At 42.7% G+C, this 144179-nt stretch overlaps 4 protein-coding genes across 5 annotated transcripts in view; 1 reads left to right on the top strand and 3 right to left on the bottom strand.

Annotated features, from left to right (window-relative positions):
- Window positions 1–25581, bottom strand: part of LOC107390930 (chemokine-like protein TAFA-2) — a 137780-nt gene extending 112199 nt beyond the window's left edge. Inside the window, exons 1-2 of one of the 2 annotated variants that reach the window (XM_054745938.2) lie at window positions 24995–25581; window positions 24254–24357 (exon numbers count right to left, since the gene is read on the bottom strand). The gene's annotated coding sequence lies outside the window, so the exon portion shown is untranslated. The remainder of the gene's footprint in view (window positions 1–24253; window positions 24358–24994) is intronic. The other variant, XM_015967942.3, reaches the window with a different exon arrangement.
- Window positions 25582–45669: 20088 nt separating this feature from the next.
- Window positions 45670–86387, top strand: LOC107390932 (rho-related GTP-binding protein RhoC). The gene is made up of 5 exons (XM_015967944.3): window positions 45670–45794; window positions 84075–84230; window positions 85265–85385; window positions 85706–85836; window positions 85918–86387. Exons 2-5 carry the CDS (start codon window positions 84075–84077, stop codon window positions 86089–86091), a joined length of 582 nt encoding a protein of 193 aa, XP_015823430.1. The 5' UTR covers window positions 45670–45794; the 3' UTR covers window positions 86092–86387.
- Window positions 86388–87924: 1537 nt separating this feature from the next.
- LOC107390931 (putative helicase mov-10-B.1) lies at window positions 87925–115677 on the bottom strand. The gene is made up of 22 exons (XM_015967943.3): window positions 115427–115677; window positions 115250–115352; window positions 112254–112444; window positions 111911–112007; window positions 111686–111827; window positions 111347–111596; window positions 110782–110892; window positions 110519–110696; window positions 104729–104871; window positions 104448–104645; window positions 104189–104301; window positions 94384–94580; window positions 94073–94170; window positions 91257–91354; window positions 90757–90855; window positions 90571–90673; window positions 90360–90477; window positions 89158–89349; window positions 88955–89026; window positions 88692–88817; window positions 88524–88612; window positions 87925–88416 (listed from the first exon to the last, which is right to left on the bottom strand). The coding sequence occupies exons 1-22, from the start codon at window positions 115549–115551 to the stop codon at window positions 88218–88220; spliced, it is 3042 nt and encodes a 1013-aa protein (XP_015823429.3). The 5' UTR covers window positions 115552–115677; the 3' UTR covers window positions 87925–88217.
- Window positions 115678–135566: 19889 nt separating this feature from the next.
- Window positions 135567–144179, bottom strand: part of LOC107390935 (protein Wnt-2b-A) — a 13090-nt gene continuing 4477 nt past the window's right edge. The window contains exons 3-5 of the mRNA XM_015967946.3: window positions 141523–141800; window positions 139312–139576; window positions 135567–136253 (exon numbers count right to left, since the gene is read on the bottom strand). Coding sequence (XP_015823432.1) covers window positions 136024–136253; window positions 139312–139576; window positions 141523–141800 — 773 coding nt within the window. The 3' untranslated portion in view covers window positions 135567–136023. The remainder of the gene's footprint in view (window positions 136254–139311; window positions 139577–141522; window positions 141801–144179) is intronic.

Below are 144179 nucleotides of genomic sequence, written 5' to 3'. Positions count from 1 at the left end.
ACATAGTTGGTTGGTTGGCTGGTTGGTTGGTTTGACTGACTGACATTGTTGCTTGGTTGGTGATTTGACTGACTGACATAGTTGTTTGGTTGGTTACTTGGTTGGTGATTTGACTGTCTGATGTGGTTGGTTGGTGATTTGACTGACTGACATTTGTTAGGTTGTTTGGTTGGTTGCTTGGTTGCTGATTTGACTGATATGGTTGGTTGGTGATTTGACTGACTGATGTGGTTGGTTGGTTGGTTTGTTGGTTGGTTGGTTGGTTGGTTGGTTGGTTGGTTGGTTGGTTGGTGATTTTATTGACTGAGATTGTTGCTTGGTTGGTGATTTGACTGTCTGATGTGGTTGGTTGGTGATTTGACTGACTGACATACCGGTATTTGGTTGGTTGGTTGGTTGGTGATTTGACTGACTGACATATTTGTTTGGTTGTTTGGTTGGTTGATTGGTTGGTTGGTGATTTGACTGACTGACATTGTTGCTTGGTTGGTGATTTGACTGTCTGATGTGGTTGGTTGGTGATTTGACTGACTGACATAGTTTGTTGGTTGGTTGGTTTGACTGACTGACATTGTTGCTTGGTTGGTGATTTGACTGACTGACATAGTTGTTTGGTTGGTTACTTGGTTGGTGATTTGACTGTCTGATGTGGTTGGTTGGTGATTTGACTGACTGACATAGTTGTTTGGTTGGTTACTTGGTTGGTGATTTGACTGTCTGATGTGGTTTGTTGGTGATTTGACTGACTGACATTTGTTAGGTTGTTTGGTTGGTTGCTTGGTTGCTGATTTGACTGATGTGGTTGGTTGGTGATTTAACTGACTGATGTGGTTGGTTGGTTGGTTGGTTGGTGATTTGATTGACTGAGATTGTTGCTTGGTTGGTGATTTGACTCTCTGATGTGGTTGGTTGGTGATTTGACTGACTGACATATTTGGTTGGTTGGTTGCTTGGTTGCTTGGTTGGTGATTTGACTGACTGACATATTTGGTTGGTTGGTTGGTTGGTTGCTGATTTGACTGACTGACATATTTGTTTGGTTGTTTGGTTGGTTGGTGATTTGACTGACTGACATTGTTGCTTGGTTGGTGATTTGACTGTCTGATGTGGTTGGTTGGTGATTTGACTGACTGACATAGTTGGTTGGTTGGCTGGTTGGTTGGTTTGACTGACTGACATTGTTGCTTGGTGGGTGATTTGACTGACTGACATAGTTGTTTGGTTGATTACTTGGTTGGTGATTTGACTGTCTGATGTGGTTAGTTGGTGATTTGACTGACTGACATTTGTTAGGTTGTTTGGTTGGTTGCTTGGTTGCTGATTTGACTGATGTGGTTGGTTGGTGATTTGACTGACTGATGTGGTTGGTTGGTTGGTTGGTTGGTTGGTTGGTGATTTGATTGACTGAGATTGTTGCTTGGTTGGTGATTTGACTGTCTGATGTGGTTGGTTGGTGATTTGACTGACTGACATATTTGGTTGGTTGGTTGGTTGGTTGGTGATTTGACTGACTGACATATTTGTTTGGTTGTTTGGTTGGTTGATTGGTTGGTTGGTGATTTGACTGACTGACATTGTTGCTTGGTTGGTGATTTCACTGACTGACATAGTTGGTTGGTTGGCTGGTTGGTTGGTTTGACTGACTGACATTGTTGCTTGGTTGGTGATTTGACTGACTGACATAGTTGTTTGGTTGGTTACTTGGTTGGTGATTTGACTGTCTGATGTGGTTGGTTGGTGATTTGACTGACTGACATTTGTTAGGTTGGTTGGTTGGTTGCTTGGTTGCTGATTTGACTGATGTGGTTGGTTGGTGATTTGACTGACTGACATTTGTTAGGTTGTTTGGTTGGTTGCTTGGTTGCTGATTTGACTGATGTGGTTGGTTGGTGATTTGACTGCCTGATGTGGTTGGTTGGTGATTTGACTGACTGATGTGGTTGGTTGGTGATTTGACTGATTGATGTGGTCGGTCAGTCGGTCGGTCGGTCGGTTGGTTGGTTGGTGATTTGACTGACTGACATTGTTGCTTGGTTGGTGATTTGACTTTCACCATTTTGAATACCAGTGATTTTCCACTAGGTTCAAAAGTGTCTCCATGAGAATTTGTATCGTTATTTCAAACACTTATTTGTGAGATCAGAGGCTGATTTTCAGTGATAAATGCCTCAGCATCAACTCAAATTCATGCCAAAGGTGGGTTGAAATTAGGACCCTTTGCAGGTCAGTCAAGTTCCTCCACTTCGAACTGAATCATTCTTGTTTGTATTTGCTTACTTGCTGCTAAAGTGTCCCATTACTTTTGTCAACATAGTGTCTTAATTTGTCTCAAAATTGTTGCTCATCTTCTGTTATATTTTACACCAAAGTTTTAACAGCATGAATGAAAACATCTAAATCTGCCGGCACTGCATCATTTTTTGTAAAGAAAAAAAAGTTCAAAAGAAAATTAATAGTTATGGAGAATTCTGCAGCCATCTTTTTATTAATCTATTATCATTCCTGCCAATTACTTCCTGAAAATGTATCATATTTTAGGAAATCATCAGATGCAGAGTTCTTCGTCCAATATGACAAGGCTAAAAAAACATATTATAAGTAGAATAAAATACAAGGATCTTAAAACAGTTTATTAATTTAACATTCTACCCAAATCTATAATTAGAAAACTATTTTAAAGCCATGGGCATCTTATTCATTAGCCGTTATGGTTTTAAATTCCTTTGAATTAGACCAAATAGAGTTTACTTTTGTGTGTGTTTTAGGACAAGGAGGGAAAGACAAACATTTGATCCAGAGATTTTCTCACTGACTGATTCAAAAGTATGTTTTCACTGAGTTTCCTGGTTGCTTCTTTCACAGTTTCAGCAGAGAACATTAACAAATCACCATACCAGCGCTCAGTCCCAACAGAACAGCATCTTGATGACTCAATATTATCACACTGTGAAGTAAATGAAGAGCTTGTGTTTGTGCTGCACTCATCCAACATTTGAAAACAGAAGGGCAGAGTCAGACAATTGGAGAAGCCAGATTAAAATAGATGAGTGTAAGACAAGACACGAAGCCAAGAAGAGCAGAGCCGTGGGGAGAGGAAGAAAAACGCAGAAGAGACCGAGGAATGCTTAGTAGGTGGGGGCCGAGAAAAGCTTTTGTTCTCTGAACACGGAGGGTTAGCGAAGCAGCGCTTGGCAGTTGGTTCAAAGCAACAACCCTAAATCAATCTTTTATGGCTTGTCCAAACAGACTTACAGAGACGCACACACAGATACAGAAAAGGGCATCCACACAATGGAAGACACTTTGTACCGTCTAAGATCTGCTCTTGAAAAATAAAACAGGTTTTCACTTCTCATATGTGACAGAAATAGAAGAGCATCTGGTCTGAAGCTACGTGTGTGAGACTGTGTGTGTGTGTGTGTGTGTGTGTGTGTGTGTGTGTGTGTGTGTGTGTGTGTGTGTGTGTGTGTGTGTGTGTGTGTGTGTGTATATAGTATATATATGAAAGTGTGTGTGACCGACGCTGTGTTTCTTTAATGAGCTTGGTTTACACACTTCGTGAATTGGCTAGCATAGCAAAGGACTGTTCACAGCACACACACACACACACACACACACACACACACACACACACACACACACACACACACACACACACACACACACACACACACACACACACACACACACACACACACACACACACACACAATCTCTATTTCAACGTACTTATTTATTCATGCATTAGTTAGTTTGTTCCACTAGGTTCACTTACAGGCTGCTGTAGTAATTGCCACTATATTATCTGCATTGATTTGTACTCTTCACATCAACTCTTTGTGCACATGCACGTGATCACACACCTATTGGAAGAGCCTTTTCTTTTGTAATTCAGCAAAAACAAAGTAGCTGCAAATTGTATTCTCAGTCAGTTTCTCCATCCATTTATCCATTTACCTGCTCCTTTCTAGCACGTATGATTTTGTGTAACAAGGAGACAGGTGAGACAGAAAGAAGTGCAAGCACTCTAATTAAAGTGTCTGGGTGTTTAAGGGTGGAGGTGGTGGCAGTGGGGTTAGTGAAGATTTCTCTTAGCACATCCCTCATCACACTGGTTGCAAAAATAGCATCAACTCCAGAATCGCAGACAAAGTTCGGTGTGTGTGTGTGTGTGTGTGTGTGTGTGTGTGTGTGTGTGTGTGTGTGTGTGTGTGTGTGTGTGTGTGTGTGTACGTATGTACGTGTCTGCAGCTCGGGGCTTGCTTATGTTGAGCCATAGAAGGTACAGTGGAGCAGATTTGCTGCTTCTGCACAACAAACACACAACAGCCAGAGCCAGTCTACATAAGCATTCTGTTATAACTGGATGTAATTGTCCATTTAGCCTGGACTGCATATGTGTGCATGAAAGACATGTTAAAAATGGTTACAGATGGCAAGTGTGTGTGTGTGTGTGTGTGTGTGTGTGTGTGTGTGTGTGTGTGTGTGTGTGTGTGTGTGTGTGTGTGTGTGTGTGTGTGTGTGTGTGTGCGCGTGTGTGTGTGTGTGTGTGTGTGTGTGTGCGTGCGTGCGTGCGTGAATCTGGGCAGGCCGGATAGGAGGTCTGCAGGAAAAGATAACTGCTCATATCTGTCTTCCCCTTCTCACTCACACTCTTCTGCTTAGACCTCTAAAAGCTTACCCCTAGGCCTGCCTTGCTCACACACAAGCACACACCCACAAGTGTGTGTATACAAACCCCATTCCCCAACTCCTGTTTCATTCCTTGCAAACTTCCTGAGTCAAAAGCATCCGCGGTTAATTTAAGAGATAGCAAATGCATTAGCACAACTCCTGTCCAGTCAGGGGGTGTTTCCATTAATGATGAGCTAGATATAAGTTCTGCAAATGCATGCACATGCAGTATAGGCAAATATCTCCTCTCTGTCACGTGCGTGCCGGGCAGCGAGGAGGATCCAAGCGCAGGGAGCAAGAAGGCGAACAGGTGAGTCCGTTTAACACAGGTTTATTGAAGACACACGCTGGACACTGAAACAATGACTCCACAAAGGACACAAAACAGACGGGGTTTAAATACAGGAGGACCGGGAGCTAAGGTGATTGGGAAACAAGAGGCAGGTGGGAGCAATTAACGGAGACACAGACAAAACCTAAGAGTAGACAGGACAGGACGTGATAGTACCCTCCCCTCAAAGGGCGGATCCCAGACGCCCACAGGAACCAGGAGCAGGGCGGGAGGAGGGGGACCCGGAGGGAGGGCCCAGAGGAACCGAGGGACCACAGGAGAGGCGGCAGGGATCAGCAGAGTCAGGAGGCCTGCGCCTACTGCAGATGAGGAGGCGACGGGCCCTTGGAGGTCGGCGCCTGCTGCAGATGAGGAGGCGACGGGCCCTTGGAGGTCGGAGCCTGCTGCAGATGAGGAGGCGACGGGCCCTTGGAGGCCGGCGCCTGGGGCAGATGAGGAGGCGACGGACCCTTGGAGGCCGGCGCCAGGGGCAGATGAGGAGACGAGGACGAACCCTAGGGGGCCGGCGCCTGGGGCAGATGAGGAGGCGAGGACGGTCCCTTGGAGGCCGGCGCCTGCGGCAGAGAGCCCCGCAGGCTGGGCCGGGGACACAGGCTGGACCGGTGACAAAGTCCCTGCAGGCTGGACCGGAGCGACCCTCAGAATCACCACTGGAACTGGAGATGGGGGAGACGTCAGACCACAGGCGACGTCATCGGACGAGCCGACATCAGGGGAGGCGACGTCATCGGACGAGCCGACATCAGGGGAGGCGACGTCATTGGACGAGCCGACATCAGGGGAGGCGACGTCATCAGACGAGCCGACATCAGGAGAGGCGACGTCATCGGACAAGCCGACATCAGGAGAGGCGACGTCATCAGACGAGCCGACATCAGGAGAGGCGACGTCATCGGACGAGCCGACATCAGGAGAGGCGACGTCATCAGACGAGCCGACATCAGGGGAGGCGACGTCATCAGACGAGCCGACTTCAGGGGAGGCGACGTCATCAGACGAGCCGACTTCAGGGGAGGCGACATCAGAGGAGGCCACGTCGACTTGGGAGCCGACTTCAGGGGAGGCGACGTCATCAGACGAGCCGACTTCAGGGGAGGCGACGTCATCAGACGAGCCGACATCAGGAGAGGCGACGTCATCAGACGAGCCGACATCAGGAGAGGCGACGTCATCAGACGAGCCGACATCAGGAGAGGCGATGTCATCAGACGAGCCGACATCAGGAGAGGCGACGTCATCAGACGAGCCGCCATCAGACGAGCTGACATCAGGAGAGGCGACGTCATCAGACGAGCCGACATCAGGAGAGGCGACATCAGGGGAGGCCACGTCGACTTGGGAGCCGACATCAGGGGAGGCCACGTCGACTTGGGAGCCGACATCAGGGGAGGCCACATTGACTTGGGAGCCGACATCAGGGGATGCGTCGACCTCTGTCCCGGGTGCGTCTGCTTCGGAGCTCGAGCCGGGAGGCGTTGACTTCTGACCTGGGGCCCCATGGATGGGCTGGACCAGAGCCCGTGCATCCTCCTCTGCCGAGACAAGGTGCGATGTGTCCCCTTGGACCACCGCTGGAGCAGGAGGCGATGCGTCCCCTTGGACCACCGCTGGAACAGAAGGCGATGCGTCCACCGGGACCACCGCTGGAGCAGGAGGTGATGCGTCCACCGGGACCACTGCTGGAGCAGGAGGCGATGCGTCCACCGGGACCACTGCTGGAGCAGGAGGCGATGCGTCCACCGGGACCACCACTGGAGCAGGAGGCGATGCGTCCACCGGGACCACCGCTGGAGCAAGACGGTTGCGGCGTCGTCGGCGTGGTTTTTTTTTTGGCTCAGCTGAGGTATGGAGAGGACACTGGCAGGAACTGAGGAGGAATGACAGCCCACCGGAGAAGATGCGTCAGCGCTGTCTGGTCCAGGCGAGGGTGTGGTGGCTTGGCCCTTCGGATGTGCTGAGAGGGCACCAACAGGTTTAGGGGAGAAGGAAATGAAGCCGGTTCGGATAGTTTTGACCGGGGCAGGAACGGACTGAAGTCTCGGAGCAGAAGGAGGAGACTTGGAGGAGGAAGTGGCAGACTCGAAGCTCCGTCCTGAAGCGCAGGGCTGCGGTGGCTTCCGGCGACTTTCCCCACGCCGTGGACCGACTCCGGGGGGGCAGATCGCCAGCCTTGTGCCCTCATAGCTGGAGCGATCCAGGAGCGTCTCCCCATCCCAACTCCCGTCCGGTTCCGGAAGGGCGGCGAGGAACGCCGAGGCTGATGGCCGGGGACGCCGGCGGCGGCGAGGCAGAGCTGGGGCCGGAGAGGGAGAAGCCGGCCGGTGGTCGGACGTGAACCACTAGAGGAAGCAACTCCACGGGAGAACCTCCCGGCTGGATCCATTACTGAATGGTGGAGTCATTCTGTCACGTGCGTGCCGGGCAGCGAGGAGGATCCAAGCGCAGGGAGCAAGAAGGCGAGCAGGTGAGTCCGTTTAACACAGGTTTATTGAAGACACACGCTGGACACTGAAACAATGACTCCACAAAGGACACAAAACAGACGGGGTTTAAATACAGGAGGACCGGGAGCTAAGGTGATTGGGAAACAAGAGGCAGGTGGGAGCAATTAACGGAGACACAGACAAAACCTAAGAGTAGACAGGACAGGACGTGACACTCTCTAGCATTCACAAGCACAAGCAGATAAATTGAGACAGAGGGAACTTGTTTATTATTCAAGCCGGATGGTTTTATGTAAAACTGAATAAGAATGGCCTCTAAAGATGGTGAGTTCCCATTAGGAGGAATACATTCTCATGTATTCTGCAGATAACTGTTAGTGCACCTGTATTCATCTTCTCACTTTCCAAGCGCCTTTGCAGTGACCAGATGCCTTTCTCTCTTCCTTCTCACCTAAACAAAATCTTTGTCTGATGAAATTTCTCAGCAGCACTCCACAATGTTTAGTTCCCATTTTCCAAACACCTTGGAGTTGGACAATCTGAACTCACTATCTATGTGCTGTGGAGTTTATGGAGTTTCCAAAGAGCTCTCTTGTGTGGTGTAATGCTGGACTCTCACTTAAAAATAATGCTTTTGGTCACTAAAAAAATGACAAGAATATTTTTTTAAAGCATTGTAATTAAAAAAGATCGCACCAACAAACACTGGTGCCATTTAACAAGGTTTAGTTTGAAGGGACCTCTGTATTCTCTTCCAGGCTGCAAATCAGCACTTCAGCACCATGGAGAGCTCCACCATTGAACATTGCTCTAAAAATCAGGAAAACAGTTTCTCAAGCTAGGATTTCACAACACAATCACTGCAGAATTTTTCTTACAAAAACATGTTCGAGAAGAGCTTCTGTGAAGCTGTCATTTAACAAGTTAATAATAACATATTTTCTTATTTATCAAATATTATTTGATACAATTCTGGTTTTCAGTGTTTGCCCTACATGTTTTCGATAACATATGAAGCATTTCATATATATTTTAACTTTTGTGTCTGTTAGTTTAACCCGTTTAGCCCCACTGGAAACTATTGTTGCCAAAGTGTATCACTGTCATTTTTGACTCACAATAAAAAAATACAGTGTTACTAATCCAACATTTTCCACTTATTTGCTAGTAAACAACTTAGACAAAAGTTTTGTTTAAAAATGTTTGTTTCCAAGTGCTTCCTATCGTATGACATCATCTGCTTCCTGCTCCTTCCCGCTGAAGACATGGTGACTGCAAATCATCCTGGAAACAGGTAATTTTTAGACATTTCTGATGAACTGCCCCAAAATATATTTGTAATAATTTACTCATTCAAGTCTCTAGAGGAACCCTCCATCCAAAAGTTATACTAAAGATAAATATTTTTTTCTTAATAAGCTTATTTCTGTGAGTGGCATCAATAGTTGCCAGTGGGCACAAAGCACGTTGCTAACTAAAGGAAAACTCTCTGCCGGATCGCTCCTAATTTACTTATTTAAAATATTAGAATGATATACAGTGGCTCATTTTAGTCCTCTCAGAATACTTTTCCAAGCTAAATAACTTCACAGGTATTCAAGGCCTGTGTGTATAGGATTTTTATACGTTACCATACATCATTTTCTTGCTAGCAAACATTAGCTTGTGTCTCACAGTCTAATGATAGCTAGCTAGTTGAAAAGCTAATGAAGATGTTTATGTGCAGCTGGGGGTACACTTTTCTTTGCACACAAGAGCTTACATAACCAGTACACACACCTATGCATAAATTAACTTAATAGGATTCTTAATATATTATTTTCAAACTGGATCACCTCGAGGATAGTTTGGCTCATATTTATTTTATATTCTATAAAAATGTACAGATTAGTAGTAGTAATGATAGTATTTATGCAAGTTTTTCCTTTTTTTTCCAATCCAGAGAAACCACTACCATTTATTTTTCTGTTGTTTGCCCACAACAATATGTAAACATTCAAACAACGTATTGCAAACATGATCAATAATAAACAATAATTAATTAAGGGTGATTTTTAATCATTTTAAAATGCTTATTTTTTTCAGGAATTCCAATTTTATGCTACTTTTTGTTTAATTTTAGATATTTTTTTATCAGAAAGACTTTAAAAAGTCATAAATATACGTTGATGTAATCATTATTTTGGAGAAGAATTATTTGGTATTTAACATTTCTTTAACTTTTTTACAAAACATATGTTTAATTTTTTTAATGCAAAGTTTTGAAAAGATTAATCGGATTGAGTACTCTGATTTTATTCGATTCAATTTAAAGGTTTTCTGTTTGCAATGGGAGCAGAAAACATATTGACAAGATTAATAGACATTCCGATTCCTTGTAAACAAGAGCCTTAAGGCCATCAGCATCACAAATGAAGCTCCTCTTTGTGCCCTTCACAGCCAGCTGCAGCCCGTGAGAGGACACAAGGCCAGCTCAGCCTCATCACATAAAGGCAGGGGGAATGCTAATAAACTTGGATTCAATCAAATTGAAAGCAGTCTTTTGGTAATTCATGCCTTTAAAATTAGAACTCTTGTTCTGCATTCAGTGCCTTACTCCGCCTCTCTCACAGGCTTGACTTACTAAACCGAAATGAAAGTTTGGTTACAAACCGAGAGACTGGCACATTTAAATTTCAAAACAAAAAAAATATGTTACATATTCCAAAAGAAGCTATTGAAAAAATCCTACTTTAATTCTTTAAAAATAACTTTGCTGGGTGGACTGTATTTTTTTTTCTGTAAAGAACAGCTGTGGCTGCAACATTCAGTGTGCACCAATGTGGCCTGCACCAGAGAGTTCATGTGTCAAATAGAAACTTCAAAACCTGCCAGTTTTCAGACTGGAGCTTTTTTTCTCAGATATATGTACTTGTCCTTAAAACCTATTAAGCTCAGGTGTTTGCATCCACAACTCAAAGCTGTAGTTTTTCCTCCTGCATGAGCCCCGCGGAGAGCTGCAGCTAATGGCGGTGTCATAATATTGAGCATATTAGGAGAGGATTAGTAAAAGAAACCACTTTAAGGATGTGATCCCTGGGAGGGGGTGTCGGATACTGCTTGTATTACTGTCATCCTGTCTCACACATTCTCTGGGAGCCTCACAGCCTTTGCAGACTTTCCTCAGTAGCATCTGTAGAGAAACACGACACACTGAAGTGCACCACCTACTGTAGCTCATTCCAATCCTCCACAGAGGTTTTATTTTTTATTTTTTATCTCATCTATTGAGGTGCTGGTGTGAAACATGTCTTGTGGGAAAACAGAAGTGCTGTTCTGGAAGGAAGTGTGCGTGCACTTTAAGGAAGCAAGTCCTCCAGGTTCGTAACAAGGTGTTCCCTCTTTCTGAAGATGCTACATCACTCATGACGGATGACTAAATTCACTTAAAGCTTGGTGCAGAAAGAGTCTGAAGAACTGGGGAGATTTAAGAAAAATCTGAGTGAAAAGTTTTTTGTATTTTTTTTAAAGTAGAGGAAAGTAATATTTGTATCTGCTGATCCTATACCATAAATATTTATTAAAATTTTACAAATGAAGTAAAAACACAAGTTTACTCATTTGTCGGATGATACTCATCTTGACAAAATCACTGATAAAATGTGCTGCTGAGAATACATTTTCCATTGGAGAGTGTGGAGACTTGTTTTCTCATTCTAATAGCTGGTGTCATTATTAGAGTGGGAAATGGCCTCTATTTGTACAGTTCATTCTGATTTCTACAAACCCCCAAGGCGCTTCACAACACAGTCAGTCATCAGCCCACTCACACACACATTCACACACTGGTGGTGATGAGCTACAGTTTAGCCACAGCTGCCCTAAGGTACACTGATAAAAGCGAGGCTGTTGAGCATTGGCGTCACTGATCCCTCCGACCACCAACAGCAGGCAAGGCAGGTTAAGTGTCTTGCCCAAGGACACAACATCAGCATTATCTAGCAAAAGCTGCAATCAAGCCTACAACCTACAACCAACCAAATCTTGTTATGTGTATGCATAATGACAATAAATAATTCAATTCAATTCAAAACCTTCCAGTTGCTGGACAACCCGCTCTATCTCAGGAGCTACTGCTGTTCCCAGACTTCCTTTGCCTGCTCTTTCATTACCAAAATGCATTCATGTTTTTCTGTTGTGACTTTATGCTACAGAAATGATAAATATGAAGGAACTATGATCAATTTGATGATAAATAAGAAGATTTAAGATTCATTTCTAATCTATGAACTCACTTTTGCTAAACAGTCATATAGCAATACCAGATATTCCTTAGAACATATTTTGTACGTTTGCTCTGTGTAGTCCATCAATTTCCATTGTTAAGTTCTTTTCTAAACACAGTAGAAGATTAGTTTTTACTTTTTGCTGACACATTTTGGCTAACGCTGTAGCCTTCCTCAGAGCACTGCCGATGTTGGTGGCATCACTTCCTTCTCCGTTTATCTGCAGGCAACCGAGGACGATGTTGCCCTCTGCTGCCTGCGCCCTCCACGCCAATGACAAGGTTCCACGAGTCTACTACGTTGTGTTTAGAAGAGAACTAAACAAGAAAGCCAGATGTTCCTCATGAAAGCTTTTAAAGGGATCCTATGCAACTATTATAAAATCATTTCCTTAAGCCTATGTTAGCTAAAATGACCCTTTAAATGGTTAATGAAATGTCACTCAGACCCCCCACTGTCCTCTGTTGCCAGAATACTACACTTGTAACTTCAGAGTGCTGGGCTGCCATGGACTTAAAATTTGAGGTGACATACCTGGCACTGCAGTCTGCTTCCAGCACATTTCCTGCATGTTTTAGATGGTGACCACAGCTGATTTGTTTGATTTAGTGATTAACCTCTCCTCTAGACACTAATGAAAGCTGAGGAGATGTTTCAGCTGTTAGATTAAGGTGTTAAAAAGACAAATGCACAGAAAGGAAATAAGTTTTGCTTTGACCACAGAAAATGAATGACGGACACTAGGGGGTGCGAACAGCCAGCAAAACTGTTTAGTATGCCTTTAAATCCAGAAGCACAATTTCCATTTTTAATCAGAAATAGAAAAACATAACATAAACAATGTATATTTTGTTCATTGTATTTCTTTGAAAAAACAAAAACATCATGAAATCAGCCTAAAGCGGCGTCAGCAGGTCTGTGCTTTTACTGATAAATATGACAGTACTGACTTGTCGGCTGGCGCCAGTATAGCTTTGAAATCCCGCCCCTCCATGATGTGCTGATTAAAAAATAAATATATAATCCAGATAATTTTTCCAGGTGTTGAATCCAGATGATCCCCATAGTTCTTAGGATTCACACCCTGAATCTAAAAATACAGAACAGCTGTTATGGTGGATGGGAAGTTTGAGTTAAGTTTGGTACAATAAACGTACACAGCGATGGATCATGGACCAAGATACACAGTCTTTGCTCTGGCCTGATCATGTGCTTTAACCAGATGCTGTGATTGGCTAAGTTTCTGCAGTCATATCCTCTCTGACATACACATCAGTTTATGCACAACTGATTAATAAAACTTCAAACTTTTGTCTCAGAATTTAATAGTTTTTCTCACAGAAACATGAGATAAAATTATTTTCATAATGGAGTGGTATTTTATTCTTATTGTTATTTAGATTTCAATTATGAGTCCAATGTTCAGTCCTGAACACCCATTGATCACCTTAAGAGTTTGAGTCTGATTAAAGGAAATGATGTTCATTCCAATCTGGATTTTATTTGCATTTGAGGGAGTAACAGATGTTCTCAGTGGTAATTTAAAATATAAAACAGATTTTTTTTTCTGCTTGTTGATGCAATAGAGGTGATTTTTAAAAAAACTATTTGCTTGTGTGCCTCAGAGGAATTATTGGCAGTAATTGGTTGCATGTAGAACTTTGATTCAGGCCCCCTACCTACACTCTCTCTGTCAGACACACACCCACACTAACTTCCCGGACTCCACCCTGCTTAATGCAAACACACCATCAAAACCAATATTCAAAGCAGAAAACCCATGACTATGTCACACTAGCTGGATGATTCTTTCACTTTTAGATCTTCTAACATCATTTTTGCCAAAAGCATGAGTTTAGCAACCATTTTACTAAAATGATATTGAATCCCTTTCTGCTCTGCCTATAAAGTACAGAAGTGGGGGAATTTGTCTTAATGCATTCAATAGAAGATGAACAAAGGAGCCTTTTTTCTAACCCTAAATCACAATCTGTGCTCACACCTTTCCCACAATGCTCGTGTGACAGCAGAAACCCTCAGCAGCCATTCCTATAGGATTATAAAAGTAATAAAATCAGCGGTTAGTTGTTTCTGCACCATCTCCTTTATCTGCACTATTACACACTCCTCACGCAAACTATAACCACCCACAAAACTGCACCAATTACCACTGTGTGTGTGTTCCAGCTCAAATTTACTAAAGTCTAAAGCATATATAACGCTTCAAACTGGATTCATAATTGCATAATTAGATATAATTGCAGGCGCTGTGGGCTTGCCTGGCAACCTAATGAGGCAGCTGTAAAATAGCTGGTGGGTCCACTTGTGAGAACAAGACTACAAGATAAAAGGGCATACACAGATAAACATGGGCAGGGCCCCCCCAAAAATAGCAAATTATTAGATAAAAGATAAGACAGAGTGAGGGAAAGAATTTAGCGCTCTCATTATACTTTGTCAATAGTGGCTCAGTTCTTTATTAGCGGCCGTGACTTGTCAGGCTCCTCCCTCATGGTTGTTCAGATCAACAGGAGTCTTGTTAACACATTTCAGGGCTGCAGAGAAAAGACACCGGTGCGTTAAATTAAGTCAAACCTGGTGACCTAACGAACACAAAGATCACCTGAAGATGAAGGGAAATGGATGGATCGTTTGACTTTCTTGACATAATGAGTTGGGTCCAGCTCTGTTGTCTGCGTCTCTTCCTTTAGAAGGTTCGCTGAAAGTTACGCCGCCTCTCAGATCACCACCTGACTGAGAGTCCTGCCACTGCAAAGTCATTAGCAAAAGCTATGGCTGAGCCAAAACGTGCAAATCAAGTGGCGCTCTTAATAAGTTGCAACGTGCAGCAGCAAGTGGGCAACTAGAGCAGCAGTGACAGATCACCTGAGTGCCATAAATCCACTTACTGTGTAACAGCTGCTGTTTCTGAGACATTGCCCGTAATCTGTCAAAGAGCCTCACAATTAAAGTGAAATGCATCCTTACTGAGAGACACGGCTTTAAGTTCTGCACACTCAAAACACAAATGACTGAACAAAAGAGAATAAAGAGTCATGTGTGGTTCTTCTTTGGTCGTGGGAAACTCAGGGCCCATCCATCCATTCTCTTCCATATATCCAGGGCCAGGTCAGGGAACAGTTGACTAAGCAGAGAAGCCCAGACTTCCCTCCCCCCAGCCACTTGGGCCAGCTCCTCTGGGGGAATCCCAAGGTGTTCCCTGAACAGCTGAGAAACATAGTTCCTCCAGCGTGTCCTGGGTCTTCCTTTAGGTCTTCTCCCCTGGTTGGACATGCACAGAAAACCTCACCAGGGAAGCATCCAGGAGACATCCTGATCAGATGCCTGAGCCACCTCAACTGGCTCCTCTCGATGTGAAGTAGCAGCAGGTCTACTCCAAGCCCCTCCCAGATGACTGAGCTTCTCCCCCTATCTCTAAAGGAGAGCCCAGACACCCTGCAGAGAAAATAAAATTTGGCCGCTTCTATCCGCGATCTCATTCTTTCGGTCACTACCCAAAGCTCGTGACCATAGGTGAGGGTGAGATCGACCAGTAAATCAAGAGCTTTGCCTTCTGGTTCAGCTCTGTCTTCACCATGACAGATCAGCACAATGCTCGCATCACTGCAGATGCAGAAATAATCTGCCTATTGATCTCGGGCTCCATCTTCCCCTCACTCCTGAACAAGACCCAGAGATACTTAAACTCATCCACTTGAGGCAGGACCTCGTCCGTGAAACTTAAGAGTGTTTCTGATAAATTGAAGCTTGCTTTCAGTGTATTTGTTTTAAAAGCTCAGATTTCTCACTTTTTTATTTAGATTTTTTTTTGTTTCAGCCATGTTTGCTTCTGAGATGTCATTAAATAGTGTAACTTCATCAAAACATACAGGACTAAAATTATTTAACAAATCTGCAAATTTAACAAGTTTTCTAGACGCACAACAAGTAAATACATTCTGAAACCTCTATCTGAGGCTTAAACAAGTAGAGCTCCCCCTGCTGGTGACTGAGATCTCTATAGTTAAAAGCTTATTTAAATTCTCCCCCAAAAAAATTAAATAACAAATAACTGTCATTCATTGTTTGGTTATAAATAATTCAAGGCTAAGCTAATAACCATGTAAACAGTGCTAGCATGTACCTTGAACTGGATGTAATGACCTGATCTGAACTTCATATACAACAACAACGTGTTCAATTAGTGACTGAAGTTCATCTGAGCCAGGGCCATATTAACACTTTGTTGTACCCTGGGCAACAATATTAAAGGGCCCCATCATTACGACCCAAGGATCACCATAATATGGTCATATACATAATATTTTACTGTAATATGCAGTAAATATACTCAATACTTGAATATCTGACGTCACGTAACCCGCTCAGGGTAACCTTTGACCCACCTCGTGTGGACTGGCCAATGAGGAGAGGGTCTTAACTTGAGGCCCTCTCTTCATTGGTCAGTCTGCATGAGACTGACTCTCAACCACTCTCAACTGACGTGCAAAGTCATAGGCAGCGAAGCGTCTCTGTGCAGCGCAAAAGCCCGGGTGGACAGTTTGTTTAATATAGGGTGACCATATTTCCATTTCCAAAAAAGAGGACAGGGGATCCGTGCCTATGACTTCACACTATGACAACGCCACACAAAAAGTTGGGACCCATTTTTTGTAAGAACTAAAATTAATATCAGATTCGGCCAATAAAAGGGCTCTAAAACAATTCATATGTAAATATTTTGCATATTTAATGCAAAATCTCATTTTTCTGCTGCTTTAGTGCTGCAACCACGTTTTATTAATAAGGAATTCTTATAACTTTTGTTTTAATACAGCATCGGTGAGCTTCCTGTAGACAGATTATTAAGGACGCTTGTTTCAGCTGTGAGATTAGGTGATAGGATCAATGAAAAAATAAGTTGTCACACACTCCACGGACACTTTCAGAGAATCCACAAATAGTGGCTTTCACATGGTTTTGTTACTTTTTGTAAGTTTAGAAAAGCAACAGATGAGACAGCATGTGTGATAATTTAGTTTTTCATCTGATAATATTAGAACATGTCAGTAATGTCTGAGGGGTTTTTACAAACACTGTATAAGTAACACTCCTGGAGAGGTTATGAATTACACAGAGGCTTCTGGGGAGCCCAGTTATAGGGGTGGGGGTGTTCTGTTATGCCTTGGCCCCCAGAATGCCTTGAAACGGCCCTGGGTGTGTGACTGTGTTTTGAAGGTGATCTGAATTGTATCAAATGCATACATATTACATGTGCATAACTTGTTGTTTTATACAGGTAAAAACGTGTAGTGGAGATAAATCTACCTATTTTACTTTTCGATGCTTTCTTTTGTTTTCTTGTTTTTATTTAACTATTTCCTGTCCTGTCTGTCTCTCATCTTCCTGCATCTCCTCCAAACTCTCCACAAAGACTGCTGCCTGGATTCTTACTTTTTCACCTCATCAGTTACTTTTGAGCAGATCAAAGGGATCTCCTGACCACAAAGCGGAGTGCGCGTTTCGATGCTGCGTCAGTGAGGTGAAATCACCGCAGCACAGGTGAAGAGCTCCGCAGTAGCAGAGCGCTTCAGCCACAAATAAGACAGAAAATAGAGAACATGTGCAGACATGAACGATCGTGTGTTCATTATAGTTTTTTTGGTTGCGCCACTTTGAGAATGGACCGTGCACTGGACGCTGCTGCCTGGAGCGCACCAACAAACAGCGCCCTTCTGCTCTCTGTGCTCTTTGCTCAAAAGAACTCCAGTACACTGAGAGTCCATAAATGATGTAATATAGATAGAAACCTTTTTTCTGGCTCTCCCTGGATGTGTAGGATATCCAGCCCCCCCCCCCCCCCCCCCATAATTCGATCCCTGCTCCTGGATAAAAAAACCAGACATTTTCATCAATACAAGACCCCCCCACCCCCACCCCCACCCCGGACGCCCCAGACAGAGAGTGAAAAGTGGACATGTCCATGGAAAAGAGGACGTATGGTCACCCTAGTTTAATATCAAGTGGGATATTACAGATACAGTATTTTGCTCATGCCCTTGCTGCCCTGGGCCTGGGCCCTTTAGAGTTCGTGGACCCCTGGGCAATTGCCCAGTTGGTTAATCCAGCCTTGATCTGAGCAGTGATGCTTCTGCTGAGCTTTGGAAACTGGAACATTTCAGAGAGTTTGGTTGGGAGGAGCAGCCATTAGCTGGGTAGCTGAAGGGAGATCTGTAATGACAAGAACCTCGAGTTGCTAATGAGGGTGATGGATGAGTTTCAGCGAAGATGCGCGGCTGTTCATCACTCACCCTGGACACACCCATTCACAGTGCGCCATCTCATACAATGAACAGTCCACTTTCTCCTATTAACCTTCTGCAGATCTGCTGTGTTGGGTGCAATAGACATTCAGCACTGTTTTGTAGGCAGTCCAATCACACAGCTTCACAAATAATCACACATCTTAATCGGGCAAAAACTCCTATTCCATTTTTCTCAAAAACAAAAATAATCTGAGCAAAAGTCTGCACTGTTTTTTAAAACAAAAAACAGACACAAACAGAAATTATGGTACTAACCGATGTTTATAACTGTTCCCCTCATGCAGATTTCAATCTAGACAGTAAACTATCATCATTTGCAACTCTGAAAACGGTCCCAAATGACTCAGAACTGCTCATTTGTTCCTTTTTTAATGATCAGCAGAACCTCCACCACTAACTCGACCTCCCATTGTTTTAGTGTTGATGAGGCAACGGTGAATCAAATGAAAGCACTAGGTTTCCTCCCAGTAAAACTTCCCCATCTCCACTGGTTCTCGTTGCTCTGCAGTCGAGTGAACCAGCATGGTGCTGAGAGACGCTGGGTAAATACTGGATCTGCAGAGTGCCTTTTTTCCTCCCTGGCTGAGTATACCTGGGTAATAGATGCAGTAATGGAGTTTACTCATGCTAAGGTGATCCTGGAGCTGTAAGCGCAGCATCTGATGCGGTTTCTCTCTTATGCTGTCCTGTTCCACAGCGGGCATTGATGTTGCTGCAGCTGTCACCGTAACTGTGCCACACAAGCCATTTTGAAGTTGAGCAAAGTGTGTGTTTATTTGTGAGAATGTGTATTTCCTGACAAAAATATTGGGTAAAAAAGAGAAAAAAATGCCTGTGTGTGTGTGAGCATCCTGCAAAGCTGCATACAACTGTGCAAGTGCATGTGCACGCGCCTGTGTGTGTGTGTGTGTGCGTGCGTGCGTGCGTGCGTGCGTGCGTGCGTGCGTGTGTGTGTGTGTGTGTGTGTGTGTGTGTGTGTGTGTGTGTGTGTGTGCTTGCAGCAAGAGTAAGAACGAATGTAAAAAAATATGTGTTTGGATGTTATAGCTCACCTTTGGGAGGTCGGATAAGAACAAGGCTGGCGGCTAAGAATGATTTTACTAGGCTCGATCTCCCAGAAACAATTTCTTTATGTGGGTTACACACATTTAGAGTGGCTACTCGTCCCTGATGGGCCTCAACACACACACCACACAGGTGCCAGTGATGGCCAATGAAATACAGCACACCGTTTTATAGAACACATGCTTTTTATTTATTTCTATTTATCCCCTGTAGCTTTTTTGTCTCTTCTCTTTCTCCATGTCAAGGTCTTGTTTTCTCATTTATGTTTCTTAGTCTTCTTTTTTTCCCTGATTTTCTCTTTTAATTAAACTTAGCTGATACGTGTAGGTGGTAAGTGAAAAAGAGCTCATTTTATATGAAACAAAATGTTCTCTTTTCTCTCTTTGGTTTGTGCGTCCTTTTTCCCCATCATCCCATTTCCATGTCCTTCTTTCTTAGTACTGTTTGCTGTTAGTCTGGTGTTTGGATGTTTTTCTTATGGCCCACAAGTATCACTTGTAGATGACAAAAATAAGTCAAGAGAACCAGAAAGCGTGCAGATGTCTGTTAAAATAAATAAGGAATTAGAAAGTTTGAGTATTTTACTAGCAAAACTCATATAATGTGCATGAGCAATGCCATTGAATGAAAACCCAAGTTCACTCTTCCATATCAAGAAGGAAAGTAGCAGTGAGGAGCTGAAAATCAAACGCATTTATAAACTGAAAATCTGCTCATTTCATTATGCTGAAGTTTTTTGCAGTTTGCTGGTCTGCAGCATTAACCCTCTGGAGGCAGGCGTTGCAGATTTGCAACAGTTAAAACCTACTCCACATACGTATTTCATGAGCATTTTTTAACTCAGAAGTACCCCTGAAGGACTTAGTTGAACGTCCTTTTATCAAAACTTATTTTGAGCCTGAGTGGGTTAAGGTGATTCAAGAGGAAATACAAAACTAAATTATAGTGAAGTAGTTGTTGCACGTTCATTTGAAGATAAAAAGGATTGCTTATAAACAGCTAAAACTCAGGACTAAGCCCAGGGGTCTCATTTATCAAACATTGTGTAGAATCCTTACTAAAACCGTACTTAAGCTCAGCAAAAAAAAAAAAGGTACTTACGCCAAGTAGGTTTGTGATCTATCAAACATGGAGTACGCACAGCTGCACACAATCTCCTCTTCATTTATCAGAAACTATCTAGAAAGGTTCTCAGCTGCATTTTAGTCTCATCCCGCCCTCACTAAGCCCACTTACTGTCAAAAATAGTCAATGCAAAATGCCTTGTGGACCTCATGCATATACATAAGCCGGCTGTTGTAGCATTTCGATCACGACCGCAGATCAAGGAAGCGCTATTTCACAAGCAGAAGTTGAGGCACTTGTGGGTGAGGTGGAGAAATGAAAGGAAGTGCTTTTGCAAAACAAATGAGAGAAAATCCACAGAGTGGCACAGCGTTGCTGAAGCCGTCAATGTTGTGAGTTCTTCAGAGAGATCTGTGGCAGATATAAAAAAAATGGTCCAATCAGGATTCGATCCCTGGACTCCCAGGTGAAAGTCAAGCGTGCTAACCAGTCACCCAAACAGAGATCTTGTCCAAGTAGCCAGGGCGTATGATCAATCGAGTCACAGTGACAGGACGCTCACACGGTAACAGACGCATGACGTTCTGTCTCAGTCTGTCCCCTGCTGATATTCTACATTCCGCATTCTGCGCTTCAGGCTGTGTGTGTGAGTGCACGCACGTGTGAGTGCACGCACGTGTGAGTGTGCGCGCATGTGTGTGTGTACGCGCGTGTGTGCGTGTGGGGGGTCTTGTTCTGTGTGAAAACGAAGCAGTACAAGTGATAATGCTGCAGGATTTCATAATTTTATCCTTCTCAGCAGCAGCACTGCAGGTGCTCTCCATGTCCAACATGTGCGTAAGCAAGGTCCTCAGTCAACTTAAAGTTGCACACATTTTTTCGCTAAGTTTTCTTTCATGAATCCTAAAGTTTGCATGGAAAGTTGCTTACACAGTTTTCTGACCCCGTTTTGTGCGTAAGCAAGCTTGATAACTGAGGCTCCAGGTCTTTAAAGAATCTTAATTTGCCTGATAAATAAAATAATAATCAAAGAATTTTACATTTGTAAAAGTCGAATGGTGTTATGGCTGGTGCCTTTTTGTTCAGGGAGTAGGACTAGTGGAACTCCGGCTTTCCTGAGTCTTTCAACAAGACCAAGGCACCAAATACAGGGTACCGCCCAGCGCCGTCCCTCCTTACACACAGATCACGCACAGTGCGTAGGGCTCCACAATCCACAGGGGCCCCATCTTGTGTAAGAGGACACACTCTAGTCCATGAGGCACTCCATGCGCTTAGCACCAACAGAGCTAGCCCATCTCAGAGAGAGAAAAAGACGAGGAGTCCAATGCAGAGCAGGCAGCAGCAAAACTATGTGGCATTGGGCGGAGACACCAAAAACGGGTTGTAACAAATTGGGGGCTCATCCGGGATCTCCCATCCTGTGAAGGACTTTTAATGGCATGCGTTTTTCAAACTATTTTTATTTGTAGAATTTAAAGTGTATCAGCCGATGACTGAGTTGATGGCCATCTCAGGAACACTTGTTGGTGCTGGGGGTGTGCTACAGCAATGCGCCATCTCTCAGCTCTTTAATCTTCCAACAACATAAGGGACCAGATGAATTAATGTTTTGATGTGTATTAGTTTCGATTCCAAAGAGGGTGTTTACTTTCCATTCTATTGGACAACCTGCATATGTACTGTATGTGTCTCAGGTGATCATAAGTTCTGAGTGTGTCACTTTACACCTGGCGCTGAAATGCATCTCCACATGTATCTCCAGTGTCAACATACGATCGGATCTCACTTCCCCCGCTCTGCACTCAAATAAAGAGAAGAGCCATCGCAAGTCGTGCTCACGTCCAGCAATGGGCATCAAACAGAACATCTGCTGATCTGCTAGAATCTTCCAGGAGAACATCTGACGACTGGTTTTATTGATTTAGAAGTTATTGATAAATCTGTATTTGCTCCTCAGATCCATGGCAAACGTTTTGTGAATGACGCTAATACAAAACAAAAAAATCTTTCTTTGTTGAACTACAAAAAAAGACTGCTCTGTGTGAAATGCAAAGTGTAACATAATCCAGCCATCAGCGGCATGTTCCATTGAGTAGCAACACAACTCCCTTCCACTCTGACACGTTGCGTTCTCTGTTAACATTACAGTAACACTTTTGATGAACAGAAATGAGGGTCAAGGTCTGAACTCCTGCAAGTAAAGAAGCAGAGGCAGGGTCAAAAGAAAGGGTAGGAACACTTATCTGTTGCTCATTGAGTTTGCTTCAGAAAAAAAAGCTAAATCCATTGAAGTCAAAATCCCAAACTTGTGTCTACAACTCAGACCTGTTCAGATCACATCCTGATCTGCTGAAAACTGGGATTCATTCACCAAATCCAGATTCATTCACCAAATCCAAACACAATAAGCTTTACCGGCTTCACGAAGGATGTCTGGTTTGTTGTTCTAACAAAAACCTGCTCAGCAGCTGATAATCTGTGGCTTGTTTTATTAGTTTCACACTAAATGCACATTTTCCAAATCAGCCACGAATTATCCACTCAATGTGTCTTATTTTAGTTTATCTCAGTTGGACACAATGATTTCATTAACATGTAAGAGGTACAAAAGCAAAATATAGGCCAATCAAACTGTTTACTTACATAATTTAGTAAATAAATGAGCATAGCAGAATCTTAGTTTTCAATCTTTTTGCAGTCAGACGGCCAAAGAAGGCTTTTGTACAAAAAAAAAAAAAAAAAGAACATGTGGGAATATAAAGAACTTTATGGAAATTGGTGAATCTTTCACTGGTAATAAGCATTTCCTGTACCAGACTAATTTGCTCCAAAAATATTAAACTTTGATACAAACTGCATTTATTCTTTTTTATTAATATTTAAATCTGTTTAATGTCCGATGATAATGGCAAATGCATCGGTCAAATAATTATTTGATTTATGAATATGCTTACATTCTGCACTATCCAGTCATTGCCAAGCACCTTGAAGTGTGGACTAATAATTCCACTAAATGTAATCTATCTGCAGTAAAATGCATTAAAGGTTAGGGCAGCAGAGTGAATTCCCTCTCTGAAATTTCCCACAGGAACTTGGAAATGCCGACTTCCAAGTTCAAATGGCAGGCAATATCAACTCCACTCCATTCTTCATTGTCAGAAGAACAAAAATTCACAGAGGATAAAAAAAAAAGAAAAACAGCAGAATGTGACAGAACTGTTTCAGAGTTCATGCTGCAGGATTTGAAGCCACAGCAGGAGAACACTAACTCAGCAACATGAGAATCAGCGAGTGGCAACAGCTCCAATGTTGTGCAAAATGTATGCAGGGAAAATAAAGCAATAGCAGCAAAATTAGCTACAAAAAACAATAAACTGAACCAGGTTTAGGACCAGCGTTTAAAAGATTATTATTCAATAGACGTCGCCTTAAGCTGTAAAACTAAAAACCAGGGTTGGTTGTATCCTGTTATGTAGCTTAAATACACAAATCCATTTACAAAGCCTTTTTAGATTACTTCCTGTTTCCTGTTTCCATAAATTTAAATCTCCTTTTGTTTTTATTCTCATCGCTCCCTCTCTCCTGTCTGACCCGTCTGTGATGAATAATGAGAGCTGCAAACCAAAACCAGTTTATGGAATGAACTCATGACATTATTAACAGCATAACGCTGAGTTATTTCTTTCTGCGGCTACATTAAAAATACATCCGAGAGCCATTTCTGCAAACATCCGACGAGTGACCACACATTTGTTTCCTTTAATGTATTCAAGCATCTCGCCATAAACCCCTGAAATCCAATCTGGTCTCCCTGGCTGCTCCGCTCACCACCTCCCTGCATCTCTCCTGTCCTGTCAGTCAAGCCTGCTCTCCTGCTCCTGGTGGATCTCCATTCACTTCTCTGCTTTTGTGTCTTTTACTTGTAGAAGCACAGAGCATGAACATGTCAAAAAAATCTGATTGAGATATTGTTTTTTAAGGACCTTCTCTTATTTTTGGACTATTTTAACCCCAAAAAAATGACAATAAATATCTGCTGAACAAGTTTAATCAACTCACATCTTCTCCTGTCTAGCCACGTTGATGCTTTATGATGCAAACATGTGATTCCTTCTTGTGCTGCACAGACATCCTCTCATTTTCAGCTGCGCAGAGGGGGTGTTCTGTCACATTAAGACAAAATGAGCCCTTCAGAGTGGAACTATAATCTTTTAAACGTAAGACAACTGTGCGTCACAGAGAGAGAGGCACATTTTCTTTCAAATAAAGCGTTTAACAACTCGGAAAATGTCACAGCTGAAAGAATCAATCAAAACAAAGTCATAAAGAGGCGAGACAACCGCTCTGCGTGAAACGGCGCACGGATACCTGCGAGGCGCTGCGCGTGTGTGTGCGTCTGCGTGCGTGTGTCTGAGAGAGAAAACGAGGGAGGGGCGATCCCACAGCCTGTGCAACACCTGAAACAACCGCAATCATTTGTCTTCACCATAAAATCTCAACCGTGTGAATGAAACTGATCCCGGACCAGGCGCGTGGCTGCGTACACTTTTAGCACAACCCTCCCTCCTGTATAAAACCCACTCCCTTCCTGTGTATCCTTATGGGTGAAATGTGATTCTAAATGGCTTTAAAATACAACACAAGTAAATTGTCACACAGTTACTGGGCAAATCAAAAGAGACGTTTGCTTCAGTCGCGCGCACTTTTTACGCACAAACGTCTCCAAATCGAGCTTCTTCTTTTTTTTTCTTTTTTTTTTTTTGCCACGCTTCCTTCTAGCCTTAACTCAGAGATCCATACCTGGTGTTGCGGTGTGGTCTTGTTCTGTCAGCCCAGCAGGTGAATCTTTTTCCTCATAGCCACTCCACCAACCGAGACGGAGGAGAGGCTCGCATGCTCCTCTCCACTAACCGGAAAGCGGCTCCTTTCTCGCGCAAAATGGGAAAGTTCCAGGTTACCATCCACACCACTGAAGCTGGAAAACTGGGACAAAAGATCAAAAAGCACAAAAGGAGGACAGATCTGACTTCCGTATTTAAAACCAGCGTTGTGCCTCCAGAAAGGGTCCCCAGAAAGTTCCGCTCCTCCCCTCCTGTTTTTACGCAGAAAGTTCTTAAACCATGGCAACAAGGAGGAAACGTCCGAGCTGGGATTTAGATGAAAATGTCTTAGACTAACTTTTTTTTATCCTCTTTAAGGAAAGTGACGAGACAGCAACCAAGTGGCGGGACGTTGGTGAGATTCTGTTGGGGGTGTCACGCAGACTGGTGCTGAGCTCCAGCTCGTCCTGCTTGGGAGAGGGAGGTCACTGTGTGAAGTGGAACACCGCCCCTTAGCGGCCAAACGGGGGACTAAAAGTCACTTCAGTGACGTAGTACTGGGAGAGTTGGTTCTGTGATATTATTGTCGTCTCCTGCCAGAGAGGACTGGCTGCTGTAAACAGAAAGGCATGAGCTCAAAAAAGCACACACACACACACACAGAGAGAGAGAGAGAGAGAGAGAGAGAGAGAGAGAGAGAGAGAGAGAGAGAGATTTCTTAATCCCTCTTTAGAATGTCGATTTCCCTCATGTTCTGTATCTAAACTCCTAACAGCCATCCTTCATGCATGTGTGTGTGTGTGTGTGTGTGTGTGTGTGTGTGTGTGTGTGTGTGTGTGTGTGTGTGTGTGTGTCTTCTGTGTGAAGTTCAAATTAAATTGAACTCACTTTAGCTGAGTTACAGGCATTTCCCAGTGGACTAGCCCAACAGGGGCAGAGGGGTAATTGACATCATCCTGACCATGCTGACCTGCCTCACCTCCTCATGCTTGTGTGTGTGTGTGTGTGTGTGTGTGTGTGTGTGTGTGTGTGTGTGTGTGTGTGTGTGTGTGTGTGTGTGTGTGTGTGTGTGTGTGTGTGTGTGTGTGTGAGTGTGTTTGTGTTGCATTGACTGAAATGTCCTGAGTTTCCCAAATAAGTCCACTCACAACACATGACTTTATCCAGACACTGTTACTCTGGCTACTGCAGTCTATTTAAGGAAGGGTGGCTGGTAAGCGTGCTTGTGTATGTGTTTGTGTGCACATGCGTGTGAGTTTAAATGTGCACACAGCTCTTCAAGAAATATACATTAAGGGGACAAAAATCAGGCAGCAGGGAATCCTGCTGGTGAAGCAGTTTCATATGTCTGAGATGCCATCGAGGTGATGAAGCATGGCTGCATGCATGTGTGACACAGTAATTGTTACCACTGTGTGATTGTGCACACAGGCATGTGAGGAAGCCTGCTGCTAGTCATGTATTGTTTCACCCAGTGAGCAAATCTGTTGTAGGGTTTGGTAAATTGAGTACTTTAAGAGCTCAATATATATTTTACCTCTACTTATGACCAATAAGCTGTGATACTCTATCTAAATATAGATTATCACCCTGCCTGGTCTTTATTGGGCTTTAATCAGAAGATTATAGGATTCTTTATTGTACACACTTCGTTTTGATTCAGAAAACAGTCAGGTTTATAAAAGTAAGAATTTATTTTACAAACAATTGAAACATAACAAGTTAACTAAGCATTTACTGCGATGGATGGAACTAGATGTGATGTATGTGTGTGAATGAGATGTTAGTCAGAACTTCCGTATCTAGGAGAGCTGAATTCTGGATGTAAAAGAATTTGGTTTGCATTAAGCTATGAGCTGATTATTATCAAAAACCACATCAGACGCAATCTCACTGTGTTCTACGTACCCAAGTGGATATGCCCTTTTCGGATCCGAGATGTCGGGGGGGGGGGGGGGGGGGGGGGGTCGGAGGCCCCCCAGGTACTGAAGTCTGTAGATTACCTGCACTACGACCAGGTCAGTCCAGAGTCATCTCCAGGTAACGACAATTGGAACTAGTTTGCGTCTCAAAAATAAATCTTAAGGAGTTGAATAATTCAGCTTGTTCTGCAGGAACCATTTTGTTGTATCAGCTTTGCAGGTGCAAAAAAGATTTTGACGACGTGTCAAAAGATTTGATGGGTTAAAGAGGTGTGCTTCAGGTGGCCGGTCTGAAGCTTCTCTAGAACTGAAGAATCACCAGCGTGATCTGGTTTTAATGTTCTCATGTTATGATTGTGTAGCCAACCAGAGGTTGACAAGTTTGAGGATATTACCAAGAATCTCAGAAAAACACCTTCTTTGATCCGGAAGCTCTGATCTGGTGCAAAGGCTAATTATGTGTGATGGATTTAACTTTAGCTTACTTTGTTCTAGTGTGAGTGCAAATGTTATGACCTCGTCAAGTAAATATGCTGAAACATGTATCATTGAGCACAGATTAATGAGCATTTCATTATTTTATAATTATTATAAGTAGCAATAAACAAACATTTATTTAATGATTATCTAGCTTGTAAATATTAGAAGTTCATATTTAATTTTAAAAATCTTCTTTCTTCTGTTCTACTGTGAGGCAAGGAGTCTTAGATAAGAAGGGTGCTCTGTGAGGGGCCTTGGAAGGAGAGAATGTTATTGTTATGATTTCATTATCTCTGTCAGAGCTGCAGGCTCTAAGCTCCAGCTGGTGTGAGGAAGGCAGGCTGATTAAAAGGGAACACGTGCAGTCTCGTGTCTCCTTTTTGACCAGATGTTGAATGGTCAAACAGTACCTAAACTGACCATTGCTGGATGCTTAACTGTTACTCTGGCAGAGTTTAGGTTACTGATCTCTCCTTTCTGCCATCTTTCTTGAACCTTCGACTCACCCTCCTTCTCTCTCTCTTTTTCAGCTCCTCACATCATCTGTGTTTTCATTCCTAATCCACAGATCTCTGCATGATCTTCCCAAAATACAAAAATATCCTGGTTCTCACTACATTTCTTGGCTCTGCTCTTCCTCAAGTAACAACACACAGTGTATCTTGAATAACCTGGATAACCCGATCAGGGGGATTTGTTTCCTGAAGGAGTCGTTCAAGTCGGCATGTGGAATGCAAGATAACACACAGACATGCAAGATCCCATAGCTGCTTGGACAACCTCAAAATCGACCTAATTCATTTGGGATCTGTGACATTTACTTACATTCAGCCTAATATGAACCCCACCAAACACACACACACACACACACACACTTCAGATGGTGGCCTCCTGATGACAGAAAGGGATTTAACGTGTGCCAGTCACTGACTTCAGTGCATTTCTGTCACAGAATAGTCAATACTCTAAGAGAGAAGCTTTACAGATCACATGACTGCCTTGGAGAGACATGTTGTCAGTGTGTGTGTTTGTGCATAGAATACCAGCACAATCGCGCGCGCACACACACACACACACACACACACACACACACACACACACACACACATACATACAGAGAGAGAGAGAGAGAGAGAGAGAGAGAACACAATAATAATAATAATAATAATAGTAATAATAATAATAATAAAGCAGCTCAGAATAGTCCAAACGAATTCATTTGTCATACATTTCCTTCAGTCGGCTCACTAAGTCAGCTGAAATGGAGACAAATGCTGCAGGACCAGGAGATAATCCTCACCGACATGAGGATTTTGCCGCATGGCTTCATACTAATACTCATAATCATCAGAGTAATTAATTTTAGTAGACAGTTCAATGTTTGGCAGCTGTCACTTACAAAATGTGCAAGAAATTCAAAATTAAAAAAAGAAATTAATTAAATTTGAAGGAATAAAATTTTGTTTTGTTTTTTTGTTTGTTTCTGTGCATAAGCCCCTTGAAGAGATTAAAACAGTCTCTGTGCCCACTGGTTTCTTTTCAGCATGTGAATATTAATTTTTCTTCAGCTGTTCACTCAACAGCTTTACTATTTGGGTGAAAGCTGCTTTTAAACCTCTGGCAAAAAGAAAAATCTCTGTGGAAGGATGTTCATTCAGCTGTTTTATTTTGTAGTACAGAAAAAGGCAAATTGAACCATGACAGAAAAAACTGTTTTATTTAAAGCAATGTTTCTGCATATTTGAACTGCTTTTTACACTAAGTAAACAAATAATTACTTTTTACATGGTGCAGATCATTTACAGAACAACCTCTGTTCAGAGAAATAGTTTGTGGATTGAAGAGCTAACAGCTTGTCTGAGTGCAGCTACAACTAAAGTGTTTTTCTGCTATTTTAAAATCGTGGCTCACTGAAAAAAAATCATTTCAAAATGTTTTTTATTATAATCAGTCACTCTGAGTTTTTCATGCAGGCTGAACACCTACTTCCTTAGCATCTGAGAGAAAATAGCTTCTGAAACTCAAGGATTTTAAAATCCTCACAGATCTACGTCACACTATAAATTAGCATTCATGGACTCACCCATCTTGATTCACTACAGAGAAGGCTGTTGTTGGTTTAGCGTCCAGGAAAAAGCAGAGAATGTCTCAGCTAATAGAAGCTAACCATTATCATTAGCAACTCCACACCAGAGCAGAACTCCTCCAGGCTTCTGTTATTTATGGAGGTAAAACATCAGTGCTGCAGAGCAAACTGAGTCAGTGGTAGAGTTGTGTTGCTGTTAGCCAATCAGAGGCCAGATGTCCAAATCTCAGGAAATAAGATTCCCAATCCTGTTGTCTGAAGCTACTTCCTTAACCAGCTGACTTCTCCTTCCTGCAACAAGCTCACCTGAGCCTTTTCTCCCCTGAGTACAACTTACAAAACATTAATTCTAGTAGAGACCACTGCAAATGTAATGCTTCAACAATTTAACCAGACCTTTAAATGGCTTCAATCACCAAAACATCAAGCTATTCGATTAGATGGTGATTTGCAGGGAATTTCCGTAAATAACGACATGAAATGTGAAGTTTTAGCCAACAGCATTTAACCCTAATATTAGCTAGAACTAAAAAAATAATAAAACGACTCTTGTTAAACGACTAATTGTTAATGTTTGCCTGCTTTACCCAAAATAGTAAAGGTCACAACTCTTTGTGACCTTTATTTTGGTGGTCAAAATCTGAAAAGTTTGCAAACCTACAGCATCAGCATCCAGGAGGCAACAGTTTGGAGGTACCACTACAGATGTGTACAAAGTTTCATATTTTTCTTGAACTGTTCATCCTTCAGTTCCATTAGTGCATCCTCCACTTAAAAATGACAACTGTATTTTCTAAAAACGTGCAAAAGTTGTTTCCATAAAACTTTTTCAAACCTCTATGTAGAGTCACTAATTGACTTGAAACTTCTAGCGAAACTGTTTTTAAGCTCACATTTTAGCTACTTTCTGTTTAAGAGATGGCATTGCCATGGATCCTTCATCACAAGCATGAATTTTGCTGGAAGAGAGCATTGCCCTCAGCAAAGAACGTTTTATCTCAGATAGCAGCGGGAAGCTACCTACCAGCTCCGCTCTCTCTCCTCCTGTCTGCTCGACTCATTTCACTCAAAGATGTAAATGTTCAAAAGAGCTAATTCCTTCAAAGCCACGGTGAGCATGAAAGACCGGTCTCCGCCCTCATTCCTAATTGATGGCCTTGCATCGCAGCATGAAAGCTAGACGAGTCTTGCTCGAGTCTCTCATTAGCAGGAACTACACTACAGTTAGCTCCATTAAAATTTCATTACAAAGATTTTAGACACACCTTTCACTGATCCCTTTCAGCATAACTCATTCTCTTCAAGTGCATTTACACTGACTCAAATAAGGTCCTTTCGTCCAAAAGGCCTATCTTTATTTTCATTGATATTAAGAAAATTTCTGTTGCTTTTCTAAAGCATTTGTTGTGAGTAAATTGATTTATAATAAAAGTAATGTGATAACTTTAATACAAATGCATATAATGTTCTTTATAACCAGCTCCATATCTCCTCCAAGCCCCGCCTCTTTCCTTTCTGTGACTGTTCAAGCGTCTTTGTCCAGGGAAAGCTACTTGATGTTCACATGTGACTGCAGGCTATTGTTAAACCTAAATCTCTGGAGCAAAATGACACCATGATTGACAATGTTTAACAGAAGTTATGGCAGCACCTAGAGATCATTCAGGAGACTGCTGCTGCAGAAAAGGACGAATCTGCTTTAGCTGTTGCTGTTCTACTCTGAAGCTTGGTGATCTGCTACCATCCAGACCACAAAAGCAGCACCAAGCATCCCATCATTCCAAAGGGCCTTGTGCTTTTGATGTCGTAAACTCGTCCTTGTGATGTTTTTTGTGGGCTGGAGGATTTATTGTGAGCTTAATAAACTTTAAAAGTCCCAGCTGTGTTTTTCAGATTCATAATTAAAACGGTGAAGCAGAAGAGACTTTTCGTATTAATTAAAATACAACACATTTATGCTTTCTCAGTTGCATCTTTACTTTGTCTCTTTTGCATCCATACCAGTGAAGCCAGAGGACCAAGTGCCCAGAATTTAAAATCCAGTTTTCACCTGTACGGTGCAACAGCATTTACAAATAGCTGCTGGGATGCTTCTAACAACAGCTTCCACTCACCCAGCTGACTTTAATCAGCATGCACTGGATCTCAAAGGAGAAAATGAGGTGAGCTGCGTGACAATGTGATGCTGTGTTTCCTTCTGCTCTACAAATGACACTTGGTTGTACCACTCTGTGAGGCTAGTCACTGAAGAACACGCAGCAGGAGGGAAACAGGGGCACCTCTGCAGGAACAGACTGTCCTCTAAACAGAAACACACTAGCTGTGGTTTGTAGGCACTTTAGACTGAAGGTTGGTCCACCAACTGACATCCAGCTCCAAAGCTGGAGCTGAAATTGGAAGATTTGTTGTGGGAACTGACATTACTTCTAAGTCATACAGTTTGCATACCGCCACAACAGGTCCACTGATGATGCCATAGCCCTGACACTCCATTCTGCCCTGTCACACCTGGAGAAGAGGGACACGTATGTGAGAATGCTCTTTGTAGATTACAGCTCAGCATTCAACACCATTGTTCCCTTGAAGCTGGACAGGAAACTGCAGGATCTAGGACTGAGCAGCTCCCTCTGCAGCTGGATCCTTAACTTTCTGTCTGACAGACGCCAGGTGGTCAGACTGGGCAGCACCACCTCATCCCCCGTCACACTGAACACTGGTGCTCCGCAGGGGTGTGCGCTGAGCCCTCTCCTGTACTCACTCTACACCCACGACTGCACGACCACGAGAAACTCCAACATCATTGTGAAGTTTGCGGATGACACCACAGTGGTAGGTCTCATCACCAACGACGATGAGACGGCCTACAGGGAGGAGATCAGCGCCCTGACCCACTGGTGTCAGGACAACCGTCTCACTCTCAACGTCACAAAGACAAAGGAGATGATAATGGACTTCCGGAGGTGCAGAGGAATACACACCCCCATCACCATCAACGGCGACGCTGTGGAGAGGGTGAGCAGCTTACATTTCCTTGGAGTTCATCTGGCTGAGGATCTTACATGGTCAGTGCACACGAACAATACAGTGAAGAAGGCACAGGAGCACCTCTTCTTTCTCAGGAGACTGAAAAGATTTGGCATGAGCCGCCGCATCCTCAGGACCTTCTATCGCTGTGCCATTGGATGCATCTCCACCTGGTATGGCAACAGCACCGCTTACAACTGCAAAGCTCTCCAGAGAGTAGTGCGGTGTGCAGAAAGGATTATTGGAGGTGAGCGTCCCTCCCTCCAGGACATCTATAAGAAGCGGTGCCTGAGGAAAGCGGGGAGGATCATCAAGGACTAAAGTCACCCCAGCCATAAACTGTTCAGACTACTTCCATCAGGAAGGAGGTTCTGCAGCATCCGGTCCAGAACCAGCAGACTGAGAGACAGCTTTTTCCATCAGGCCATCAGACTGCTGAACACTTCACAGACACCTCACCCTCACTACTGAAACTCCAACATTACACACTCCATACTGTACATTGTTTTGCACATACCAGCCTCTGTATATTTTATATCTCTTATCTTATTGTTTACTTTATTCATTTGTTAAATATGTATATACGCATTATACACACACTCACATGCACACACGTAGAAAAAAATAAAAAAATAAAATAGTTAGCATTATTTATGAATGTATATACCTTACATACTATATATATATATTATTACTTAGATTAGCCATTTTTATATTTTGCTTGTTTTTACGTTATTGTATTTTGCACAACTGTTGCTGTGAAGCTCGCACACAAGAATTTCACTCGCATGTGCTGTACCAGTGTACCTGCACTTGTGACGTGACAATAAAAGTGATTTGATTTGATTTGATCCAGAGACAGTTTTGACATTTAAAAAAGTGTTTCTGTGCAACGATTATTGATCTTTACTATCTCATCCGTTGTAGATGACTTCCTAAATAGCCTCATTTCCAAGATTTCTAATTTTTCACATTTTATGGCAGTTCACCCAATGTTGTCTTAGAAACGTCTATGTCACAGGAATTATTTATTTATTCTGCGGATTTTATGACAAGAGTAAATATCACCAGCAGCAGGAAAATGTTGAGACAAAACCTGTATTGCACAACTGAGGCTATTTTAAGGTTTTTAAACACCAGCCCATGTGAATGGTGCCATTTAAAGACAGCAGCAATCTGCTTTGTTGTTGGCTGAGCTTGTACTAGCCGTTAACTCCTCAACCCTAAAGGATGTTTGTGCTTTTTCTCCAAATCAGGGCTTTTCGTGGGGTTATGCAAAACGTTATTAATTTATTACTTGAAAAACACTTTTAACTGACCTAAAGATAAAATACAATAGACTTTATTGATCCCACAGTGGGGAAATTTACTCGTTCAGGCAGCACATACACTCAGAAAATAGGAAAAAAAATTATACAGGGTCAATGGTGGCGCAGGAGTTAAGTGCTTGCCCTGTAATTGGAAGGTTGCAGGTTTGAGCCCTGCTCAGCTTGTTTCTTTTGTAGTGTACAAGACACTCAACATGCCATGGTTGGTGGTCAGAGGGACCGGTGGCACCAGTGCACAGCAGACCCCCCATCCATCAGTGTGCCCCAGAACAGTTGTGGCTATAATGCAGCTCGTCACCACCAAGGTGTGAATGTGTGTGAATGACTGATTGTGTTGTAAAGTGCCTTGGGGGGTTCCAGGACTCTAGAAGGTGCTATATCAAATACAGGACATTGTTACCATTTACAAAGGCAGTAGATCCCTTTATATTGATTTTTTAGACTCAACGTAAATATAAAAAGGCCAGGTGAGATTTGGTTACAAACAAAAAAAAAACACTTTTGACAACAAAATTCTAAGAAAATGTTTTAAAAAAAGTAAGTAGTCAGCACTGGATCACCTAACTGAGACACAACACAGGAATGAACTCAAGGGAAACTAACCAACTCCAAAGGGTTCCGATAACAGGGATCTGTCAGGAAGCAAAGAGAAACAGGATTAAAAAAACTGGTTCACCTTTGGTTTTGGGTTCTGGGGTGAAGACTGAAGTAAGGCAGGAAATGCTGGGATGCAGGAAGTAAACGGCTCAGAGAGTGAAAGGACACAGTTAGCATAATCATACGAGAAGGCCTCTAATGTCTGAAAACTAGTCATAACACTGATGATGTGGGCTTTGTATAATTTACCCTAAACCAGCATCAAACCTCTCTGAGACTCCAGCTGACTAAGTGGGTGTTTTGCTCTTCTCGTGGGAATATAAATGTTTTATCTCATCAACAGTAACGCTTTGGTTTTCAATTACCTTTTCTTATTCTGATGGGACAAATAAAGTATCGACAAAACAACCTTCAGATTTCCAAAAGTTACAGGTGAGTGGGTGATGTAATAAATGACACTTTTAGATGTTACAGAGATCATAAAAGTTAAGAATTTTCAGGTTTTCAGCAAAAATTAATCCTTCACAAATTTTTGCATCTACATTTTGCTCCATTTTATCAGCTGGGAGCTTCATTTGTCTCTGGTGTGCCACTGAGCTGGTAAAACTCTTGGTTTTAAACAGCAGCGTGATATATCTGCTTTAATAATATATTAACATGTACAACTTCACTGACACTTAAACCACAGAGGTAAGCACAATGTTTTTTTTTATTTAGGAAAAAAGAACTGAAGCAACGCCTTTTTTGTCACACTTGAATCCCTTTGGGACAAGAAGATGACACCCAGTGACGACGGTATCTGTGTGTGGATGGGAGTCAGTTATCCTGAACATGCAGGATGATACCCATGCCAGCTGCAAGGCTCTCGCAGCTCAACGGCTTTTTAAAATATTCAGTTGTAAGAAAAACCTTTTGTTCTCTTGGCGTTTTGTTGGTGTTTAATGGGGGGAAAACAACGTGGAAGGGAAATGATATTTGGACATGCAGGAGAAAATTATTAACTTTTTTATGTTCTCTAATATAAATAGTAAAAATTCACCTTGTTTTTTGAAAAATGTCATTTCCTGTTTCATGTCCACCGAGCATCATCCATAAGCAGCAGGACTGCAAGTTCACGTTTACAATCTGCTGAGACCAGTGAGCTGCAGGCCCAGCGGCCGCTTAAAACGCCCAAAAGCCTTTCAGGAAAAAAAAACAACGCACGCGAAAATCTGGGATTATATTGTTCCCCGCTGCCTGTTTAGGAATAGGAAAATATCCGACTCCTTCTCTAAATCTTTATTTTTAATCCTCTCTCGTTCTCAGTTTTTCTTCTCTAAATCTCATAAACAGCTTTAGCTCTTATCTGGATGGGATCAGACAAGTATAAAAAAGAAAAATGGTTCTCCTCAGACACATTTGTCAAGTTTATGCTGAACTCAAGGATGGCGCTGGTGGAGACTTAAAAGTTCAGACTTAGAGAGCATTACCTTCTTTGACTTGCATTGGAAGTATTATCAGAAACTGTGTCCTTAATGCTGGTATCTGTGTTGCACTGTGGCAGAAACTGGATTAAATGGTCTGACCCAGGCACAAGCAGAGATGTATCCCTTTGCATATTCAAGCAGAACAGCTGGATATCTGATAAAATATAGATAAAACTTTTACTCTTTCTTCAATTCCATTGTTTAATATGAATGTGGCTCTTTTATCCTCGTAAAGCCTTGACAGAGGGGGCATTTGTTTCGAAATAAAAGTCTTATGAACGCATTCTGCTGCCAGGATTCTATATAATGCCGATCTAAATTGTCCTATACTGTAGTTTATACAACGCCCCATCCATACAGATGTGAGTCTACAGAGGCATCACTGTGCAGCACAAACCCATTAAAGCTGTTTGAGGAGACTACACTGCACCCATTTATCCCTCCCTGACTTAGGCTTTCCCACCTGCTCCCCCCCCCCCTACCCCACCCCACCCCTCCCTTCACGAGAACACCCCCACCCTTAATGATTAATGATAACCTGTCCTGCAATGACCATTGGCTGTAATTTGGGAGTATTTTACTTGAGCGACCGCAGGGGGAATTGAAACTCACTCTCTTCCTTTCTTTTCCCCACTGTGTCTTTTACTCTACTGACTCCAGCTTACTGAGGAAAAAGACACCAGAGGGAGCCGAGATAAAAGACACTTTGGAGACATGAGGAACGTCAAGCCCACATTTTCAGCTACTAATAGCACTGTTTTTTTTTGGGGGGGGGGGGGGGGGGATCAGCTTCAAGCATGAGTAGGAGGAGACAGACGAGGTTAGTAGTTATAAATGTCATGTCATGAGTTTTCTGCTTGAATTTGGCCTAGTTGTAAAATCTCTAAACTTATTATAACGTACAGATGTGTGAAGGGAGGATGGGATAGCTGTGCTGTTAAAATTAGTCTTCCTGAAAATGATACAAACATCAAAATGACACACAAGCATCACTCAGCCAACAAGAAAACGAAATGCATTGATGTGTGTTTGGTTACTATCTGTGAGATTTGATCGCCCTCTAGTGGCTAAACTTGAACACGGTTCATCATAGATTTTGCAATTTGCAAGTAACCTGTAAGACAAAAATTCAGATTATATATAAATAAACAAACACCAATAGGTCAAATTGGAATAATCAGAACAATTGTGAAAAAGATCTCAAGTAAGTGAATGGCATTTACAAGTAAAGTAATAAACAATACAAGCAATGGTGGATCCTACTATTATAATACATTGTTTTACACAAATAATTACTTAATTTTAGCAAAACACCTCAGTCATGGTGTGAATGTGTTAGAATGCCCTCTTATTAGCACTTTGAGATTTCAGTGAAATGTAAAGTGCAGTTCCAAAAAAAGTATTATTATTATTATTATTATTATTATTATTATTATTATTATTATTATTATTATTATTATTGGTTCACTGGTACATGCTGCTTAAAAAGCTCACACCCACAAATGTGAGTGATGATTATTGGATTACAAACACCTCTGGACTCTATCATTTGGTGCTACACAGACAAGTGGACAGCTGAGAAGAAACACATTATTGACTAAATGTCAAGAAAACACAGAAATAACATAGTTTTAAAGTACAGCAGCTTCTTCAAACTGACAAACATAAAACACAATAAAATACAAGAATCAGACAGCAAGATAAGAGCACTGATGTTTTGGTGATTGGTTCAGGTTGATGGGAGCGACTGGGACATTGTAGGGGTACTGTATAGGTATTGGAGTCCCTTATGTTGGATTATCTCATGATTTTTATTTTTAGGTTTTGTGAAGCATTTTTGAGGTTCTTTGTAGATACAATAGGCAATATCAGAGCTCAGATTTGGTCTGTCCCCTGCCATATTATTTCCGGTCCCAGTTTGGCTACTCTTGCTCAGTTTGAGCCGCATACGCTGGCCCACCTTTGGGATTTTATGAAATCTGCAGTATCGCCCTTGAATACAATTTTCCCTAGGCTCGTAAACGAAGTTTTTTCTTCCATTGGTCCTTTGGTTTTTGCCATTACTAATTACAGCCTTTTCTCTGGGGTAGTACCAGGGAAGGCTTTACTGAAAAAGCTTGACGGTCGAGTTCAGGCTTGGACTCAACCCTAACCCTGGGTCAAATCTCGACCATCTGCCAGTTTCCTTTTATTTCTAAGGTACTGGGAAAGGTTATATACCTTCAGTTGACAGAGTATTTGTTGGAGAAGGACATTTTAGAAAAGCTCCAGTCTGGTTTTAAGCCAGTCCACAGTCTACATAATCAGCATTGCTGCGGGTTTTTTAAGGTGTGGTTGACAGAAAAAACTTGTGCCCTTCAATTGCACGTTCCAGTCCAGGGGTGCGAGTGCATAGAGTGTCTCGATCCTCAAGTGTGGAAGTTGAGCGTGCCCCTTTTGCACCCTTGATCTGCACTTTACCAAAATCTGCATTGATGCGGACTCGGGCGAAGGGTATTGCCCACAATGCATTGCCGCATGGAAATTTTAAGAAGAAGGCGGAACAATGGCTCAAGTGCCTTTTCTAAAAATATGTATTTTCAAACAAAAGTCAATTTTAGCACGATTAATTATATTCTTTCATGCTCTGAATGTTTTAGACAAAGAATTAATGTGAACAGCAATGAATGTAATTTTTGTCAAGAAAATGATACTTTTTATCAACTTTCTAACAAATATATATATATATTTTTTTTTAAAGGCGCAGAAACAGCGACCAGCATGAGTTGTAGTCGATGACACAATGCTTACCGTCCCAATTTGGCAGTTATTTGCACTTTTGTGTACTACGTTCTCAAAGCCTTACTGCACACTTCCTTCAAGTGCACTTCACTGAAGACAGTAGGGCGCAGTGTGAGTATTGGGATTGGGCCTTTTAGGTCCAAGAAGTAGTGCACTGGTATATTTCTTCCCCCTGAGAATGACTTAAATTACATTTATTCCTACTATAAAGACCACTGCAAATGTATTGATGTATGTAACTATGTAAATGCATTTATTAAACAAGTAATCCACTATGTTAATGACATTTTATTGGCATTCCAGAGGCTTTGTTATTCTGGTACTGTTAGACTTATCAGATGTATTTGACACTGTGGACCAATATCTTCAGACCATTCGTGGAGTCACTCTGGACTGGTTTGTGTCGTACCTGGCAGGTAGATTCTTCAGTGTCTCATTGGGTGATTTTACTTCTTCTAATGTTTCATTCTCTTGTGGGGTTCCTCAGGGTTCTGTATTGGGACTGTTGTTGTTTTTTGTTGTATATGTTACATTTAGGTTTGATTTTCAACCAGAAGTGTAATTTTCACTGCTAATCAGATGATACAAAGGTTTACATCCCATTAAAGAGAAGCCACCATCACTCTTTAAATTCCCTCTCGTAATTTCTTGGTGAGGTTGGACAATGGATGTTCTCAAACTTCCTTCTTTTTAATGACAAAAGGTTGTTATTTTTGGTCCTAGTGCTTTGTATGGGAACTGTGCAGTTGACCTTGGTCTGCTTGCCCTTTATTTAAAATCTAATGTGGCATCCCTCGGTGTTGTATTGTACAGGGATCTTATCTTGGAAAGGGAAATCAGTGCGATGAGTATAGTTATGATCAACTGAGATGGATCTCCAAGGTAAATAACTTGCTGTCAAAACAAAATTCTGAAATGGTAATTTACACTTTACTACATAGAGATTTGATTACTGCAATTTGTATTTTGGTGTTTCCTAGTCTCTCTCCTCTGTCATCTTCAGTTTGTGCAGAATGTGGTTGCATGTCTGCTCACTGGGACAAAAAAAGATGGAGCATTTTACTCCAGTCTTGCTTCACTGCACTGATGTAAGCTATACAAATGAAGTTAGCTTGGCTTGTGTTTTGATTATTTTATTTTTTCATCAATTCATTTTTTTCTGAACTGTTTATTGCTGGATAGGGTCACGGGGAGCTCATACCATCCTTCAGTCACCTGTAAGAGACAAGGGGACATCCTGGACAGGTCACCAGTCCATATTGATTGTTGTTGTCTAGAAAAAAAACTAAAAAATGGGATTGTTGTTGTTGTTGCTATTATTGGTCGAATTTATTTATTATTTAATTTGTTGGACAGTACATCGAAATGCCTACACAGTAAAGGTAAAGAAAATTGAGTAGTTGTTCTATTAGGCCCATTCAATTAGCTTTTCAATTTAAGTGAGCTTATTGATTAAGCTGATTATGTTTTTTTTCTCTCTCTTGTTTTGTTGCATCGATTCTTATCTCCTTATCATTCCTTAAAGGTGTTTTTGAAAAAAGTCCACTTTAGAGGAATATTATGGATTTTAAAAGGTGCTATTTATAGTGACTGTATGAATACCCATTGCAATACATAATGCAAATTAGACATTACAAATTTTTATCATATTAGATTGATAACATCCTAAACCTTTTTTTCAAGTAGATCTAAGCATCTCTCTCCTAAGATGTCTGCGAGCCAACTGTGTTTCATACAAAACACCACTAAGGGTCACTGTGTCCTCTAGTTCCAACTTTGTTATGGGATGTCTGAGTTGAACTCTCATTGGTGAACTTTGGGTGGATCACAGAAGCCCCAAGCTTGTTCTCTCATTCTCCGAGTTCACTGATCTGCAGAAGGCCAGTGCCGGGAGGAAGTGCAAAGATTTAGAGTTTTATAAAACTTTTATTCTTATACTGAAGTGTCATGAGAAAAAAAAACATTATTTTTATATGTATTATGTAACACCTACGCATTGTTTCCTAAGGAGTTCATGTATAGAAAGAAATGCTTTTATTACCTCATTTGAGTAACAGTTTAACTTTTAATTTGTTTGTGACACACATTTAGCTATACTACCAAGTCTAATTTTAACAATATCAGACTTTTTTTTTAAATTAGGGTTTTTCATAATTAATTCAAGAGTAGAGGTTTAATCATTGGCCAGAACTGTAATCTATTCAAGACATGCAATGTTTTTCCACATGTGTTGTTGATTTGATAAAGTTGGGCAATGCTGCATCAACTGTAATATGATCTTATTGTCCTTTCAGGGAAAATTCCAGGGAAATGTTTTTGGCATCCTCCTCTTCCCGACAGCAGACAACATGTCGTGGCACAATGGAAGTTTCTGGCATCCTCTCTGACTTCATTCCTTCAATTTCTCCCATTGAATATAAACCATGTGACATCCAGAGTTGACCATTCACAACACACAACAGCAAGACCAGTGTGCTCATGGTTTTATAAATGTCAAATCCAAAAAGATAGTTCAAAACAAAATTTTCTCTGCCTCACTATGGTGTTTTTTTAACTGTGCATGTTGCAATGTTTCTTTTCCACATGGACGTCAGGAGAATGCTGTAATTTTATAATTACTGTTTGCACATACTTCACAGGTGCTCATAATCTCCTGAGGAAGTGTGTTTTTACCAGATAAAATGTGAAGTGCTTCTCCAAACCTTCTCCAGTCCTGTGAATGGCACCTCTGCACTGCCTGGCAGTTCTAGGAAGCTGCACAAAGAAAAAGTGAGCGGAAAATTTTGCTGATGCAACACAAGTATGTTTTTTTTTATCTTTAGGCTGTGTACATACTTGAATTTGTATTTGAATTTCAATTTCTGCTCCAGGCAAGTACAACAACGATGCACTTGACATAAAATACCGTAAATCCTCTAATACAGGCCCGGGCCTGTATTTGACTCAAGCTTATCAAGCTCCAGGCCTTTATTGGAAGGAGGACCAGAATTAGAGGCAGGCCTCAATTTCTATTTGAGCAAAATGAACTAATGGTTCACTGGAGTTTTTGACAATTAAAATTGCGCCCACATTTTCAAAGTTAAACACATTTCTTTTAACAACGGTAGTTTCTGCTTCAGCCCTCTCCCCCCTCCCCCTGCGCAGCGGCCGCAAACTCACTGTTGCGCCTGCAGCCTCTCAGAGTTCCTGCTGCTCTAAACATTAAAATAATTATTTCATTTTCTGTTCCTCACTTCTGATTACCTTCAATGGTGTTTGTTTGTTGCAACCACCAGGTACAAAAACTAACTTGTTTTTATTTGACTATTTTTCTGTCCTGCCTGTTTATTATCTTCCTGTATCTCCTCTCAATCCTAAAGAAAAACTGCTACCTGCCTTCATATATATTCACCTTATGAGTTACCTTTGAACTGCAGTTGTAAAAGATCTACCGACCGCAAAAACAGCGGAGTGCTTGCCGGCCACATCAGTTAGGTGCGTCACCGAGGACAAAAAAAGGTGATGCCCCTGATCCACAGCAGCGAAACGCATCAGGCACAAATAAAAGAATAAAAGACAGAAAACATAAAAAGAAATGAGCCGACATGAACGATCGCGTGTTAAATTAGTTTTTGAGGTGGCGACACCTGATTTGATAATGTTACTGTGGCCGTGCTCAGGACGCAGATGTCTCGAGCGCGTCAACAATCAGAGCTTTGCATGCGCAAGCTGGTTAATATGAGGTTAGGATGGGGGTGAGGGGAATGTTAAATTGCAAGAGGGTAAACGTCACAATTTGGTTAAATGTCAGTTTTACGGCGGGTGTCAGTACTGACGCTCTGGCACAGCGCGTTGCCTCCCGACGCGCAGGAGCTTGTCACCTGCTGACAGCAGGCTGCTGTCTTTTCCGTGAACTGCATCTTGCCGGTCATTATCACGTGACAGCGACTAGTCGATGACAGGCATAAAAAGTCACTATAGAGCAGTGAAGTCGACTAGTGACTAGTTCATACAACCCCTGCTACTGCTCCCCAGAGTGTTCTGCAGCATAATCAGCACGTTCTCTTTGAACTTGATATCAAATTTTCGCCTCCTCTTCGTCTCCGCACGGTTAAAGTTACCCTCGTGGTCTATCACTGGCAAATCAAAAGTGAGACGGAACACACAACCGCCCCCCGTACTTGCTTGTTACCACATTCCACCCGGCCACAATAAAAAACTGGCCATTATTCACCTCCGCCGACTCCGACACCAGCCAAAATATGATACCCAGCAGTTAATTAAATACAGGCTAATATTAGAGGATTTACAGTAGCTCATATTTGAATTAAATCTGTATATTTCATGCATGTTCTGCGCATAATACAATTTACTATGCAAACTTACTTGAATGATAATTAAAAACATTTAAATAAAACAGATGACTTTATTAGAACTCTGAATACTTTTGACATAAGTCTGCACTTTGGAGAAAAACTATCTCTGCCCTAGATTTTTGTTTCCAAACATTTCTTATCTCAAGAACGACCTCACCAGGAGCCAGAAAGGGATGCATGTAAACAAAGGGCTGAAAGAATTTTGCCTTTCATAACCAAACGTACTTGATTCTATTTTAAACACTTGTCTTAAGCCCCACTTTAAAATATACTTTAAGATACACAACAGAAATAACATTAAGGCCTTAACAGCACTGAGATGTGAAGATGCTGTGTGTAACTATCTGTGTATTACTATGGATATTGCTTACTACGGTATTACTTGTCCAGATCTCTGGTAAAATCCAGGATACAGAAATGTCACAGATTCAGCATATTGGTCAGAGAAGCCTGTCATCTCAGTCATTGATCATAATTAACTGTAAGTTTTTGTTTTAAATATTGTTGCCACAGCACCTCCTGATTTAAAAAGAGTCAGTCTAGATTTATGAATGCTTATGATAACTGTGGCTGAATGATGACTGTAGCCTACTGTAAGTATCATGGACATTATTGTGTGTGTGTGTGTGTGTGGGGGGGGGGGGGGCATGTCCCCCCTTCTTTTTCCAAAGTCAAGGCTTGACCCCTGCACTTTTTACCATCTATTACGCAATATTAAATTGACACTGGTTGAGCACTAGGACCAAGCGGAAAGCAACCGTTTGTGTTGAAGCCTGTTTCCCATTAGAGCATACTGTAAAGATTTCTTTCCCCCCACCCCCCACCCCACCCCCCCACCAACCCCCACACACACACTTCTAAAGTGAAAATTACGTCCATGGTAAGTATCATACCCCAAGGCTGCTGCTGTGTTTCAGTTTCAAAAGAGCGCTCCGGCACCGGAGGGAACTAAACTTATGACCCCACAGAGAGAATGGCATGTTAAAAAGCTCAAATCCCTGTTGTGTGATTTCCTGTTGCTTGGTGGGAGGAACGCTTAGGTCAAAGTCCATTTCCTCACAAAAGAAGAATAAAAACAACTACATTCGCGTTAAAGTAAATATTAGTTTTCAGAGCATAAAATGTCAACAAAATAATAATTGTTTTATAAGAGAATAACATTAAAACTTCCCATTTTAAACCTGCAATGTGAATTATGTCATTACGCTTTAACCGTAAAGGGGCGGAATCAAAAAAATGTTGAACAATTTCAGCCAATAGCGTGTAAGTGCGTAAATCCAAAAGGCCCAAGACGTTGTGGTGCGTTCAGGTACAGTGGGACATTTTGAGCAGGCAAAGTTAAGAACATGTTACAAAATCTATTTGGACTAATTATGGATATTTTACAGCTTTTTAGCTTAGAATTTTTGACAGGAAGATATTTACTATATTCATAACTTTTTTATGAAACGTGTTAGGTTCAAGGACTGAAATAAACTGACAATTATATCAGTGACTATATAAATTGAATCTTGGATCATTTAACATTAGTAGGGCTTCTTCAAAGAAAAATAAAGGAGTAGAATGCTTTTGTTTGGCTTCTGATCAAGTCCTTCAAAAACACCCACGTCACCCTGGTTGTCTTCCAGCTTCACTGGCTGCCGGCCATGGACGTAATTGGGGGGGGGGGGGGGGGGGGGGGGACAAGGGGGACATGCCCCCCCCCCCTTTTACAAAGTCAAGTTTTGACCCCTGCACTTTTTACCATCCAAAAACAATATTACGCTACATTAAATTGACACTGGTTGAGCTCTAGGACCAAGCGGAAAACAACCGTTTGTGTTGAAGCCTGTTTCCCATTTTAGCATACTGTAAAGATACCCCCACCCCCACTTCTAAAGTGAAAATTAGGTCCATGCTGCCGGCTAAATACGGGGTTCATTTGAAGATCCTGGTTTTGGTTTTCAGGGCCTTGTGGACAAGTGCCAGCATACACTAATAATCTTCACTGCCTCAGCAAGTCTCTGAGATCCAGTGAATAAAGCCTACTGGTTGTGCAGTGCACCAGGCTAAAAATCAAAGGAGACAGATCCTTTCCTGTTTTGGCCTCCAAACTCTGGGACTCTCTGCCCCTGAACCTGAGATCAATGGACTCAGACGTGGTCTCCTATATAAAGCAGCTGTAAACTCATCTGTTAAAGCTGGCTTTTGTGTGAACTTCTATTCATCCTCTTCTTCCTCAATAACTACTTTTCATAGTGTTAATTTATGTATATTTTGGGCCTCACTTGTTGTCTTTGTTTAGTTTAAATAAAAAAAATTCTGTGATCTTTTGTTCAAATTTTATTTTGTTTTCATAGTTAGTTTTTAAAGAATAATTTATTTTTTATTGTGCTTGTGAAGCACCTTGTTTTGATCTTGAAAGGCACTATAAAATGTCTCTATCTTTTCTTCGTCTTCTTTTTGTTCTTCTTCTGCTGCGTGGTATTGCACATATTGTCACCCTAAAAATCTAAATTTCTCCAAATTTGATAAAATTTTCACACTTTAAGAAACAATAAATTAAATCATCATTATTATTTTTCTTGACTTCGTTTAAAATCAAAGGTCGATTGTCAACTTTCCGAGTCTCATTAAAAGCACCACGATGGGAGGGTCTTGACTGCTCCTCTAGTCACTCGATTAGCTCAGAGGCTTGGAGGACAAAACTCGGACAAAAACACGGAGCTCGTCGATTAAACGAGAGCAGTCTTTTGACAGAGGTAAAATCACATATTTTATTCTGTAATTTTTGCGTAACCGAAGAGTTTACTGAGTTATTAACTACCGTCTGTGGACTTATGGGAAAGTATAAAGCCGCGCTGCTTAATGAGCCGAAATACCAGTAACTCAGCGAGTTGAAACCTGTTACTCTGGTAAAAGTTTCCTGTTGATTTTCGGAGTGTTATCGACCAAAAACCCGAAAAGGGCCTTGTAATCTGTGGACACACCTGTTTGTTCTCCTCAGCAGTGTCCTAGTGTAGACATAGACCACCTCGGTATTCCTTATAGTTTCTTCTTCATTGCGTAATTTAATCATGTTGAGTTCTTTGATCAAAGAAACGGGGCCAATGTTTTCTCGTTAAAAAACCACATATAACTTTATTTTCGGTTTCTGATTTAAAACCTGCTTGAATGGTGAGCGTGTGATTGGTTGTATCGGGTTTTCCTCCCTCAACAGGAATTTCCTGGACAGTTAAATAATCGAAATATCTTCATTTTGGCCACTCAGTGGTCAAAGTCTGCCCTCGCCTGTTCCTGATAACTAATATAACATTGGTCTGACCCGAGAAAATTCCTTTCTCTGAGCCACCACACCCTTGTGCTGCTGAGTTCTTGTAGCGCAGACCCTCAATTCTCTTGCAGGCTTGGTCCCCACAGAGCAAAAGTACACCCCAGCTTTTAGTCAGAACCAGAGGAGCTGCTTCACCTGGAACACTCCCTAAACACGCAAAGGGGTGGTATTCGACAGCATATAAAAGCTTGGAAATATTAGTTCACATCATGCTTCAGACTTGTCTTTCACATGAAAACATAATACCTTTGCTCTGTACAGACACAGCAGGAAGTGGACAGGAAGCGCCACTCATTCTCCAAAAGAGACCCACCCCTTCCTAAACAGCCATTTTACCTTAGAGGTTATTTTTCCTTATCCACATAGAAAACCAGCCCTTATGCACATTAAAATGTAAAGATTTTCCATGTTGCCTTTAATAGATTACTGGAACCTGTAGTTTTGGACAACATGTAGCTAATTGGTAGTCTAGTGAACTAGACCAAATTCTTGCTTTGCAAAGTTTGGTCTAGGAATGCTCCATTGGAACCTCCACAGCCCCTAGCAGCATTTTGGCTGGCCATTCACAGCTCTGTATTGACCCTTTGCACGACGTCACGTTGGTCCACCATGCTGGACGGCAAAAGCATGTAAACAGTGAGCGACACGAGTACTAACCAAGGGGAAAAGTAGAGCCTGAAATTGTTTTTGCGATCAAAACAAAAACAAAACTCCAGCATTCCTTCAACTAGTTCATGCCCAGTTCAGTTATCAGAAGTAGCACATCTAGCGGGGGCTCATAGAGAGCGGTATGTTAACTAGCTTCCCAGCGTTAGCTTACGTTCTCTCTGCAGCTGTTCATCGATGTAAACATGTTGCTGACTTTGCCTAAATTCACCCCGCTGGATTTATAACATTATGTAATAAACAGCGTTTCACTTTACACCAAAGCTGATTTTTAAAAAGTCCGGATCCCTACCAGTTTCTGTTGTTGGTGGTGTTACCAGGTTCAGCTGCTGCTCTCACACCGGAATGAGAAGATCTCTGAACGGTGATGCTCATATAAATAAATAACCTAATTTTAACGCATGTAATCATACATCGGACCTTTAATATTGTTAATAATTATCTCACCTTACACTACAGTGGGCAGCGCACATCCTCAGTGGTGAAATACCCATCCATCAGGATTATCAATAACTAGTATAAACACATCACATTTATCCCTGTCCCTGTCTTCCTCGTGAAATAAATGAATGTTTATCTTACCTGGTAAAAACATGTTCGTTGCAAATCTGAGGGCTGCTAGTCCACTTGATTGATCGCTGCAGTTCATCTCCATCCTCGGTCTCCATCAAAGTTATTAAAAAAACAAAACGAGTTGAGTTGACATCCTTGTCTGTTAGTGCAGCCAACCACGCAGCAAGCTAAAACCATTTTACTGTCAAATCAACTAAATAAAAGCGATAAAATGCTACAAACTGGCTTGTTTTGACTAGCTTCACTGGAGTTTCAACGGGTGCAAACGATCTTTTTGCTGTCCATCATGGCGAAGGGGGCGGTCACATGAGCGGCCTGACGTCACATGCAAAGGGTCAATAGGGAGCCTAAGTCTACTTCCGCACCATAGGTCTCCGGAAGAATGAAAAAAATGAATGCAAGTCAATGGGGCTAAAAACACTATTTTCTAATCTGCTTTGCCTTACGCCCTGGATCACACATGTTGTACTGCAATTTAAATGAAAATTAATGATGGGTGTTTTGACCATGCCAGTCAAGTACTTTTATTAGCTTGTAAAAGTTCGTAATTAGCATGACTACAAACTAGAAATCGGCACGTCGCATATGTGACGTCATCACATAATCTCCTCTCCCCTAACGCAGCTGCTACTTACCAAATGACCAGATTTATGGTGGTTCTTTCCTCCTGTGGGAAGTTTGCTGAGGTTACAGCCCTTTTCCCTCAGTTTTCTCCGTGTCTGGTGTGATGATGTCACTTTCGTGAAGCGCATTTGTAGTCCTGGACTTATTTTCGCCCTGTTTGAAAATAAGCGCGTTCTTGGTATCAAAATGTGTCTTTGAAGTTCACAGACATATGTGAAATCCATGGCACAAAACTAGCAAAATTAGGAAATAGCATTTTAGCCCCATTGACTTGCATTCATTTTTTTGTTCTTCCAGGTCCCAATGGTGCGGAAGTAGGTTCTAGGAAGTAGGTTAACTGTGATTGGTCCACAATGATTGGCCAATCACAGCGCTCTGTCTGCTTTGTGAACTGATCAGGGCTCTCTTCCTCAGGTGAGCGGAACAAGATGGCGACAGCTCATTTGAAACGTCTTTTACATCACTTTTGGACTATTTGAACTTGGGCTTTATTAGAATCAGGAGCAGATACATGTATTTAAGTTCTATTTTTAGAAAAAAGGTTGTAATTTGGCCTTCTTCAACAGCGGAGTACCTCGTTTACCGACATCCATTGTGGTGAGTATGTCACGTTGTTCATTGTCCAGTAGCATGCAGAGATCGTTTGAAAGACAACGGTAGAACCCGCCCCGTGACCGAGAGCCGTCAATGGAGTGTTGCTTGCCAGGCTAGCTATTTGGTCCATCTGCACTGCACCTAGCATTGACTAGCCTGGCAAGCCATCCTTTATATGTGAATATTTAGTCTTTCCACGAGACTGAGATGGCTCTCAGTCGTGGGTTGGGATCTACGGTTATCTTTCAAACTGTTTCCACATGTTATTGGATGACAATGTGACGTACTCACTGCTATGGATGTCAGTCAGCCAATTAGGCAGTCTGCCATGCTCTGTCAAAGAAAATGCAAATACATCCTTTTTCTAAATAAATTAAAGTACCTCTATCTGCTCTTGACTCAAAGAAAAGCCCAAGTCAAAATAGTCCAAAGTTGATGCCAATATAATTTCAAATGAGCCGTCACCGTCTTTGTTTTTTTAGTAACATCCCAAACCAATAGAGCACTGTCATTGGATCACTACGGATGTTAGTGAACAGGGCCATTCGCCATACATTGTTGAAGAAGACGCAAACCAAACTGATAGAGTGCTGTGATTGGCCATTCACCATACTGGCCGGGGCTGCGGAGGTTCCAATCGAGACTGTCCTTTTGCTTCAGCAAACTGATTCCTGCGCTGCATTTGTTTTTAGAAAAAACTATATAAAAGCTTTTAGGGTTTTCCTGTCCAATTCTATTCATAGATGTTAATTTAAAGTCTCAGATTGAAAGATATATTTGAAACAAGTGGGTGGTCGGTCATTAATAAAAACGATTACCATGGTTTAGTTCATTTATTGCCATTGTGTTTAAAATGGTTTAACATCAAAACAGACAGCAAAACTCATCAGTACCACTCAGCCAGGTGTTTGTTTTTGTATCGTCGTCGTCGTCGTCTTCCTCCGCTTATCCGGGTCCGGGTCGCGGGGGCAGCATCCCAACTAGGGAGCTCCAGGCCATCCTCTCCCCGGCCTTGTCCACCAGCTCCTCCGGCAGGACCCCAAGGCGTTCCCGGACCAGATTGGAGATGTAAACTCTCCAAAGTGTCCTGGGTCGCCCCGGGGGCCTTCTGCCGCCAGGACATGCCCGAAACACCTCCCCGGGGAGGCGTCCAGGAGGCATCCTGACCAGATGCCCAAACCACCTCAACTGGCTCCTTTCGATCCGGAGGAGCAGCGGTTCTACTCCGAGTCCCTCCCGAATGTCCGAGCTCCTCACCCTATCTCTAAGGCTGAGCCCGGCCACCCTATGGAGGAAACTCATTTCGGCCGCTTGTATCCGCGATCTTGTTCTTTCGGTCATTACCCAAAGCTCATGACCATAGGTGAGGATTGGGACGTAGATCGACCGGTAAATCGAGAGCCTGGCTTTCTGGCTCAGCTCCCTCTTCCCCACGACAGATCGGCTCAGCGTCCGCATCACTGCAGACGCCGAACCAATCCGCCTGTCGATCTCCCGATCCCTCCTACCCTCACTCGTGAACAAGACCCCGAGATACTTAAACTCCTCCACTTGAGGTAGGACCTCTCCCCCGACCCGGAGGTGGCAAGCCACCCTTTTCCGGTCGAGAACCATGGTCTCAGATTTGGAGGTGCTGATCCTCATCCCAGCCGCTTCACATTCGGCTGCGAACCTACCCAGCAAGAGCTGAAGGTCAGAGCTGGATGAAGCTAGGAGGACCACATCATCCGCAAAAAGCAGAGACGAGATTCTCCTGCCACCAAACTCGACACACTCCACACCACGGCTGCGTCTAGAAATTCTGTCCATAAAAGTGATGAACAGAACCGGTGACAAAGGGCAGCCCTGGCGGAGTCCAACCCTCACTGGGAACAGGTCCGACTTACTACCGGCTATGCGGACCAAACTCACGCTCCTCTGGTAAAGGGACTGAATGGCCCTTAACAGAAAGCCACCCACCCCATACTCCTGGAGCGTCCCCCACATGGTGCCCCTGGGGACCCGGTCATAAGCCTTCTCCAAATCCACAAAGCACATGTGGATTGGTTGGGCAAACTCCCATGCCCCCTCCATCACCCTTGCAAGGGTATAGAGCTGGTCCACAGTTCCACGGCCAGGACGAAAACCACATTGCTCCGCCTCTATCTGAGATTCAACTATCGATCGGACCCTCCTCTCCAGTACCTTGGAGTAGACCTTTCCAGGGAGGCTGAGGAGTGTGATCCCCCTATAGTTGGAACACACCCTCAGGTCACCCTTCTTAAAGATGGGGACCACCACCCCGGTCTGCCACTCCCTAGGAACTGCCCCCGATGACCATGCAATGTTGTAGAGACGTGTCAACCATGACAGCCCTACAACATCCATAGCCTTGAGATACCCAGGACGAACCTCATCCGCCCCGGGGCTCCGCCGCTGTGTAGTTGTTTGACTACCTCAGCAACTTCTGCCCCCGAGATCGGACAGTCCATCCCCAGGCCTCCCAGCTCTGGTTCCTCCTCGGAATGCGCATTGGTGGGATTGAGGAGCTCCTCAAAGTATTCCTTCCACCGTCCGACTATAGCCTCAGTTGACGTCAGCAGCTCCCCATCCCCACTGTAAACAGTGTGAGCGAGTTGCAGCCTTCCTCTCCTGAGGCGCCGGACAGTTTGCCAGAACCTCTTTGGAGCCGATCGATAGTCTTTCTCCATGGCCTCACCAAACTCCTCCCACGCCCGAGATTTTGCCTCGGCAACTGCCACTGCTGCACCCCGCTTGGCTATCCGGTACCTGTCTGCTGCCTCCAGAGACCCACAGACCAGCCACGCCCTTTAGGCCTCCTTCTTCAGCCTGACGGCTCCCCGAACCTCTGCTGTCCACCAGCGGGTACGGGGGTTGCCACCACGACTGGCACCGGCCACCTTATGACCACAGCTAGCAACAGCCGCCTCGACAATCGCAGAGTGGAACAAGGCCCACTCGGACTCAATGTCCCCCACTGCTCTCGGGACGTGGTCAAAGCTCTGCCGGAGGTGGGAGTTGAAGACCGTCTTGACAGGTTCTTCTGCCAGGCGTTCCCAGCAGACCCTCACTATGCGTTTGGGTCTGCCAGGTCTACGCGGCATGTTCCCTTGCCATCTGATCCAACTCACCACCAGGTGGTGATCAGTTGACAGCTCCGCCCCTCTCTTCACTCGGGTGTCCAAAACATACGGCCGCAGGTCAGATGATACGACTACAAAATCTATCATCGACCTGTGACCTAGGCTGCCCTGGTACCAAGTGTACCGGTGGGCATCCTTATGTTCGAACATGGTGTTCGTTATGGCCAAACTGCGGCTTGCACAGAAGTCCAATAACAAAACACCGCTCGAGTTCAGATTAGGTGGGCCGTTCCTCCCAATCACACCCCTCCAGGTCAAGCTGTCATTGCCCACGTGAGCATTGAAGTCCCCCAGCAGGACAATGGAGTCCCCTGATGGAGCACTATCTAGCACTCGTCCCAGGGACTCCAAAAAGGGTGGGTACTCTGAACTGATATTTGGCCCATAAGCACAAACAACAGTCAGGACCCGTTCCCCGACCCGAAGGTGCAAGGAAGCTACCCTCTTGTCCCCCGGGGTAAACCCCACCACACAGGCAGAGAGTCTCGGGGCTAACAAAAAGCCAACCCCAGCCCTCCGCCTCTCACCCGGAGCAACTCCGGCAAAGTAGAGTGTCCAACCCCTCTCCAGGTCTCGGGTTCCAGAGCCAATGCAATGTGTCGAGGTGAGTCCGACTATATCTAGCCGGTACCGCTCAACCTCTGCCACAAGCTCCGGCTCCTTCCCCGCCAGCGAGGTGACGTTCCATGTAGGGCTGCAACAAACGATTATTTGGATAATCGATGAATCGGATGGGGTCTCGACACGATTAATCGATTAATCGGATTACATGAGGAAATTTTTAAAAACTGCTAGGGAAACGTTATTTCTCTCCTTCCTTCACTTTATTTAACACAACATTATTAGAAAACAGTTCAATAGCAGAAAAACAACATGCCATCACCTAAATTGTCTTATAAGGTGTATAGACAGAGACCCTAAGCTACATCTATCTGTGACCTAAAATGCTTGGTCCAAGTTAAACAGCTTAAGGGCAGTTCTCATCTGTTTTGTTTGATCTCATCTGTTGACATTTATTTTAAATGTAATTAAACATAGGCTGTGAATTAATCAAAATTGATCACTATTTCCAAAAATGACTGAAAAAATACCAAATAAAACAAAAGTATGCCATCCTCCTTGCGATGATGCCCTGGGCAACTGCCATAAAGTCACATCAAGAAATGCTGCTGATCATTCCAATGATCCCAAATAGACTCACATTAGGCCACATGAAAGCAACTGAACCCAAAAATATATTAACCAGTATATAACTGCACTCTCACACAACACGCCTGCAGCAACTGTTAGGACTCCTCCCTCCCTTTTAAAAGCGTTTTTGCTTCTGAGGACATTGTGGTTGTAAAACCACATGCTAGTGGTCTGGCCCCGGTGTGATCAACCAGTTTCTGCGGGAATGTGACGGCGGAACCAGGGCCAGATTAACACTTTGTTGTACCCTGGGCAACAATATTCAAGGGCTCCATCATCACGACCCGAGGATCACCATAATGTGGTCACATACAGAATATTTTACTGTAATATGCAGTAAATATACTCAATACTTGAATGCCTGACAACACGTAACCCGCGCAGAGTAACCTTTGACCCACCTCGTGTGGACTGACCAATGAGGAGAGGGTCTTAACCTGAGGACCTCTCTTCATTGGTCAGTCTGCATGAGACTGACTCTCAACTGACGTTCAAAGTCATAGGCAGCGAAGCGTCTCTGTGCAGCGCAAAAGCCCTGGTGGACAGTTTGTTTGATGTAGGGTGATCATATTTCCATTTCCAAACAAGAGGACAGGGGATCTGTGCCTATGACGTCACACTATGGCAACGCCACACAAACCATGTTGGGACCCATTTTTTGTAAGAACTAAATTAATATCAGATTCTGCCAATTAAAGGGCTCTAAAACAATTCATATGTAAATATTTTGCATATTTAATGCAAAATCTAATTTTTCTGCTTTAGTGCTGCAACAAGGTTTTATTAATAATAAATTATTATACCTTTTGTTTTACTACAGCATCGGTAAGCTTCCTGTGCACAGATTATCAAGGATGCTTGTTTCAGCTGTGAGATTAGACGATAGGATCAATGAAAAAAGAAGTTGTCACACACTCCATGGAAACTTTCAGAGAATCCACAAATAGTGGCTTTCAAATGGTTTTGTTACTTTTTGCAAGTTTAGAAAAGAAGCAGATGAGACAGCATGTGTGATAATTTAGTTTTTCATCTGATAATATTAGAACATGTCAGTAATGTCTGAGGGGCTTTTATAAACACTGTATAACTAATACTCCTGGAGAGGGTATGGATTATACAGAGGCTTCTGGGGAGCCCAGTTGGGGGGGGGGGGGGGGGGGGGGGGGGGGCATTTTGCCTTGGCCCCCAAAATGTCTTGAAACGGCCCTGGGTGTGTGACTGAGTTTTGAAGGTGATCTGAATTGTATCAGCTGTATAAATATTACATGTGTATAACTTATTGTTTTATAGGTAAAAACGTGTAGTGGAGATAAATCTACCTACATTTTACTTTTCAACACTTTGTTTTGTTTTCTTGTTTTTATTGAACTATTTCCTGTCCTGTCTGTCTCTCATCTTCCTGCATCTCCTCTTAATTCTCCAGAAAATCTGTTGCCTGTGTGGCAGTGTGAGTGTGCTGTCACAATGTCCCGATTGATCATGCGCCCTGGCTACTTGGCCAAGGGGATGTCCCTTTGGCTGACTAGTTAGAGCGTATGACTCTCACTCGGGAGTCTGGGGATCGAATCCCGCCCGGGCCCTCGTTTATCCACCTTGCCACACCTGGATTCTTACCTTTTCACCTCCTCAGTTACTTTTGAGCAGATCAAAGGATCTCCTGACCGAAAAGCTCAGAGTGCGTTTTCGAAGTTTGGAAGAGTTGTGCGACACAACGAATCGATGACGCAATTCGTTGCCAACGCTTTTAGTAATCGATTTTCATCGAATTTATCGATTCGTTGTTGCAGCCCTAGTTCCATGTCCCAAAAACTAGTTTTCTTGTCCGGGGATTGGACCGCCAAGGCTCCCGCCTTGGTCTGCCACCCGATTCGCATTGCACCGGACCCTTCATGTTCCTCCTGCGGGTGGTGGGTCCACAGTTGGACGAGCCCATGTATCCGGTTCGGGCTGGGCCCGGCCGGGCCCCATGGGCGAAAGCCCGGCCACCAGGCGCTCGCTCACGGGCCCCAACCCCAGGCCTGGCTCCAGGGTGGGACCCCGGTAACCCTCCGGGCCGGGTACTCCGACTCTTCGTTTTAACCGCCATGAAAGATCCTTCGAACCGTTCTTTGTCTCACCCTTCACCTAAGACCAATTTGTCATGGGAGACCCTACCAGGGGCACTAAGTGCCCCAGACAACATAGCTCCTAGGATCATTAGGGCACTCAAACTCCTCCACCACGATAAGGTGACGGTTCAAGGAGGAGTTGTTTTTGTATCTTTCATGTCAATTTTTTTTCTTTGTCAAATAGTTAACAGTTTAACAGTTTAGTTTTATTTCATCTACTTAATAACATAATAATGGAGGGTGTAACTTTTTTTCTAGGGCTGCACGATATTAGGAAAACCTGCGATATTCGATAACAGTGCTTAATATTGCGATATCGATATTACTCACGATAAATGAACAAATACTAAAGTATGCAGTGTTGATGTCTTCTGGTGTGTGATGTCTGCTCTGGGCTCAAAGCAAACAAAAACAAATGCATGAATTCCATTACAACATAAAATTTTTATTGAAAAAATATGCAGCTGCACCTGCTACTGTATTATCAGCAAAACAACAAACTGCATGTATACAGTTTCTCAGTGACTTTAAAACATCACCTCCACCATAAAACTTTTTCTGATGCTCCAAATACAGAAAAACATCCCTTACCAGGGTTTTTGAATTAATCAAAAAATCTGAAAATTACTTTAAATGTTAAATAATAGTTAACATCCCTTAAACGCAACAGCAAATTCTCTCATTGCTACTGAGCATTTTCTCCACTTATGTGGTTATGGTATAAGGCTGTTGCTGTAATTGGGAAGTGAACTGTGCTGGGCTAAACTAGGAGAATATTAAGATTTTCTGAGGGAAAGAGAAAAACAATCGTCTACCTTTCAGAAGAGGAACTGGCAAAAAACTACATGGAAAATATGTGAAAACGTTTGTTTTTAACCCCAAATTGAACAAGTTTACCTAGATCTTAAAAAGCAGCTCAGATGATGAAACTGCAACTATGATTCTGATAACAAGCTAACAAATTGATCTAGCTCCTCTTAAGATAACCGGCTAGCAGAGCTTCTGACTGACAGTTTATGTGCAGCAGCAAATCGACTATCCTGATTAACAAGGTTATAAAAGCTCATAAATGAAAAATCACTTTGATGTGTGGGGGAACTTTTCCAGGCCTCTTTAGCAGGGTGGGACTGGGAGGAGAGTGCTGTAGCCTTTGAAAGCTAACCGGGGCCTGGGGCTAACACTAGCGACATGAATGTGGGTTGGTTCACCGGCACATGTCGGTGTCAGTCCGGTAAAAATGATTAATGACACCGAGCGGAGTCACGTTCACGTTTGAAAGCATCGCTGAATCCAGAAACCTCAGCACAAAGTGTGTTTGTTGATCTGAGCCAGCACGACGAACAAGGGAACGGCACCGCTAACTCTGTTCGGGAGTTGCTTTCCTAAAGGATCTATGTAGGGAGCGGGCGTATTACGTGAATGGAACCATCTGATTGGCCTCATATCAGAAGGACTACATTTGATTGGTCAAATAATACTTCCGCGTAAAAAACAGAGCTGGTTTACAAAAAGCTGATGTATGACACGGATGGAAATGTTTGAACCAAACATTTATTGCTGTTTTTGCAGTGTTTTGCGATGGGCCTATTGCACGTCCTGTTATCGCGATGAAGATAATTTTTCGATATATTGTGCAGCCCTACTTTTTTCCATTCCATCTTCAGCAGTTCCTCTTGACCAAAAACAATATGAAGACTGCTAATTGTTTTGTGACTATAAACTATTAGAAACATGCAGTCAGGGCGGATAGCTGCAATACTAAAGTACTAATAGAGTGGAGAACTTTGATCTCCCCAGTCCTACCACCACCATTTCCAATGAGGAACCAGAGCCAGGAGACATGTTCTTCAATCCCATTAGTACCCACTCAGTGCAGCTCGACTCGTCTCAGTGTGGTTTCAAGCCATTTTCATTCGTAACGGGTTTGTGGTTGTCATTTTTTCACAACCAACTTCAGTGTTGTTACAAGTCTGCCAAAAATGAGTGGTACTGTAAGTGGAGTCGATGGTTGCTCCAGAGTTTTCCATCTGTTGTCTTGCTACTCACAGCCCTTTTCGGGTTCAGAGTCTGACAAAACCCAGCGACTAAACAGAATTCCATTTTTGGTTCTTTTTAAAACACAGGAAAGGTTTTTCTTTACCTTTCTGACGGACGTTTCGTTTGCCGACTGCAAAACATCCTCAGAGCTATAGAGATAAGGAGACGTGGATGTGGGACTATGAACAGAGACGATGGAGTTTACACATTGGATCGCGCATGGGATTGCATCATCGGAGAGGGGAGATCGGGCAGCAGAGGGTGACAACGTCCTCTGCTGCCCGCGGATAAACGGAGTAGGAAGTGACGCCACCATCAGCGTCAGCTCTGAGGATGTTTTGCAGTCGGCAAACGAAACGTACATCAGCAAGGTAAAGAAAAACCTTTCCTGTGTTTTAAAAAGAACCAAAAATGGAATTAGAAATTAAACACAGTAAGAACATACCAAAGATGACTAAACAGAATGTTCAACATTACCACCATATCTGCCATTTGTGTCACATACAGGTTACCTCACACTACTTTTGTCTTGGGTACAGGTCCCCCTTATGACTAGCTTACCCTCTAGAGCCGTTGCTCATTTGAACTGGAAAACCACCTAAACCGTGTTGAGTCGAGCCACACAGAGTAGGTACTAATTGTCACGGCGTGTGGGCGAGATGAGCGGAGTTGAGGCAAGGATCCACACGTGGGGAGGAAGACAGGCAGATAGGTAAGAACTTTTAACATTGGTTTATTCGAACACACGCTGGACAATGAAACAATGGACCGACACAAGACGCAGAACAGAAGGGGCTTAAATACACGAGGGCAGGAAGCTAAGGTGATTAGGAAATGAGAGGCAGGTGGGAGCAATTAACGAGACACAAGGCTGAACCAAAACAGAGAGAACAGGGTGTGTCAGTACCCCCCTCAAAGGGCGGATCCCAGACGCCCACAAGAACCAAGAGCAGGGCAGGAGGAGGGGGACCCGGAGGGAGGGCCAAGAGGAACCGAGGGACCAATGGAGAGGAGGCAGGGACCAGCAGAGTCCGGGGGCCTGCACCTGGGGCGGAGGAGGAGGAGACGACGGGCTCTTGGAGGCCTGCGCCTGGGGCAGAGGAGGAGGCGACGGGCCCTTGGAGGCCTGCGTCTGCGGCAGAGGAGGAGGCGACGGGCCCTTGGAGGCCTGCGTCTGCGGCAGAGGAGGAGGCGACGGGCCCTTGGAGGCCTGCGTCTGCGGCAGAGGAGGAGGCGACGGGTTCTTGGGGGCCTGCGTCTGTGGCAGAGAAGGCGGCGACGACGGGCTCTTGGGGGCCTGCGTCTACGGTAGAGGAGCTCTGCAGGCTGGGCCGGTGACAAAGTCTCTGCAGGCTGGGCCGGTGACAAAGTCTCTGCAGGCTGGGCCGGTGACAAAGTCTCTGCAGGCTGGACCGGGGACAAAGTCTCTGCAGGCTGGACCGGGGACAAAGTCTCTGCAGGCTGGACCGGGGACAAAGTCTCTGCAGGCTGGACCGGGGACAAAGTCTCTTGGACGGGCTGGATCGGAGCCTCGCGGAAGGGCTGGACCAGATACGGTGCGACCTACGGAACCATCACTGGAACCAGAGACGGCGTCGACCACGGGACTGGAGACGTCGGACCAGAGGGAGTGTCGACCTCTGGAGTGGAGAGAGCGTCGACCTCTGGAGTGGAGAGAGCGTCGACCTCTGGAGTGGAGAGAGCGTTGACCTCTGGAGTGGAGAGAGCGTCGACCTCTGGAGTGGAGAGAGCGTCGACCTCTGGAGTGGAGAGAGCGTCGACCTCTGGAGTGGATGAGGCGTCGACCTCTGGAGTAGATGAGGCGTCGACTTCAGAGGAGGCGTCAACTTCAGATGGGCGTCAACTTCAGAGGAGGCGTCGACCCTTGGACTGGAAGAGGCGTCGACCCTTGGACTGGAAGAGGCGTTGACCCTTGGACTGGAAGAGGCGTCGACCTAAGAACACGAGGAGGCGTCGATCTCAGAACACGAGGAGGCGTCGACCTCAGAACACGAGGAGGCGTCGACTTCAGAACACGAGGAGGCGTCGACTTCAGAACACGAGGAGGCGTCGACTTCAGAACACGAAGAGGCATCGACTTCAGAACACGAAGAGGCGTCGACAACAGGACAGGGCATCGACCACCATCGACTTCTGGTCCGGGGGCGTCGGCTTCTGGTCCAGGAGCGTCGACTTCTGGTCCTTCGACTTCTGGTCCTTTGACTTCTGGACCGTCGACCTCTGGACCGCCGGCCTCTGGACCGTAACCGTCTGCTTCTTGTCCGGGGGCGTCTGCTTCTGGTCCTTCGACTTCTGGACCGTCGACCTCTGGACCGGAACAGGAACCGTCTGCTTCTGGTCCGGGGGTGTCGGCTTCTGGTCCGGGGGCGTCGACTTCTGGTCCTTCGACTACTGGACCGCCGGCCTCTGGACCGGAACCTTCTGCTTCTGGGCCAGGACTGCCTGCTTCCGCACCGGTACCGTCAGCTTCTGGGCCGGAGGCAGAGCTGCTTCGGGAGGGGCTGCCTGGACAGGCTGGACCAGATGCGGTGCAACCTCCGAGACCACCGCTGGAACTGGATGCGGGGCGTCCACCAGTGCCACCGCTGGAGCAGGCTGCGACAGAGCAGGTTGTGCTGGGAACTGTGAGAGGAGGGCGGACAGACCATCCAGCTGAAGCTCTTTGAGGCTGAGCGTCCGATGGAGCTGGGCCAGCTCAGCCCGGAGACCGGCGAGCTCCGCTGGGTGAACCCCGGGCTCGCTCCTCTGCCCTGAGATGAGGAGGATAGAGCGTCCAGGCGGGATTCCTGGAAGTTGATGAGACTGACAAGTTTGGCCAGCTGGGCTGCGGCCAACGCTCCTCCCCCTGTAGATGACGGAGGCGCCTATTGGGTCGGAGACAGAACTGCTGGTCTGACTGGGGGCGTGTCCAAGCTGCTGCACCGAGCAGGGGCAGCGGCGAGCTCACAGCTTCGTCCCGGAACACAGGACTGCGGTGGAGCCCGGCGTGTCTCCCCACTCCGTGGACCAACCCCGGGGGAGCACACAGCCAGACGGGTGCCCATGTAACTGGAGTGATCCGAGTGCGCCTCTCGATGCGATCCTCCATCAGGCGCTGGAAGGGTGGAGAGGACGGCCGAGGTTACAGGTCGGCGCCGCCGTCCGTGGCGGAGCTGGAGCTGGAGAAGCCGGTTGGTGGCTTGGGGTTAGCCACCGGAGCAGGTACTCCCACGGGAGAATCTCCCCGCTGGATCCTTTAACGGGTCGGTCCATTCTGTCACGGCGTGTGGGCGAGGTGAGCGGAGGTGAGGCGAGGATCCACACGCGGGGAGGAAGGAAGACAGGCAGACGGGTAAGAACTTTTACCATTGGTTTATTCGAACACACGCTGGACAATGAAACAATGGACCGACACAGAACAGAAGGGGCTTAATGTAGGTAGACTGATGAGTTGTTCTCAGTCCAATCCTGCAAGCAAAAATATACAGTTGTGCGCTGGTGCAATGGACGGATTATTCACATGGTGCTTCTGTGTTATTGGTACTGCTCTGTGGTTTGCTGAGAGAGCCAAAAGCGTGTGCATCAAGTTCCAGATGCTTATTGGCAAAATGTTCAAAAACATGCCATCCTGTCCCATCTTTGTGTGGGAAACGTTTCACCTGGCGATGCTTGTTTTAAGTATGACTACAGCTTGTTTTACAGGAAAATATTCAGAATATTTACATTAGCGCTCCTAAAGAAAACTGTTTTCTATCACAAAGAGCTGCTTCCCCTCAAATGTTTTATGCTAGTCGATTTAACTAAATTGAATAAATTAAAATAGTTCAGTCTTAAATGCAGCTGCTTTTATATCAAATCTTTCATCAATCACTATTTGCTTTAGTATCACATGTAACATCAGTTTTATCACGATCTGCATTTTATGCTGTTTAATTCAACAATAAACTAAAAAGCGACAGATAACATAACATGTAGCTAAATGTGGTTACATGGGTAATTTCCTGTCATCTGAATAAAGCTCTGTTGGTGTAAGTGGCCTTTGAAGGTGGCTTTATATGTTGTCCTTTAAAAGGAATTCTTTCCTTTTTAAAGCTAGCACACACTCGACCACAAATGTTAATTGTTTATTAAATGTATTATTAAATATAACCTCTTAATTAGGAAAGAATACAGGGCGGGTAAGAAATATTCAGTGCTTGCACATGCAGGTTTTTTTGGGACTGTATCGGCAGGGATGCAACAGCACCTAAAGGATATGCAACATGAGCTCCATGTTGGTGACAACACACTGGACACATGTAGCGAGGGATGAGGGCAGAAAGAGTGGGTCTGGAGGAGGATGTGTTGAAAAGCAGGAGCTCTCAGAGCAAACAGAGTAGGAACAAGGGTCTAACAAAGTCAGCTGCTTTACCGTGTCCAGCTGAGGCATGTGCTTCTGCTTTTATTATGTTACGGCAAGCTGAAGATCAATCAGCTCATGACTAAATTCAACGACTGATTTATTCTGATTCAAGAGAAATTGGTCATGCAAATTATGGCACATTTACACTTGGGTCAGCTCGTCCCGGGCCGGGTGTGGACAGCCCGCCTCCGTGTGTTGAGCCCGATCTCAGGAACGGCGCTGCAGCTCCACCTGGTCCGACTTGCAGTCAGAAGATGTTTACCCCACTGCATCCAGATTGTTAATATCACGTATGCAGGAAGCCGCCGCTGGCTGACTCTACCCATGACTCCCACTAGTAGGTAGGGTGACATAACTTCAGCTGGCTAATCAGTCCATAGGTCAGTGTTTATGGTCCCCTCTGCACAAAACACACCACAGAAAACCAGGCCTGACCATTACACAACTAATTTACCCTCTGTTTGAACTGGTACTAGGAAACTGGGGGGTGAGGGTGGGTAGTGGTGGTGACAGTTTTGTGTCATACCTCTCTTTTACTCTGTGAGCTGAGCTGTATCTGCTGCGATAAATCAAGCAGCGGGGAGAGTCTCAATGGATCTGCCCTCTTTCAGGCTTCAGTTAGCGTCCCTGACTTTAGCCATGGCAGCCTGGATCCTCAGCGGCACAGGGCTTCGATTAACTTTCAAATGAACTAAATGTACTCTGAGGTTTTCATTTGTAAGTCAATTTATATTTGAGAAGTAAAATAAGACAATCACAATCTGAGCTCTTTTTTTTCTGGTGATTAGCAGATGTTTCTACAGCTTTGTTCATTAGCTTTAAACAATAGGGGCTGCTCAACTTTTTCCTCGTTTTGTGCTGGTTGCTTACTTTATGGAACCGTGACATTAAAAATCCAGTCACTAAGTTTACACCCATATAAAAGCAGTTTCTTCCCATTTTCTATTCTACTGCCATCCTTAATCACACAATATTTAGGTTTGTTAGAGGTAACACAATTGAAATGCCCAGTGGCAAGCTCCTCCCCTGTAGTTCTGCTCAGTTTCGATTGTGTTGGACTGCAGCAGCACATATCGTGCACCAATGGCATCTGTCTCCTAACTAAAGTCACACAGTCTGGGCATACCTTGTTGTTGTGAGCTTGTCTGCCGTCAGTAAAACATAATGACTTTGGGTGTTGTTCTGCTTTCTTGAACTCCCTTTGTGCTTTTGATTTAATGTTACACCCTTAACTTACTCAGCTGAACTTCCTCAATTCGTTTGAGCCTTATTTATTATCTTAGGTTTAATTTATTTGCTCCTAAGTTGAACAGGTGCAAGTTTAGAAAAGGCCAATTAAACTAGGTTTCAGTGCTGAGCAGAGTTGCTACCTCCAGTCTGCTGATCTTTTTGATTAAAGTTGGTCTAAGACAAGGAAATGTTTTATCTGTGAAACCACCAAAGTTACGCTTTTTTAAAAATTTTTTTACCATTATCTACACTGAGTAAGTCTACAGCAGTTCACAATCTGCAGAGGTGTATCAGTAAGGCAGAAGGGGATATCTATGCCACGTGTACTGGGAATGATAATCAGTCTGGATCTATTCATATATAAATGTTGTACAGGACAGGTGTGAACGTGCTGAGCATAAATGACCCATTTCTCTGAGGTCAATGTGCAGGTGCTGTTAAGTCACCACATGTATATTCTGGCTAGCTGCTATGAATTAACCATTTGTGCTGTTTTGTATGATAAACATCTGTGTTTTATATGCTTAAGCTTATTAAACAAATAAAATACAGTGATGTATTTGATAAGGTATTACTTTTTATGCTGGTAGATGGACAGTGGCAGATGCTAATTACTCATTGGTGCTAATATGAGCCTTTGATCTTTTTTTTTTTTACTTATTAACTCAACTTTGCATCTACTGCTGCAGCTTTTTATTGAATGTTTTTAGAGATTCACATATTTGAGTTGAACTCTTGTTATGGCTCAGGAGGCAGTGTGCATATTCAAGTTAAGACAGCTCAACTGTTCAAATCTGACTGGACTAAAAACAAAATACATTCAGTGCTGAAGTAAAAATCCCAAACCTCAATTGGATGTTTGAATTTAGCCAAAACTGGTAAAGACAATATGCCTGAAGAGGGACTTGAACATGCATGGCTAGCTCAGCTAACTGGCTGCATTGCTTTCAACCTCTCTAGGTTAGTCACTGCAGGACAATTATTTGCCTGTTTATTTTAAAGCAGCTTAATGGTTTAAAGTTGCACCAGTTTTGACGTGATCTAGTTCATTCCACATTCCATTGCAGAACCCACCCCACCCCCTTGGAAACCCTGCAGATGCAGTATAGGGGCTGTTATCGTCTCATTTAAACGACATTCTGCCCCCGTCATTGTTGGCCTGCTGGAGGCCATTGTAATCAAAACGTTATTTTTTTCTGATGCCATTACTAAATATGGAGGAGTGACCTGATTTCTTTTCTTTTTTTTTATCTTCTATGTTAATAGTCATGAGTGCACATGCAGCTTTCTTCTGGAAGTGACAGCATGATGCATGGACTAGTAGCATCCTGCTATCACAGAGAACAAGAGGCTCTCCCTAGAGATGACACGCTGGCCTGATTTAATGTGTAGAAATACAATTCTAACTGAACTGTTCTGTTTTTATTCTCGTGGTGAAAATGGTAGCTGTGGCTGCAGAGAATGAAGATGAACAACTCAGGGCCACACAGTAAAACGTAGAAATGCATTTGAGTTTCCATGAGTGGCTTGTGAATAAAAATGTGCGAAGAAGATGAGATGTTTTCGTTTGAAATGTTTTTAATCTTGAACATCTCATATGCCTTACTGTATGGAGCTAGGATTGGGACAGTATTCAATGTAACTTGTACCAAGTTTTGTAACTTGGAACATGTTTCATGACATGTAACTTTGGATTCGTAACTTGTAACTTTAGTTTTCTAACTTGTAATTCTCAATTTGTACTTGTGTTTCTTGTTTTGTAACATCAATTTTTCATTTTGTACGTGTATTTTTTATTTTGTAAAATCAAACTTTTATTTTGTACATTTACTACTCATTTTGTTACATCAAACATTCATTCAGAAACATGAAACTTTCGGTTTTTAACTAGCAAATCAAATCAAATCAACTTTATTTATAGAGCGCTTTCACATGGCCAAAATGGACAAACAAAGCGCTGATGCAGACTTCCAAAATAAAAAAAATCAATGTACATGTTTGAATTCAAAACTCTCAAAACACACATTTCTTTCTACAGGTACAAACCTCAAATCTACAATGTTACAAATAATTTTGCCTCAATTCTAGCTTCGGTGGGAGGAACTTGGGTGGAACCAATGAGAGCATGAGTCTTAGCTACCAATCGCGTTTCTCGAATTCCTGTCCAGTCATTGGGAGAGGAGGGCAGGGTTCTGTCAGAGCTGTAGAGAGTGTTACGACACTCTTTGAACTCGCCGACTCGCGGTCATGTGGTTCATGGAGCTCTCAGTTCCAAACATCCCAGCACCATAAGTCAGTTTGAATGGTGTATGGTGGGACAAATCACAAAAATTTAATATAATCACATTTCCCCTCGCGATTTGTGGTAATTATTGAATAATATTATGCATTATATTATATATTATGTCCTAACTCCTTCACAAAGTAGCCTATTTATATTTTTCCGAGCATTTGTAGGAAGACAAACACCCATGACTATTCTACATTACAGGAATACGACAGTCCTAACACATTGTAGAACACATTTAGACCACATACATTACTATAATATATTATAGCAATAAATTTGATGTAGTAATGCAACATACTGCTCTAATATAAGCATTATTAATTACTTTAAGTCCTACAAGAAGCCCTAAACAAGTTGATCCATTTTAAAGTGGTTTATTGAAAGCTAGAATTCTGCTCCAGCTTACCTTGAAGAAAATATGTAGCTTTTTATGCTTTGAATGATCTATTATGTTCAGTAGAATACATTTTACAATCATTGCTTTATATTTTTATATGAAGACAGTACATGTGTCTATCACCCAGTTTATCTGGCTTCTATAGCAACTAATTAAAAAGAAAATTTCAATAAAACTGTATGGTCAAACACAGTAGATAAAAAAGTGTTATTTGTGGAAAAAATGAACACCAAACTTGTACAACATGTATAATAGCATTTTTAATAAAGCATTTTACCAACATTATGTTTAGTCATTACATATGTGCAAATAAGCTGCATCAATAAATTTGAGCAATATACTCAAGACCCAATGAAACTCTTTTGAATAACTATTTTGATTATTATCAAAATAAAATGTCAGTGGGTTAAAATGTGAAATTACTAATTTTAGGGTTGGATAAAATTTTGAAATGTAATTTTACATCTCTTTATTTTTGGTTCAGTTCAGTATTTCTATATGTACAAAAATAGTATTTTAATAATCCATTTATTGGTTGATTACCATGGTTGGTTGCGCTGCATATAGCAATCGGTCTGAGGGAGGAATCAGAATTATGGCTTCCCCAAAGACGCAGAGAGAAGAAGAAAATGGTTGGCTCAAGTCAACAGGAGCAACCTCACCATGACCAGAGATCACAATAACAAAAAGCTGTGTGCAGTGAGTTTAATGTGCACTCTCAAATGTTTTCTATCAAGGCTCTACATGTTTTGCTCTCAACTGCTATTACGTCCCCGGCTCTCTAGGAGAGATGAGAAGGGGGGTAATAAAAGTAGTGTGTGGATTTAATAAGAGTGCAGTGTCGCTTAAAAACAAGAATTTTATTACAAAACGAATGGAGTATTTACAAAGAACCTAAAAAGCAATACTATATACAAAACAAAAGGGGCTATGTTCAAAAAGGAGAAACGAAAGACGCCACCCCAGAAGTGGTGGGAATTTATAACCGAGAATATAAATGTATATTCAAAAGGGGAGATCCGGGGTCTAAGTCCAAAGCCGGTCCGGAAGTTTATAAGCCAAATGGTCAAATCCTAAATTATCCAAATCCTAGTGAGAGCAAACCGAAGACTAGCAAGTGAACTGAGTTGTACCAAAAGCGAACAAATCGAGAAGAGAATAGTGTAAACTGTTACCAGTCTACACTACCCTTGGACCTTCTCCAAGACTGAGGGAGGAGAGCAGCTTTTAACAGCTGCTCCCTGATTACTGATTCCGAACAGCTGAGATTAGAAACAGCTGGCACTGGGAGATAAGCAAGGCAAAAGCCACTGAGGCCATCTTGTGGCCAAAGAGGAGCACGGCTATCTAACACACAAAAAAAAAACCTAACTAAACTACCCCTGGATCACAGAAGGCAGGCAGATTAAACACAATTAATCACGCGGCGCTGTTCCCCAGCGCTGTGGAGTGTTCCCGAGATGTCTGCTTGCGCAGAGAAAACTAGTCTTATATGTGATCCTACGTCTAGAAAAGACAAGCCTATAAGGGAGCCTCATGACTAAAACTGCATGATAGCGCGGTCGTGATGAGGTTGACAGAGCCCTTCTCGTAGCGAATCTCCAGGTTGACTTCCTGGAGCAGGAGGTCCCACCAAATCAGCCGCTGGCCAGTCTAGAGGGTTGTGCCTGAAAGAAATAATAGGAATCAATGAACGGTTTCCAACTCAAACTGGAAAATGTTACAGATCCCCTCTGAGTGAGAAACTGTGCGTGGTTGAACTTCCCAGAGAAACGGCATACTAGAAGACCAAGCCCGGTGTCATCCTCCTGGATGAGGACAGCTCCAGCCCCTTCTTGGCTGGCGTCGTCTTCCAGCTTGAAAGGTCGGGTGAGATTTTGAGCAACTAGAACAGGAGAACAGAGGAGGTTTCGCAGAGACACAAGTTTGACATTCCGGAGTCCATGAGATATGAATGCGAGGATTCAACGTATTGGTCAGAGGTTGAGCCACAACAGAGAAGTTCCCCTCGAGCAAAACGGGACGCCAGACTTAGATCTGTTTTCTGAACATCAGCCGATGATTTACAAGAAACGGACGAAACCACTCGAGGACCTCTAGAGGCCAGACCAGGTGTTTTTACAGCCAGATCCGTCTCAGCAACAGCAGTCAACATCTTTAACACCGAGTTGGTAAGCGAAACTTCCGGGTCTTTAAGCGAGGCGCGAGGCAGCACACAAGCAGGTAGCTTATCCAAACCTACCCCGATTTCAGGCGAAGAACTGAGTTCAGGAGGAGGTAACACTAATCCACCAACAGCGTCATTTCCCAAAATCAGGTCTACTCCCTGGATCGGCAACTCATCTAAAATGGCTACCCTTAGGTCACCAGTAGTCAAGGGGCAAGTGAAGTGAGTATGATGAACCTAAGCTGGAACCGAACCCATGTCAATACCCCACAGCAACACAGAAGAACCAGCTTGACTGGTTACAGAAAACTGTAACATACTCCGTTTAATTAGGGTCTGGGAAGCACCTGTATCTCTTAAAATCACCACTTCCTGGTTAATATCGCTGCCCAGCAGAGACACCACCCCAGCAGACAAAAACGGCTTAAAACTTGAGTGAGGGGTTTCACAGTTATCCAACCTGTTTGAGATAACAGCACACGCAGCGACGGTCTTCGGTGGAGGTGGTTTCATGCTCCTCCGTTTTTTCCGCTGGAGACAAAAACAATCCCTAATGAATTACCTTTTTCGTGATAATAGAAACATTCTGGAAGGTCACTAGGGTCAGAGGAGGTGTCAGAGGGTCTCCTACGTCGACCGGGGTCAGCTCTGGACTCCCAAGGTGGATGTGTTAGCGCGAACTCATCTGCTAACAGGGCCGCAGCAGAGAGAGTTGAGACCTTCTGTTCATTCATATACATAACAAGCCTCTCAGGCACGTGTCTTTTAAACTCCTCCACCATAATTAGTTCTTTCAAGTCACCCAAAGAGTTTACCTCTGAGGCAGAACACCATTTTTCAAAGAGGACTGATTTCTCATGAGCATATTCAACATAAGTCTGGTTAGGCCGATGTTTCTCAGAACGAAAGCGCTGACGATAAGCCTCAGGAACGAGTTCATACTAGGGCTGCACGATATTAGGAAAACCTACGATATTCGATAACAGTGCTTAATATTGCGATATCGATATTACTCACGATAAATGAACAAATACTAAAGTATGCAGTGTTGATGTCGTCTGGCGAGTGACGTCTGCTCTGGGTTCAAAGCAAACAAAAACTAATGCATGAATTCCATTACAACATAACATTTTTATAGCAAAAATATGCAGCTGCACCTGCTACTGTATTAGCAGCAAAACAACAAACTGCATGCATGCAGTTTCTCAGTGACTTTAAAACATCACCTCCACCATAAAACATTTTCTGATGCTCCAAATACAGAAAAACATCCCTTACCAGGGTTTTTTTTTTTTTGAATAAATAAAATCAGAAAATAAGTTTAAATGTTAAATAATAGTTAACATCACTTAAATGCAACAGCAAATTCTCTCATTGCTACTGAACATTTTCTCCACTTATGTGGTTATGGTATAAGGCTGTTGCTGTAATTGGGAAGTGAACTGTGCTGGGCCAAACTAGGAGAATATTAAGATTTTCTGAGGGAAAGAGAAAAACAATCGTCTACCTTTCAGAAGAGGAACTGGCAAAAAACTACATGGAAAATATGTGAAAACGTTTGTTTTTAACCCCAAATTGAACAAGTCTCCTAAAGTTCCTCCCACCGAAGCTAGAATTGAGACAAAATGATCTGTAACACTGTAGATTTGAGGTTTGTACCTGTAGAATGAAATGTGTGTTTTGAGAGTTTTGATTTCAAACTTGTAAATTGATTTTTTTATTTATTTTGGAAGTCTGCTAGGTAAAAACCGAAAGTTTCATGTTTCTGAATGAATGTTTGATGTTACAAAATGAGCAGTAAATGTACAAAATAAAAGTTTGATTTTACAAAATAAAAAATACACGTATGTTGGGGTTATTAGGAGCGAACAATTCGTAAGCTTTAACTTACTTTTGGATTCTTCAATAAATTCTGTAAATATGGAACTATTTACTGATTTATTAATTAATTAAGATATTCTTAGATATCTTCGGGGCACCACCCTTTAATTAGAAAGGGAAATGAATCCAAAACTCTTATCAGTCTTTCTTGAAGTTCGTAGAATCCTCGGAGCAGAGACTTCTCTTCGACACAACAAAGCTACTGGACACAAAAATCTGAATTTTATAACATTTAATTAACAATTTGTCAAATGAATAAACAGTGGAATAGATGAATAATAACCGTGTGATATGATTGAAGATGGATGTGTTTGCATGTGATGGAGGATGTATGAATGGGGTCCTTTGTTCTCACAAAGGAGTAGTGTGTGTGTGTGTGTGTGTGTGTGTGTGTGTGTGTGTGTGTGTGTGTGCGTGTGTATGGATTCAAAATGGAGTCTTGAATACAAGATGGCTGACCCCTTTGTCTGGCTAAAGTGTGGGTGGCAACTTGCACTTTAACTTCCAAAGCACTTAGAATCAGTAGTAACTTAACCTTAAATCACTCAAAACATTTCAAAAGATCATGAAACAACACAAAAGATTAATCACAAATTAATATCTTTTAGTTTCAGCCTGGCCATGACAGAAACCATTTTAAGATACCAAACAATGATCAATAAGCAGTTTATTCTTTCAAAATGACCCGACGGACGTGTTTGGGACGAAAGAGGAAAACACGAAGCTACTTTTTAAGCAATAGCGCGGTTTTATTGCTTATTCTGGACTATAGAGTTAACGGAAGAAGAAGGAGAGAGAGAAAGAGATGAGTTGCTGATCACCAGAAGAGCGAGGCGTCCCTCCCTCTTTGATTTGACGGTTCTCCGTGTTTCTCCGCAGCTTTCGGCGTCGTCCGTCGGTTTGATGCTTTCTCCGTTGTTTGGCGTTCACGAGTGTTTCTCCACGGGCTGGACAGAGACAGCAAAGTTTCTTTCTGTGCTGAGTTATAACTTACAGCGTGCTTGATGGAGTTGTTGCTTTCCTCCGCAGTTCTGTGTCCTCAAACATCAGCTGGAGGGGAGCAGAAACGAGCAGATCTGATGGGCTTGCAGTTTAGTTTCCAGAAGTTCCGTGGGCTCAACTTGGGCACTTAAGAGCTTCCGCGTGCTCAATTTGTCGGAGCGTTGACAAGCGTGTCCTTACCGCCAGGTATCCTGGGCAAAAGAACGAGGATTCTTTGTCTCTGCTGAAGATTTATGGTCTTAGTTCGCGGGAAAAGCTCCACGGCTTCCCGCACATGCGCAGAACGTGTTTCTGGTACTAGGCGGTGACGTCATCACAATGCTTCCGTGTGCAAAGCATCATGGGAAATGAAGTTTCTTGGCGCTGATGTGATTATTTGCTTTTCAGAGCAATTTAAGCACAGTCATTTTGGAGAAAATCACTGCATAGTAATTTCCTCATGAGGTCAGACCCTCAACATTCCCCCTTTTGGTTTCGGGGATCGCGCCCAAAGCTCGATCGTCGGAAGCACAGATGGGTTTGTTCCTCATGAACGTAGGTCGACTTGATTGTCGGAAGCACAGGTGGGTTTGTCCCTTAGGACGTTGGTCTCCTTGGACGCCTTTGTCTTTGGTCTTTGTCTTGGATCCTGCCGCCTTTGGTCTTTGTCTTTGTCAGGCACAAAGAGGATAGGAAACGGGATAGTCCCCAACGCGCATAACGAGAAGAAGCCACTCACGCAGGTGGTACGCAATGATGATGTCGTCCATGCGAGAGGTAGTAGTGTAGAAGGAGGAAGGTCGGTGGGCGGTTAACTCCACGAGTGGACACAAAGGCATCTCACCGCCGGTCATACAGTTCAGTTTATGGAGCACGCGGTGATGTACGAGGTCCATAGTTCGCAAACGCGCATTGACCTATGTGGTCCCAAGATCCCCCCCTTTTTTGGTCCAAAGGGTGGATCAGGACAGTCTTTGGGCTAAAACAAGGACCATAAAACTAAGAGGTACTACAATGTGCTGGTGCGTCAGACAGAGTCATTGACAGACTGAGCTGGGCCGGCACATAACCACTAGTCAATATGTGACCAAGTAAGAAACAAAAATACAGAAAACCCAAAAAAAAAAAACATGTAACATATAACATCCAAGAAAATTCATAGCAACCTTGAGGTCTCATAAAATACATTCTTAGGTCATACATTCAGTGTGTAGCTTATAAAGAATGTGACATAATGCAACACTCAGATAAAAAATGTGAGGTAGACTAAAGTGAGAACTACTCTTAGGGTTACAAAATAATAAAGAAAATGTTGCTCACCCCCTTTAGACAGGTGTGGTACATTCACGCTTGGATTCTCCCCGAACGCGGTCACGAGGCACACCGTAGGTGAGCAAGTGCATCTTATCTTGGAGTTTCTTAACACGCTTGTAGGCGGAATAAGCAATCACGGCCGTGATGAGCCATTCCATCCCCAGGGCGACCAATGTGCAGATTAAAGTCGTATAATCTGTGTCAATGTAGCGTCTTGGGCGTCAAAGTAAGTTCACGCGGGTTTTGTGTGAACTTAGCAAATTTGGTTCCTTCAATCAGTAATTGTTGGTCAATTTCTAAATCGAAGGCAAAGTTATAACCCTGGAAAGCGTCCATGATCTCAATCTCTGAGTCATGCTGTTCGAGGTTGAGGTGATGGAGTGTCAGGTTTCTAGTTCAAAGTGGAAATGCCTACCGTCCTTTCAAATACCAATGTTCAGCATCGACTTAAACCTATAGATGTGAGGTGTCACAATTATGGGAACATGTAACAGGAAACCGAGTTCTAATTTTCTGCATCAACGTGAATGGGAATTGCACTACCTAGGCTGTACGCTAGGTGGATTTGTGAAAGGTGCACAGTAGAGGGGTAGCAGCTGTCAAGCTAACTTTGAGCAGGTCCAGTGGTACCAAGTACGGGGAAATACGACTTTCAACCAAGCTGTCCAGCGTGGAACTTACTTCCCTGAGCAGGTCCTGCATCAAATCTCTCACCACTCATGTGTACACAATATCCTGATGTATGGTTTCAGACAAAGTCTTGATTGCACGTAGAGATTCATTAATCAGAGCAGAATGTAGGTTGACAGTTACAAGAGTACCCTGTAAGGTTTTAGTAAGTACTTCCTGTTAGCGTTCTAGGAGGAGTTTCTCTTGGTTAGTGAAAATGACGGCGGGGGGGGGGGGGGGGGGGGGGGGGGGGGGGGGGGCTTGGTTCTTTGTCGGTTAGTACATGTTAGTGGGTTAAACGTGCACTTTCCCCCCTTTCCATTTCCATGCATAGAACTATGTAGCGACTACGTCTACCTCCTGCGGGGAGTCTGGTCTCTGTACCCGCGGGGATGGTTTGACGTAGGGTTTGATTTGGTTTGCATGCACCCATTTGTAGACAGGCTCCTGTCTCGCTTTGGTGATGCGTAACCTGTATGCAACTGGAGAGAGTTTTGCCACGATCTCAAATGGTCCTGACCAGCAGGGCAGGAACTTCTTAGCTTTGCGTGCCGGTTGGGCGAACCGAAAGTAGAATACTTTGTCACCCACCTCGTATTCGCGGCTGGTTGTCTTTTGGTCGTAGTAGGCTTTAGCGCCTTCTACGTTGGTCTCCAGTTTCTTCTGAGCGTGCGCGAACGTAGCTCTGAGGTGTGTTTTCAAGTCTGCCACATACTGATGAGCGGTATAGGCAGTGGCAACACTGACATCCTCTGGGTGATACAGGAGGTGCAGTGGTAGAGTCATCAGTCTGCCGGTCATCATCTCAAAGGGCGTAACCCCCGTGGATCGCTGGGGAGTGGACCATATGGCCATCAGGGCCAGAGGGAGCTTGACGTCCCAGTCCTTCCCAGTGGAGCAGACGTACTTTTTGAGCATAGAGACGACCGTGCGGTTCATCCGTTCGACCTGTCCGGATGACTGTGGGTGATAGGGGAGGTGGAATCTCACTTCCACTCCCAGAAGTTCAAACAGGGACGTCATTACACTGGATGTGAAATGAGTTCCCCGGTCAGAGTCAATGCAGAGTGGAAGTCCCCATCGACTGAAAACGTGGTTAATCAGCAGTACAGCGGTTGTGACGGCTGTATCGTTTGGCGCTGGAAGGCATTCCACCCACTTTGTGGAACTGCAAGTTACAGTTAGCATATATTTGTTTCCTCTTGCCGATTTGGGAACCGGTCCAACCCAGTCGATCTGCAGGTGGGACCAAGGGAAGGTTATTCCCCTGCGTTGCAGTGGTGCTCTAGCAAGCGGCTGGGAGGGTTGAAACTGGGCACAGACGAGGCAGCCTTGGACATAGCTGTGTACGTCCTTGGACATCGACGGCCAATATGCTACTTCTGTCAGTGACGCGAGGGTAGCTTTTGCTCCGCGGTGACCTCCAACCGGAGTGTCGTGGGCGTAGGAGGGCATGACTCCTCTGTGGTCAAGTGGAACAACCCAGCGCGGCGGGCTGTGATCGTCACGCATGTAAACTAACAAATCGTTTTGTAGTTTCAGGTGCGCGAGTTGACGATGCAGGGTTACCAAATCTCGGCTTGCGCCAGTAGGTGGTGACGGTTGTTCAGGCATCGGGCCCTTTTGGAGAAGCTCGCGGATGAGCTTCAGGTCAGGATCTTGTTCCTGCATGGTGACTAGGTCCGCGTCATGTGGTTGTCTGCCTAGAAACACGGGTACCCCAATGTTCTGAGGTTCGTCTGCCTGTTTAGCATGGCGACGAGTAATCGCACAGACCTCGTGAACGGCCTTGGGAGGAAGCCACTCGTCTTTGAATTCCCAGCAGGTTCCCTGGTCAGCACCGAGCTTAGCAAGGCGGTCAGCTTCGTCATTACCATCTTTCTCCGGACCTATGGTCCTGGAGTGACCTTTGACCTTTTTCCAGTAGACCATTATGCCTTTCTCAGTGGTGAGCAGATCACACGCTAGGAATAACTCCGAGTGTTTCACATCTCTGTTCCTGGCGTTTTTCATGTGGTTCTCCTTCCACATGGGGAAGTGAGAAATGAAGCTGTGTCTAGCGTAGTTTGAATCTGAGCAAAGGACGATTTGAGTGATGTCCAAGGCTGCCGCCTGCTGGAGGGTTATCAACACTGCAGCAATTTCGGCGTACTGACTAGACTTTTGGCCCAACCGGTAGTGATTTGGTTGCTTAGTGTCACAGTCCACCCAAACGACTCCAACCCCGGCACGGAGCTGGCCTTCGTAAAGATAGGCACATCCGTCAGTGTAAACTTTCGGAAGCCCTTGGCAAACATTCTCATCAAAGTAGCGATGATTGGATGCGGTTGGGTAGACTGCGGCAGGTGTGTCCAGGGGGCCCATGACGGAGTCAGAGTCACAGTGCTGGCAGCCTGCTAGCCCTTGTCCTAGCGCTAGCTTGGTGTTCTGACCATACTTGACCTCAATGTTATATCCTTGGAGCACCATCATCCACGTCGCAATGCGGCTGTTTGACACTCTTCCTTCGCGCAGACGCTGGCTGTTTAGGAAGGTAACAGGCTGATGACACGTTTCAATGATCACTTTCTGTCCACCGATGTAACTACGAAAGTGTTCGACGGCCCAGACTGTAGAGAGGAGAGCTCTCTCGCAGTCTGAGAACTGGAGTTCCACCTTGCTCAGAGGCTTGCTGGTGTATGCCACAACTCTCATGTCCTGATCGTGTTTCTGCTTCAAAGCAGCGCTCAGGCAGTGAGAGGAGAAAGTAGCCTCTATGTAGAACTCTTTATCCTTGTCTGGGTAAGCCAGACAGGGTGCGGACGCCAACTTCTGTTTTAGGAACTGGAAGGAGTGTTCTTGGGGTCTGTCCCACACGAAAGGTGTGTCGTTCTGAAGCAGCTCAGTGAGGGGCCTCGCTATTTCAGCGTACTCCTCAATGAACCGCCTGGAGTAGTTGCAGACTCCGAGGAAGCTCCTGAGTTCGGTCAGATTAGCTGGGGCTTTGATGTCCTGAATGGCTCTAATGCGTCCCGCTTGGGGCTCGACTCCATTAGGGCCAACCAGCAGTCCAACATACTCCACTTTGGTTCGACACCACTGTCCCTTGAGAATCGCCAATTTAGCTCCGGCGTCAGCGAGCTGTTGCAGCACGTGACGGAGTTCGGCCAGGTGCTCCTCGAAGGTTCGACTCCTCATCAAGATGTCATCGACATATATGAGGTTCCCTCTGGAAGCAGCATCTGACATGGCTTTGTGGAGGAAGATGTTGAACTCGGCAGGTGAGTTAGAGTAGCCAAAGGGGCAGCGGTTCCAAGTATATTGGCGATTTCCAAAGGAGAAAGCCAGTTTATACTGGTCCGCCGGCTCAACCTTCATGGTCCAGAAGCCGTTGGCTACGTCAACCGTAGAGAAGAAACGAGCATCTCTGACTCTGGCTAGCTCCTGATCTAAATGGATCATAGGCCACCTGGAGAGAGGTACTTGTTTGTTCAGTGCACGATAGTCTATGGTGAGACGCCATTTCCCAGTCGGTTTCAGAACCGGCCAGATGGGAGAGTTGTAAGTGGAGTTACACTCTCTGATGATGTTTTTCTCCTTCAGCTGATCGAGGATCTCTTGGATCGACTCATAAGCAGCGAGGGGAATCTTGTACTGACGTACAAAAGTAGGAGGGGCATTCGGGTTCGTTGGAATGCGAACCGTATGCAGGTTTGTGAGTCCACAGTCCAGGGAGTCCCTGGATAAGACGGACTGAAACTCATAGAACAGGCTTCTAAGCTCTGCTCTCTGCTCCTCTGACTCCAGCGCATCCGCTTTGTCAAGCTGCTGGCTGACTTCGGCCTCGAAGCCGTCATAAGGTTCAGAGGAGGAGGGTCTCTGGTGTTCCGGGCTTTCAACCGGTGACTCAGAGGGTTGAGTATTTATTGCAAAAACCGTTAGACACTGACCGCCGTCAGTATCTAAGGTTGCACTGCAAATGGGTTCCTCAGGAAGGGCTTCATGCCGCTTGATGGTAATCATTTGTGAAGGGAAAGTACTGAATGTGTCTGCACCAACCTGTCTGTCATTCAAGAACAACGGAAGTTGTCCGATCACGGGGACTGAAAGTTCGAAGTCATGGAATGAGCTATCTATCAGCATGCCCAAGGGCTTTCCTGCCGGCAGGTGGATAGGACTCTGGGTCGGATTTTCGACCAACAAGTAAGCAGAACGATTGTTCAGCTCCAAGAGTGGCGTGCCACAGACGGCTAAGTTGAGCTCCAAGAAGTGTGGTGATGGCTGGAAGAAGGCCTGTGTGCCTGGCAGCTTCTGATGCTTCATCAGGGTCAGACGAACAGGCACTCCTTTGACCAGTGGGGGCAGAACCGTGCTGGCCTCAACCGCTGCACGGCAGGCCTGTGGAATGGTCTGACCGGACAGCAAGTGTTCAGGGCCTTCTGAGCCAGGCTCAGAGGATGGTGTGGTCCGGGCCCAAAGGACTTGATTGCAAGTGTCCAGCTGGGCACCGAGTCGAACCAGCAGATCTGCTCCAATGAGTGCAGGTGGATCAAACTGTGGTATGATGCTGAATGTATGTGTGAGCTGTCTTGCTCCAAGTTGGATAGTCAGAGAGCAGACCTCTGGCGCTTTCAGGAGCCTCTGCGGCCAATTAGGTGACAAGAGCCGATGGCTACGTGTCACACTGACCAGAAGGGGGTCCTTCTGACGCAGGTGTTCAAACGTCTGCTGGCTGATGGCTGACTTTTCAGACCAAAGAGCAAGGCGAGCATCTGAGATGTGGGTGCAGTTGATGGTAAGACCACCAACTATGTGTGGTGCATATGGCTGCAGGCTGACGTTCTTCAGCGAGCAGAGAAAAGATGAATGTGTGCGGAACGGAGTTCCAGGAGCGGTTTCATGCCTTTGCAGGCGGACATCGTCTGTGAGAGCTGTAGGGAGGGGCATGACCTTGGAACAAGGGTTTTGCTGCTCACTTATGCTGACTTCAAGAATGGAGGATGGTCGGCTGCTATCCGGGTTCCAGGGCTTAGGTGTGTCCACCTGGGCCCACAGTTGACCCTTCTGGCAGTCGATGAGGGGAGCTAGACGTTCAAGCAGGTCCTGACCAACGAGAAGTGGTTCAGTGTCTAGCTGGCAGACATAAAACGGGTGAACCAGAGTCATGTCTTGGAAGGTGATGTCCAGCCACGCCCGGTGAGTGATACACTCCCGGGTCTGGGTGTAGCTGGTGATTTTCAGGTCACAGGGCTCTACCTGGACTGGTTTCCCGAGTGACCGCATGGTGTCAGACACGCGATGGAACAGTGTGGAGCACATCAGGGTGATTTCTGAGCCGGTATCCAGCAGAGCATCAACTTGTATGCATCCACCTAGATTGGTGCTACAGTACAAACGGCGAGCATGATCATGGTTTGTTAAGTCACCAAGGAACTTCAGAAATTTAGTATCTGGTTTCTCTGGGGGGTAGATTTCAGGAGACTCCTGTGATCTACCAGTAGTGTTCCCCCAGCTGATCAGGTAGGTCCTGGCCACGCTGGGGGGTTGAGCCACGCCTAGTCATGCGGACGTTGGCTCTGGGTCTGGCTTCTTAGAAGACGACTTTGGTGCAAGGGTTTCTTCTGCAGATCTCAGCTGTTCCTCCTGTTTAGCTAGAAACTGCTGAAACATCTCCTGGACGTCGGCTTTGGTCAAGTACTCACCTGCGGACTCGTGTTCGGGACCTACCTGTGGGCGGCGCTCCTTAAACCTTCCACTGTTCCGACCTGCCTGCCGTTGGTTTTGGTTGGGCCACTTCCTGTCTGATTGTCCAGACCTAGGCGGCCAATCAGCACCCCCCTTCCCCTGTTGAGGAGATTGGGACTGCTCTCGCGGTTTAACAGGTCTAGGTTTAGCAGATTTTGGCTTAGTGGGTGGAGCTTCTGTGCCTTCGAGCTCCAAACGCGGCTCGGCGTCGGGAGCTAGGTGCATGACGCGGTGACGTGCGTCAGGCTTTTGGGGCTTTCCGCCGGCTTCCCAAGCCTGTTGGGCATATCTCCTAACCTCCTGAGTTGTCAGTTTTTTCATCCGACAATACATTGAGACTTCGGAGCGAACACACTCGTGCAGGTTGTGAATGAACAGGGATCTGAAGGCAGGGTCTTCCTCGAGCCCAGGGCCGTTTCGACCTTGGAAATAAGCACTTTTGAGTCTGCGATAATACTCTCTGGGGGGTTCGTTTCTCCAGTGTTTGATGGAGAAGGCCCCCATTGTAGCTGACGCAGAGTCTGCATTCGTGGCGTATTCATCCCTCAACGCTCGGCAGAGCGAGGAGTACCGATCACGAATGTCAGGTGGTAGAGTTTCCATGAAACCGTGCACCGTTCTAGATGTGGTTTTCCAAATTAGCTTGAGCTTTTCCCTTGAAGAGGGTGCTGGAAGATCAAGCAGACAACGTTCTATCTCCCTGAGATAATCGTCGACATTGGATTCATTGGTGTTAGGATCAAAGCGTTCTATGTCTTTAGCTAGCGATTCAATTTGACGTACACGGAGCCCTGACTCACGGTACGGCGCGTCATCCTCTGACTCTGACCCACGGTCTGTCTCAGAGGGCGCTGGATATCGCTGGTGTGCTCTGGGCTCCCAATGTTGACTCCTGGGGCCCAAATCAGGGTTCGGCATGCTGTGGCGGGCTGCTGGCACGTCACGTGGGTGTCCTGGGAGGTCCTCCTCCCGGGGCACGTCTGCGAAGTGCAGCCTGCGTCTTTCAACTGGGGCTTCTGCGTAATACGCTCTGTCCGGGTACGGACTGGCGTATGATGCTTGGTCATGCAGCTGGTTATCGGCATGCCGAATACCGGAGTAGCTAGGATGGGTGGATGGTTGAGGTGCAGCTTGGGCTTGTGCATAACCCCAGCCGGCACCTTGCACCCTTCGTGGACTGGGGGAGCGGTCTAAATAGAGGTGCCGCTCAGCTGGTCGACTTCTCACAGATTGAGAAGGCCGTGAAGATGAGGGTGGTGGTCCAACCTGGGGTTCGAGGGCGAATTGCCCTCGGCCCCTAGGTGGTCCTGAATGCCCTATAGTGTGTGTAGGGAACGGGGCCGAAGGTTGGAACAGATGAGCTTCATCTCTCCCCTGCGGCGTGCGTCCGTCCAGAGAGTCCTGGTGTTTCCCCCCTTCCCACTGTCTGTTGTCATCAGCAGAGGGGGGCGGGGTCTTCTCCCCATCTTCCCCAGAATCGGTGCTGGTGTTGTCTTCCTCGATCAGCCTTCCATTTCGCTGTTTTTCAGCTAGCATACTCTGGAGGTTCATGATCTTCTGACCACGTTGGAGTCCTCTCTCATAGAGGATCAGGGCTAACTTAGCTAAGTGAACCTGGATTGGTTTTGTACCATCCGGGTTTTCTATTTGATCAATTACAGCTTCTAGCTCGTCGCTACGCTGTTCTTCAGTGAAATCCCTAGAAGGGTAGTCGGGTTCTCGAGCAACCGCGACCAGTTTGGACAATATTTGTCCAGAAAGTAGGCCAGGTTCATAGTCGTGGGCCGCAGCGCCACCTGGTTGCCGGGAGTTGGTCAGTTCACTACTCTGTCCCTCCATTTTTAACAACCGAACCAAAAATAGCCTAGTAGAGCTTCTGCAGATAGCTCAAAGCTGCACCTTTTGGCAGCAACTGCTAGTTTTGTAGCAGAAAAACAATAAATTAACCTTTGTGCGCACAGGTTTTAGCGTTTTAAAATTGCACGGACTGCCGTGACTGACGCTTAAAATACTATTCCTTTCAGTATTTTAGCAAAAGCTGGTGCGTTGCCGTAGCAACGTCTTACAACACTTGCAGTGTTAAATATGCTAGTTATTCCTTCAGAATATTAGCAAACAGGGTGTTATCAGTCTTTGAGTGAAGGTTTCAGTTAGTTATAATAGCCACTGTGAGTTAAAGTCGCTAAATTAGCAGTTAATTTTAGCCTAAAAGGGTTAGTCAGAATTACTTACACACTGCACCTTTAATGAAGAACTGAATTTTAACCTAAAAGGTTAACCAGAATTAATTACACGTTGCACCTTTAAGGAAAAACTGAATTTTAACCTAAAAGTCAACCAGAATTAATTTACACGTTGCACCTTTAAAGAAGCACTGAGTTACTGGTGAGAGTTCGATGCAGCTTCCTGCTCAGCGAAATCAGCACCACTCTGTTGCTGGTTCAAGGCTGAACAACGGATTATTTTTAATTCAAGCTCTTTGGATTTATTTGTTTGTTTGTGCCGGATAGAAATCTCTGTGTATCCAAGCCTCACGCGGGCTGCACCAATAAATGTTGGGGTTATTAGGAGCGAACAATTCGTAAGCTTTAACTTACTTTTGGATTCTTCAATAAATTCTGTAAATATGGAACTATTTACTGATTTATTAATTAATTAAGATATTCTTAGATATCTTCGGGGCACCACCCTTTAATTAGAAAGGGAAATGAATCCAAAACTCTTATCAGTCTTTCTTGAAGTTCGTAGAATCCTCGGAGCAGAGACTTCTCTTCGACACAACAAAGCTACTGGACACAAAAATCTGAATTTTATAACATTTAATTAACAATTTGTCAAATGAATAAACAGTGGAATAGATGAATAATAACCGTGTGATATGATTGAAGATGGATGTGTTTGCATGTGATGGAGGATGTATGAATGGGGTCCTTTGTTCTCACAAAGGAGTAGTGTGTGTGTGTGTGTGTGTGTGTGTGCGTGTGTATGGATTCAAAATGGAGTCTTGAATACAAGATGGCTGACCCCTTTGTCTGGCTAAAGTGTGGGTGGCAACTTGCACTTTAACTTCCAAAGCACTTAGAATCAGTAGTAGCTTAACCTTAAATCACTCAAAACATTTCAAAAGATCATGAAACAACACAAAAGATTAATCACAAATTAATATCTTTTAGTTTCAGCCTGGCCATGACAGAAACCATTTTAAGATACCAAACAATGATCAATAAGCAGTTTATTCTTTCAAAATGACCCGACGGACGTGTTTGGGACGAAAGAGGAAAACACGAAGCTACTTTTTAAGCAATAGCTCGGTTTTATTGCTTATTCTGGACTATAGAGTTAACGGAAGAAGAAGGAGAGAGAGAAAGAGATGAGTTGCTGATCACCAGAAGAGCGAGGCGTCCCTCCCTCTTTGATTTGACGGTTCTCCGTGTTTCTCCGCAGCTTTCGGCGTCGTCCGTCGGTTTGATGCTTTCTCCGTTGTTTGGCGTTCACGAGTGTTTCTCCACGGGCTGGACAGAGACAGCAAAGTTTCTTTCTGTGCTGAGTTATAACTTACAGCGTGTTTGATGGAGTTGTTGCTTTCCTCCGCAGTTCTGTGTCCTCAAACATCAGCTGGAGGGGAGCAGAAACGAGCAGATCTGATGGGCTTGCAGTTTAGTTTCCAGCAGTTCCGTGGGCTCAACTTGGGCACTTAAGAGCTTCCGCGTGCTCAATTTGTCGGAGCGTTGACAAGCGTGTCCTTACCGCCAGGTATCCTGGGCAAAAGAACGAGGATTCTTTGTCTCTGCTGAAGATTTATGGTCTTAGTTCGCGGGAAAAGCTCCACGGCTTCCCGCACATGCGCAGAACGTGTTTCTGGTACTAGGCGGTGACGTCATCACAATGCTTCCGTGTGCAAAGCATCATGGGAAATGAAGTTTCTTGGCGCTGATGTGATTATTTGCTTTTCAGAGCAATTTAAGCACAGTCATTTTGGAGAAAATCACTGCATAGTAATTTCCTCATGAGGTCAGACCCTCAACACGTACAAAATGAAAATGTCCTGTTACAAAACAAGAAAAACAATAACAAATTAGAATAACAAGTTAGAAAACTAAAGTTACAAGTTACGAATCCAAAGTTACATGTCATGAAACATGTTCCAAGTTACAAAACTTGGTACAAGTTACATTGAATATTGTCCCAATCCTAGCTCCATATTACTGCAGGGGTGGGGAACCCTGGTCCATCGAGGACCGCTATCCAGCATATTTTAGTATCAGCCCTGCATCATCACACCTGATTTCAATGAGCAAGTGATTAACAAGCTTCTGTAGAGCCTGACTAGCTGCAGAACAGATGAATCAACCACTGAATCAGAAGTGTTGGAGCAAAGACATGCAGGATACCGGCCCTCGAGGGCCAGGGTTCCCCACTCCTGCCTTACTGGAATGTAAACTGGAATGTCAACAGCTTTGGTGAAACTTGTCAGATCAGTGATGGATTAAAATAGAACAACTGGCTGTAACAATTTGATTGATTTGCATCTTTCCTGACATAATTCCTCCCTTATTTACACAAATTAATGTAATTCATGAAGAAAAAAAAGGGCTGTCCTTTTGGGTGGTTTTCATCTGCAGGTAGTTTCAAGCTAGGAACAAGCAACAATACTGTCACCATCTGGCAGTAATACCTCCTAAGTAAAGCCGATTTTAAAGTCAGGCACATCCTCTGGCAGCCCGGTGCTGCTGCAGAATTTAATGTAAAAGCTTAATTCTGTTTGAATAAAATATGCATAAGTGCTCTAAAACTAAAATTTATTTTTATATACCAGCTTTGAATATTTAGTACTTGGTCAGGGAATCGGTCTGTTTGAATAACGTTAGTTAATTTTAACACTGAGCAGTGCACAAACTTAGGATTTAACAGTTAGTTACATTCAACTGACGTTATTAGTGACATTTACCATGCAAATAAGGTGGAAAACGTCTAGGTATCTGCTTTGAAAATCAGTCTATAAGAAATCTGCAGCACATATCAGCTGACCGTGACCCATAACGGTCCACCTTTAGTCTGTGAACAAATGCCTTGTAGCTCATTCTCTGTAAGGGAAAAAGGCTCAGGAAGTAGACGTTTGTCGTAGGAGTGGGTAAAAGTCAAACAAACAATAAGCCAGTCTCATTCTGTGAGGGGATAAAAAAATAACTTTTAGGGTCTTGTCAATAATTATTTGAAGGCTCATCACTGGTGTGTGTTTGCAGAGTTTTTGATCTCTGTGTTGGACTGGTAATTTTGAGAAGCTAATGCTATACGGAGGAACTAATGCTACAAGAAGGAGAGAAATCCGCTCAGAAAAGCGGTTTCAGACCAAACAAGAGAGCTGTGGATCCCTGATCCAGTTGTAGAGGCTACTCGATAAAGAAAATACTCTTGACTGTGACAGAAACCGTCTGTCCTGAAGCCTGGTAACCAGCTTGTCCTCATGCACATCTATAACTCTCCGGTTTCTTTCCCTCCCACTCTGTTTTCACCTCGTACACAGGACACAACCCAGGAAAAGGAAGAGGGCGTGGCTCTAAAACAGACTTGGGTCATCTCTTTTTCTCCCCCCCCCCCCAGCTCTCACACTATTTATGGTTGCAGTCCTCCTCTTGTCCTCGTTTGAACTCCATTCCAGCTAGTGTGCAGTGTGTCAAGCCTTAGCATATAGACTCATCCAAGTGTTTTGTTTACAGATGGCTGCTATCCGAAAGAAGCTGGTGATAGTTGGGGATGGCGCGTGTGGGAAGACCTGTCTGCTGATCGTCTTCAGCAAGGATCAGTTCCCAGAAGTCTACGTCCCGACTGTATTTGAAAACTACATTGCTGACATTGAAGTTGATGGTAAACAGGTAAGTTCATCAATACAATGAATATATTTGTTAAAATTGACACACAGAATCAATCATATTATGTTAAACTTGGAGGAAAATATTGACACTGCACACGTCTTGACTCTTCATGAGTCGTGTTCGAGGAAAAGAGTTGATCTTTTATTTACATGTGTGGGGAACACAAAGGTTCCTTAACATTAAGACACTTGTAGCTCTCAAACAGCAGGTTTGTAGTTTGTTTATATGAACAGAGACAAGTGTAGTTGGATCTTTTCTGCAACTTTTACTCTCCAGATTTGAAATCATTTATTCGTTTTAGATGAGAAATGCTCCTCGGAGCAAGTAGCTTCAAGTTTGCTGTGGGTCATGTGTCATTTATGGAGATGCATTATGTGGGCAAACATTGGTCACTTCATTGTTGTAAAGCAACACAGTTTAAGGCAGCAGGACTTGGGTCTGTGCTACCTTCCTGGTCCGTGTAAATTCCCCCCGACCTGCCCTTCCACCTTTGTGCGTTATGACTTGTATCTCGTTTCCTGTTCCTGCTTCCTGTGCTGCAAAATCCGATGTCAACAGTTTGAGTTTCTGGCTGCATGTCAACAAGTTCGCTCTACAATGAGACTTGTGTTTTGGGCTCATTGGGTCCAGCAGGACCAGTCTTAGCTGATCGGGTGAGGCTCCTCAGCACTGGGAATTAAACAGGAAATGTTAGTATTAAAACAGTGTGCCTGTACTGTTTTTGCTTAGCTGTTGCAAATGATTTTTGCTGGGCCTTTGTTATCTAAAGCAGGTCAGACGCTCTGGGCCTGCCACTAGTTTAATTAACAGCCTACAGCCGGTGGGAACCCCTTCGTCACCAAGGAGTTGCTCTTTTGGGCTGGCATTGGTTGAATTAACTTTGAATCTTTTTCCATTCTCTTCTATTCTTGTCGGAATTCCATGATTTTCATTTGTTTTCATTCTTGTTCTTTATTGTGTTGTTAGTGATGTGTTTATTTTCAGTCTGTGCTTTCTACCCCTTGGATCGGATGACTGATTTCTTTCTTCTTCAGGTGGAGCTGGCACTTTGGGATACTGCAGGTCAAGAAGACTACGACCGACTGCGACCTCTCTCCTACCCGGACACTGATGTTATCCTTATGTGCTTTTCCATAGACAGCCCTGACAGTTTAGGTAGGCCGCATGCATCACCACCATAACTTCACAGATGGGTCATGCTCTTCCTCTCTTTTGTGTTGAGTTTTTATGATCTAAATGGTGTAAGATTTCCTCCTGGAACTCTGGTTTATTTAATCACCACAACTTAGCTTGTCAAGTTTCCCCTCGATTATTTGACCCAATCCTTGTTTGATGTGATTTCCTCAGCGAGCTCAGACCATGTATCAGAGGTTGATGACGTTTGTTAGCTGGCTCCCAATGTAAACTCCTCCTCCTTTCTTTTTAAAAGGAGAAAGTCTGCCGTGTGCTCATTTAATTTTTACATTCTCTTCCAGAGAACATTCCAGAGAAATGGACACCTGAAGTGAAGCACTTTTGTCCCAACGTCCCCATCATCCTTGTGGGTAACAAGAAGGACCTTAGGAATGATGAACACACTCGTAAGGAGTTGGCTAAAATGAAGCAGGTGTGTTTTTCTCAGGCATACTTCCTTTGTTGTTTAGACATCTGCAGACGTTTCCTACCTTTCTATATCTTAAACTTTCAGGAGCCAGTGAAGACCGAAGAGGGTAGAGACATGGCGAGCCGGATCAGTTCCTTTGGCTACCTGGAGTGCTCAGCCAAGACCAATGATGGTGTGCGTGATGTGTTTGAGATGGCCACCAGGGCAGGGCTGCAGGTCCGCAAGCGTAAGAAGAGAGGCGGCTGCCAGCTGCTGTGAGGAGTTCAGAGCCTGTTGGCTGATCAGCACCTGTGGTTGGACTCTCCCAGACATGCGTAGAAAAACCTTAAATCAGTGGCTTCCATAGACTCTACTGACTTCACAGATACAGGCAAATAAAAGACTGCCACACCTGTTAAAACATAAATCAGCTATTTTTAAGTTTCCTTTCCAACTCACTCAGTTATTGTTTTCTATTCTGTTTCTTGCAACCAGCACACCAGTCTGCTTGTGTGAAGGATTGGACATTTCCTTCTGTACGAATGTATGTTTCTATTTAAAGATGTCCCAGTCCAGCCTGTGTCGTGTTTGTTTGTTTACAGAGGAGGTTTTGGGCTTCCTGCCCATTGATCCTTTCTCTTGCAGTCGGTAGTAGCCATTTTAGACGTGCTTCCATCATGCATCTGCTGTTATACACCAGCTTATGTTGTGATTCATCTGTATGTTGTACCACTAATGTTTTCATACACTAAAACTTGTACTTTACCAAGTTCTGTGGCAGCAGAAATGCACTTCTGCAAAAGGAGCCTGTTGAACCCACTGCAGCCTACATGCAGAACAGTGAAAGAGGAGAGTTTTTGTAGCACGAGTGTTCGGGTTGCTTGTCGTGTTCGTGGTGATAGCTTTAACTGGCACTGGGGACAGTGGTCTGTTGTGGACAATACTGGCACTCTCATTGGCTCTGACGGACATCACTGCTACTGGTCCAGCCTCCTCTCTGACCCCATCAGCTCCAGCAGACAGTCATAACTGCAGGATGAATGCACCGTCTACAACAAAAAAGGTTTTCTGGTTTTAAACACAACAAACAGCCAGGCTTGCAGCTCAAACATCACCTTCAGCTAACGAAGATCAGTTTTGTAGCTCATTTGGTTCTTTTTGTTTTGGTTAATGGCATAAATTATATTAACAAGGGTGTTCCTGTTCAAGGTTGAAAGGGGAAAGAAAAAACTTTTTATCACATCAGATTGAGCATGTGTGCTAATAAAAGAAATAAAATTACTTTTCCAAGCATGTAGTGTGTGCTGTCTGTAGTTTAATCCCTTTAAAGCAGTCTGGTTCCAGTCCTTTCAAAGACTTCTGGACTGTGTCCATAGTTTTAAAGGTCAAAATAAAAGTTGTGATGCATTGCTGTGAAAGCTGTTAAATCATGTTTTTTTCCTCTATTCTGAATATTAAGTACTTTTGAAGTACTGTATCTTAGTCACATTTATTATGAACCTGTCATAAAGGAGAGCTGAGCTGGAAGGCGAGGCTTTCAAGTGACCAGTTTGATTCTACCCTCACCCGTGGTCATGAGCTTTGGATAGTGACCGAAAGAATGGGATCGTGGACAAAGCGGCCAAAACTGGTTTTCTCCACAGGGTTTCTGGGCTCTCACTTTTGAATAGGGTGAGAATCTCAATCATCTGGGAGGAGTTCAGAGCAGACCCGCTGCTCCTCCACATCAAGAGAAACCAGATGAGGTGACTCAGTTGTCTGATTAGGATGCTTATTGGATGCTTCCCTGGTGAGGTTTTCTGGGCATGTCCAACCAAGAGGAGACCTACAGGAAGACTCCGGACACGCTGGAGTGACTGCTTCTCGTCCGGCCTGGGAATGCCTCTGGATTCCTCCAGAGGAGCTGGCCCAAGTGGCTGGGGAAAGCTTGGGCCTTTGCTTAGGCTACTGCCCCCACTATCTGACCCCGGATAAGTGGACAAAAATGGGTGGACCACAAAGGTTATTTTGGGAGTTTGGAGTGTAGAAATAACCTAACTTAGTCATGTGTTACTTCCCTAAATACTTTCAAAACATTAGCAATACAAATGAAAAGAAATGAGGGTTGACATCTGGTTGTTTTAAGCTTTATTTAATCTGAATTCTTTTGGAAAATATGTTACAACAATTCAAACATTTGGCTTTAATACAAATCTGTATAAAATTAAAACACAGCAAGATCTATGCAACGGCATTCTCTGATTTGTGGTTTATTCTGTATGTTTCAGTTGTAAACCTAAAGATTCAGAGATATTTGACCATGATCAAGTTCAAAGCCCTGAGATGAACCGTAGTTAAGATTAACAGTCTATGTCATATTAAAAATATTTCATCTTTATCATCGTGCTTTTGAAGTTCCATCGTGCTCACAGGTCGTTCCTCCACTCAGGGTCCAACTGCTGCTGGACGACACTCTCGTGCATCTCGACGACCTTTTCATACGTTTTATCATGACCCTCGATGCTGATGTAGAGAGCAGAAAGTCGAAGCACCACCTCATAATCGTCTTTCTCTGGTTGAACCAAACCCGTGCAGCCTCCTTCATCTTTGCAGTACTGGATGAAGCTGAAGATGGGTGATGGAGGAAGTAATGGCATGATTTAATTTATTGAACCGGTAAGTTGTTTAACAATTAAACCTGATAGGCTTTTAAATGCAGGTGTGAAACATACCGTTTCCAGGTATCATCTGTGTTCAACACTATGGGGTTTCCCACCACAATCAGCAGGGCTTTGGCTCGAGTCACAGCCACATTGAATCTCTAGACAACAACACAAAAACCTGTAAAAAGGGTGTGTGTGGGTATGTGTGTATATATAATATGTGTGTGTTTGCTTTACCTTCTCATTCTTCACAAAGCCCAGGCTGAACTTTTTATCATAGTCCATGTATTTGGAGCTGCTTCGAACTGTGGACACCATGATGACTCTCCTCTCCTGGCCTTGAAACTCCTCCACTGAACCAACCTGATGCACACATGCGCGCGGGCGCGCACACACACACACACACACACACACACACACACACACACACACACACACACACACACACTTAAACACCATTACGAGATGTAGTTTTAATCCAGCGTATATGATTTAGTTACCTTCAGGGCATTCATGTCCGTAAACGTGAACTCTTTCCCAACTTGCTCCAGGGCCTTCCGGATTTTCTGCACCTATTTTGGAAAATCAGGCATAAAATATGAAATATTTATTCTGCGTGAAGTTAGGACAGTCGTTTGTATTTTGCTAAAGGAATAAACTAATTTATTCAAGTCAGTCTGCGTTGATAGACAATAAATCCCACCTGTTTCCTGTAGGGGGCGATGATTCCTATATCTTTGGGTCCTATTGTAGCCAGGCCCTTCTTTCGTCCTGACTGCAGCAGTTTCCTCACATAGTCCATCAGCACCTCCACTTCTGCTACATTAAAGAATGAAGGGCTGTTGGACTCACGTGTATCCTCACCGGCCACCCCGTGAAAGATCAGTGGGAGGTCCTAAAAAAGACATCCAAACAAAATCAGACCTACAACTAAGAAATAAATGCAGGTTTTAGCCTTAAATAAATAAGTCTGACACTAAATCCAGTTAAGGCGGGAGGTGACAGAAATGTTAAATGCAGCTGTGCTACATATACCAATACAAAATTAGGTGTTTTAGTAGCTGATCACAATCATAAGTACTAACTGGTAACCTACAATTGTTGTAATTAAGTATTAAAGTTAATTGAGTTGATTGTCTAATAGCAAAACATCTTGTTAAATGGATATAGAGGGCAATGTTCATGTTAACATTGCTACAGGTCATAAAAAATCTTAAAATATCACAAGAGGTCATTATGCTATTTTCCCAATTTGAGCTAAATGGATAAAACTTCATAATTTCTTAATTTGACAAAAACATTAAGTTGAAGAAAAACAGTTAGTTACTTTTTTTCGATTCTCTGCAAAAAAAAAATACAAGGAAGTTTTCTAATAAATACTTCATCAGATGCAAGATTAGTAGCCTAAAATCCTCAGAAGTGGATCAACATTTTAAAAGTAATTTAACCAGTAATGTTTTATGAATGAATGAATGTGTCAGTGTTAATCTTTTAGCAACATTATCTAACCAAAGCACAATGTACTGCTTTTTCAGATGATGGTTGAATTTATTTGATATATTTTCAGTTACGGTTGAATTTCTGATGTTTATTCAGTGTCAAAAAAACAAAACTACATTCTTTTAGTTCATTTTGTTTCCACAGTCTTCATAGATTAAATAATCTTCCCTGATGATATTTAATGTTTATTTTTTTAATCATATATTTTTTTAAGTTTTTAAAATATTTGTAAGCGCATACTTCCACTCTGCAGTGCAGTTTTTACCCCGCATGCATTGCATTCAGATCACAATGCATTATATGAATTACTTGCAGCGCTTCAATTTAGCACTGAAATCACAAATCCAGACACAACATTTCTAAATGTATTCTGCAGCATGCGTGTGCTGAACGCAACACTGATACCTGCTTTGGAAGGTATTGCCACCAGCGGTAGAAGTTGCATGCATATTCATCTGCACACGCCTGCAGCTCTCCGTCATAGAAGAGCTCGTTGGGAATCTTCAGAATGGCTGGATGAGATCTGATTTAAAAAAAAAAACATTAAAAGGTGAATACAGATCATTGAAGCACATTTTTGTCAGATAGCAACATAAATTCCTCTCTTCCATCTTGCCTGTAGTTACGCAACAGTTTGGTGACAAAGCAGTTGTTGTACACTCCTTCGTTCTTCTGGTACAAAGAGGAAGTGGTCATCAGGCGTTCCAAAAGGGACACTCCTACAGACAGCATCGTTCAAATCATTTATCACATCTTCATTGAATTTCTGATCCTAAAATAAAACCAAAGCATGTGTTTTTACCCATGCCGTATTTCAGGGAGAAAGGAGATCGGAGAATTGGCCCGAGCTGCTTGGGGTCTCCAGCTAGAACAAGCTGTCCAGACTCTGCATCCAGTAACCCTGTGAATCATTCGGGAATACGTAAAGAACAGAAGGTTCTTGCTGTTCCAAGACACACTTCTTTTTTGGGCCATTCCCATCTGTACCGGGTCGGCCCGGGCCGGGTAGCGTAGGTTGTTTACTTATCTGGGTGGCCTGGTATTTTTCCGGGCCAACCAAGGCTCATTCTCAGCCCTCTTCTCGAGGGGGTCTGCTTCAGGCTGACCAGGGCCAACACACCCACTGCTGACAGCAAATTCACACCTTCCATTAGAGCAAGCCTCTGATTGGTGGGTAGAATCAGCCCACATGGGCTTAAGGCCATGATGTGTGGAATCAACCGGGCCAGGCTGGGGCCGACTGGGGCTACCCGGCCCGGGCCGACCCGGTACAGATGGGAATGACCCATTTGTTTATCTTACCTGCCAGTGGAACAACACACTCAGTCTCCACAGCATGTCCAGCCTCATCCACAAACACATGAGTGAAATGTCCACTAGGAATGTTTCCTGACACCAACCTGCAAAGATGAAACACATGGGAGCAGGTGTGACGATTAACCCTCTTATGACCGTAATCATAACAGGGTCGCCTGGTGTTTTTTTAGTCATATGGCTGTAAAATTGTAATAAAAAGTGCAAAGTGTGTGTAACTCTTCTCCTTTTTTCAGAACATCCTCAGCTTTCAGTGTATGGTTGGTATTTAGAATTTATTTCTATTAGCCTTTAAAAGCCTTTAAAAAATCAGCTTAAAAGTGAAAAAAGCAAAAAACGGGATAGAATTTTTTACATTTATTACTGAACAGGAACTTCAAAATTACTGGGCAAACAATTTAGAATGAACAATTTAAACTTTGAACTGTAATGCATCTATTCTTAAAAAAGTTTGAACCTTGGTATCTTTTTTAGCAGTTTTTAAGACCATTTATTTTTGTAAACCTTCAGACGTTTTTATTTGATGTGGTAGGCCTTGAAGCAGTTTCTCTCCAGCAACAGGCAGAGTCTCTGCAAATATAATTTACTTATAATAATTTACTGCTATACCAAAAACTTTTGTTTTAGCAAAAATAATTATTTATTGTAAAAAGATAAATAATGCTGGAATGAAGCTGAATCTTACAATTAGCAAATAGTTGAGGGTTGTTCGAATAAAAAAATAAAAAATAAAGACTGAACAAACATTCATACTCTGGTTCACTGGAGATCTGTGCTTCTTCGTGGTCACTGTCTTCAGATATAAGCCTTCTGGGACACCTAATCGATTGTGTTGATTTTCTTTGAGGCATTTCCATAATTTCATGCCGGCTTTTTATGCTAATTAGCTTCCTCGTTCCGTTATCCGCTTTCACCGCGGCGCTGCGCTCTGCTGAGCTCCGTTTCAATCAGGCTGTACAGCAGGATTTCCCATCGTAGCGATATTTTCCATAACTCTGATTACTTCACGCTAAAGATCGTTGGGAAGCTGCTTTAATTTACTTTAAGGAACCGTTTTATTTTTTTTAATCTGATCAGCCATTAAAAAGTTATAAAACGGAGCATTTTGGATGACAAACTTAGCATGCCTCTGAATCTGTGTTGTGATTCGTTGAGTTCAAGACAGGGAATCCCGGTGGCTACCATAATGTATTGCACAATATATCGAAAAATTGTCGTCATCGCGATAACAGGACGTGCGATAGGCCCATCGCAAAGCACGTCAAAAACGGCGATAAATGTTTGGTTCAAACATTTCCATCCGTGTCATACATCAACTTTTTGTAAACCAGCTCTGTTTTTTACGCGGAAGTATTTATTGACCAATCAAATGTAGCCCTTCTGATATGCGGCCAATCAGATGGGTCCGCTCACGTAATACGCCCGCCCCCTACGTAGACCCTTACCCCAAAATTCCAGTATCTCCACTCCGCCCCCGCTTTCCGCTGCCGCTCGCTTCCCTTGTTCATCATGCTGGCTCAGATTAATGAACGCACTTTGTGCTGAGGTTTCTGGAATCAGCGCTGCTTTCAAACGTGAACGTGAGTCCGCTCTGTGTCGTTAAGCAGCTGATAATAACCGGGCTGACTCCGACACGTGCCGGTGAACCAACCCACCGTTAGCCCCAGGCTACGGTTAGCTTCCAGCTAAAAGGCTACAGCACTCTCCTCCCAGTCCCACCCTGAGCTGCTAAAGAGGGCCTGGAAAAGTTCCCCCACACATCAAAGTGATTTTTCCTTTATTATTCCTTTTTTATAACCTTGTTAATCAGGATAGTTGATTTGCTGCTGCACATAAACTGTCAGTCAGAAGCTCTGCTAGCCGGTTATTTTAAGAGGAGCTAGTTCCATTTGTTAGCTTGTTATCAGAATCATAGTTGCAGTTTCATCATCTGAGCTGCTTTTTAAGATCTAGGTAAACTTGTTCAATTTGGGGTTAAAAACAAACGTTTTCACATATTTTCCATGTAGTTTTTTGCCAGTTCCTCTTCTGAAAGGTAGACAATTGTTTTTCTCATTCCCTCAGAAAATCTTAATATTCTCCTAGTTTGGCCCAGCACAGTTCACTTCCCAATTACAGCAACAGCCTTATACCATAACCACATAAGGGGAGAAAATGCTCAGTAGCAATGAGAGAATTTGCTGTTGCATTTAAGTGATGTTAACTATTATTTAACATTTAAACTTATTTTCTGATTTTATTTATTTATTCAAAAAACCCTGGTAAGGGATGTTTTTCTGTATTTGGAGCATCAGAAAAAGTTTCATGGTGGAGGTGATGTTTTAAAGTCACTGAGGAACTGCATGCATGCAGTTTGTTGTTTTGCTGCTAATACAGTAGCAGGTGCAGCTGCATATTTTTGCTATAAAAATGTTATGTTGTAATGGAATTCATGCATTAGTTTTTGTTTGCTTTGAACCCAGAGCAGACGTCACACGCCAGACGACATCAACACTGCATACTTTAGTATTTGTTCACTTATCGTGAGTAATATCGATATCGCAATATTAAGCACTGTTATCGAATATCGCAGGTTTTCCTAATATCGTGCAGCCCTAGTATTGTATATGCACAAAAAGCCCTATTTTTAATCTTTTCAGCACTTTTGGAATTTTACAGATATCTTTAACGGTTCAGGAATTATGGTAATGAGAAGTGTGCATGTCAAATCCTGTCGGCGATGACAAGTTGGTAATAAGAGGGTTAAAAACAAACCTGATGTGGTGCAGCGGGGAAAAGGCATCATGCAATGGATTCTTCCCTACCTTCCAGCACTTAGCAGCGTGGTGACTATGATCTTATACTCCATCAGTTTCTCTTTAGCAGGATAAACATACGACTCCCCCACCAGGTTGGAGCATCCCTGTGAAGAACCATAATGTTCAAATGTACAAGTTTAGATAAATAATCTGACTAAATGGAACGTTTAAAACAACTTCAGTAAGAGAATAAACAGAACACATTATTTATTGAGGTTTACAGAAACTGCAACACATTTTAGAACCACTAGGTGGAAGACAAACTAAAGCAAAGAGATCAAGAGTTCTATACATTTTTGATGACACGGAGAACCGACCTTCAGGTGAGCAGGGACTAGCTTTGGGTCCCGGCTGCTGGCGTACATGCGATACACCATACACTCGTCCACATGATCCCGGATCTTGCTGCACAGTAAATCAGCGGCGCTGTTGGAGGGAGCGCAGGCCAGAATGTGGCACGAGGCCTGGGTCTTCTCTATCTGCTTAATGGCCTCCACCACAGTGACAGTTTTACCTCAACACAGAAAACATCAGAACACAGTGACTGTCTGAATTTCAAAAATAAACAGACTAAATAAAACCCAGCAGGCATTTAGATTTAGTTTTTATCTTTTCAATAAAATACACCCAGGCCTCCATGCAGAGGTGCAGCAAACATTGAAAATCTTTTTAACTAGTAGAATAAAGATAAACAGAGATGAACGTGAAGACCGGTGAGTTTAAGTTGCAGCTTTTAGCTTTGGTAAAAGTTGGAAATCTGATACGTGCTAATGATGATAAAGACCACCTAGTTGCATAAGATGACGCAGGCTCCTGCTGTTACTTGTTTGGGTGTTTGGCGGAAGCAGATGAAGAGTTTATTCAGTTCACAAATAATTCAAAAGCTACAGAAAATGTTTGTAAGACATCAGTAAACATACATTTTCTCTCATTTCTGCATGTTTAGCAAAAATTAAAATTACATTAAATAATCACAATTACTGATATCACTGAATACCCCCTTTTGTCCTGATCCCAGCAAATAATAATAATAATAATAATAATAATAATAATAATAATAATTTGTATTTAAAAGCACCTTTGCTGAACATAAAACATCAACACAAATACCACGGTTTCAATTCAATATAACAAATCAATAGAGATGAGAACAACAGAGAAAACCATAAAACTAATTGAGAGCTGGTTTAAAAAGTAAGGGCAAGTTAAACAATACATGAAAAGTACAAAAAGGATTAAGTAGAACATGCACGCCTGAATAGCTGAGTTTTAAAAGCTATATGAATGTTTGAATAGATGAAACCGTACCAATACGCAGAGGGAGTTTGTTTCACAGCTGCGGTGCAGATGAACCAAATGACCTGAGTCTCATGGTGGACAAACGGGTGTGTGGAATGGTGAGGAGAAGGTCTGATATTAATTAGCTAAATTAAGATTTAATCTGATTAACAATTATAAATAAAGTTATTGAAGCAGTTAAGACAATTTCCAAAGATCTGATGTGAACTTGAGCTGCATGATTCTCTGTTTTCTAGGAGTCTGACCTGCAAATACTCCTTTTGGCCAGTTCTGTGTGACTTGATACTTTTTTACAACTATGGCACAGGAGTTAAGTGCTCGCCCCAAAATCGGAAGGTCACAGGTTCGAGCCCCGCTGGTGGTGGTCGGAGGGACCGGCGGCGCCAGTGCTCTGCAGCCTCACCTCGGTCAGTGCCAGGGCAGCTGTGGCTACATCGTAGCTCATTCCCATCAGCATGTGAATGTGTGTGTGTGAATGGGTAAATTACTTCTTAGGTGTTCTTGCTGTGTCGTATCTCTAAATCCATGCTGTAGTTCTTTTTTAAAACACAGAGGAACCGGAGGAACCGGAGGAGGGATGGTGCCAGCCTCACTGAAAGAGGAAGAGCATTCCAGAGTGTCGGAGCAGCATAGACAAAAGCACGCTGCCCCCGCGTTTTGTATTTCATTGTTGGAACGTGAAGCAGCAGGCAATCAGCAGATCTCAACGCCCAGTTTGGCACATAACGAGTCACAAGATCCGACAGGTGGGATCTTTTGTGTGTTTGGGTTTTAAGGTTAACTTTGTTTGAGACAATTTTACTGACCTCGGTTTAAAAGTTGGGTCAGAAAATGAACCCTTTGCCCAAAGAACTGCACTTGGATGGAGCATAATAGGATCCACAAACCCTTCTATAGACAGACAGGGAAATCAGAGTATTGTCCATCGAGTGGCAGTTAAGGAAGTCCTAACCCCCCCCCCCCCCCCCCCCCCCCCCCACCACCCCTCAGAGGTGTTGAAGGCCTTAGAAAAGGACTTCAATGATAAAACCTATCATGATAAAAAGGTTTCTCAAAAAGACGTGAATTTTGTTCAGTTTCTCTCAGTTAACATCACTCAGAAGGACAGTGGACACTACCAGATGCCCCTGCCCTTTAAAGGTACAGGGCCACCTGCCCTTCCCAACAACAAAAGGTTAGCCATCATTCGTTTGCAACATCTTAAGAAGCGTTTAAAATCTAACGAACAGTACCGTGAGAGATACACGACCTTCATGGATGCAGCCATCAGGAATGGTGTTGCAGAACCTGCTCCTCCTATTCAGGATGGTGAGACGGTGTGGTACGTCCCACATCATGGTGTATATCATCCTAAGAAGCCTACCAAGCTTGGAGTAGTTTTTGACTGTTCAGCAAGATTTCGAGGCATGTCTCTTAATGATACCTTAATGACAGGTCCGGATTTGATAAATTCTCTGTTTGGAGTTCTCTGCCGCTTCAGAAAGGAATATGTGGCAGTTACTTGTGACATTGAAGCCATGTTTCATCAGTTACCACCAGATCTCAGAAACTACCTTAGGTTCTTAAGGTGGGAGGGAGGCCAGTTAGAGACCGAGCCGAAAGAGTACCAAATGGCAGTTCACCTTTTTGGGGCTGGCTCATCACCAGGATGTGCAAACTTTGGCCTAAAATATCTGTCTCAGCAACACAAAGCCGAATACCCTTTGGCATCTGATTTTATCGAGAACCATTTTTATGTTGACGATGGTCTGATTAGCGTTAAATCTGTTTCAGAAGCAGCAGCATTGATCTCAGAAGCACAAGAATTGTGTAAAAAGGGAGGCCTAAATCTACATAAGTTTACCTCAAACCAACCTGAGGCTTTATGTAGTGTTGCCTCTTCAGAAAGGGCCGAATCATGTGACATCCTGAATCTCTGCTTGGATCCACCACCCGAAGGTCATGCACTAGGAATTCGGTGGTCAATAAACCATGATACCTTTAGTTTTAATGTTGATGTACAGGAGAAACCTGCTTGTCGTCGTGGGATATTGTCAGTTGTTTCATCCCTTTATGACCCTCTCGGGGTCATAGCACCCTTTGTGTTGAAGGGCAAATGCATCCTTCAAGAACTGTGCCATAAAGGTATAGGATGGGATGAGCCACCTCCAATACATTTGTGCTCACGGTGGGAGGACTGGGTACAGGATTTGCATGTGATAAAAGACATAAGCTTACCTAGATGTTATCATCCGTTGGGGTTTGGTAACATACCCAGAGTTGAGCTTCATCATTTTTGTGATGCTAGTAGCATTGGGTATGGGGCAGTCTCATATCTGAGGTGCAAAAATGAACAAGATCAGGTCCATTGCTGTTTAGTCATGCTAAAGCGAGAGTTGCCCCTACCAAAATCACAAGCATACCCAGATTGGAACTAACTGCTGCAGTACTCTCCGCAAGATTAAGTGTGATGCTTCGGTCAGAGCTTCACATGACAATCAATGAAGAGTTCTTCTGGACTGACTCACAAGTTGTTCTAGCCTATATTAACAATGAAGCTCGTAGATTCCATACATTTGTCGCAAACCGTATCCAGTTTATCAGAGAAGCCACAAACCCAGAGCAGTGGCACTATGTGGATACCACAGAGAACCCAGCAGACTACGCCTCCAGGGGTCTCAGAGTAGCAGACATCCTGTCAACACATTGGCTTTTAGGCCCACATTTTCTATGGCAGCCAGTCATAGAACCAAGACCATTACTACAAACTGGTCTTCTTGTCAGTGATCCTGAGGTAAAACCTGTAACAGTTAGTACAACCCTTGCCCAGGAGGATGATATGCTTTCCCGTATTAGCCGGTTTTCGTGTTGGTCAACACTGGTTAAGGTAATAGCGAGAATTAAACGGTTGGGATCAAACACACATCTCAGAAATGAGTATGTTTCTGTGGGAGAAAGAAAAAGGGCTGCAGAGAGCATTGTTAAACTACTTCAACGACGTGCCTTCTGTCCAGAGTTGATGTGTCTGGAAAGGCAAGACAATCTCCCGATTACGAGCTCTTTAAGGCAGCTCCAGCCCTTCTTAAGTCAGGGACTTTTACGGGTCGGAGGAAGACTTAAGAACGCCACCCTAAATCATGAGGTAAAACATCCACTCATCCTGCCTAAAGACTCCCATGTTACAAAGCTGATTTTGCGCCACTATCATGCAGCTGTGCATCATCAGGGCCGTGGTCAAACCTTAACAGAAGTAAGGGCAAATGGATATTGGGTACTGGGTACTGGGTGGGAGCAGGGCAGTAGCTAAACTGATAAACACATGTGTACAGTGTAGGAAGCTTCGTCGCCCCTGTGAAGAACAACGTATGGCAAACCTACCTAGGGAGCGTGTAGAAGAGTCAGCCCCCTTTTCATTCTGTGGCATGGACTGCTTTGGCCCTTACATCACAAAACAACATTGTAAAGAGAATAAAAGATATGGTCTTCTGTTTACATGTTTAGCCTCACGAGCAGTTCATATTGAGATGGTCACAGATTTATCCACAGATGCATTCATCAGTGCCTTAAGATGTTTCATTAGTTTGAGAGGTACAGTCAGTCAACTTCATTGTGATCAAGGCACCAACTTTATTTGAGCCAAGAATGAACTTCAAGCAGGGTTAAAACAGTGTGACTCGGATATGCTTGCGGTCTTTCTTGCCGAGCAGCTGTGCGAATTTCATTTCGATGCTCTGTCAGCGAGTCATAGTGGTGGTGTCTGGGAGCGTCAAATTAGAACCATCCAGAATGTGCTGAGTGCCACTCTCAGTGGATATGAAGGCAGACTTGATGACTCATCTCTCAGGACTCTGCTTTATGAAGCAATGGCTCTTATCAACAGTCGCCCTTTGTCCATGATCGGTGTTACGGAACCTAATGGATCAGAACCTCTAACCCCCAATCATCTTATTCTGATTAAATCAAAGATTGCTCTTCCACCTCCAGGGAGGTTTTCTAGAGAAGATATCTATGGTGTGAAAAGATGGCGCAGGGTTCAGTACTTGGTTGAGCAGTTTTGGAGTAGGTGGAGAAAGGAATACCTTTTGAATATCTCCACGAGACAAAAGTGGCATACTCCACGCCGAAACATGAAAGTTAATGATGTCGTCATCCTCAAAGATGAAGTGCTTCCTCGATGTCACTGGAGATTAGGACGTGTTGTCAAAACCACTGTAGGTGATGATGGATTACTACGTCGTGTTAAGGTGCGAATGGGCGTTAGAAATGTATCCCAAAAACAATCTATTGTTGAGAGACCAATCCAGAAACTGGTGCTTCTTTTTGAGAGTGATACCTGATTCCTTTAGGGTAATATGTTGGAATGTGTCATTTTCTGATTTTTCCGAAATCATATCTGAAATTTTATGTGTGATCAGATATGATTTTGGCGGGAGTGTAGCTGCCAGCTGAGCAGCTGATGGCAATGACCCTTAATTGGCTCACAGAATTTATATAAGCCACACCCTTCCAGAGAAAACGGCTTGGGTTCATTTGTTTGTAGAGAAGATAACACTGTTTGAAGTATTGGAATTATGCCTAAATTCACCTCAGCTGCACATTGCCGACTGCATCCCCACGTAAGTTTTGCTGCATTGACGCTTTTGTTTGGGTTATTAGTTTGAACCTCTATAGTCATTGTTTGTTTTTCTTGTTCTTGTCCATCACCTAGTCAAATCTACAGATAAAGCAGCTTTGAGGAATTATTGTTTTGTTTAGCACCCTTGGCCAGCGGAGCAAGGTAAATGTGAGAATGTAATCTATTTCTGTTATGACATCGAAGTTGTGTTCACCTTTTATTTATGCTTTGTATATCTCTAAACAGTTTTCACGGTGCAACTCATGGAGTGAAGTCCAAGGCATTTGGACCAGCGAAACGAATAAAAGTTTATGCACCCGTCGAGGCTCTCCGTTCTTTTCTTCATGGTTCCAGGGGCAGCTACAGACTGTTCAGGGCCTTAAAAACAAAAGTCAGGATTTTAAACTTGACTCTGAAGTTTACGGGTAGCCAGTGGAGCCGCGCTAGTACAGGTGTGATATGGTCTCTTCTAGGGGTGTTTGTTAAAAACCTGGCTGCCGAGTTTTGTACGACCTGAAGCCTGTTAAGAGCGGAGGCAAGTAAACCAGTTAAAATGGAATTTGCATAATCCAGTCAGGAGATGATAAAAGCATGAATTACAGATTCCCGGTGTGCTTGTTTCAGGATCGGTTTTAAGCAAACTAGTCTGCGCAGCTGATAAAAACACGATCTGACCACTGCGTTAATCAGAGGGCCCACGGAAAAGTGTGTATCCAGTTTCACCCCCAGGTTGGTAACACACTGCTTGAGGTCATATGGGAGAGTGTCCAAATCAGAAGATAAGTGTGTGGTTTTGTTAGGGGTCATCAGGAGTGCCTCAGACTAATGGGCCATTCCCATCTGTACCGGGTCGGACCGGGCCGGGTAGCCCCAGTCGGCCCTAGCCTGGCCCGGTTGATTCCACACATCCTTGTCTTAAGCCCATGTGGGCTGATTCTACCCATCAGTCAGAGGCTTGCTCTAATGGAAGGTGTGAACTTGCTGTCAGCAGTGGGTGTGTTGGCCCTGGTCGGCCTGAAGCAGACCCCCTCGAGAAGAGGGCTGATAATGAGCCTTGGTTGGCCCGGAAAAATACCAGGCCACCCAGATATATAAACAACCTACGCTACCCGGCCCGGGCCGACCCGGTACAGATGGGAATGGCCCATTAAAATCGTTCAGCTTAAGGAAATTGTTGGCAAGCCAAACCCTCACTTCAGCCAAACATTGGTCCAGAAGAGAGAGGGAGCCTGGTTTGTTCAAAGCCAGGTAGATCTAGCAATCATCTGCATAAATATGATAGCCCAGGCCATATTTCCTCAGGACGAAACCCAGGGGGAGGATGTAAATTGAAAACAGGAGAGGCCTAAGCACAGATCCCTGCAGGACTCCCCATGGAAGTGGGAGGAATGTAGAGGAACAATTACCCAACTGAACCTTGAAAACTCTGTTTGACAGGTATGAGCAGAACCACTGAAGTGAGGTACCCCTAAGCCCTACCCATGACTCAAGTCTATCCAGCAAAATATCGTGGTCAACGGTATCAAATGCTGCAGAAAGATCTAATAGTAGGAGCAAAACAGGTGACCCAGAGTCAGAAGCCACCAGGATGTCATTGGTCACACGAAGAAGGGCTGATTCAGTACTGTGAAGTGGCCTAAACCCAGACTGGAACACATCAACCAGAGAAAGTCTATTCATCTGTGAATAGACAATCTTTTCAAGGACCTTAGACAAAAACGGTAATTTGGAGATTGGCCGAAAGTTGGCAAGGTTTGAGTTGTCTAAACCAGGTTTTTTTTTAAATTGGTTGCAAAACCGCCTTTTTAAAAGAAGTAGGAAACACCCCAGTAGCCAAGCTAGAGTTAAAAATGTCTAAGATGGCAGGGCCCAAAATAGGGATGATCTCACCCACCATCCTCGGGGGAGAGGGTCCTCAGGAGAACCTGCTGGTTTCATATTTACAATCAGATCTGACAATTCACTAAGAGATATGGGAGTAAATTTACAGAATGAGGGAGGTTTTGGTGGTACATCAGGACAGCCAGATCCTGGTTGCACAAGACTATCCCTAATGTCCTGGACTTTGTGAAGAATGAAGGTCTGGAGCTCAGCACACAATGACACAGAGGGATCAACACTACCAGGTTCAGCTATTGACAAGATGGAGCTGACAGTGCTATAAAGTTTATGCTGATCACCCTGGTGTTGAGAGATTATGCATGCGAAGTATTTGTTCCTGGCAGATCTAACACTTCTCTGATACAGGTCAAAGGCATCCATCAGAAGCTGCTGTGAGATTAGTAGCTTATCCTTTTTTCACCTTCTTTCCAGCGCCCTACAACGCTGCCTGAGGCTGCGTGTTTCATTGTTCAGCCAAGGATCAGTGGTGGTTTTCTTCCGTTTAAGTTTAAGGGGAGCGACTGAGTCCAGGGCAACAGAACAAGTCAAATTAAAAGAATTTAAAGGCCCATCCACATCCGTGGTGATCCCAGATGAGGAAGGATTATAATTCAACCTCCAGGATGGACAGTAGTGAGGCAGTCGTGGAGGGAGAGATGTGCCTTGAGTAGCGAGAAGCCTGCCTTCTCACCACAGGCAACATGGCAGAGATGTTGAAAACAACTGAGAAATGATCTGAGAAACTGACAGGGTGAACAACCAAGTCCTGCACCTTCAGTCCAAATGATAAAACTAAATCCAGTGTGCGAGAGTCCTCATGAGTAGGAACACTGACCAGTTGCTGGAGGCCAAATGAAACCAGAACATCTGAGAAATCTCTCACCAGAGGATTCGACAAACAACAAACGTGAATATTAAAATCACCAAGGATAATACCTTGGTCATACCTAATACATACCATTTAACCATTTTCTTATTCTCTAAAGTCTGATTAACTTGAAACGTATGAATAAAAAAACGTCTACATAAAAAAAGCCTGTTACTGTTAGCATCAATTAGTGATGATGAGTTCAGGGTCTGGGATGAAAGTTGGACTTTTTGGGCATTGTTGCTGGGTATTGGTGGTTTCAGATCAGCCAATCACCAATAAAGCTTGTAACGGTTTTCAGGTTTTGCTTTATTGACTAAATAGATGAATATGGACGTTGGGCGCCAGTCAGGTCTCCCTCCTGACACATGGGATAAAATAACAAAACAAAAAACAGGCGTACAAGTTGCAATGGTGAATGAACATAAAATCTCCCATTACACAAGGAAATATGTTACTAGACATACACCCTTACATTAAGTTGTCTGACCAAAAAAATGAAATGAATGGAGTTAATAGTCCAGAGGAAAATCAGGTTTGAGCAATTTCACAGATGCGGTTTATTTAGCTGAATTGTCCATTATGGAGGAGAGGTGCTTGCAGGTGAGTGCAGAATTTTACCCTTGTGTTGGAAAAGTTGACAGGGGTCGTTTAACAAATGAGAGTGATGAGAAGTTTGAAACACACGTTCTCAGTTTTAGTAGATCGTTTGCTTGACGTAAGGATCTCTTCAATGGGCAATCCGATTAAGCAATCCCCATCAGTGGTCAAGTTGCGATGAATATGGTGCGTCCAGGGTCTCTTCCAGATCTGTCTCAATCCTTGAGGGATTAACGGCCTCTTTGATTAAAAAACAGCCTGTTTACTCAGTAGAAATCACTGTGCGCCTGTGTTCACGTCACTCTGTTCACGTCACTCTGTTCACGTCACTCTGTTCACAGGTGGAGAGAAAGTCTGTGGAGCTTGAAGGCACTTTCTATTTTTTTCCTGTTTAGGGTGCGGCAGCCAGCTGCACACAGGTGCAGCAGATTTATAATCAAGAAGAAAAAAAAGTGAGAGGAGCAGTGGAGTGCTTAGCTCCATATTGTCATGACAATTTCAGATTGTTACAAGCAGTTTATATCCTTTGTTTCCAAATGCAAACTATTTTTATGTATCCCCAACATGCGTGTGCAGATTGGATCTTGGACCTGTTTAGAAGGTCCAGCTGAACAGTGGATGTCAGCGTGACACAGAACAAAATAAACTGTTTCTGTTTGACAGTTTTCCATCAAAAATAGGAAATTTGGATGCTTTTTCTTTCCATGCAGACATGAAAACAACAGAACTGACCTTGGATGAGACCATAATAATCTAGTTTTGATGGGACCTTTATCATCTGCTTTCCACATAAACAATATAATCTTAACTGATAGAAAATTCTACATAGTAAGGGAAATAAACATTTCCAATGAGCAATGCTCACTGGAGCGGGCTGTACCTGTTCCAGGTGGACCAAAGATGAGATAAGGAGCAGGTCTGGATGAGCCGGCCACAATTTGCTGAACGGCCTGATACTGCTCTGGGTTTCTCTCCAGCTGCTGATCAAACAGCCTACAGAGAGAGAGGAAAACAGGTAAAGCATCAGAGAGGATGCTGTTGAATGTGTTTAATTTAATTTATTTTAAACCTGCAAACAAATCAGTATGATCATCCAAAACCACAATATGTCACATTTACAGACACACGAGATGTCTTACTTGAGGTGTGGGAGCTCAGGTTTCAGGTGGGATGGAGTTTCATCAGGAAACAACACACTTCTCAGCCCGAAGAGAGTTGCAAACTCAGCTGCTCTGTGCTGAAGACGTATGGTCAGCCGGTTGATGGTGAACTCCACGTTAAACTTTATCCCTTCTATGATGCTCAAGTCTTTGCCTGTTGTGTATCGATCCAGTAGTCTGCACAAAGGAGACAGGGTGTCGGTCACCTATACGTTCTGGTTACATTCCACTAGGTACTGTTACTGTGGTGTCTATCTTACTCTGAAGCAAAGCCCAGTTTGACGCTGTCTAGATTGACGCTGTGAACATAACCGCGGTACTTCACTTCTTTTTCTCCCTGAGGTTGAACAAGCAGCGAATCACCTCGGAGCACAGATGGGCGGTTCTCAGACACACCCGGTACCTGGCAGGTGAACAAGAAAGGGAATGAGTACCTGGATATTAGGCAAGGCAGCTTTATTTGTGTAGCACGTCTGGTACACAGAAGCAATTCAATGTGTTCTCCAGGTGCAAGAACATAAAACATCAAAACCAACGTGACAACACAAAACTGCAGCTTTTTAATCTAATTGAAAAACACAAATAAAATTAGATGTAAAAAATTAAATAAAAAGGCAAAGTTAGACTGAGCAGTTAGGTGGAGCATAAGAAACATTACGCTGTACATTATTGCCACTTGTAGGAAAAAATAATAAAGGAAAATGTATTTGTTTCCCTAATTTTGAAAATTAGATCATAATGTTTAGAACCAAAAATTTAATGCAACTTCTACCAGAAAAATTTTTATCACAACAGGAGAGCCGTTATCCTTATGATTTATTTAAATGTACTACAGAGACTAACGCCCTAAATGCAAGATTTATTTAAAAATGGGAATACTTATATCACAAACCTTTACTTGTGAAAAAATGATAATGTATTTATTATAGATGTTCCAAAAGTATTTAGGGTTGTATGTATGTTAGAGGCTCTTATTGTGAAGGATGAAGTTCTAGGTTTATTATGATTGACACAGTGATAGGATTACAACAGACTGATTCAAGAAAATGGCTAATGTTTTTATTATTATTATCATTTTAGATATAATATTTTGTCTTTTTTTGCAATAAAATAAAATAACATTTGTTTTTACTTACATGTTGTCCTAATTTACCAGTGGAGAAAACGACAAAACAATTCAGTTTCTTAGTAAAAAATCATATTGTTTTATCTAACTGTATTTTTTAATAGATTTGTAACCATTGCTGCTTTTTTGTTCTGCAAGTTCTTGACCACACAAAAAATTATAACGGAGCTTTTAGTCCAGCTACCTTTGCTACTCAGACTTCAATTTCGTGCAAATTACGTGCCGTTTTACATCAAATCAGTAGGCATGCTGTATTTTATCATAGATTTCTGATTTAGATGATCATGCATGTAGTGATCCTTCATAATCTAATATAGCACCAGCCCAAACATTATGCATCAATATTTTCATTTTTTTTTTAACTTAAGCAAACCTTTAAACTATTAAGATTTTTTTGGTTCTGTAACCTTTTTAGAAAAACAAAAAGTGTCGGTTGGAGGAAATTAATGCAAAATGAAACGCGGAAATCAGGAGTTTGGGGAAAAAAATTAGATCTAATTGTCTCAAATAGTAAAAGCCATACTTTGCTACTTTTTCCTATTTTTAAATCATTTTCTTGAGCCAGTATGCGCTAAAACAACCCTTTACGGCACATGTGTCAGACACAAGGCACGCGGGCCAGACGTGGTATTTTTATGTGGCCCGCGAGAGAAATATCAAAAATATATTATAACTGACCCGCTGGCCGATTTTACCGCAAAGACTATAACTCCCATAATGCTTTGCGGCGTTAGCACGGAGCCGAAGCACCCCCTCTTTTGTGTTTTTTTTTTTAGCGTCTGCTGCCGGTGTCTGCAGCTCCGCTGTCTCGGACAAACTAAACACTCCTCTCACTCAGCGCAGAGTTTACTCAGCTATTTGCCGACGTTGAAGCCCGGAAACTGAGATTTTAACTGCTCAGTAATGTGCTCACGACTGAAAGAGAAAGTTTTCCAACTAACTTCCAGACTGAGCTGATATAACTCCAGTGAGCAGCGACACGCTCAAACCAGCATGACTCTGTGGTAGGGCTGGGCGATATGGCAAAAATAGAATATCACGATTTTTCCAATATTTTATCACAATTTCTATTTTATCACAATTTTTTATCCATGAATAGCATAACTTCAATTGTGTATTAAAGAAGAGAAACATTGAATAAATAAACATTTATTCATATTAGGGATAATCAACACAGTGCTAACACACTTATATTTTAAACTCACACCAGAGATGATAAAAGCCCTGAGAGAAACAATTACAAAAATCAGTTTTCCTCGTTTTTCAAGTAACTTAACATAAATTAAAATCGTAAACATATTTAAAGTGCAAACATGTCAATTGCAAACGTATTGTGCAAACATTAACTTGTTCAAAATACTATGTAGCTCCCAGTTGCTCATGTAGTGGATAGTTAAGCTCAAATACGGCTCTGATGTGCGGCTGGACCAGAGATCGCTTGTGGTAGCAAAAAACTGCGCATTCTGAATATTTTCTGCAACTCTCACTTTGCATTCAGCGTACATGCGTGGAATGGCGGTGTTTGAAAAATACTTGCGGCTGGAAAACTCGTAGCGCGGATCCAATGTTTTTATCATTTTCTTAAATCCCACTCCTACTGTTCGCACGGGACACAAATCTTTAGTGGTACGTCACTGCATCCGTCACACTGTTCCATCGTCTGCTGTCTCTGTCGTAAGGAGTGAGTTTTGTGAGTGTTTCTGTTAGCGTTTGCTGCCTGGAAGAAGCACTAGCCGCTGCAGCCGCAGGCTTTTTAGCTTTAGCTGCCACCTGGCTCTCATTGTATTGTTTGGGATGCCTTCTTTTCAAGTGATTAAACAAGTTTGTGGTGTTGCCATCACTTGCCTTGACACTCTCCTTGCAAACTTTGCAAATAACGTTTCACTGCTCTTTGTCATCTGGTGAAAATCCAAACCAGTTCCATATAATGGATAGGGATGGGTACCTTTGACATTTGAATCGATCCGGTACTAATTCCCGGTGCCTACGAATCGATACCGGTACTTAACGGTACCAATTTTCGATACTTTTGAGTGTTTCATATTTTAATTCTCTTTTATAATTAAATATATATTTTTCTCAATATATAACAATATTCGATAAATATCACAATAAATAACATTCAACTGTTTGTATTTTAACATCGTCCTTGTAGTTTTATAAGCTGATAATTAAACTCAAGCAAACATCTTTACTGTGAACTAAATTTACTGTGTATCGTCATTCCTTTTGCCATCTCTTTTCATTTGATTTTTCCTACTGGGAAGTTAGAATTTCCGAGGAGAAAGCGATCACCATTAGCTGATAACAACGGTGGCAATGGAAGCTAACATATCAAGCTAACATTATCTTTAACAGTTTATTTAACTGTTGGAGCAGATTAAAACGATGATGCCTCACACTTAGATCGTTGTCGCTGGTTTCATCTTCACCCAATCACCTGTCGCATTTTGTAAAGTGAAGCCAAACTTTAGAGCGCGTTCATGTTCATCTAGTCGGAAATTCGGAGTTACGAGGAGAAAGCGAACGCACCATTAGCAAAACGGAAGCTAACATATCAAGGTAACGTTATCTTACATTTTATTTACCTACCAGAGCAGATTAAGATGAGGATGTCTTACTTAGATTGTTGTCTGTCGCTGGTTTCATCATCACCCAGTTACCCATCACATTTAGTGAAGTGGACCCAAGCGTTAGCGTGTGTTCTTTCTACCATGCTGTTCTGTTTACAACTCGCTCGCAGGGACCGACGACATAACGCTCTTGCGTATGCGCAGCTTTCTTGGCAAGTTCTCGTTATGAAGGACGGGTACCGAAACGAGGCACCGTTTGAAATGACGTGAATCGGTGCTCGGTCGGTACTATAGAAAAGGCGTTCCTCTTCGGAACGAAAACCTCGTTGTTGCTCTCAGCCACGGCCGAAGCCATGTTTGTTCACACACAGGTGAAAACAAGCGGGGCACTAATATATTACTATGACTCACTCTGATTGGTTAAGGGTCAAACAAAGGCGTGTCATTCGCCTGGGGAAAGTTCCCTTTTCATTCAGAGGCAGAAATCCAACAGCAGAGCTGTGAATCGTGATAAAAAGGTCTCTCAAAAATGACAGACCATCAGATGTGTAGATCGTAAAACGGTCTAAAATCGTCATATCGCCTAGCCCTACTCTGTGGCTACTGTTGTTTTTATTTTTCCTCCCCGACACACAACAATGTGGTCAAGCTGCTCAGACATGTTCAGCAGCACAAACCTATGTGAGCACCTGCTGTCATCTAATGTTGTCATTATTATGATGAAGATGAACAAAACAACAGGAGTCTCCTCCTCAGCTCAGATCAACCCCATGATGCAGGTATCTGGCTGGAACAGGTGAGCATCACAGTAAACCAGTGGAGCAAACTGAGCTTTAAATATGTTGGTTTTATGCTCTTTTTCTGCTCCAAAACATGAAAGTTAACAGGTGAGATGTTGCATTTTCATTTAAGATAAAATGATATTTTATTTTGTTGTTGGCTTGTGAGAAAAGATTTAACCTACAGTAAACAGGAAGTGGAAAGGCTGCAGATAGATGAATAGAATAGAAAATCCCTTTATTGTTCCTCAGTGGGGAAGGCTAGATGTCACAGCAGCGATGACACTTATTACAGGAGAAAAAAAGGAGAATAAAAAATAAGAAAAACGAATAAACAACAAGAAAACATGAATCCTGAATAGATTTTAAAAATGCTGAATATACCACAAGTAATGAATACCACTGATGCGTTTTATTTCAAATGGACTCGCTCGTGTGTAATTTGGTTATTCCACATTCAGTGTTAATGCAAAAATAAGTTTGTTTCCAAATTGAAAGGTTCAAAATTGCATATATGTTGATAAAGGAAATGTGCAAAATTGCTGTCACTTTTTCAAAAAATATTACGTTTGGCCCGTAACTTCGTCCCAGATTTTCATTTTGGCCCAGTGTGAATATGAGTGTGACACCCCTGGTTTACGGGGTTAATGAAATGTCATTCAGACCCCACTGCCCTCTGTGACCAGGATGTAGCACTTGCAACTTCAGAGTGTCTGTCCAGTCCCTGTTGGACTTAATAAGTGGAGCTGACATGCTTGGTGCTGCAGTCTGGTTCCACCATGTTCCCGTTCCCTGTTTTAGATCATGAACACAGCTGATTTCTTCCATTTAGAGATTAATCGCTCCTGTAGACACTAATGAAGGCTGAGAAGACATTTCAGCTGTTAGATTAAAGTGTTAAAAAAAGATGTTTTGCGTTGACTAACGGACACTAAGTGGTGCTAAAAGCAAGCCAAACTGCTTAGTCTCTCTTTTACACCAACATAAAAGCTTCTGTCGATTCTGATTTATAGACATTGTGGCTTTTTTCCAGGAAGTGATGATTCCACTAAAGACATCACAACACTTCCTTTTCAAAGCTCTTTTGAAAACCCCTTTAAATGAGGAAGCATTCTTTCACAACTGAAACCGTGTAACACAAAGTTAAACCGGTCGGCTGAGGTAGATTAAATCGTATTACAGTAAATCTGCTGTACAATCGACTTTTCTCCTCACCTACAAGTTGAATGGCTGCAGCTGATTTTAAATGAATAAATAGAAACTTGACGGCAATAAAAATGTGCACTGGAATATCTTTTCTCCTTGCTGTTAAATATTAAAATGTTGTTGCAACACGCTGGTGCACACAAAAACCAGCCTTGGTGGAGACGTGGCTTTTCTGATGGTCACAAAACGTCCTTGCTTGTTTGAGCGTGTTTGGATCCACACCGGGTCATTACGACCTTGTTTCTCATCAGCCAATTATCGTTTCGAGTTCCCTTGTGTTTAGCAAAATTTCCATGAAATATGGCTGCTTTCCGACTGATAACAAGGTTATTTTGACTCATTTAGAGCAAACTTTTACACATTTACCTCAAGAACAAGAAGCTTCTTGTTTTTGTCTCTCTTTAGGACAGCAAACTTGCTGTCCTCATTGGGGATGTTGTACCTCTTGATGTCCAAATTCATCTGACTCTCTTCCAGATACAGCAGAAGCTGGAATTTCTCAGTGTAGTTCTCCCAACTCAACGGACTCTCCAGCAAGGTCCTCCTTACGACCAAGAGATGTACAGTGGCAGTTTATTATCATGGAAGCTGCTGAACCAATTCCTCCACTTCCTGATGAACTGATTCACCTGCTGTCTGAGTGATGAGGCTGCTTCAGAGACTTGATAAGCTGGTTCACGTAAGCTGGGACCCGATACTGTTTCAACTGGACGTCATTCTTCAGCTGCATCACAGAGAGTCTGTTGGGAATGACATAAAAAAGAAAGAATGTTTCACATTTCATCCCCCAAATCAGAAAAACTCAGGACAACGTTAAATATTACAATTTCAAATCAAACTAATCTCTCGCTCAGTGAAGTCATCACTGCACCGTGTGGATGATTTTACTTGCAGAATTGCACTTTTTATGACAAACAGTAACCATGATAAAGTATTGAGATAATTATAGTTTATTGATATGGATTTTTACCTCCACTAACCCTCCCATCTCTTTAGGGAATGAGCTGCAGGCCTAAGTTACAAGAATCTAAATTAAAATGATTTTTTTTTTAAACTCACTGAAAGTTTGTTCTTTCTACAATTAAATAATGAATTATTGTTTTACGTTTTTTTTTTTTTTGGTTCTTTTAAAACAGATTTTGCATTGTATCCAATCTTGCTGTAATTACTGATTCTACTAAGTAAGGATCGTACCCATCAGGCGGCTGTCCGTCCACGATCTGACACTTCAAGTCGGCGGTCAAAGCATATACGGAGCGAGCCTTGTAGGGAGTGACCGGCTCCAGCAAGCGTCCTAAAGAAGTGACACACTTAGCCTCGATGTAGCGAACAATATGAAATGAGTTGGAGGATAGCGAGTCTGGTTTAAACTCGAAGGCCAGTGTGGCTGGAAAAATCCCAACAAAGCTGCAGCTGAAGAGAACCTGGATCTCATAGCTGTCACCTGAAAACAAAACAGGTACAAACCATTTATTAAAAGTCTGCATCAGTTAAAATAAAGAGAAAAAACATGACTGGTGATGGTTTCATTACCTGGCTGTAGCAGCAGAGGGTTCACTTTGGTCACTCTGTGCTCATCGAACAGTTTCAGGAAACTGGCCCAGTGCAGGGGGGTGTAGTAAATGAAATGAATCGGCTCTGTTCCAGTGTTTCTCACCTTCAGCTTGATTTCATACTGTTAAAGAAGAAAATAGGGTTTTAATTATGTTTAAATGGGCGACAGGAAGAGGAATCCTGCAGATTTAGTAGCATAAATACCTCATATGTGTTTTCCTCACACACGATGAGTTTACCGTTCTCAAACAGGCCATCAGAGGTGATGCTGATGCCATGTTTATCAGAGATAAGCAAGGTTCTGAGTGGCAAGAGAGCAACACTTAAAGGTCACTGGAATAACGCCAACAGTGTTTATGATGTTAGAGCATTTCTTTATTGTTTCATGAGTGTTATGTAAAGATGCATAACATAATAAATGTATGCATCTTACTGATCTTACACACTTTTATATTTTACTGTTTGTGCAAAACATAATAAATGAGTGTGGCTTTTCTACTTTAACACATGCAGGTTTAAAGAAAAATAAAGAAGTTCACCCCATTACCTGTCCACTTTCAGTTTGTTCATCAGAAGACCGGCCAGTTTCCTACGGGCTCTCACTCCCGTCTCCACCTGATCTCCAGACCTCAGGTCCTGGAGGATGTCCAGACTGGCTCCTCCATTCAGGACAGGTTGTTGTTGTGTTTGTTTTCTGTTCCTGGGTGTGTGCCACTGGTCCACATACAGAGCTTTCACCTGAATAGAACCATGTCAGATGGTAAATGAGGACTGAGCTGTATAACTTTGTCTCCGTCACAAACAGCCATCTCAGTCTTGAAGCTGTGTGAGAAACTTTGATGAGATGTGTATCATGGAGTATAATCAGACTTGTCAATGTATGGAATTAAGTCTGGATTATGTCTCTCATTATGTGAAATCAATTCTAGGCTCTACAAGATGTATCCGTGTGTGTGTGAAACCAAGCTGAAAAGGCCTGTTACCTTCTGTTCTAGTGTGTGTATGTATGTGTGTGCCCTGGCAGTAGCCGCCTGAACTGTGATGTTGTAAATTAATGATGTGCCTTCACTCTGCTGATATGGTTAAAAGATTCATGTTGTGGATTTAACCTGTCTTGACCTGAAAAAATGTTGGGAGTAAGCATGTATGTTATCTATTATCCTCCGTGGAGTTGGTCAAGATACTATAAACATATAAATAAGACATCTTGTCTAACTAATGTTGGAGATGACCAGTTGACCCTGGGCAGAAGAAGAAAAGGGAGGGGGTGACCACACGTCTCCCTCTGCTGACCAGCTGGAGATGGCCATTAAGACTGGGCGAAGAAAAGGTGACATCATGACATCCAAGATTTATGGTCTCTTCGGGGCCGTTGGGAGAAGTAACAAGAAGAGGAACACGTGACCAGGAAGTCTGAAGTCTGAAGCAGCAAACAAAGAAATGACTATGAGGGAGGGGGAACAGTAAATAAAAAGGAGCTACTTGGTCTGGAAGAGGGCCTTTTGATGGGAAGAGTTTGTGAGGTAGAGAGATGGAAAGAAGGAAGCTTTTGCTTTGAGCTTTTTGTCTGTGATAATCTGGCCTAGTGTCATTTTTGGAGAGCTTATTCAGCTCAACTTTGCTATAACTCGGTTTATTGGCAAAGAGTTGTTTCACTTTTTAACCCGCTTTGTTGGGGTTTCGTTTGGATTATTATTCTTTTTTCATCTGTGTGAAAGAAAACCTAGTTCCTCGGATTCATGGAACGAAAAAAGGATTTACGAGTGGGGTCTCCTCCTGTCGGTAACAGAGCAAAGGTGAGATGCTGGTTGTAAATGCTATCCCTAGGTGAAATTGATATAAGTGTTTCCTCCATCCTAGGCTACAGGTAAAGTCAGTTGTCTCCTCAGCATAAAAGGAACAGCTGGCAAGAGTCTTAACCTGAAGTGTACATAAGCTTCATGGACATGGATTGTGAGTAAACTGAGTCTCCCTTGAGCTGCATGAAGTTGGTTTTGCCAGAATCAGAGTCTAGGTTAGCGGTGATTGCTAATCAGCTCCTACAAAGTGCAGGCATTTTAAAGAGTGGCTGGTGCAATGCCCACGCAAATAGAAATACAAATCAACCCTGAGATGTAACATCTGTTGAAGAGTTAGGCTAGCTTGGGAAGATGGCTTGTAACAAGATGGAAGATCGTTGCAGAGCATGGAGGTTTCTTCTGGTCGCCTGTAAGACTTCAGAGACAACCTTAAACTTCAGGAAACTTTATTAGTGCATCACAATTAGACAATGCACTGAACAGATCTGTGTGCCGAATCTGTCCTTCTCTAGAAGAGGAGGCTAAGCTCACACACATACCAGGGCTGCAACCACCCAACACTCCTTGGTGTCCGTTCACACACAAGGTCAGGAACTCGTCAAACATAAAACTGCTAGTCAGGCCGGCGGTGTCTGGACTGTAAACAATCTTTACTCCCAAGAGGACCCTTACTTCCATCTCCAGAGCAAAGGCCAAACAACGAGGTGACAATTTAATTAGGACTGGTGTAATGAGACGCTGCATACTTATCTTTTCAAATGTGACATTCAGAAAAAGAAAATCTGGTGAATAGATTTTTAACCTGACCAGAATTCAGAGGAGGGTTCTGGGGATAAAGGTGTGTAAGAAAACACACAAATGAAGGAATGAATTAATGAATGAGCATCCACTGCAAATAATATCAGGAAATCATTTTGACATATTCAGCCAAATTAACTCCATTTAATCATTGCACTTATGTTCCTTCTAGAAAAATGGCATATTTAAAGTGATAATTAAAAACAGAGTTTATTCATATTGAGTCTAATAAACCAGAAATATCTTTCCACTGATGTCTTTGATAAATCCAACTAAATTTAAAATCTAAACCCTAAAATTTCACCTAAATTATGTTTTGTTCTGCTCTGATTTGCACAATCTTACTAAAAAAGTCAATTTGAGAAGTTATTTCTCTAGATAACAAAACATTACACTTTTTTTTGTCTTCGTGGCCGTTTCTTCTTCAGCGCTTTGGGCTTCCTGACAGGGTTGCGGAAGGCGCTTTATAAATAAAGCTTTGATTGATTGATTGATTGATTGATTGATTGTTCTTTTTATGTTAAACATCACAGTAATATTAAGGAGAATCACTGGAGCACGTGATCCTCACTAGGGTTTACTGCATGATGTTTAACCAGAAACATAAAACATCAGCTGTTCACTTTGTACAACAAGTTCTGCAGGAAATCATCATTTTATTAATTTTATATTTATTTAGGCTTACTAGTTCAAAGAAATAATAAAGTAGGTATTAATATGCATACATTTTTAGATCTATTCATTTATTTTTTGTTGTTGTCAAAAACACTGAGTGCCATCCAGTTTCATTGTTTTCAGTGACCCTAAAGGTTTTCTCGTTCTGATATTTGAATAAATCCTTGTAATAAAATATTTCAAATACATTCAAGTCTTTTTTATTCACATACATTATTTGCAGCTGTTTATTTACTTGTAAACTTGTGTAAAATATTGTAGGCATACCCACCTTCGAGTTGAAGCGTATTGTTTCTCTTCTTCTGGTAACTTTGTTGTACGCTTTCAGAGCGTAAAGAACAGAACCAAAGTTTGGATCTTTGGCCCCTGAAGTTCTGCAATAATTAATAATAATCAAATTAACATAAACTGAAATGCGCAGTAAAAATCTTAACCACTAGAATCTCACCTGCTCCTGAACTCAGTGTTGTAAATGTCTCTTAGTTCGACTTTCTCCGTGATGGATGCTCGATTTGTTTCGTTCAGAAACTCGAAGAAGTCCAGACCGACCTGGCAACGCGCGCGTAAAGTCATTTTGTTCCCAATTCCCTCAAAGCGCTCGGGAGACTCTCCTGAATACGGATGTAAAGCTGATGAACTTGGTCGCTCCTCAGACAAAACAATGAGAGGTGGATTTGATCTGAATTTCCTGATAGTCAAGACGGGCGGTGTATCTGTGACATGGAGCTGCAGCGTGAGGACGGGCAGGCTCGAGACTTGAAACAAACACAATTGAACTGTAGGTGGATCCGAAGAAACGAAACTTAACTAGATGAAGCCTGTGATGCTGCTAGGGTGGTGTGGAGTAGCAGTCAGCAAAAAAAAAAATTGGCTGGCAGTGAATGCGTCACGTAGCCATTAGAAACTAAATGAATAACAAAATGTAAAAAAAAAAAGCACTAAAAATAATTCATTTTTTAGTTAGATTTTGCTTTTTGATCAAATAAAAAACAATGATTCATGTTTTGTCCCTGATTCAGTTTTAACACAGTTACAAAAATGGTGTCATAAGAAACAAAACTTAAGTATTCCAAAAATATTTTTAAACATTGACAAACCAAAATAATTGACAGTGAGTTTTTTGATGCATCAATTAGGCAAATCAATTTAGACAAAATAAGAATGTCTGCTGTGGGACTGGGAGATTGCGGTTCAAATACCAAAGAAATGGGACCCAGTGACTCCCTGATCGACACTCAGCTTTAAAGAGCAAGTCACCCCCTACCAGAGTTTTACTCCACTCCCACTTCCTGTTTGAAAAATGCAACAAATGCCATTGCCTAGCTACAGAGAGAGCGGAGCCGCTAACAAGCACACACACACACACACACACACAGGCTCACAATGACATTGTGACATTATATGGTACCAGCTAACATTCTAGGGTACCTCTTAGCCATAGTGATGGCAGATTTAAATTCAAATGCAGTGCAGTTTTTACCCGACAATGGCACAACAGACAGTTTTAGGCAGAAAATAAAAATATTAACTAAAACGCACTAAAGTGCAAAATTGCACGTGTCTGCAGCATGATTAGACATGCATTTGTATAGTTTATCAGAACAAATAAAGTTGATTTGGGGGTGACTTGCTCTTTAAGGGGTTGGTATGGGGGTTTAAACCATCAAATAGTTTCATCACTCTCCACGGGGGTGGGTCGAATGCAGAGATGTAATTTCAGTGAGTGATGATGACTAATGGGACTTTAACTTAATTTTACTTTCTCTTCTCACCACTTAGCAGTGGAAGATAAACACATTGCTGACAAAGCTAAACTTGACTCTGAAGTTAGTTTCAGATTCAGTTCCTCATCAGGGGTCATATCAACTCTGGTTAATAAGAAGCAGAATTTTTAAAATACAATATTTGATTTTGGATCATTTTTTTATTTAGATAACAGTAGAATGGGGTTCTTAAACATTTAAAAATACATTTTTTATTATTTTATAATGAAGTCACCAGTTCTTGTGTGGAGGCAGAAGGAAAAAGACTCTTAAACTGAAAGGATGAACCAGAGATGTGAATATTTACATAAATGTTTTAGGCACTTAGTCGCCAGTAGGCTTTTAAATAATATATTATAACATTATTGAGCATCTAAATAAAGGGTTTCAATAGAAAATTTGCAAAACATAAAAAGAAAACAAAAAAAACCTGTAAATTTGTAGATCTATAATAAGACTGAATAACTAGAGTATCTCCAGCTAAAAAACGAGAGAGAAAAAACCCTAAGGCGAGTTTTGGGTCTCATTTGGCTGAACAGAAAATAAAATAAGTTGTTCTTAATCATTTATTTTTCTTCTATTAGGCCTCTGATGCATGAATTATGAAATCTTCAACCACGATTTTTTAAACAATTTTTTTCATTCATCTTTAGGTGTGAATGAAACAAATTTCAACAAATATTTTTTGTACCATTTTGTTAATTTACAAATAATTTATTACATGTCCATCTCAGTGGACAGCGTGCATTCTGAACATGAAATATGTTGGCTTGACTTACTGAAGTCCAAATGGAGGGGCTCACATGCAATAAAGTCTTCAACAGCTGTACTTAATAGCAAAAATAAAGAAAAAACTTTACCTGTCCACTGTAGTGACCATTATGCATCAAAGGGTTAGAGACATATAGAAACATATGAATGTTGCTGTTCTGGCATTAACATGTGAAATGTGATAAAAAAATTAATTTAGATTGATTTTACTCTTTAATTTCAATCAGCTTGACGCTAGAACACAAGTACTGGTGAAAAGAGGAGTGTAAATATAATTTAGCATCTGATTTATTTGTTTGTTTATTTGTTTATTTATTTGTTTATTCATTTATGTATTTGTTTGTTTGTTTATTTTTTCTAAAATGTTGATAATGATGACTTCAACACCAGGTTCATGTTTAAGTTTTCTGCCTCTAGTTTTTGGCCACTAGGCGGAAATGCAGACTAATTTTTGCTTTGAGCCGACATCATGTTATAGCATCCATGATTCATCTTTTCATGGATAAATGTAATGGCCTGTTATTTTGGGAATCTACTATATTGCAATATTGAAATATTTTTCACAAACATCCACTTCACTGTTACTGTTACTGAGTGATGTAAACTTTTAAATCGTGTTAGCTTTATGATCAAAAGAGGAGTCTGTTTACTACTGAAATACCTACAAGATTCAATTAAATTTACATTACATTTTAACATTTAAAAATAAAGTATTGTGTAGAGAGACTAGCAGATTATTGTATGGAGTGACTGGAGACATGAATGGAGAAATGTGCAGTTGAGATATGATTGTGTGCAAATAAAATAACAACAGAATTGTGTAGTTACACAAGCAGTGCAGAGGCAGAAACTGTTTACTGGTTGTTCTGGGATCACTGGCTGTGTACAGCTGCTGGGAGGAAGGACCAATATAATAACATTTCTTTGTGCACCTAAGATGCAGCATTCTGCCACTGAAGGAGCTCTTGACAAAAACATCATGGGTAAGACACATTGTCTAATAGTAATGTTATTGTTGTTAAACGAAAGAGTCCCATTTGGTCTTTTAGGCTTGTCCAAGGGTGGTTGCTGAGGCAAAAACTTTTTCTGGACCACCATCAAGAGGTGGGAGCAATGCACTACCACTGCTGTTTCTGGTGAGGATTGTGTGCTACTGGATTTGACTCGAGATGTCGTGGGTCGGTGGGCGGAGTATTTTGAAAACCACTTCAATCCCACTGACATGTGTTCCTGGTACTGAGGTCACTGAGAGGGCCAAAAAGCTCTTTAATGGCAGGAATCCAGGGATGGTCAAGATTTGCCTGGAGTTTCTTAAGGGTCTGGATGTTGTGGGGCTGTGTTGGTTGACGTGGTTGTGCAATATTGCCTGGACATCTGGGGCATTTTCTTTAGATTGGCAGACCGGGATGATGGTCCTAATCAAAAAGGAGGACTGTAGGGTGCGTTCCATGTACAGGGGATCACACTCATAAACCTCCCTGAGAAGGTCCATCAGGGGTTCTGGATGGAGGGTCCACCGGATAGTCAAAGAAGGAGCAATGTGGTTTTCTTCCTGTTCATGAACACTGGACCAGCTCTATATTCTTAGCAGGATTGAAGAAGGTGGATGGGAGTTCATCCAGCCAGTTTACATGTGTTTTAAGAAATTCGAGAAGGCATTTGACCATGTAAAGAAAGAAAGAAGGAAAGCGATCTTTTATATAGCGCCTCTGAAGATAAAAATCACGAGGCGCTTCATCTAAACAAAAAATATAAAATATAAAAAAATACATTTTTCATTATTAAAAAATATTTTTAAAATGACAAAAAATATAATTTGTGATTAAAAATGTAAGGAAATGGAGAGAGAAAAGGAATAGGAAAGCACGAAATCGGTGGATCCCGGGAAAGGCGGAATAGGTAGAAAGATCTGAATAAGGAGAGGGTGGTGATGAAGGTCACACCAAAGCCAGCTTGAACAGGTGAGTTTTCAGCTGCTTTTTAAAGGAGACCACTGAGTCCACTGATCTCAGGCTCAGGGGAGAGAGTTCCAGAGTCTGGGGGCCACAGCAGCAAATGATCTGTCACCTTTGGTCTTTAGCCTGGTGCTGCACAACCAGTAGGCTTTGATCACTGGACATCAGGGTCCTGCTGGGGGTGTAGGGACTGAGAAGATCACCAATGTAAAAAAATAAAATGAAATAAACTATCATCACCATCAGTTGTTAGATCTTGTTTTGTCCACCTACGTCATCTTTCTTAGATGAAGTCATTTCTGTTAAAACCTCATCTTGAAACAGTGATTCATGCTTTTATAACAGCCAGACTGGATTATTGTAATTCACTCTATGCAGGAATCAATCAGGCCTCCATCTCTCAACTCCAGTTGGTCCAAAACGCAGCTGCCAGATTTTTAACAGGAACCAAAAACAGGGAGTACACTACTCCTGTTTTAGCCTTGCTTCATTGACTCCCGATTCATCATCGAATTAGCTTTAAAATCATTTTATTTGTTTATAAGTCCCTAAATGGCAGTGCTCCTTTGTACCTGTCTGAACTCCTGCAGCCATATGTCCCATCTCGCTTGCTCAGATCTGCAGAACAGCTGTTGTTGGTTGTTCCAAATGCACAATGGAAATCCAGAGCTGACCGATCTTTTACAGTACTTGCCCCAAAACTCTGGAATGACCTCCCTCTTCATGTCAGACAAGCTCCATCACTTGTTGTTTTTAAGTCTCATCTGAAAACACACTTTTATTCCCTGTCCTTCAGTTAAGAATGAGCTGTGACACTTTTTTCTTTTATAGTTTGTCTTATGAATTTCTTTTAATCTTGTATTTAATATTTTTACTCTTTTTAACTTTTCTTGTACCTGTTATTGTTATGGGTATCTTTTATGTTTATTTTAGTGTCCAGCACTTTGGTCGAACTTTGTATTCTTTTTAAAGTGCTTTAAAAATAAAGATGCCCCGCTAAGCTAATGTAAGATGGTGCTTGTCCATGTAAGGCCCTATAGACCAGAACCAGGATCTTGAAATGAACCCTGAAGTTGACTGGCAGCCAGTGAAGCTGGAGGAGAAGTGGGGTAATGTGGGTGTGTTTGGAGGACTTGGTCAGAAGTTGAGCACAGTTCAGGGAGGTTTTGCTCAGCAGGTGAAAATCGAGTTGCAGTAGTCTAAATGTGAGGAGATGAAGGTGTGGATAACAATCTCAAGTTCAGAGTGGAACAGAATGGGACTCAGCTTAACAATGTTCCTGAGATGTAAGAAGGAAGAGCTAACAAGAGAACTGAAATGAGAATCCAGGGTGGGAGCTGGGTCAAAGGTCACACCAAGATTCCTGACAGAGGATTTGGTGTAAGAAGAAAACTGACACTCTGAGGTTCCTGAAGTGTGAGGTAACAGAGACCCCTTGACACAGGCTGTTAGATCCGATGCGATCAGTGTCAGAGCTTGGTCTGCATTTCCAGCAGTATGTTGAGCTTGTTTCATGTGAAAGTTGGACTCTGCCAAGGCTGCCCTTAGTCACCAATTCTGTAACATTTATGAACAGGGTTTCTATGCTCAGCCAGTTTTTTGAGGGGATCCATTTTGGGAGGCCTCATCAGACTGTGAACTCCAACACTTGCTGGAGCAGTCTGCAACCGAGTGTGAAGCAGCCATAATGAGAATCAGCTCATCCAAATCTGAGACCATGGTCTTGAGCTGGAAAAAGTGTAAATGGCCTTCTCTGGGTTAGGGGTGAGGTCCTGCCCCAAATGGAGGAGTTTAAGTATGTCAGGGTCTTGTTCATGAGTGACAGAAAGATGAAGCGCAAGATCAATAGGCAGATTGGTGCTGCGTTTGCAGTGATGCCGGTGTTGTACCCATCTGTCTAGGTGAAGAGAGAGCTGAACTGGAAGGCTAAGCTCTCAATTTCCCAGTCAATCAACATTCCAACCCTCATCTGTGGTCACAAGCTTTGGGTGGTGATCGAAAGAACAAGAGTGCAGATACAAGTGGCCGAAAGGAGTTTCCTCTGCAGGGTGTCTGGCTTAGAGATAAGGTGAAACGCTCAGAGTAGATCAGCTGCTTCTCCACATCGAGAGGAACCATTTGAGGTGCCTCAGGCATCTTGTCAGAATGCCTCCTGGATGCGTGCTAAGTAAGGTTTTCCAGGCATGTCCAACCGGAATGAGACCTAAAGAAGGACCCAGAACACACTGGAGGGACTATGTTTCTTGGCTGGCCAGGGAACACCTTAGGATTTCCCTGCAGTGGCTGGAGAGAGGAACGTCTGGGCCTCTCTGCTTAAGCTGTGACCTGACTCTGGATAATCAGAGGAAAATGAATGGATGGATGAATGTTTTAAATTTGAATAATGAATATTATAACATATTTTGCCGAATCTTCTAGATTCCATGTAAAACAGCACCTCTGACAGTGGTGTGCATGTGTAAATGTTCTTTTAATAAGACGTTAATGTGTCGTTTGTTTGTGTGCATGGATGCCAATGATCCAGAGACAGCAGGACCAATAAATGACTTAAACTGGTGCAGCTGCAGTTCCACGGTAACAGTGTTTAAATGGAGGGGCATTATGGGCTGGAGCACAGGGTAATAACTGCTTTGGCTGTCGGAATGCCTTGATCTTATCACCATTGCAAGAGGGGATGCTCCCACTTTCTGATGGTCTAATAACCCCTGCTCTAATAGACAGGCAGCCTGGGCCACTGAGGTCATTCAGTAACACAGACCTCCTCACTAACGCGCGTGCACACACACACACACACACACACACACACACACACACACACACACACACACACACACACACACACACACACCACACCACACCAGAAGTGTGCCTTTATAATGTGCCCACTTTTCTGTTGAGCTTCGGCAATCCGTGCTGCTACTTAAATACTGTTTTGTTGACAAATAAGGTGAGTGTTGCAAGGATAACTTCCCACACATGCTGATACTTCTGTAATCCATACCACATGGTAAATCCTACAACACCATAACTCTTTTGGTTGAACGATGACTTCACAAATCTTCGCAGATCCAACTCAGGCCTTATCCACACCTACTTGTACATGCTAAAGATTGAGTTCTCGGTTCATCTGGTTAGATGCCGTTGATTATGTGTGTGTGAGTGAATCTTGCTTTTTATCTCAGTCAGTGAGTGAGTGGAGGTTGGTCATAAGGCCATCTGTCCCTCAGACACCTCATCTGTCTCTGTCGCTGTTGGCACAGCCAGTGCACACAAACATGCATTCACAACCTCATACTTGCATTTTGTAATTGAATCATCTTTTTAGGATACTGTATCATTGATCTACATAGTAAAAACAGAAATTTGGTGAATTCTGTTAAAGTTTCATGACATGACTACAGACATTTGCCTTTATTGAAAAGTCCTGTTAAGTTTCTCCTTTGGAACTTTCCCCTACCATACCTTTTATCGTCTCATTCATGACTGGATCCAGACAGTATGGGGCACCAAACTCATCCTTCCCACCTTCCATCAAAGAGACTGGTCTTTAGACTCAGACAAACAATCAAAGACCCTCTCGACTAAATGTCACCCAAAGCATTAAAGTAGATGTAAAACTTTAACTTTGCTCGAGTATGTCATGAGATTTAAGCGTAAGTCTGATGTGTTTAACAGCTAAAATTCTTATAGTAAATTGTTTTCTATTACAACCTGGATCCTGATGTTTGAATTTTCATCAAGCTCCACTCATCTCACACACATACTTATTTTTAAAGCACAAACGATATTTTAAAATAAGAATATATTATTCTGCAAGCAACTGTCAGGGAGGTCTTTTCCCATGAAAAAAAAAACAATAATAGGCATGTAAAGGGTTGCAATGGGCTATCTTCTTTCTGTGCTGAGGTAATCTTCATACAAACAGTGAAACTTGCATGTCCGATTAAACACACAAGATAAAAAAAACCTGCAAGATGCCACAAGAGATGTTGGTTCCTTGAACCAGCTTTTAGTCCTGATTGCTGCGGACCAAGTTGATGCAGTGAGACTGACAACAGTAAAGATTCTGTGATGCTGTCTTCTAGTCACTATAAGTTGACTGAAGGTTAAGTAACTTGAATTTTAGGTTTTCTGCTTCAAATGCATGTCTTTACAAAACATTTGCATTTTCCTTACAGGTGTAATGTCCAGAAATGGTCAGCTTTTAGGAAATCAGTAAATGCGGTTATATGCACGCTGACCAACAAGTTAATCCAGGCTGATCTTATTGCAACAAGCTGGGAGTCTTTATCCTAGTTTACATGCGCATTAGAAAACCGGTCTCTCAAATAAGGTTTGTTCCACTCCAGTACAGTAGGTGGCGACATGCCACTTTTCATGTCGGCATTTTTCTGGCTAGTTTATAGCAACACAAGCAGTAAACAGAGGCTGGCGGGAGTGAAGCAGTCGGAATTGAAACAGAATATGCGCAATTTCTGATGGAAAGTATAACAACGCTGTAGCACAGCTTATCTGGTACGTACTGTCCTATTTTACGGTGTTACCTGTTTTGCTTTGTGACGATGGTGAAGACTGCTTCCGAGGTCTCATCACATCCATGACGCAAGCGTCCTACCGGTGAAGTTTTGCTAACCCGTTTATATGCAGAATGTAATTGGATTGCTGCCACATTATCTGGGTGCTTCAGCTCGATTAGACCCAGTATGTCTTCAGCCAAACTAACATGTTTACAAGCCATTAAAAAAGACGTGAGTCTTTTTAGGGCAATACTTTGGTTTTCTGATATGCATGTAGACACACTGACTGATTTGATAAGTCGGTTGGAATCTTGTACATTTCAAATGATCACAGCTGATTTGGAAATGTCTGAGTCCTTCCTAATGGGGATGGGGACCGTTGCTCAGTTTATTACTCCCACAAAATGGTCACAGGTGAGTGAAAAAAGATGGATGGATTAACGGATGATGAATATTCAGACAATGCTAAACTGATGCTGACATCTGCCTCCCTTTAAGGACCCAGTCATGAACTGCAGTGAAGCTGTGAGGTGTTAAAAGCTATTTGTTGTCTTTGCCTGAGTACCTTGTAATTAATATGTACGTGCGTAGTTTCTCCATATGTTTTCCTTCTTGTGCAGCTGCTTATAGTTGCGTCAAACACAGTGTGTTATTGTGGAATTGTGTTTATTGATTTGTCTCAAGGAAGATAAAACATTTCCAGCTTACATGTCTGTCTTTCACTTCATCACTCTCTTTTCTGTCTAAATTACAGAACTGGAAAGTTTTCCACAGCAGCTGGTGATTTACACGGATTGTGGTAATACTGTCAGATTCTCCCCAAACAATCAAACACACACATTCACACATTGAAAAGAACCTTTCACCGTGTGTGGCTCCACCAGATTGCATGTCCCTCAGGCTGTTGTTGTTGTTGTATTTGACTGGAATCTATGTTTGCTAAACAGCTGGCGTTGTGTGCTTTAGTCTCTGATAAACACATTAGACTGTTGTTTATTCTTTTCTAAACTATCCCATTTCAAACACTTGATAAATATGGTGCTTCAAGCAAATATTGGAATTGGGAACATCATTTTAGAACCGTGGAAGAAACTAGCAAGAACTAAATCAAATTTAAAGTCCACATAGAGGTTACATGGAGGTGTAGTTGGTAGCGATGATGCCTCACAGCAAGACAGTTGTTGGTTGAAATCTCAGCGGATGTCTTAGTGCATGGAGTTAGCATGTTCTTCCCATGCTATGTGGATTTCAAAGGGTATTTCAGCATGCATGTTTAGGTAAATGGCAACCTGTTCAGGATGTACCCCTACTATCGCCCGATGACTGTAGGAATTGGACACCAGCTCCATTCAACTCTACTGAGGATGAAGTCTTTTGAATAATAAATCAATTAAATCATTATTATTTAATAAATCTTGTTCTATACTTCAATCAAGTATTAGATCCAACTAGACCAAAAGGAAGCGATACATTAGTTGCTATGGTACATTGACACATTGCCATGCTGCCACCTTCATCTGTTCTTAAAGAGTAAAGCTAAAATATCTCATTGACAGGAACAGCCTTGTTGTATTTTCAAAAACAGTGTGTGAACTTGCAGTATGTGAGGTTCCAGTAGGATGTACTCACCCACAATTTGCATTAAACAATTGATTATTAGCACATAGAGTAACATGAATATTTCAGCATATAGCTGCTAGATGAAAAACCAAGTCGATAACCAACAGTTGGAAAAAAATATCTGAGCTATATTTTTTAAAGATATTGTTCTGTTTGTTTACAGGGAATAAACATGACTTCAAACATGTGCAGGAACCAACCCCTGGGGGTAAGCTCCATTCCCATCTGTACCGGGTCGGCCCGGGCCGGGTAGCGTAGGTTGTTTACATATCTGGGTGGCCTGGAATTTTCCCGGGCCAACCAAGGCTCATTCTCGGCCCTCTTCCCGAGGGGTACTGCTTCAGGCCGACCAGGGCCAACACGCCCACTGCTGACAGCAAATTCACACCTTCCATTAGAGCAAGCCTCTGATTGGTGGGTAGAATCAGCCCACATGGGCTTAAGACAAGGATGTGTGGAATCAACCGGGCCAGGCTGGGGCCGACTGGGGCTACCCGGCCCGGGCCGACCCGGTATAGATGGGAATGGCCCAATAGATTTCTTTAGTGTCACCTTATAAGTTTTGTTCCTGGGTCTAGTTTTAATGTAGAAACTGCCTTGCAAAGATAAAACTTCATGGGTTAGTTTCACTTTAAAATGAATGTGAATGGAGGAATGGTCAATACACTTGCCTTTGCACACGTAGTTGTATAAAACCATGCAACGAGTTCTGCAGGAGTGATTTATGCTTGAATATTTCTCCTGCATGGTCTGGTATGTGCACCAAAGTGGATGCTGCAACCTGTCATCACAACCTCTGCACAAGAGAAACAGATTTCCCTACTGATGGGAATCAAAACAGTGTCTTTAGTTGGACAAAGTAACAGAAGGAAAACACAATATGTTGTTAAAACAAAAAGGCATGTCTGCACTTTTCTGTTTCACTGGTCATTAGATGCACACTGCAGTTCGTTCTGGCACAAATGCAGATCATAAGTTATTTAAGTATGTCAGGATATACTATTTTAAAATGTACCTTTAAATTTTAACTCAAATATAGAAAAAACAATGTTGCCGTAATTTAAACTACTTTTAAACTAATAAAAATTGAACTCAGATATTCCCAAAGAGGAGTCAGAACTCCGTAACCAGATATTACAGTAAAGTTGTTGATGCTTAGGAAATTTCTACATATGAGATCAAGCACCAGATTCAGATCTGGCAGCAGGCTCTGATACACTCTGTGAAGTGATTTTTTGTTTTGCTAAGTGAGGTAGGCCAGAGGATAAACAACCCACCCTGAACAAGGAGAGGGACAGATGAGGTCCCTTCAGTTGTTTTTCCTGTCCTACTTCTTCATTGTAAAACTGAAATGATATTGTTCCCGTGGCAGTTCTGTGTAAATGTTTTGCACACAGGATTCACCCATATAATGCAGAGCGCTTGCTGTTTACCACTGTTTACTGTGCGACTGAGACTGCTGTACTGTGTCTCGATTCCTGATCGACTGGCTCAATGCTGCTGGGGGTTGAAGCCCAGTCAGGAGAACAGTTGTTAAACTTGGCTATGATGACAGGAAAACAAACACTTGGAATAATCTCAAGTGTTATAATTTAACATCTACGCCAATTTGACTGCTAACAAATGCATAATATATCTCTAGAAGACATGAAAACTAGAAGGCTGCACCTCAAAACACACACAGCACAGCCCACCACATTCCACATGAAATGTGTTTGTTGTGTGTGATGAGTTAGGGTTAGGGTTTGGGACCCGGTGTGTGACTGAAGTTGTGTATCTTCAGTAGTTTGTGTTTTATAGGTGAAGATATAGGAGACTGAGAATGGTGTGTTGTCTTCGGTGATAAACACATCTACTCCACTTGAAGCAACAACAAATACACATGTTTGAGTAAAGGTAGACATTCCAACACACTCTCGCCTCATTTGTTTTGACAGCTTGTTGGACCTGATTAATCCAAGAAAATGAACTGACTTCTGGTTTGATTGTGCACTCTGGGATGCCTCTACACAATCTATCAATGCCACTCAGGTAGCTACGATATCACTGTTAGTGTCAGCATCAGTGTGTGTCAGCTGGTATCACTCACTGGTATCTGTGTCTGTGAGGCGTACACAAGTTGACCCTGACCCTGTATCTCTCCTGTTTCCCACACCTCTGCCTCTCTTGTGCACTGTCAGCCCACACCCCCAAATTCTCTGGTATGTTGGTGAAATTTCTACAATTTTTCCAGGTCACCATTGTTTGTGCCTTGTACGATGTGTCTAAATTCCAGCACAGAGAGATATATAAACATGCTAGCACTGTTGCATGAGTATACAAAGCTCGTCACGCGGTAGCCTACGTAAGGCAAGGAATTTTGTCCATAGAGATTCTCTCTCTCTCTCTCTCTCTCTCTCTCTCTCTCTCTCTCTCTCTCTCTCTCTCTCTCTCTCTCTCTCTCTCTCTCTCTCTCTCTCTCTCCCCTAACAGCAACATAATTTCTCTATGGTGGAAAGTAATAGAAATTGTGAAAAATCATTACCTTCCTGTCCGACCAATGTTTAGAAAAGACTTGTCATCCTTTCATTCCCTTGAATTTTTTTTTTACCTTTTATCAAGAAGCAAAACTACTGCATTTTCTGCCAGCCAATACTTTTGATCTTTGGCTCAGCACAGAATGAGTTAGAACACAAATATTCTATGTAAGGCAAACTGTATAGAACACAAAAGTATTCAAAATTCAATCAATAAATAAGACATTATGAAATAAATATCTACATGAAGAAATACTAGACAATCGTAATCTGAAAATGAAATGATGAAATAACAGAATGTTATGTAAAATCTAAGCTCAATGTTATGAAATATTCTTCATTCTTCTTTTAAAATGTCTTTATTAATATAATGTTTTCTCAAAAGTCATTTTTTCATAATAACTCAAATTAATATAGTGCCATTTTTCTTTCATTCATTCAGTTTTTATTACATGGCGTCTTTTTAACAAAGACAGCTTTTATTTCATAATAGTGTTTTTTTCCCATGGCTGATTTATTTCATAATGAGGCTTTACAGCAGAATATCTCAGTTCGTCAGTCAAGACTAATGGGGTGGACCCAGTGTCATTGGCTGCTAATTCAGTCAGACAAAAGCAATCACTCACAAAGTATCAAACCAAATGCTTCAAAAATGTCATCCAAACAACTCAAAATATCGTCTACTGACAAACTATTCAACTCAATTTGATCTGCCAAAGAAAACAGAGCTAAACTAAGTTCAGGCAACGCCTCCATCTTTCATGACCATTGGCCTAGGAAGGTGTTACAGAGATCTACTTTAAACTGTCCGGTCATGCACGGTGAGCAGAAATCCAGGAAAACCAAACGATGTTGAAGGATTAACCAATGGTGTTGCAGGTCACACCCACTGGCTTGACTGACGGACTGAGACATTCTGCTGTAAAGCCTCATTATGAAATAAATCAGCCATGTGAAAAAACACTATTATGAAATAAAAGCTGTCTTTGTTAAAAAGACGTTATGTAATAAAAGCTGAATTAATTAAATAAAAATGGCTCAAAATTTATTTGGGTTATTATGAAAAATGACTTTTGAAAAAAAACATTATATTGATAAAGACATTTTAAAAGAAGAATGAAAAATGTTTTGTAATATTGAGCTTAGATTTGACATAACATTCTGTTCATTGTCAGATTACATGAATGTCTAGTATTTCTTTGTGTAGATATTTATTTCATAATGTCTTATTTATTTATTGAATTTTGAATACTTTTGAGTTCCATTAAACTGTTGCTGGTGAGATCACTTCCTACCAAAGGAATTTTTTTTATGGTAAACCCAGTTGTAGACGTACATGTCAGTAACTGAAGCAATTACAGAAGCACGGGAAATGTTTTAGCCCTAATGAAGAAAGACGATGAAACATTTGTCTCAATCAAAGTTAAAAAATAATCATTTCTTTTGTATTTTTAGCAGCATGAACTGATTTGGCAAACTTTACATTGGTGGACTAGCAGCTGCTGTCGAAGTTGTTGTTTTTGACACTCACTGCTGTAATGCTGCAATAGAAATTTGGAAAACACATTTGTTTAAAATATATTTTTTCATGCCTCATAACAACGTTTTAACATTGTATAGCAATAAATTTTGTGTGGAAAAAAAGAAAAGTAGTTCTCTTGCATATGTCTAAAAACTACCGCCAATGAACACATTTTGGACCAAAAGCAACTTTTGGATGATCCAGTTACTGAACCACTTCACTTACACACTTCCCGGGGTCCTCCATTTATTAGGCACTCACGTGTTTAGCAACAGAACACCAGTGGTGTGAAAGGCTCTCCACTCAATAATATCAGAGGAGAAACAGCCAGCTGCTACCACTTCAACTTTAGAACATTGATAAATGATAAATCACCTGCACTTGTATAGCGCCTCTCAGAGTGAAGACCCCAAAGTGCTTTACACAACAGTGTATCATTCATCCATCCACACACACATTCACACACTGATGGTGATGAGCTACGATGTAGCTACAGCCGCCCTGGGGCGCACTGACAGAGGCGAGGCTGCCAAGCACATGCGCCACTGGTCCCTCCGACCACCACCATCAGGCAAGGTGGGTTAAGTGTCTTGCCCAAGGACACAACAGCAGAATTCTCTGTCCGAAGCAGGGATCGAACCTGCAAATGTCCGATCACTGGACAACCCGCTCAACCTGTTGAGCTACTGCTCATATCACTATCACAGACCCCCCCCCCCCCCCCAACAAAAACACCATTTGAAATCACTGACAACAAAAACGCTTGGATGTTGAAAATGGCGACTAGTATTTAGAATTATCTCATTTTCTCTGACAATACAAGTTTCCGGTTCCGGCGAAATGTCTCACCCCGGCTTTCCACAGGAGCCGTCAGCACGTTACTGCAGCAGCACGTCATAGCTGCTGATAGGAACCGCTGTGGTCAACAGAACCTTTTCCACTGGAGCCGTCGGCAGCGCGAGTCGGCCGTGTCTCAGGAGCAGCATGTCGCGGCCTTTACGCGCCGGTTCTATTTTCTACGCGCGACGCCTCTGAAACGGGTCAAGTTCGACATTTTTGGGGAAGGAAAGACAGGAAATCGGACGCGGAAATGGAGAGAAGCTACCGAGATTTTCAGAATAAAGAACGTACTGCCTTCCGGTTGCTTTACTTTTAAAAAAGGTTACTAACTGTGCGTCCCCGTGAGAAGTTATCACCTAGCTAGCGGTCTCCTTTGTTTTTCAGGTCCGTATTGGCGATTATAAAACGGACAGAACATAAAACACAAACCATGTTGCAATTTTCTCCTGCTTGTTGTTGTGTTTACTGACGAAGTCACTCGAGTGACTTCGTGTTCGGTCGGTGACAGCTGCTCCCCTGCTGCTTCGTGTCTCGTGGGAAGGGCCAAGCAGCAGCTTACGCGAGCAAGACGTGCTGCTGCAGTAACGTGCTGCTGACGGCTCCCGTGGAAACCCGGGGTCAGGAAAGAGACCTGAGTTTTCTGTGACTGTGTTTGTGTTCAAAACCTAGCTTGTTCTGTATTTTCGCAATAAAGGCTATAAAATGAACAGCTGTAAACCATTTTAGGGGCCGACAAAAAAAAAAGGCCAATTAGTAAAGTACTGGGAGAAAAAAGCTGGAAGTAGTGTGAGGACGGCATTTTCTTCTTGAAAGATTTCTGCAAATAAGTTTTTTATGCCCCAATCCTCATTTTTGTCTCTTTCTCTACGCTGTACAAGTCATAGCAGGTCATGCAAATATTACTTTCAATTGCCTAACAAATTTGCTCCTCTTGCTGCTCAACCATGTTCCCAGCCAAGCTGCTCCATCTAATGCCTGGAACTCTCGGCAACATGCATGTCAGATTTAAATCTGGCAAAGCGGGTGTTTTTCTAAATAACTTTGCCCGAATGATGGATAGGCAGAGAGAAAGCTGTCAATGTTTGGGAGGTGTCAACAACAGTCATCTGGATCAGCAATGTGCATTCATGGCGGTGAAGGTTCTCTGTTGATACACCTAAACTTTATGACCCCTGACCTTATAAGGCTCTGGCCTCAACCAAAGAACAAAAACAACAAAAGACAGATTGATTTTCTGCCCACCCTGAGGGTTGTTTGCATGCACTTTCTAGCCATGAACAGTGAGTGACAGAGCAGAAAGCCTGCTAACATACCAAAAAGTTTTACCAGACAAATGATAGTTGAGTATGGGGGGGCAACTGTCCTCGCCTGCAGGTGTGTACATGTGGCTTTGTGTGCAAAACAGATCGCATGGCTGAGGCCAGGACCACCCCAAGGACGCTGTTAGGGTTGATTCCCACCAAGAAACATCTGTATTGGGGCAGAGAGGTGAAGGGAGGCCATAAGAAGGATGTGGCAGATGGGACTGTTAATACATTGTGGGTAATAGGGATCAGTTTAGAGTAAGATATGCTGATTAAAAGGCTTACCAGGTCTTCAAGTACCCGTATATTCTATTTCTTGTGTATCGACCATTTGTGTTCCCTTTCACATTCTTATTACCTTTGTTTTAGATTTAAAGAACAAAATCCTGCAGCCGTAGTTGGACAAAGTTCTGTCTCGAACATTCAGTGTGTGTGTGTGTGTGTGTGTGTGTGTGTGTGTGTGTGTGTGTGTGGTTACATGCATGAATGTGTATGTAATCTTCAAGGCCTTTATCTATTCTCAGAGCTGTTGTCATTTGGCAAAGAGAGCTCAGACTGACATGCATTGCAGCCTTGACATATGTTTAATAAATCTTAGTGACTGTCACGTCTCAGACATTCGGGGAGCCAAGTGTGAGTGAGAGAAAATATAGAGCAAGTATGGAAGCAGAAATCTGAGAATAAATCTGACACTGCCGAACAAACATTTGGAGCCATATTCACAGTCTAAACAAATCACAGCAAAACAGATTTGACAAACTCCACGATATATAAAATATTAACTTTACATCAAAGATTCTTCCTTAAACTAAACCAATTCTGTACTTTGGACTTGCTTGGTGTCATTATGCCACCCTGACACAAAAGCCCTCATCAGGAATGCCACAGTCAAAGAACCTTGGGGAAAAAATGGCTACAATTTTGTCAATTTTACGTATGATGCTTAAGTAGCTGAGTCATCCCCTCGATACAGACTTAAAGCATTACTCATTGTGCAAGATCTTGGCTCCCAACTTGGCCATTAACTGTTGGAGTCAACACAGTCTGTTAGAGAAATACCTCGTGAACAAGTTGATGGATTTTATTGAAACTGGAAAAAAATCTTTATTGGATGCACATCTATGACTGTTTAACTTTTGAATCCAACCTCAATCAAGATGACCCCAACAGCTGATCAATCGTAAATAACACAAAAATGGCCTTAACTTGCACAAACTGAATCATGTCTCTATCATAAGATAACATTAGTTTAAAACTCTGCCATGAATGGTGATGTGCATGCATTCCATCGAGGAATGCGAAATCTTTGATTTATTATGTGCTCCCTTTGCTCCTCCTCTGGTTCCTTAATGTTGCCCACCACCATTAAGACTAATGGTTTTGTCTGTGGTACTTTGCAACAGGAATGCTCTCTGCCTTGCATTCAGGACAAACTCGGCCACAGGACACTTTGTCTCAGTGACTTCAATCAGCTTTGCAATATTAACCTTGGGGGTAGTAAAGCTTATCAGTCTCTACGACTATTAACAACTATTTTTAGATCAATGCAAGCTGGTAAAATGACTAAGAATGATGATAATTTTAAAAGAAATGTTTAATCATGAAGCAACATTATCATATTTTTTTCTCCTTAGCTTTTTTCTCAGTGTGAGCTTCATGGCTCCTGTCCTTGGACCGAATAAGGAGATATGATCTGATCATCAGAATACAGCGATGACAACATAGTGTGCATTGTGAGAACTCTGCAGATAAGCTGTAATAAAAGAGTGCAAATGAAATCAGTTGTGACACACAAAGACTTTGTTGGTTAACGTTGCTGTCCAAAAATGTTAGGCACTGCTTTTATTGAATTTTGCATTTGTGTGTAATTGTCTCTAGACTTCACATTGTCAAGAGTCTTTGGAGTCTGTAGCAGAGACTGATGTGGAGTCTGGGGAGCTGAAGGGGCTGAGACTGAGAAGATTGCTGGAAAATATTCCCTTTGATAAGCCGGCCAAGAAGCCTTTGATTAAATGCGGTCCCAGCAGGAGCCCACACTAGGTCCTCTGTGGCACAACCATGTCCCATCAGCAGCTATCAACAGCCCTGGGTAATTACAGCCATCTAGTCATTAGCCTGGGACGCACCTGGAATTCCACAAAGTGAGGGGTGGAAGAGGGCCAGCAGGGGTTAGGATTTTAGGCTGGGACTTTAATAAAACACTTCCCTCTCCTTGACTGATATAACACCCCCTCAACCCGATCCACACAGAATCAGTCTTTGTTACCAACAGCATTGGTGCTTCTGTTTAGTGTCTGTATGTTAACATCACAACCATTGTGTTCCATCAAGACTCTTATGTAATGCAAGTTTTTAAAAACTTTAAATCTTTGAACAAAAAACAAAAACAAAACAAACAAAAAAAGCATGCCAGTATTATACACCATATATTTCTTATGAACATCTGTTTATGAGGCATTGTACAAAATGTTACACAAGCAAGCTCCAGAGCAGAGAGGTGAAGCACATCAACGTCGTTGTGAAAGCCTGTAGCTCACCGGACTGTGACTGCTGGCCACAAATTGGAGAAAAAAGTAATAAAAAATGAATTTTCAGAAGATACGGTGCAACAGGTTTCATTGGTCACCATTGTCACATGTGGCAAATGTAGTAGCAAAAAATTTGTGAAAGTTGTGCAAATCTTTGTATTGCAGTTTAATCACAAAGTGTCATAAGAATGTTTCAATTCATACAGAATTGCCCATCATTTAAAGGAGAACTAGGCAGTTTTGGCTTGCTTTTAGCACCCCCTCGTGGCAATTTGTAGATCTAAAAGCATAAACTATCTCCTCGCTGTGTGTTCATCTTTTTAACACCTTAATCTAACATCTGAAACGCCTCCCAGCCTTCATCAGTGTCTGCAAGAGACATTCCAGCTGTGTTTATGATCTAAAACATGCAGGAAACAAGCTGGAAGCAGACTGCAGCACCTGGTATGTCAAGGTAAGTCCCAACAGAGCGGTCCGCTAGTCTGAAGTTGCGAGTGGAATATTCTGGCCACAGGGGGTAATAGGGGCTGGTGGCCTGTCATTAACCATGTAAAGGGTCCTTTTAGCACATAATGGCTCAATAAAAGGATTTAAAAATATGAAAACATTGCAAAGAGTCCCTTTAATAAGACCAGTACCTCCAATTGTCGCTCACTTCTTGCATTTTTGAAGAAAACAACTTGAACCCGGATCCTCATGTGCACAGATGCTCTGATGTTATCTTGAGAGAAAGCTCAATTTGCAAGTTTTTGGAACATGTGAGAAAAAGGGACAGCTTGTGAAGATTTTGAGATGGCTTGGAAATGCCTTCACAAATACAGTCTCCAATTTGTTGCTAGCAGTCATAGCACAGTGGGATACAAGCGTTGGTTTTCTTTCTTCAGCAGCAGTTTTTTTCTATTTCACATGCTGAAATCTGGGGAATGATCACAGTGATGGGAGCGCTCCTCTCTCTCTCTCTCCCTGTTTCAGCCGATGTAGTGCAGTCTCATCTTCAGATGAGCAACAAAAACATTTTACAATTTAAATAAAGCACTTTAAACACCTATTCTTTTTTCAGTTTCATTAAACGTTCCAGTGACACATCCAACCATCCATTTATTTTAATTCATCTGGTGTCCATCCTCATGTCCTCCCATAGTCCCCACCTTGGATTCCTGTTTGGCCACACAGGACCAACTTTATACTTAGATGTCCACTTCAATTGCACTTACTAAACCAAGATTTTAGAAGAGAAATGCAGATTTTCTTAAAAAAAAACTGAAGCAAACCTTTGTGAGTATATGACATGATGTAATAATACTGAATATGTCTCAGTTAATGTAAAAAAAAACATCATGAAAGCAGCTGTTTTAAACACAGAACCACACATGGAGTAAAAAGTCCGTCTGACTGTGATGAAAGCCAAAGTGATGTCACTGCCTTTACTGTTCATCAGATCCCAGCAGCTGAATCACAGAGTCGATCACAAACAGTAGCTAATGTGTGTTAGTTCGCTTTGTTGGGTAGTGGACTCTAGTGCTTTCTCAAACACGTAGAGAAATGTAAAAAGCCATGCAATGAGACAAGGTGGAGGGGAAGAGGAGGGCAGCGGCGACACAGAGCATTTTTGGATTAAAGTTTCCCAGAATGCTGTGTTCCACAGGATATCCTGCAAAGGGGGTGATGGGTGGGGTTGCATTGCAGGAAGCAGAGGTGTTTGTGTGTCCTCAGGTCTGGTCCAACCACCCAGCTCGTTTTGGCGCTTTGCACGTGTGTATGTCCACGGCTTCCTCGCAGTCCTTACACTCCACTGCACAGCACCATTTGAACTTGCACTCACACTTGGTGATTTGTTTGACTCGAGTAGTGTCATAGCCACGCCCACAACACATGACCTCGCAGCCGTCTGTGCCACGCGATGTCTTGTTGCAGACCCGTCCAGCTGTGCCTAGGGACCCTGAAGACAGAGTTTTAAGGAGTTAGCTCCATCAACATTTCAATTGAAGCTGTAACACTTTTTAACATTTCAGTTCTATACCAAGTTTTTTTGTCTCATATTTTTAATCCTTAACTACAGATAACCTTCAGTCTGACCTCAATCTCATGGACCTCTTCTGTAAAGATGGACATTGTTATGCTGCATTGTTGCAAGTCTGGTAGAATCCATTAGATTGACACAAAAGAACTTGGTTGTCACTCAGTGTTGTGCGAACATTCATGCATTATTCCAATAAATTTGCTGTGGTTTTAATATGAATGAATGCTTCGTGAGTCATTTTCTGTGGAAAAAAGCTCTCACACTTCTGTTTCGGGAAGTAGATGTTAGTGTGAGGAGTGAGGGGGCGAAAAATGGCAGGATTTAGAGTCTTGCTCATCAACATTCATGATATGAAAATGTTTCGCCTCTGATTGGCTAACAGAGCAACTCTTCTGCTGCTTTTGTTCGCTCTTCTTTCTTGGGTAAAAATACAGCGTTGATGTTTTATGTCCACAAACAACATGATCCGCCATGTTGTGAAGTTGCTTTTGCTAACAGTTAGCTTCTGCTCACTCCTGGCCACAAAATCAACAAGACTTGCACAGTCACAAGCCAAGGTGGGACAGTGTATGAATGCAAAATTTACAGTGTGATGTGGAGCTGTCTGGATTTTTCTGACCCAACTGATTTCCTGTTTATTTTCTTTGGCAGCTAATGCAGGAAATAGAGGTAGTTACAACATCGAATTTTGAGGTCATATTAGCCTAATAGCCTACGTACTTAAATATTATGCATTTTAAAAAATCCCATATTCCTCAAAGTGTTGTTATAATTTACATATTATGTCTTTTTGTTTTCAGAAAGTAAACAAAAAAGTATGATTTTAAAAGATCTATTGACACTATGCTTATATTCACACTTTCAAAGGGCTGTGAGGTTGTGTTTAAAGGTGTGGGAAACTCATTTAATCAATACATTTGCAGTGGTCTCTAGTAGAAATGAATGCCTTGCAAGCTGTACTCAGGGCAAAAAGCCCACAAGCGCTTGGATCAGCACGGACAAGTCTGCTGCAGCAGAGAGCGGCACAACACGGCAGGTTTTGGAGTCTTGGTGTTTGGACATCATTCCCTCAGACTAGATAACAGCAATGCGACTCTACCACTGACTTGGATTATTGATGTTTTATCTCCACAAATAACACAAGCTTGAAGGAGGTTTTTTGTGTGTGTGTGTGTGATGGTGTTGCTAAAGCTTACGGTTAGCTTCTAATTGTCTACTAGTTCAACCTTCCCCATCGCAAGTCAAGATGGGTGAGTCCATGAATGATATGTGACGTAAATCTGTCAAGCTTTTCATATCCTATGTTTCAATGTCTATTTTCTATCAGAAGCTAATGCAGGAGGTAGATGTAGGAGACTATTTTTTCATGTTCAGCCTGCATGAAAAACTCCAAATGACCATTTAAAATTAAAAATGATCATTAAAAAAATGGGTTTTCAGTGAACCGCACCTTTTAAAAATGACAGAATGACTTAGTGTGCCTGTGTGTTGGTCTCTGTTGTAGGAGCATGCTATGCAGTGTTTATATAGGTATGCATTTGATCAGTAACTGCTTCCTACATAGGCTGAATCACACAGAAGTGCCTGACTGCATGGGAGAACTAAAGTGTTCAGGTGAAATTTTTGTATTCCTCTTCTTCTGCATGAAGTATCTGGAGTCTGTTCAAATAGTTTCACAAAAATCTAATTATTGTCAGGTTGTGTGGTGCATTAAGTAGGCATTAACTGAATGTGGCGGTAGCATCTCAGAAGCTATTAGCTTGAACTTCAGATGTTTCACCTGGACCAAGTTTAACTTTTTCGTAACTGATTTGAAACACTTGTCGCGGGCGTGGATTGCTGTGTAGTACTTTCCCTATTACCCAACGCGCTGTCTGTGTCTTATGTGAATGTCATCCCCACAGAGATCAGTGCTCATGTTTGGTGTGAGAAGTTCCCTGTTTGAACTGCTACCTATCACAACAAGCTGCCCGTAGAACAACAGACCCACACACACAACTATGCAGTGTTGGTAGAGTGGCCTGTAGTTACTCTGCCTTTCCCAAGCCACTGCTCCCTTTGAAGCATCTGTGTGTGTGTGTGTGTGTGTGTGTGTGTGTGTGTGTGTGTGTGTGTGTGTGTGTGTGTGTGTGTGTGTGTGTGTGTGTGTGTGTGTGTGTGTGTGTGTGTGTGTGTGTGTGTGTGTGTGTGTGTGTGTGTGTGTGTGTGTGTGTGTCTGTGTGACAGTTAAATGGACAGTGGAGCGTGACAGACAGACAGGCTCTCACACTCTGAGGCCCACTCTGCCCTCCAGCTATGCTTAGTTCAGACTGACAAAAAGGGAGAAAGACTGTGGCAGACACACAGAAGTGACTTTTTTTTTAATTTAGCTGCTTGTGTCCCTAGGCTGTGGATTCCACTGAGAAGGTGAGAAAGAGGGGACGGATTAATGAGGGGATGACAGGACCCAAAGGAAGAAGAGATGGAAAAAGCTTCTGATTGATGAAGATGCTGAGGTCAGATTTCCTCAAAGTTTGTCCACCAACCAGCAAAAAGCCATATATGATTAGTCACATTGAACAAGACGTGTGTGTGTGTGTGTGTGTGTGTGTGTGTGTGTGTGTGTGTGTGTGTGTGTGTGTGTGTGTGTGTGTGTGTGTGTGTGTGTGTGTGTGTGTGTGTGTGCGTGTGTGTGTGTGTGTGTGTGTGTGTGTGTGTGTGTGTGTGCATGGGTAGACTGACAGAGGTCAGGTGGTCACAGAATGACCATGTCCTCAGGGTACCAGGATATTACCTTCCACCGACACAACAAGGGAGGCCTGCTGTGTTATCCGACTACCATTACGCCCACACACACACATCCACTGACATTCATCCACACAAAACACACTAGTCATGCATGAGTATACACACAACATACACATAACACCCCTAAAAGATAACAGAGTCTAGGCAATCCATCAACATCCATGAGAAACAGCCTTCTCTTCTGTCGTACCTGCTGATTTGTCTTGGAGGCAGTAATCTGGTGAATTCTCGAAGTAGACAAGATCGCTTTTGGTGAATTTCCTGAAGGCTTTGTTGGCTTCGGCAAACCCTGTCCCATCCTGGTTCATCATCACCTCAACAGCCCCGTTGTATTTCCTCCTCAAGTAGTCGCCAGTCTTCCTGAAGTCAGCCATGGCCATCCAACATGTCCGCAGTGTGCAAGAGCCACTCACACCGTGGCATTTACACTCCAGCTTCATGAAGCGCTTCACAGCCTAAATGAAGAAGTTTAGATTGTTTCAACAACAAAAAAAATAAAAATCATACTGGAAGATTTTTAAACCTTCAAACAATTTTCAAAGCATAAAAGACCACACACATGGTGATAAAAAAATCATGTACATCCTAGTTTTGGTCCTACTACACACAAACCAACACAAAAATATTCCTAGGTCAAATGGGACATTTTGTGAGATCAAACGTGACTTTGTTATAAACAAATATGACTGAGGAGGAGCATGCTGCACGCTTCCATCAAAGTCACCTTGCAGCACGCTTGTTTGTCCTCAGATGTCGGACCAGGACAATCCAACACATTTGAAAGCCACGATTTTAAGATCAGAGCAGTCCCAACATGCTTCAGAGAAAGCCAGAGAGCTGTTAACCCACCACACATGGCAGACATATTGGATACCACTGACTTTGGAGGCATTACAGTACCTGGGTGCATGAATAAGAATGCCACAATGGGCGGATCGGGTAAGAAATGGGCATGATTATTCTGCCTCTAATGTTAGTGAGATGCACAAAATCAGAACCATATTTGCATCAAAGTGGTTTTGATTAAATATGTTTGATTATATTTGTAATTTGGTAGGAAGAGCGTTGACCCAACAGTTCAGGTTTCACTCCACATAAAGGTCAAAATCATAATTTCTATCCAACTTCTGAAACTGAAACCAGTGATGAAGTGTCACAGCTCAAGTACTTTGTTACTGTACTTAAGTTAAAAAAAATCGTTATTAAGTACAATTTTTCTGTATCTGTACTTTACTTTATTTTCTTGAGACCTACTTTTTACTTTTACTCTGCTTCTCCAAAAGGGTTTGAATAAAGACAACCGGACTTAATGGGAAGGTCAAGCTTATACAACTTGGATGAGAAGCTAAATGTCTTCCAGAAACCAAATAAGTCTAGTTGCCGTCATTCAAACACTATTCAAATCCCATTGGAGACTGAAAACCTTCACCAGCATATTTACTCTACCATATTTAAAAACAATTACCTGTACTTTCTACTCCCCTTCCTTTTCTGAAGTTTCAATGTAAAAATACTTTAATTTTCATTTTGTCCAATCCCCTCCACACTGGTAGCTCACTTCCTTGAGTGCCTATGTACTGCAGTATTATAGGTAACAATACTTCAAAAGCACACGTCAAGTTACTATATATATATATATATATATATATATATATATATATATATATATATATATATATATATATACAATTAAATGCTAGTAGAACACTTTTACTTTTATGTACACTTGAAATGCACTTTTTCATACTTTTCCTTGAGTAGAAAATGTCTTTGATGCTTCCATTTGAATGGTCTGTATTTGTATAGTGTCTTCTTAGGGTTCTACAACCATCAAGGTGCTTCGCAACACAATCAGTCATTCACCCATTCACACACACATTCACATGCTGGTGATGATGAGCTACAATGTAGCCACAGCTGCCCTGGGACCCACTGACAGAGGTGAGGCCTGCCACACATAGGCGACACCGGTCCCTCCAACCACCACCAGCAGGCAAGGTGGGTTAAGCATCCTGCTCAAAGACACAATAGCAACATTCACTGGTGGGAGCCAGGATCCAACCTGCAACCCTCCGATTACTGGACAACCTGCTCTAACTCCTGAGCTACTGCTTTCCTGTTAAGTATCTGTAGTTTTACATGAATAAACAAATCAAGTGCTTTTTTCCACCAGTGACTGAAACACATTTGTTTTATGATAATAATAATAAATTTTATTATTATCATTATCATTATTATTATTATTATTATTATTATTGTTATTATTATTATTATTATTATTATTAGTGGTAGTAGTAGTAGTAGTAGTAGTAGTAGTAGTATTTATTGAATATGTTTGTTTTGTTTTGTAATAAGGAAAGTAATTGTCAAGACATTGCATGTCGCAGATCTGCTCACGTACCGTTCTACCACATCGGTTGTTATGGAGGTTCATGAGTGCGCGGGCATCTCGGACTGTTCTCTCTTTGGCGTCGATGAAGGCTTTGGCAAACTTTATCCCGTAGTTGATGTTATCACTGCAGCCACCCCAATCAAACTCGCCTCTGGTGTCACGAGCTCGTCCTCGTTTGTGAGGGTCACAGTCACACGTCTTCAGCTCCCCCTGGCTGCATGCGCGAGTTAGCGCGTACACAACTCCCGCTGAGGAGATGGCGTAGACGAAAGCTGCTTCCCGACTGCCTGAGTTGGAGAAGCGTTACACACAAAACCAAAAGGTAAGCCTGATGCAGAAAATGGAATTAACATCACAGCTGAGGTAAGCCTTGCAGCTCGATACACATGGTGCTATGACACGGCCTGGGTGTGAGCCATGAGGACATGTAGGTGCAGCTGACAGAGTGTATCAGGCCTGATGTGGAATATGGACCTGCTCTGTTTAAATATTATCATGGAAATAATCCTAGCTGTGGGGCTCCCCCTGACTCACATAAATTGTTTAAATACAGACACAGTGATACCCCATTTATCAGCACTGGGGTGATGTCATGAGAACATTATCTACCACTGCTGTGCTCCTCTGTTCTCTGCTGCTTCCTCTGCTTTCTCAAAATATGACTCATGCATTTTGAGGCCAAAGAAGCTGAGAAATTTTGACATAGAGATTGGTCACAGTTGCTTTTTAAAACAAGATTGAGTAAATGGGGGATTCATGCAAACTTATTCACCTTTAGCCTCTTAAACATAAACACAGCAAACATAAGTTGTAACCCTAACCCTAACCCTAGGGCTTGGAGAAATTGGATGCACCAGTTTGTACAATACGGTTATCGAAATGCTTTCAGTGTGGAAGTAATCTTGAAAATAATTGGCTGGATTTATGCTAAATTTATTTAGTTTTCCTAATGAACGCGGACCCAGTTTTGATTTGCCTTCTCGTCGTCTCACGGTGTACAGGCGTATTAAAGGGTGTTTGTTATTTCCAAAACACGTTCAACTGGTCAGGGGTTAAAACTTCTTTTGAAACTGTTGATGTACAATCCACCTCTGTTACTGCAAACCCTCATGATCAAATATCATATTTTTTTCTTTAAACTGGAAGTTCACGCAAACTGTTTTAGTTCTTATATCTGTAGGTTCAGAGAAACTGAAAATGCATCCGCTTACAAATTCCATTCACTTTAATTTCACCATATAGGAGATTCCTCTAGTTCTATGAAATTAAAACACTCAAATCTATCTTCCACAATCTTGTTCACCAATGTGTCCCATTTATTCCAGGGGGTGAGGAGAAGGGGTTAGTGGGTGCTGAGGGGATGCATGTGGGAGAGCACTGACGAGGGCATCGCTGGCCATCTTTCAAAACTAGGCTGTTTGTCTGACAGTGAGAATATCTCTCCAAATATTTACATCTGCATTACTGTTTATTTCTCTCACCCCTACTACACACACACTCACACACTGACATACAGGCAGAGCCAGTTATCTTCATATCTTCCACTTTTCTTCATGCATGGCCAACCCCCACACATGCTTGGGATGGCTGGATAAGACACAATAACAAGCCGTCAGCGGCATCAGAAACTGAATTTTAGGAAAAAGCTGTCTCTTTACGCAACCTGTATCAAGCTACCAGGCACATTGGTTTTGATGTATACCGCATGTAATAAAACATGAATTAGCTGAACTTTAGTTGGCTGCTGGAGAATTTGTTCTAGAAGAAAGAAACTGAGCAACTATTGAAGTTGACTTGAAATAAACATTCCCAATAAACAGCAGGTTTACTGGCTGTTTATGGACTGTCCAGCTGAATGCCAACTTTAAATATATAAGGTAATATTTTATTTTGCGTAAAACTTTTACCATTGTACACAATTGTTCGCCATTTTTTTAATAAGTTAAGCAGCAGCAATTTAGCTGGAGTTGTGTTCTCATTTTCTCAAGAGTATCCTACTGTCTGCATGTTTCTCCAGCCTATGTTTTAGATGCATTTCTATTTCTAAACATTTTGGCTTTTTTATCTATGCTGTGGATTTATGATTCAGTACAAATGTGGACAGGTTATGGTGCATCACTGCAAAAAAAGGCTAAATAAAATCGTTTATCATTCCTCAGAGAAGGGTTATTGAACAATTCTTTGCTGTACTCTTTTAAAGATGAAGGGCAACACTGGTTGCATGCGTTTTTAAAATCCTGTAAATAAAATCATTCTTCTCTTTTTTTTTTTTTTTAAATAAAACTGACATCAAGGGTTTACTATGCAACCATCACAACCTGATTTTAGCCGTTACCTTTTAGTCCCACTTAAAAGAATATCTCCTCTAGAGAAATGATGCAGGGAGCAAATGTATGAATGTGTGTCTATCTCTTCATGTATCAGGTTGTGGCTAATAAAAATCAAATAGCAAGTCTGGGTGGTTATTGATGAGATGCAAGGTATTAAAACAGCTCATTAGTGACTATAAATATGAAGCAGCAGGGCAAACGTGGAGCAGAAAATGAGAAAGAACAGACTGAAAGAGTGGGAAGAAGCGACAGATTGTAGAAGCTGTGGGAAAGGGTGAAAAAGTAATAAGATCTCAGGTTTGTGCTTCACTCATCAGCTAGATGGACATGTTTCCA

The sequence above is a fragment of the Nothobranchius furzeri genome, chromosome 15 (assembly GCF_043380555.1).
Source record: "Nothobranchius furzeri strain GRZ-AD chromosome 15, NfurGRZ-RIMD1, whole genome shotgun sequence".
Lineage (NCBI taxonomy): Eukaryota > Metazoa > Chordata > Actinopteri > Cyprinodontiformes > Nothobranchiidae > Nothobranchius > Nothobranchius furzeri.
Note: the sequence above shows the minus strand (reverse complement) of the source record. Positions and strands in the feature narration are given on the sequence as shown.

Coding starts and splice junctions, on each gene's coding strand:
- LOC107390932 (XM_015967944.3), top strand. CDS start 84,075: ATGGCTGCTATCCGAAAGAAGCTGGTGATAGTTGGGGATGGCGCGTGT. Junction 84,231..85,264: donor TTGAAGTTGATGGTAAACAG/GTAAGTTCATCA, acceptor TTTCTTCTTCAG/GTGGAGCTGGCACTTTGGGA. Junction 85,837..85,917: donor AGTTGGCTAAAATGAAGCAG/GTGTGTTTTTCT, acceptor TTAAACTTTCAG/GAGCCAGTGAAGACCGAAGA.
- LOC107390931 (XM_015967943.3), bottom strand. CDS start 115,551: ATGACTTTACGCGCGCGTTGCCAGGTCGGTCTGGACTTCTTCGAGTTT. Junction 112,008..112,253: donor AACAAACTGAAAGTGGACAG/GTAATGGGGTGA, acceptor CTTGCCACTCAG/AACCTTGCTTATCTCTGATA. Junction 88,613..88,691: donor GCTTTGTGAAGAATGAGAAG/GTAAAGCAAACA, acceptor GTTGTTGTCTAG/AGATTCAATGTGGCTGTGAC.